The sequence below is a fragment of the Micropterus dolomieu genome, linkage group LG14 (genome assembly GCF_021292245.1).
Source record: "Micropterus dolomieu isolate WLL.071019.BEF.003 ecotype Adirondacks linkage group LG14, ASM2129224v1, whole genome shotgun sequence".
NCBI lineage: Eukaryota > Metazoa > Chordata > Actinopteri > Centrarchiformes > Centrarchidae > Micropterus > Micropterus dolomieu.
The window spans coordinates 21,024,244-21,140,761 of NC_060163.1; the positions used below are offsets into that span (position 1 = coordinate 21,024,244).

General features: G+C 40.6%; 2 protein-coding genes across 2 annotated transcripts; both read right to left on the reverse strand.

Moving 5' to 3' along the window:
- Window positions 1–13,096: 13,096 nt before the first annotated feature.
- On the reverse strand, window positions 13,097–32,387 carry LOC123983230 (heparan sulfate glucosamine 3-O-sulfotransferase 3B1-like). The gene is made up of 2 exons (XM_046069404.1): window positions 31,549–32,387; window positions 13,097–16,097 (listed from the first exon to the last, which is right to left on the reverse strand). Exons 1-2 carry the CDS (start codon window positions 32,127–32,129, stop codon window positions 15,479–15,481), a joined length of 1,200 nt encoding a protein of 399 aa, XP_045925360.1. The 5' UTR covers window positions 32,130–32,387; the 3' UTR covers window positions 13,097–15,478.
- A 4,003-nt stretch (window positions 32,388–36,390) lies between these two features.
- LOC123983451 (protoheme IX farnesyltransferase, mitochondrial) lies at window positions 36,391–72,943 on the reverse strand. Its single transcript, XM_046069708.1, has 7 exons — window positions 72,809–72,943; window positions 71,412–71,554; window positions 70,843–71,239; window positions 69,904–70,028; window positions 43,494–43,564; window positions 39,345–39,577; window positions 36,391–37,552 (listed from the first exon to the last, which is right to left on the reverse strand). Exons 1-7 carry the CDS (start codon window positions 72,837–72,839, stop codon window positions 37,122–37,124), a joined length of 1,431 nt encoding a protein of 476 aa, XP_045925664.1. The 5' UTR covers window positions 72,840–72,943; the 3' UTR covers window positions 36,391–37,121.
- Window positions 72,944–116,518: the final 43,575 nt, after the last annotated feature.

A 116,518-nucleotide genomic window follows, 5' to 3' on the forward strand; every position in this document is an offset into this window, starting at 1 on the left:
ACTTCTTTATTGATTTTGTTGTTTTAATGTGATTTTGTCAGCTTTATTCTTTAATCTTAGCTAAATGCGCGTTGGGTAAGTACATGCTAACTGACATTTCTGAATGAAACACTACACCAGTATCTCCAAGAAGTTTCACTTACATTTTCCATTTTCTGTTCCTTTTGCATATCCTCAGCTGACACACTTACATATGCACAATGACATGACTCAATTCTCTGTGATGCAGATACTATCAAAAGCATTATAATCAAATGCATAATCCCCATTTGATTATTTCTTTTTTGTCTTTTAACAAGTGTGAAGAAACTATTGCCCCAAAGACAAAAAACTGAACGTTTGAACCAGGCTTCAAAACTGGAGTGAATACATTTAGTCTGGTGAACTGTCCATGACTCTTATCGTTTGATCAGAATGGTAACTAATGATACAGAGGAAGGAAAAATGGCCTTTTATCTGTGCAGTTCAAATAGCATCTGCTCAGCAACACTGACTCCAGTGTCTATGCAATTATAATGGTGGAGGGGAGCAGTGGAAAGATGGCGTATGGAAATAAAATCTACAATGTAATAAAGTGATCGCATGTTTCAAATGACTTGTTCATTGAGTAACATGTTGTATCTGCTGGAGCAAAAACAGTATTCAATATCACGGGCAGAATCAGCAGTCACTCAGTGGACAAGATTCTAAATACAGGTATGACTCGGTATGGGTGGCAGGCTGCTTAATGACTTGAGCTAATGTGTTCATTTTATTCCCGTGTTCATGGTGCATGGATGGCATGCAGCCAAATATTAGTGTGTTTGTGGAAACAATGACAAACACACACACAAAGGGTCTCTGGCCCCCATTTGTGGGAGATGATGCTCAGTGGGCAATCTCAGCAGACAGATGTCAGCGCCTTATTAAAGAAGATGCCCACCCGCACCTTGGGCTGGGAGAAGGCTATGAATAAATTTATTACACTAATGTACTGACCTTAAAACTGTAAGTGACGCTCAAGCACTGCAGTGATGCAGGCAATTGATGTAATAGTCATTAAGGAGAAGGGGAAATATATACAGAACAAACTGCCTCAGCCTGTGGTATGTCTCCATTCTTCAACTCGGTCTAGACCTGCTCTGTATGAAAACCGCTATGAGATAACTGTTGTTGTGATTGGCGCTATATAAAAAAATTGAATTGGATTGAATTCACTCACTGACCATCTCACCACACATGCATCTGCACTGCCACGGTGTCTACTTTGTCCACGTTTCTCCAGAGGAAAACCCCAAAAGGGGCCCGTTTCCATGCCAGGACCGGGAAGGCACGGTGGCAAAGAAGTTTCCACCACCTCTATCACCAGCAAACCACCTCAAAGGAGTCCCTCAGCCATGTAGGAACGCTGGGCGGTAGGCCGGGCCACTCTCATCAAGGCCTGATTAGGGCTGTGAGTGGGCCGTCGGTCATGGACCAGCAGGAGGAAGTGGCAGGGCAATGGTTTCCAGACTAAAGAGTGGTAGCAATTGACTGTGCAGCACGGGAAGCGTTACCATTGAAGTCTGAATGTGACATCACCTAAACGAAGATGAAATGTAGCTCTGTTCTCCCTGAGGCAGTGGTTTACGGTGATGCCAGCACAGCCGCATGTGGAAACGCTGCTGTGCACACATGCACATGTGCCCATGCATACACACTCACATGTGCCCACATTTCCCCCTTTTTTTCCCTCTTTTCTTTGATGCACAGGCGCACGTAACATTCAACCACAGTCAGCTTCGACAAAGAAGAGAAATACCTTACAGAAAAAATAAATCAGCCACACAAGTCTAGCTTAAAATATTCCAAGACAATGCGCTGTGTGAGTTCAAAATTTCCTTTCAAATGAATTTTATTTTCTTTGATATTAGATGCATAATTCCTGATGACAGAATGATAACCTTTAGATAGAAACGCAACTGAAATACAGAATCTTTTTAGATTTTCTTCGCTCTGATCACTAACAACACTTTCCTAACTGTCTTTGTCTTCGTCTCTCTTACACACACACACACTCTCTCTCTAACACCATCCTTTTCTCCCACACATAATCATGCCAACAGCTGGGCAAGGACCCCTGCTGACAAACTTTGAGATATTGCCTCATCTGTTAGTGAATGCTTTAAGCATTATAAAGACCCATTTTTCCAGCGCAAACACCCAGGCTGTCTCACGCGGGGACCTAATGTTAATAATAATGCATTAGATGGGACGATGATACTCACTCACAGACTTGGACCAGGCTAGTGTGGCAATGGAGGTTTTTCTTCCTCCTACTTTTCTTCCTCATCAGATAGGAAATTGAAGCCATCCGTCTGTGGAGATGGGGGCTTCCAGCAGGGATAGACCAATTGTCCCTGATGATAACGTGGGTTGCTGGATCCTACCGCCATGTGCATTATTGATAGCCATCAGTCGGCGTGTGTCTGACCACATTTAAGTGTCTCAGCAGGTGGGTGGGGTGCAGTAATCAAAATACACACACACACAGCACTGTGTCCAGCATGCTCACGCCCTCTCAGTCCATCATCAAGTGTGCATCGGCACATTGAAACTGGCACTCACAAGTGATGTGTTCATGCAAACAAATATACACAAGGATAGAGGGATGTGCTCTACTTAAGGACCTGTTTACTGACATATTTCACACTGCACATGGGTTTGCAGATTTTAGAATTTTTTAAATTAAGCTTATTTTACTTTTACTTTGATTGCCTTTACGTTATGTCAAGTTATGTTATATGTAAGTTATATCTCTGAAGTAAAATGTGAACCAATGTGTGTTCCCATCAGCTACCTTTAAGCAAATATATTAAAGAGGATGTGACAATATTACATAATTACAATTGCTGCATAATACGACTCTGATCCATCACTTCCTGCCTAAAATGGCATTAGTATTTTTTTTACTTTATGAAATTGTCTCTTTTAATCCACATGCACCCTGCGGTGTTTTTATCGGCATCTATAATGATAGAGGAGTGGAGCCATTATACGGTGAATGTGACAGTTTAACATGAAAATGAAGCAGACAAGGCCGCCTCAATGTTAAAATGTAGCTGAAAACTCTGGGTCTGTCAGCCTTTATCCAAGAGTAAAAAGCTATTTTGCTATGTTTTGTCGTTTTTCCCCCCACATTTCTAGCATTTCCACACTTTACGCATAAATTGAGAAAGTGCATAAAAACAAGTGGACGGAAATGTACCTACAGCGTAGTTTTTGCCTATGCAGGCCTCAGCTGTGTCAAGGGTAATCATGTCTTCTGTCATCATCGAGTTCAAGTGTAGCACTGGCTGTGCACAAATAGGCCTGAATGTTTTCAGCTCAACACCAAAAAAGGGAAAAAAAGATGCCTGAAGTCAATTGTGTGGTTTTTGAGTGGCTCAGTTCTGATTACTAAACTCTGATAAAGTAGCTGTGTTACAACATTCAAGCTTCAGGGTAAGGTACTATTTCTTCTCCAAAGCAGCTTGAGTTCCATGAGAAACATTATGTCAAGCTGGTTTTAGCTTAAATTAACAAAATAAACACACAAACAAAAGTGTATACATTTGTTTGTGTGTTTTGTTTCACATATGCATTGTATACCCGCAGTGTATAAATGCAGAGTGCTACATCATCTGTTGTGTATACAGCATACAGTGTATGTGGAGCACATAAACCAACACATTACTTAAGAACTTGGGTAGCACACTTAAGCTGGCACAACTATAAAATGCTTTAAAAGCAAATAAATCACATATGAGCAAAGCAATGCTTTACAGGTGTTGAAATGGACTGCACACTAGAGCTAAACTTAAACAGGGAACAGTAAAATCATTCAAACACAAACAGAAAACCCAGACACCACACAAATCACCAGCAGTACTGATCACTCGCAGTGAGGCGGCTCTTGCACCAGTCAAAACATCTGTCTAACATACATTTTATTCATTCTCTTTAATCAGTGAAGCCCACCTGCCTTCTACTCCATCTTTACATTTCCTCATCTGAAAAAAAAGAACTTGGCCACCATGAGACAGACAGGTGTGTGAGCCAGCTAGCTGCTTCCTGCATCTGCTGCTAATAGAGACACAGCTATAGGGGAGCTATAGCCAGCAGGGGATTCATGTGACCAGAAGGGAGGGTTTACACTTGTGTAGCACACACTATTTCCTGTCAGATACCCTGTCATGAGAAGGGACAGACATCAAGCAAACCTGATCTACATTTATAAATAAGACGATGCGACAGACTGGGAGAAAATGAGTACTGGTGTTAACCGATTGTCACTCTGCTCTCCTGGGCTTCCAAACACGCAAATACATCAATCTCTTAATCTTCAATCAGTGTACTAATTCAATGAGATATTGTATGTATTTCATATAACATGATCCTGGAGTTTCCTGTAATTAAGTATCCAAAGTCACGCCATCTTTCTATTTGAAAGGGCATAGGAGAGGACAAGCCAAAACCTGATCTTGGCTTGACGACAGAGGTTAGGTGTAATTCTCTGATCTGAGGAAAGCAAACCTGATACGAAAGCTGTATAAGGCCCCACTGCAACACCACTTTTGTTTAACCGGTCATTATCCCCCATGTAAACCAGCACAGGCTTCTCCTCAGGTGCGTCGGCTAATCTCCTTTTATACCTGCAGTGATAAGAAAGACTCCCTCTTGATCCCTGTGTTTCCTCTCACCACAGCATCTCTGGGGCTGAGCCTGTCGCAACATGTCTGACATCTGTCAGACAGAGGAAACAGAGGAAGGGGAGGAGGGAGGCATGATCCAATGAGGCCCCAGATGTAGGGGCTATATTTGGCATGTAGGGGACCTTACATCCACCTGAAACCAGTTTAGTCAACTCTTTCATTTGTGAAAATGTTAATTCAATGCAGAATTAGACTTCTTTATGATCTAAATTTGGATTTAAGTTCAGTATCCAGCTAAAAACACACTAATTCTTCTAAAATCTGACTTACAGTATATTTCTCATTGAAGCAGTAGGTCACTTTTTGATCTGTTCTGTTGTTGTGTAGACTGTGGGGAATTTCACTGTGACAAAACCTTCCTTTTCAGAAGTGTGCAATGTCTTCTTTATCTTCCTTTCTCACCTAATTCCACTGACACATGTATATATGGAAGTCTAAATTTACTGTATGCTATTTCTATTTTTTGCTGAATGTGATTTGTTCTTGTGCCAACGTCCCTGACCCCATCTAACATCTAGGCTATAAAAAGTATGTTGTTGATTCAGTTTGTTCTTTGTGCATCTTCGCAGTCAGTTATGGGGAGGAAGCCAAAAAACAACAGAGATGTAGCATACAGGTCCAGCACAGGCCAGCAGCACTAGGTCCAGGTCCAACATCCAGAGTCGTTTCACCCAATGTATGAATAAACAAACTGTTTTTTTTGTTTTGAGATTCCTACTGCAACATGACCTTCCACAAACAGTGTCCCCGTTACGATGGATAATCAACAGAGCATACTTAACTGTTTTCAGGGACAAGATTTTGGGTAGAATGTAGCTCTGATGAAAAGGTCTTGAACCTTATCCGAATGGGACATGCAGATAATGCACATGCACCCGATCCATAGTGCGTTTGACCAGAACATACCCTGACAGAGAGAGGACGCCAACAATGGCAGCAGTACGCCACAAATCAACGAGCAGCCAGGCCTGATTAGAGTAGCAATACTTGTGATTAGTCCCTACTCTTCACAGCTCACGCGTTCCATCTTGCCTCAGAAAATAATGACACCCCGTGGTCAGAGCTGACATCGAGATCCACTTGGGTATTAGGAATATTAACACACAGACCCAAGACCTACAGCAAAATAACAAGGTCCTATCCAGCCTAACTGGAGTCCTGGGTTGGATCATGGATACTAGTCAGACAGGTACCTGTGAAGACCTCCAAATGGAACTTGAACTATTTTTGAGACAGATATCTCAAAACCTGGGCAAAAATGCTCCAACATATCTGAATACTATGTAAGAGAGAAAAGGGTTTTTATTACATAGTGAGCAAGCTTTTTCCTAATTTAAGAGAACCCAAGGATACAAACTAAAGAAGGGGTACAGCAAAGGCCAAAGTGCAAGATTGCGTGTGAAGCCATCCACCAAGCCACCATTTCCTTTTTAAAGAGTTTCTCCATGTTGAGCTCTTAAAGGAGAGCAGGGTAGACAGCTAAATTTTTAATGGCCCCCCTTGCAGCCCCACTGCCATGTTTCCAGCCATTGTGACAAGCCTGTTTGGATATTGTGCAACTGCTTTGCAGCAGCTTGAAGCTAATATGATCAAACACACCACACAGAAACCTGCTCTGGAGGCAGTGTCAAGGGATCGGAGGGGTGTGGGAGAAGGGGTTTGGTTTAGGGGAGGGAGGTGGCAGTGAATAAGAAGAGTCAATAGGGGGTTCGCATGTCTAGTGCTGCCAGGTGTCTGTTCCCATCCCAAAGCCCAAAGCAGCAGCCGCCTCTACCCATAACAGCCCGGGAGGCACCCTTGATGACAATAAGACATCATCTGCAAACGCTACAATTACCCCCTGTCATTCTGATGAGCTGCTCTGTTAATTACACAAACCATTTCCTTCAAGATGGCTCGCTTGGCTGCCAGCCCGGAAATCTATCATTCCTGAATCTGCGTCTGACGGATCCATGAACAGGTTAATCAGGTTAGTCGAGAGTTAATACAGGTGGCTTGGATTCAGGGGACAAGCTGGGTGCTCGCCAAGAGAAGATGCTCCACTTCAACCTGCCAAGTTGGGTTCTTTTTGTTTTTTCGTTATTCACAGCACATCCTGTTTGTCTCCCTCCCTAGTGTGTCTTTCAGTGCTCCAGCTGAGCAATTATCCTGCTCCAGACTTGTAAATATCAATGATTATTTCTGATGAGAAGCATGTCACTACCTGCACATGGACTGGGAAACTGGCTGGGCTTGAAAACCGCACGCTGCTTCGCTTTAATGGATGCTGATAGCTCTGTTTGCACTGTATCATATTGTGCTGTAACACGGACCGCTGTTTACTTTGTGCGATACATTTTCCACTGGGGTTAAGTGGCATTGTGGGGAAGCAGTGCCACCAGCATACACCTCCCCAACAGCGGTATTAGCCAATATTTCCAACTGGCAGTGTCTCAGCCACATCTGTGTCCTTTTTTGGACATCATCATTGTCTGTTGTGGCAGACTTGAGTCTCCTCTCCCCTTGGCAACATAGTTGGCATGTTGGCACACATACACTGCATGCTTTTAGCCTTACATGATATTAACCGTGTTACAGTAAGTAACAGTAAGCACAAGGAAGTTGAATGAATATAGTTTGGTTGTATTGAAATACTATAAACTAATTACTGTGTGGAAATACCACTAATACCTTTTTCACTGTATGCTAATGCTTTCATTCCCTTAGGATGATCTGTGACTGACAGGGAGGAAATAGTTTATCCACCTTTTTATTTGCCTCTATATCACAGCATGCATACTGTGGGGATTTCTGCTCTGTTCCACTCATTACAGCCTACCTCTTACTTGGGGGTTGGAAAGCATGAACAAAAATATTCATTGAGTTCAGCCAATACAAATTGGGATGAGAAGTTTAATTGCATTAAAAACATATTTTATTCCACCCAGGTCTGATCCAGTAAAGTGTGGACTTAAAGATACAGTGAACTGTTGCATGTTGGTTAAATTATAAAAATATCAACTTTTCCTTATTTGAATAAGCCCCATTTAGAGTTGCATATTGCAGCAGGGATCTTTTGGTGGTTTTGTTTACGCAACCTAAAAAGGGCCAACACAAACAACCAGCAGGATGTGTCATTCAGATATAGAGCATCTAAACCCCTGAGAACAATGATTGAGAGCTAATTTTAACTTCACAAATGTAGATCAGTCCAAGTAGTCCACGCTTAAATTGATAGAGTGAAAATACTGTAAAATATCTTAACTATGGCTGCAAAGTTGCATGTTGCAGAAAATATTAAAATGCCACTATTCTGCAAATATTCTCCTTATAATTAATTTGACTGCCACACTGCAAAATGCTTTGTAATTTTGTTGCGTGTCTCTTCCTAACTTTGTTCCACTGTTTGATAACATTTTCAAGGACAATTTATTAAAAATTACCTAAATTCTAAGCACATCTGAACCACTGAATAAGACATGTTGTCCAAAACTGTGTGCCATACCCTCTTAAATGATATTACAACTGCAGCAAACAGGTCAAAAATTCAATGAATATTATCATAATATTGTAGAGTCATAAGCTACAACCTGATTTTAGCTGTGTAAACGTATAAACTTACAAAACTGTGGCATAACTCGCATCAAAACAGAAGTCCACTGCACTGATCTGTACTCTATGTGATATTTATCTGTTAGGATCCCGGCATATGAATTGCCAAAATCCCAAAGACCAAGAAAACTTCACCCACAATTTGCTGCGGACGTCAACATCCCTGTCCATGGACAGGTTTGTAAATACTTCACCTCTGATATTGTGAATGAGATCCCTGTTAATACACAGAGGTGTTTCAGAGACTTGTAAATAAACAGCCCAGGAGGTGTATCTCATTATGACCCATAAGGAAACATTGGCTGCTTTTATAAGGAGTGAGGGTGTGGGTAATGGGAGGGGGCATTTCCGATAAGCAGGCAGACCCACCACTACCAGCAACTAAACCTCCCACACAGCTACGGGTCACCTGAAACCACACAGACCCCCCACTCCCATAACCACAGTGCCAGGCTGAACAGGAAACAGAAAAACACAAAATTAATCAGGGCTTTTTTTGCAACCACTCCAGAGAAAGCCAGCCCTACACATCACACACACTGTGCCTCCACTGCTCGCTCAGTCACACCACATGTATTGTATTGGAGGCGAGCAACAAATCTCATTTTAGATTTAGCACGCTTTATATAAAGTGTAAATGTTGAACTGTCAAATGGTTCTGAAACATGCTACGCTCACCTAAGTGTTAACTAAGTGTAAAGAGGCAGACACAAGCTTTACTGAACACATGCAAGCCTTTTCAGTTATAATAAAGCAAATTGTTGAAGGTTATCAAAGTTTTCCAGAGTATTCTAGAAAAGCTACAGTACAGAGCCGATACTCTTAACATCCCCAGCAAGCTCACGCCGAGCTAAGCACAGCAGAGAATGGGGATGATTATTAACTTCCCTGACAAACTGTATTAGATACAGAATCTGATTACAGCATAAAGAGAATGTATGCCATAAATGTTTTTTCTGCTTTCTTATCCCATTAATTATCCCAATGCAAGATACAGTATTTCACAAAAGTGAGTACACCCCATCTTTGTAAACATTTGATTACATCTTTTCATGTGACTACGCTGAAGAAATGACACTTGGCTATAATGTAAAGTAGTGAGTGTACAGCTTGTATAACAGTGTAAATTTGCTGTTCTCTCAAAATAACACATCAAAAGTGAGTACACCCCTGAGTGAAAATGTCCTAATTGGGCCCAATTAGCTATTTTCCCTCCCTGGCGTCATGTGACTCGTTAGTGTTACAAGGTCTCAGATGTGAATTGCGAGCAGACTCCCTCATATTGGTCACTGGAATTTCAACATGGCACCTCATGGCAAAGAATTCTCTGAGGATCTGAAAAAAAGAATGGCCGAGGCTATAAGAAGATTGCCAAGACCCTGAAACTGAGCTCCAGCGCGGTGGCCAAGACCATACAGAGGTTCAACAGGACAGGTTCCACTCAGAACAGGCCTCGTCATGGTCAACCAAAGAATTTGAGTGCACATGCTTAGCATCATATCCAGAGTTTGTCTTTGGCAAATAGACGTATGAGTGCTGCCTGCATTGCTGGAAATATTGAACGGGTGGGGGGTCAGCCTGTCAGTGCTCAGACCATACGTCGCACACTGCATCAAATTGGTCTGCATGGCTGTTGGTCCCAGGAAGAAGCCTCTTCTAAATATGATGCACAAGAAAGCCTGCAAACAGTTTGCTGAAGAAAAGCAGACTAAGGACATGGATTACTGGAACCATGTCCTGTGGTCTGATGAGACCAAGATAAACTTATTTGATTCAGATGCTGTCAAGCTTGTGTGGCAGCAACCAGATGAGGAGTACAAAGACAAGTGTGTCTTGCCTACATTCAAGCATGGTGGTGGGAGTGTCATGGTCTGGGGCTCCAGACCTAAACCCTATTCTGTGGGGCCTCTAACATCCACCAGCACCGTGATGTCGTCATGATGGAGTGGAAGAGGACTCCAGTGGCAACCTGTGATACTCTGCTGAACTCCATGCCTGTGAGTGTTAAGGCAGTGCTGGAAAATAATGGTGGCCACACAAAATATTGACACTTTGGGCCCAATTTGGACATTGCACTCACTGTGTACTCACTTTTGTTGTCAGCAGTCTACACATATATACATATATACATATTGGCTGTGTGATGTGTTGTTTTGAGAGAACAGCAAATTGTCACATGACACCTGGGACGGGACATTTTCACTTGTGGGTGTACTCACTTTTGTTGCCAGCGGTTTAGACATTATTGGCTGCAGCAAATTTATACTATATTATATTATTGTTGTATATTATACAAGCTGTACACTCAATTGTAGCAAAGTGTAATTTCTTCAGTGTTGATGACATCACACGATCACATGAAAAGATTTAATCAAATATTTTTAAAAAATGTGAGGGGTGTATTCACTTTTGTGAGATACTGTCCAGCAGATAGTACAAACATTCAAATCACAAGTGTCTGAATCAGACATACAGTATGTTATCTTGATGAGCGGGAGAAGACCATCAGTGCATACTATATAAGCTTAAGGTTTCAAGAAGTTTGGAGTATAGCAACAGAACAGGAGGTCATTAGTTAAGGTGTATGAAAAATAATAAAGCCACCTGACGCATAACCCCCTTGCTTTTAAAGGGAAAGTAAGTGATTCTGCAGAAGGATTGTAGATATTTGAATTCAACTGCCAAACAAATACACCCATCTCTTTAGTGCTCCCTCAGAAGCTCCACCCCCCAAACTTCAAATCTCAAAAGTTTCTCCAACGTTGAAACTCCCTCGCTGTTGCCTGGTCATATAACTTTCTTCTCTGTTTATACTCTTCAGACCTTTTCCTGTTCTGCTGTTTCATCAAAGTGCCTGGAGTCCAGCATGTTCAAATGTGCCAGGTGTATAGAACTCTCTCTCCCAACACCCCCCTCCCTCAATCACTCCTGTGTACGAGCTCCAATATCATCTGTTGCTGACTGGCTGGAACAATGTTGCGTGGCAAGGGCCACACCACTTTCTTTGTTTTCCATTTAGAGAGCCAAGGCTGTGTAGGAAAACATTTTTTCAGAGAACATACAAAACAGAAATCTAGCAAACTGAAGAAAAAAAAGTGTATTGGACTACAATCACTTACTATCCCTTTAAGTTGAAACAAACAAACAAGTAATGTTGAGCTGAATATAAAATATGTGGAGAAAAAGTGAATGTTACTATCTAGCAGGTCCAATTTCAACTTAATATTACAGGAAAATAGTAAGGCAAATGGGTTAAATCCCTTAAGCCAATATCCATTACTAGCAACCTTGCTTGCAGGGAGCCAAGAGGAAACAGAGGAAATACTAAAACATAATTATTTATATTTTTTATCAATACTTAAATTAACAGTGTGAAAGTTCCATAATGCCAAACAGCAACCAAAAAATAAGCTTGCCACTAAAGGAAACTAATTTACAGCTAATTCCAAATACACTGCACATAGCTAAACACACAAGAGCAGAAATTATCACCCAGCATACAATTTACTGTAAACGTACAAACACCAACTAAACAGAGCCAAGACACCAACTCCAAACATGCATGAAAGCACAAGCAGTTAGCTTTTAGTTTACCTTGGAACAGAGGTCCCTGGCTTCTTGGGATGAGTGTCCTGGTACCAAGCTGCTAACGTTACATCATGGACAGGGTAACAGTGCACATGTGTGGCTCACAGCTGTTGTGAATAAAAGCAGCGTGTCAGAAAACACAATAATTTCCAGATACATGCACAAAATAATTTTGAAGTGACAAATCAGACTGTTGGGTGTTAGCTTGCTAATAAAATGCTACATTCGCTAGCAGCAGTCAGCCATGCAGTATCAAAATGCAATGAGTGGAGCATTTAGAGTTTTGTCTGCTTAAATGGTCAGGCCTCATTCAATTAAAGGGTCAGTTCACCCAAATGAAAACATATTTTCTCATTTACTGCTACTGGTGTCTAGTCATGTGGACACTTTTGGTTTAGTTTACCCAGTTGTCAGGATATCTCTGAGGTTTCTTTTTCTACTAGATACAGGTAAATGGAATTTCAGTTGTGGTGATCACAGCATTGAGAAATTTCAACGGCAGTGGAGGGAGCTCTGGAAACGAGAGGTCCCCATTACTCTAAAAGATACAGGGAACATGAATTTAATTTTTTAATAGATTTCGTAGAAATTAGTAATGAAAATGAAGAAACCGGGACATTTTTTTAAATGGATGCTAATGATTTTTTCTTTACTTAGCTCTTTGCACACAGATGAAATTCCATTCCATAAATATCAGAGACTGATAAACATATACTGTAAATAATTTAAACACATTGTGTTTTGTCTACACTGATAAATGGAGGTAAGAAAATGGACACACTTGAATCATGGATTTCTCCACAGTGGGGCATATAGATACATTTGATGTATCCTAAGCAGCTCATTGTGCCAAAACTGAGAACGACCTCAAAGTTTTTATCTGAACCCAAAAAAAAGTACAGTTAATGCCTGGTTCTGCTAGCTCACTTAAAATCACAACTTTTATGGCAGAATTTTCTTTCAAGAACCAAATGTAGTATTCTTAGAAAATGAGTGCCATTTAATAAAAAACCTCTGGGAGAGAATCAAGGAAATAAAATTCAGGCACAAGAGGTTTTGGTAAAATATATACTTTTTTATTTATTTCTTCATACAAAGAAATATTATGAATGTTCAGTATTTAATCATCTAGAAACATCTGTTCCATTTTGTTTTTGCATTGTGTAAAATTAATTCCTTTGATGTACATACCACAAAATACTTGATTTACATGTCTTTTTCATTTTTGTACATACAGATTTGCTAGTCTAAATACATATTATATGTGGGTAAGACAAACATTTTTAACATTTTTAGATCTCAAAACAGGTTGAATAAAACTCAACCATAACCAATGCAACAACATGGAGTAAATCCATGAGTGCCAGTTGTTTTTGTTTTATCAAATATTCCCTCAGTTACATGAACTTGACCAGAATTCAAATGCAGTACTCCATCAGTTACAGGGAAAATGTCGGACTTTCCTTCCAGAATGTGACAGCTTGCCAAGAGAGGTCATCATAAATGCTTTTTTTTTATAATCAAACATTGCACTAAAGAGAGAAGGGGGGACAAAGGCTTTCTACACATAAATTCTCACTAGGGGTATCTTGCTCTGGCAGAGTGAAAGTAAAGGACAGCATTACAAAAAATACAGTGTAACAAGCCTCCATCTCCCCTGCTACCAACCATTGCTTTGAGGCTGAACCAGACAACTGGTCTCAACTGGAAAATACGAGAAATAGCTGAATTAGGGTCATTATCTGTTTTAATGACAGGGGCAGGGCTCTGTTGGCTAGGATAGTTAAACAGGCACATTTTCGTAACTTCAAAGGGAAAAGGGGACAATTGAAATTGAACTTTTAACTAAAAGTGAGTGACCATCTGACCTTTAAATTTGATTTGAGGGACTTTTGTATGAGGATAGGTTGTGTACATTCAATCTGGGCCCTTCTTAAAGACATGAAGCCCTCCTCTGGACGCTAATAATCCCTTCCCATTATTCCTGCATTTTCATAATGGCCATCACATTGAGCATGCATAGCATAGCGTAGCACAGCATAACATCGCATAGCACGGCCACCTCCCTGTGCCCTTATAATAGTGTACAACCCGCTGCGAAGAGATGGGGCGGCACATCAAAGAATGATAACTACGCATTTTCTCCCTCTTGCATATCAAGAATTCAAGTAGAAAGACAAAAACAGAGAAGCAATGCAGGGAAAAAGCAGAGATAGGGACTCAAGCTGTGTGTAACATGATATCAACCCAAAGGTTGTTTTTTTTTTTGGCAACAAGTAGAGAGTTGAGATCTGTTGTGGAGAGATGAGATGTGTGAGGATGAGGAGAGTGAATAAGGCATAAAGTATATAGGCCATGCACGATGGCACATGAGGTTTTCTGATGACACTAGAGAGTTTAGACACTGAACCCTGCCTGAGGCAATTGTTGCTCTGCTCAGAGTGCTTCACAGAAACCTTTCCTCTTCCTTTGATCTATTTAGTCTGGGATCTAAGATGGGGCCTGGTGGACTTCTGTTTGAAGACACGCAATTTCAGTGAGGCGAGGCCTACTTGTTGTTTGTCTGTCATCTCTTCTGTCTTTATGCTTGATTTCTGACAGATATACCTCTGCTACCTCACGCAAAGATTTTCCATCTCATGTGAAAACAAGGCACTCTCCCCTGAGTGTTTCAGCTCTGTTTCCATCAACAAATCAAATGCCTCTCAAGGAAATTTGATTGAGACTTTGTGTGACCTTTGAACTGAGTGGATAGGGCAAGAGCCTGGCTCTCAGCCAACACTGTTTCTAATGGGGAGTTAGAGAGAGGAGGCTCGATCGAACTGCCAGTTACCTTTACCCAATTAGCATAATGTTAACATGGGCCCTTATGTGGTTGGGGATAGGATTTAACATTTGATGGATGGGCCATTCATTAGAGCAGGCAGCAGGAGCACTGAGAATGAAAGGGCTGCTGTATACTTTAAGCATGAGTGACACAATGAAGATCAATTAGGCCTATTGATCTTCCTGTTATTGAGTGGAAAGGGGCATGAGATATGCAGTTCAGGCCAATGCCAGTGCAGGAAAATTGGATTGTAGAAAACTTAACTGGAAGGTCTGTGTTGCAGTGAAACACGTTATAGAAAGAGCCACACCAAATGACAGGGTTTGAAACAAATTAAGGTAAAGTTATGATGCACATATAAATGAGGATGCACATGGATATGTGTTCTCCACTTCTCTGTGAGCACTCTGTACCCGTAATATGGTGCTTTTACACTTTCCACACTAATTTCTAGTTCAGTCATCGCTGATTATCTGCATTATAAGCACCAATAAATCCACTGAGTTTACAGGACCACAAGGGAGAATTCAAATTAAAATGAGGAATGTTAAAAACAACATATGGGCCAGATGTTATGTACAAATATGGTTAGGCAGCTTAGTGAATTAATTGCTTAGAAATAAAAATAAATTATTATAAAATAGATTTCTGTACATTTTACATATATATAGCAATATCTCCACATCTTGCCATTGAATTATAGAGGGAAAAAAATAACTTCTCAACAAATCAACAAAAAATGTCTTTCATGATTTTCACATCAATCCCAACCAAAGTTATGTCCTGTCATCTGGTAGAACTTCATGTTGAAGGGCCTGTAGAAGTCCCGTAGCCTCTGCACCACCTCAGGGTCAATGTTCGGATGGGTCCGCCCTTTGGTTTTGCCCAGGCAGTGGGGCTTACTGCTGCCCTCTGCCTTCTTCAGGCAAGGGAATCCCTTGGTCTGGTTGAAGTAAAAGTGTTTGTCTGTGATGATCCTCTTGAGACCCAGGAAGTCCTGCACACGGCCCAGCTCTCCAGCCGGGTCGCTGATCAAACGCTCGCCACTCACAAAGAGGATCTGGTCCATGGGGAAATACTGCAGCCAGTTGTCCAGGTGCTTGGCATAGATGCCGATCTGGATGGCGCTCCAAGAGGTGTCGATGAGCCCCGTAGTCCTGTTTTTGAAGGTGAGGCTCTCAAAAGAGGGAATGTCAGGCTTCTTAGACAGTGTCTGTGTGTAGTCTGAGATAGCCCTAGTGACGGGGTCCCTCACTACCACAATCAGCTTGGTGTCCCGGGACATGGCGGATATCCTCGCTGGAGCCTCTCTGGTCACAAAGTAGCTGGGGGTTTTCTCCATGGTGATCTGACCCTCCAGCGTCTTGGGCATCAGCTCCCTGCAGAAAAAAATGGAGGACACAAAAAAAGAGGTTAAGAGAAGGATAAGGTAGAGCAAGGACTTGCATAATGTAATCAAGTTGATGGAGTGTACTGTGTTCTGTAATCAATGACTCACTGAGCCTGTTTAGCCTTATTATAGTGCTTGAAAAGCTATTAGTGCAGGCAGTTCTCCAACATCAACATGCTCACTCACTCATAAGATATCTCTCTTCTGACAGAAAGCAGAAAACCCTTATTTACTGCATAATCAAATGCAGGGAAACATTTACAGGAATGTCTAAACATGTCTGACCCTGAATTTAACCATATTAAGGATTAGGAGCTGGGGTTTTCCCACCTCCGTGCAGACTCATTAATCCTCTCCCTTCTATTTGCAGCTAACCTGCTTTGTTACCCCTTAATAATTTTCATTGTGAAAAAAATTGATTAGCTTTATAATGTATGTGTTATAATTTTGCTCACAACACGTGTGAATTCCATTATCTGGTGGGTCTTCCCTGAGCTCAGCTTTCCTCAAACCTCACTGCTGGAAGTAATGTTCCAAAGTGGTCAGACTTAATCAAAATTCACCCTCCCTCTTTATACCATTGGAGAAAAAAAATCTGCCTTGCTGACTCAGGCATAAGCAGTGCCACAGTGCCCCCGCCCCCTATCCGACCTGCAAAAAAAAAAAAAAATGCTACAGTGCTGAAAGATGATAAGGCTTGTTCAGAAAGGGAATCTGTTTTTTGACAAGAGTAGGTTTGGGGGCTGGCTGATGGGCTTTACAAAGATATGTTACATACAGACATATAATCAAGAGGTACTTGAGAACAACTGGTTTTGAAGGAAGAGTGAATGTGCGCTGCTCTCTCAGCATTAGGTTTCAGAATTGGTGGCCAACCGCAGAATCTAGATTATGGTGGAGGCGATAAGAGCGGTTTGACTGACATTGGGATGCGGATCACCTTTCCCTCTTTGGCCACCGCCCCAAGAAGAAAACAAGCCTGTGTGATGTACATGGAATCAAATACGTTTCTGGTGCTGGCTGGATAGGGGAGGGGCAGTTCGTATTATGGACTGGAAACTACAACAGCTAGAATTTTTCATTCTGCTTTATCACAGTCAAATCAAAAAGACTATCACAGACACTCAAGAAAGAAAAAACTTCAAGGGACACACCAACAACCAAAAAACAGCAAAAATGCAGTTTAAAGCACTCAAAGGGGGAGAAAACAAAGGAAGGGCAAGATAACCGAGGGCACTGGTCTATCAGAGTGAAAACACTCTCACAGATAAGACTCTTGCTAGCCAGTTGTACCCTGAGCCTCGTTTTTCTTGTTAAGGCTAGGATACTGATCCCATTCGAATACTGTGTAATCCAACCTAGAGCATTTAGTACATTTTGGACCTATTCTGTACACTCAGAGGAAATATACTGGAATAGAATCTAGTGCATGTCCAACTAGCTCATGGCTAATTCATGTAACACCAGGGATTGGTGGGGGAGAAGAGAAAAACACACAGCATAATGCCAAGTAACCAATAAAATGCCTCATGGAACTGGTGTTGGCAGATGTTTGTAATCCTAATGCAGTGCCAGTGATCTAATTATGATAATATCTTCTTGATTGCTGACACATTAGAGGGATGAATGGAGTGGAGCCTGAGCTCATTAATAGGGTATTGAAATCAAAACAGATACAGCGTGTGTTTTTTTTTTGCAAGAGTATGACAGAACTTTCCACCAGCAAACCATTTCTGGAGATATAAATGCAAACAACACATTATTAGCACAAGCACATGAATTATCTACCACAACTTAAAAGTGTTTATACAGCACCTCTTGAATGTCTTCAAGGAATATAAACCAAACATGCTCGACTTAAACTGCAAACTATTCGTCATTCTCTCGATGCACAATGGTGATACTGCCTGCAAGCTTTCTGTCATTCCTTGTGCTAACATACAAAAAGAGTCCAGAGCCGAGATATAAGAGGCAAATGGTTTCCATCTAATCCGATTTCAAAATGACAATGCAGCATGGAGATACGGAGGAGGCCTGAGTTACAATGAGCATAGTGATAGATTATGCTGATCCAAGCTCTGGGAATCCTTTTTTAAAATCAAGTGTTGGGGGTTGGAGGAGCGTAAAACAAGGAGATGGTTGGATAGCGAGGGAGAAAGAAAGTGGTGAGGAAACTCCTAAAAAGCGCCAAATCCACAAGAAGAGACCCCCTCTAATAAAAAGTCTCCACCTCTGACTTTGCCCACTCTCTCTGCCAAAGAGATAAAAAAAAAGGCAGGAAGAGAGAAAAGGGAACAGAGGAGGGGAATTGTAGTGGGACAAGTAGCTCTTGGAGAAACAATGCCTATTATACTCTTTTTTGATTTATGAGGTGCTGCTTTTAAAGATTCCGTCAGCAAACAGGCAATTCCTTGACACCGGGCTCCTCTTTTTTCCTGCTTTTCTTTGAAAGTGAGCCATTGTCCCTGAACGAAGGGGTGAGCAGGGCAGTGGTCAGGGCAGGGGGGCGGCAATGGGGGCAGGGTAGAGAAGGGGCAGATAGAGGAGAAGGAGGGGGGTGGGGGGGGTGCTTATCGACGGCTGAGTGGAGCACTTCTCCGTCCTTCTCAACCTCGAGTGAGAGAAGCCTTTTGGAGAGCTCTTAAGTGGAACGTGTGCCAAAATTGCCCTGCAAACATCACCCTGCCCCCCTTAGATACTATAGACTCCACAGACTTAGATTGTCTAATATGGGAAACAGTAATAGTAAAAACTGTAAATAACAAACTTGACCTAAAAAATCATGATGCAAAACATTTCCCTTGCTTGCTTGTACTTTCACATGATATATAGCTGTAGACTTTCCCCCCTTCATGCTTCTTGGCACCTTTGTCCATTGAGAATATTTCCAAGTTAAAAGACATGCCAAAAACAGCGATAAGACACAAAGCAGAAGCCTTTGTCACATGACAGCATCAAACAGGGGCCGGCGAAGCGGCCCTTTGCCCTCTGTTTTAAAGAGCCCTCATCCCGGTGGAGATAAACGGCAGGCAGGAAAAGGGTTATTTCTGTCTGATGCTTCTGTCTCCCTTCTGTCATATTTGATTTGATGATAACAGGCTGCCACTGAGCTGTCTGTGTCATAGCATCCGTGACAAAATGACTAGTTTGCTCAGAGACAAAAGGAAAAAGCTATGTGGCATGTGTCTGTCGATTTTCTACTCGATACAAAAGGTTTTCAATTGTCTCACATGTCTGGATGTTGAAAGCATTTGCATCTCAAATTAGGGTTTGTTTATTTGAATACAGACAAATCAGAGGTAATTTTGTATCCAACAGTGAAAGGAGGCTGTGGCTTTTCTCTTATGGGCATTTAAAGCTAAAGCTGTCTGGTTTCTATGGCTTGAAGACCCTGGAGCAAGTGTTATCTCCCTGTGGGAGGTAACACTACGCAAAACAACAGCGTACACACAACAGTAAGTAGCTCTAAGTACAAGCTGAAATTAACCCAAGATAAGAAAATCAAATAAATCAGCTACTTTTTGGAAATCCGATTCATGATCAACAATTCACTTCTGTGAGTTTTCTTTACATTAAACCCTCAGTCTCCAGTCTTCACCCCATTCTCTCTTCCACTGATCCCCAAGGTTCCCTCAACCCCTGGCAATCAGGCCTTGAGGTCTAATAGCAAAGTGACACTTCACAAGTGGGAAGAAGGAGAGGGAGGAAATGAAGGCAAAAGTACTGAAAGGGTCCCTTTCTCTTCCAAGGGCCTCTTATCCGAAACCCTTCACACGAACCAATGTGGTGGACCTACAAGCATTTTCAGGAAAGACAAAGAAACATCTCATCCTCATTGGATGATTAGGATCTTGAGCACCGCTTGTTCGTTCACAGTTGAACATGTTCAAAATTTGATCTTTTCAACCCAGGAAACAGCAATGCATATATTTCATAAGACAATGTGCGGAATCTGATACTGTAAAAAGAAGATACATGCAGACACGGAGGGCTCATTTCATGAATTCAGGGATGAGTCACTGGTAAATAAAAGCAGTGTTCATTACCAGCGTTCCCTTTTACAGCTCTCAGTTCACAGCACAAGAAGCCTACATGCTATGAAATGGAACTGAAGTGAGCAACATGTTTATGTAACGCACATACCAATGCATACACACACACACACACACACACACACACACACACACACACACACACACTATGGCTACTACAAGGGAGGTAGGCATGCACATCATTGGCTGGCTCACTGAATATTTTCAAAGTAGCATTTAAGCACATACAGAAGCCAGACATTTTGAAATATACTGCACTCTGTGCCTGGAGTCTGACATTATATTTAACCACCGAGCATGGCTTTGGCTATAAATTAAAAGAATAGAGAAGATGGTTTATGGCGCAGTCGGCCGGGCCACTCCGATGGGAGACGAGCTCCGGCTGCAGTCACAGAAGCATCTTCTGGTCTCTCTTTCAAGCACTTGGAGTGCAGTCCAGGTGTTAGTATGTGGCCACTTAGAGCGTTTTGACAGTTCATCTCCTGGCTGAGAAGAGCCAGATATCCCTGCTTAAAACTGAGATCTTGCAGGTGTGTCTGCTGAAGGGGGGGGGGAGGTGTCTGTGTGTATCTGTCTTTTATATGTATCTGGTTATGTGTTTGGGTACAACAAAGTATGCATCTTCCCACCTGCTTGTCACTTAATACCCAAAAGCTGCTGCATGATGAACCCTCACTGATGCTACACATGATCAGAGTCAACTGTCAGTGCTCCTCCCGAGCCTGAGGTTTCAAATTAACAGGCATCACTGAATAATGGTGTCACTGGAAACTCAAGAAGGTGGCTGAGTGAAAGCCCCCCCCCCGAATCATCTGTCTGCTAAAAGGATTAATAATGCAGTTTGGCCTAGTATCGCAAATGCAGACCTGGATGGCGGGGTCCTGCATTGGATGGTGCATATCATGTAGCTATTAAGGAGAAGAGCTGTTTGAAAACTACATTCCTTTTTCAGATTACTGGGAATACTGTTGTCGAGAGGCCTGTCAGTATGAATGGAGTAACTGCAGACTATTTTCTACTGTCTGTTGCTTGACTATACTGCCACGCGAACAACAGTACACATGGGTATTGATACACTGTTTAACTTTTGGCCAGTCCCTAAGGAGGATGAATATTTAGCTGAAATGCTGAAGACTGAGTCTTGTTGACCTCAGTTTCAGGGCAGTGTTGTCTGTCTAAATTTTGTATTTTCACCAATGCTACACAACTGCATGTCTTTGTAAATAAAACAAGTCAGGAAAAGGACAGACGGTGGCCTTGACCAGTGATTCCCAACTGCGAGTGTTGAGATAGAGAACAAATTAAGGGGTTGCAAGATGATTGACAAGATAGGAAAGAGGGAAGATATGTCTTTTCTCAATCAATCTTCTTGTGAAACACTTGTACTTTTTCAAGAAACATGCAACTGTTGACAAGGGGTTGCTATAAAGGGTCTAAAAGGCTTAGACTCACAGATTATCTGTGAACGATTGAGGTTCTTTTTGAGTACGGTTTTGTATAAAATTAGACTTCAAGCACAAATGAAAAAATAAAAACACACGTACAGGCTTTAGTGTCACAGTACTTAATTATAATATTTCTACTAACAAGAATATAAGAAGGGAGACTAAGGAAAAGGCCAGTGCCTGTACAACAAGTCCTAAGGTCAAAGTGTAATGAAGCATCAACCATTTTAAGCTTTTCCAAACATATACTGAGTTGCAGTGGCCAAACTGGAAGGATCCATCGTCTCGTTTCTTGGTCAGTGACACTTTGACACCCAAACTCTGTGCTGGACTCCTAATCTGGTTGATAAATGCAGCTCCCAGACCCTTAACTCCATCAAGAAGTTGCACTATGTCAGAGCAGCCTGGGAATCTACTGACCCTCCATGTAAACAAAGCAGTTAACCCGACCGATGCAACCCGTCCATCCATCATTTTTCACTGGAATCAGGGAGTCATGCTTCACCAGTGTTGAGCATTTTTTATTGTAGTGTCTCTTACAGCCTGAGTAACTGTGTGTAAAAAGTGTGTAGGAGAGAGAGAGTGAATGACAGAGAGAATGTGATTCAATGAGGGAGGAAAAGACAGAAAGAAGGAGAGAAGGGGAGTCAGGCCTTGCGGTCACAGACCCTCCAGACTGGTTTTGGGCTCATACCCAGCCTGGTTTTGGAGGCAACATCAGACACTAATAAAGCAGAATAAATAAATAGAAAACTAACCACCACACATAATGTCATGGACTACATGTCAGACACCCCAACAGCACATTACCCCTAGCCGCAGCTTCAGATACCCCCCTCTGTTACGTCCTGAAAATACTTAAGTGAGGCTTAGAGATCCGGCTCTTATACCATTGTGGTCGCCTTGTGATGGGCGGCATCGCAGAGGCGTGACAAGCACAAATTATTCAATTCAATAAGTAACTATCATTTTTCCTACTCGGAAAATCTGTTTTTAAGTATATTTGTTGCTATTTGGCACCTTTGGAAAACAACACAGGAATGTGTGGAGCCATAAGGGACTTTCAGGCCTGGAACCACATCAGCTTGTGGCCATAGATGTCTGCCTGGAATTACCGAGTGTTAATAACCCTGCAGTGAAGCGAAGGAGTCCACCATGTGGTATAAATAAAACAGAGGAGTTGGTGAAAGGGACGGTGGAGGGTAGAAAGTAGAAATACCTCCTCCCTTCCTCTCATGAATGTGCAACAGCATGCTTACAGAAGTGTTTTGTTGGGTTTTTTCTCCAGGTTTTCACAGATGCTGCCAAACATTCTTCTGGCTTAAAAGAGGTGAAAGATCCCATCGTTTTGGTAACACTTAACACAACATCTCACCGCTTTGTTTGACATGGGATACAAGATGAGTCACCTGACACTGCTGCAGCGATCAGGCTACTCATTGTATTGAGAACAAACTCTTGCAGCAGACACACACGCACTCTCTCCCTGAAATCCACCACTTGGCGATATTACCCAGAATTTGTTTAGCACTAGTAATCCTCACTAATCAGTGTGTTTGCTCTGGGTGTTTGCTGAAGGTGTTAGCCACACATTCTTCTGCTCCGTCAGTATCAGTGTGCGACTGACAGCTCGGACGAAATAAACCGACGAACCGTGAAAGGATAAAAAACAACAATGAAGGTCTGCAGGTGTGTGTGTGTGTGTGTGTGTGTGAGCGAGTGTGAGGATTTCTAGATGTTTTTGTGTGCGTGTGCAGGCAGAATCAGCCATTCTGACTGATTTCCTGACACTTGACATGCATCAAGAGGCACATGACTCCTTGATCTAGCTACAGCGAAGATGAATAAAAGATGAAACAGACTCCAGAAGAACATACATGCCACCACCCCCACTCCCTAGACACACACGCAGTCACACACATACACACAAAAGCAGACGTAGAGAGAGAGAGGGAGCGAGCAAGCTACTTTGCATCCTGTTTGAATTGGCTGTCATCCGTAACTGCCTGCACACCTTTTTGAAGACAGGTGAACTACAAAGTGTGTGTGCGAGACGGAGGGGATTTCCTCTCCACTATATGTCACTCATTGAGCAGAAAACCATCTTCCTGTGTGTTTGGGCTGTTATTTTGCTTCCATTACTCACACTGCAGCTGTTGTTGCAGGTTAATGGTTTACAAATTCCTAACGACAGGCTGCCTCCCAAGCTAACATATAATTAGCTAAATTGAGTAACGATAGCTCCAATTGTGACAATTAACCTGATGCTTTCAGAGATGGAAAGAGTGGCAGCAGAAATCCTCAGGCAATCCTACAGTTTTCTTTGGATTTGAGCCTAGATGTTCTCTCCTACAATATCTCTGAGCGCCCCGAAGACAAGATGATTACTGTTAAGAACAGGCATTTTAACCGTTCTGCTACGAAGTACTGCCAAAAGCAGACATCTTAGCTAGTAGTTCAGTTTCAGGGTTTCGTTATTTCATTCAGGGGGTGTTTGTGGAACACGATGACAAATGTTTTCACCCCTCCTCTGTATCTCTATCAGTAAGCCTCTTGGTTAGAAGTGAAACAGGATATGCTCTAACTTGGTGCCAGGAAGACAAGCTATTTTGTGATGGGAGCAAAGACAAAAAAGGGGAGCAGGCGCCAAAAAAAAAGAAGATATTTGAGAAATGCCAGCTTAATACTATATGTCAGCCCGGGGCCAGAAGACTTCAGACGATGTTTGTTTTCATAAATCTTTTCGACAGCTAAATAAAGTTTTTTCTTCTTTTTAACTACATAATCCACTATGATGTTTCATTGTCAGTGCACATCCAGAGTTCTGAGTAAACACTCGCATACCTTTGCTAAAAATGCACAAACCTCTAAATTTCTCATTTGCAAAATGGAAAATCTTTTTTCTGATTTGTTGCAGTTTTATAGCAGTGCAGTATTTTTGCTGCCTCCCAAAGCTACAGACCGCTGTTTCAAGGACAGCGTTCTGATTCTGATCAGTTAAACAAGGAGAGAAAAACTACTCTTGGTGGAAAATAATTGGAAGTGAGTTAAGTTTGGCCAGGTTGTCTTGGAGTTGAGCTGAAGTGTTCTTACAGCTCTTATGAGAGAGCCCAACAGCTCTGGGAGTACATCTAAATGGAGAGAGTGACTAGTGTCGAGCAGCCATGGTGCAGAGAGACAACTCAGGGCTTCTAATGAGCTCTGCTCTTTTACTGCCAGGCTAATGGAAACCTCAGGAGACCTCAGTTGCTCTGTGTGTGTGTGTGTGTGTGTGTGTGTGTGTGTGTGTGTGTATGTGTCCTCCGCTTTCCCAGAGGCAGGCACACTCTCCAGCACCCTAATGGCTACCTCTGGGACTTAATACCTGGGACAAGTGAAGCTTTACAGGTCATCACTTTCTCTTCTTCCTCCACCTTCTCCTCAGCTACATTTTCTTTTCTTTGGAAAGCAGCAAGGAGTTCCCCGACTAACCTATCATTAACAAGAGTAGCAGTGAATGATTAACAGAACCATATTAGAGTGTTTGTTTCTTCCAGCCTCCAGGGGAAGATTTTTTAATGCGCTAAAGAGTGTTTATTTAGCAGCAGTGAATGACCATTAACTCTGAAGGGAGGATGTCTGGTTCTGTTCTGACATGTGTAACAACATCCAAATTATCACCTTGTTAAAAAAAGGGCCTTATTCACACGTAGCACAGAGGGAGGGTTTGTACACAGCTTTCTTCATCCTACGCTTCCTTCCTTCTTCCAATACTACTTCATTAGACTTCTTTATGAGTATTTTTCATTGTTGTTGATTTTGAATTGCACAGACTGCAAAGACACACTGCGGCAGAAGTCACAAGTCTTCCGCCAGTGTGAGTGAGCACAAACAATAGCCTACACTTTTTAAAATGAGAGTGTGTGTGCTTGAGTTTTTCTGTTTGCATCAACTGTGTGAATTCAGGAGTGTGTGAATGTTTGACAGCAAGTTCCTGTCAGGCTCTGTGGCTTTTATCCCCAGCTCCAGCAGGAGGTTCCTGTCTGTAGCGGCCATATTGTCTTCACTGCTGTGGGTAGCACTCACTGGACACCACCACAGTGCAGTGCTGCAACGCCCCTCTCCACAGGTCCCCCCTTTCACAATTAACCGGTCGTAATTTGGGGATGAAAGCTGCCTTTTTCACTGTTTCTCCACTCCCCAGTCACTCTCCATTCTCGGATGAGCCATGCCAGCTTAGGCAGCAGGGAGAGAGGACCTCCGTCCCTTCACACTGACCAAAGGCTTCTCTGGGAGACAGCCACTCGTGGTCAGCGAGGCCTGCAGCGAACCCCGCCCAGGATTGGACGAACCGAGCACGACATGTGACACTATTCTTACATACCAGCAGCGCAAGTGCACAGCTGGAGAATGGAGAAAGGCAGTTCATAAGGGAGGGATTTGAGGATGATGTTTGGGGGAGGAACTGGGAGGTACTGAGGGGAAACAAGGCACCATTAACAAATAATCCACTCATTTGGGAACTCAAGGTGGAAGTTTAGCCAGCACAGAGGCACAGTTTCAAACTGCTTGTTTTGCAGCGGTGGAGGATTTGAGCAGAGGATGAGAACCTGTTGTCAGCTGTACACTTGGCTGGCCGGGCGCTCGTCCCTGAGGAGCCGTTGAGTTCCAGGAATCAGGAAACAATCAGAGTGCCAAAGTATCTAATAATCTGAATTCATCTTTGTCCTCTCCAAAACTGTAACTGAGTTAAAGCCACTTACAGTTTCAGTGCTCGTTGATTCTGTCAAATGCTGATTTTTAAAACAAAACAAAAATCATCCTTGTTTACATAACTCAGTAGGCTTTAAAACCACGCTGTCATACTATTGTTTTCTGCAAGGAACGGCTGTAAAATCCCCACTGGGGTTTGTAGGTTCCAGCAGCTTTCTGTAGCCCTACAGATGGTCAACACACAGACCCTGTCAGAAAGCAGACGTGGGTCTGACCCCAGTCAAAGGCCCTTAACCCATCTCTGCACATTACCTCCAATCAGGCCTGACGGATCAATACTGGCTATCCCAGAGGAGGCAGGCCATGGTGACGTTAGTGTATGGCGTCGAGTCTTTCTTTCTTTTGTGACTGGAGATGAAAATGATTTGTGGCTTCACAGCTGAGCCTGTATCAACCACGCAGCATCTACATCACTTGAACGGCACTTTTCTATACCTACTGGCTTTCTGCATAACATCCCGTGTATGCAAACATCAGTACTAGATGTTTTGGGAACAATGCTGATTTGACGCCTTTCACTGGAGCTCTATAGAACCAGGTGGCCTCTTTTGGCCATTGAGAGGAAGGAAGCGGGGCGAGGTCAGTGGCAACAGAGAGTGGATGGGTCACCTACATGGAAATAGGAGCACCCCTGTGGTGAACAGATAAAAGGACGTGCACCCATCCAGAACTGTCCCTGACATGGCCAGGAGCTGCAGTCTGGCTCCGTGGGGGTGGATCGGCCTTTAGATAACGGCTTTCAAACAGCGCAGACTTCCGCAAGTATCCCAAGTCTGATAGCGGAAAGTGATTTTTTTTTTGGGGGGGGGGGCACCTTTTCAACAATGCTCCTCTTGTGTTTTTTTTGTGTGTGTGGCGCTATAAGTAGCTTTTACTGATGATGCTTTGTCAGTCTGTTCACCTCCACAGTGAATTACCACAGACTAGATACAAAGGTTGACCAAAGAGACATCCTGCTCAGGGATGGCGCCGATTCAATCCCACCAGTCTCTCGACAGTGACTGAAGCCTAATCTTTGATCACAAACCACATCACACAAAGACTAAAAATTATATAGTTCAGTGTGTGGGCTCCAAGTATTACATCTTGTATTATTAAGACAGAACAGTTCACTAAATTCAAAACTAGAAGAAAACATTTAACCTTAAAAATGTCCCACCGTAGAGATCAGCAAATAACAATTTCTGAAACTTTACAGAAACTGCAAAGTTAAAATAATCTCTGCAATACAGCAAACATAACACCACTCTAATATAACACATACCACCCATATGACCATGAACTCTATAACCACGTTTGCTCCAACATGTTCTGAGCTCCTTGTTTAATGCTAAAGCCACTCCGAGGGAGGAGCAACAGCGTAAACACTGCCGGGCCCTGACAGCGAGCTAAGACCAGAGCCCGCGACACGACAGCAAAACCACACTACAGTAATTATATATCAAAGCCCCTTCATAGCCAATACGGCTAAATGGAAGATGAAGAGAGCGACATGCACCACAGACTGACAGGACGAGATGAAGGCTGCCGTCAACAAGAGTTAGGAGTAAATAAAATACCTCTTGTTTATTAAGAAAACTGGAGCAGTGTGGAAACAGTAGACTTTGAACTATCTGCATGAGTCACAGTTTGATAAAAATGACTCTTCAAACAAACTGTAAATATACAGAACCGCTAAAATAGCTAAAGGTGCTAATTCCTAAACTCCTCAACAAGTCTCAAAGAAGTCAAATCACTGCAAATTTTAATCCTACATTTCTTCTTTGGCCTTTTCTTTCTGTTTCTGTGGTTTGTGCACTTTGTGTCCTTAAATTGTCTTCTCTGCCTTTCATCCTATATTTGTTTTTGCTTTCTCTTGTAAAGTTCTTTGTAACTTCGGCTATGAAAAGTACATAACTTTTAATGCCACAAATTACATAGTAGCAAATAAAAAAACACACATGATAACTTTAGTTGTAGCTTCACAAAATGCTCACGCTGCTGACCCTGAGCTCTATTTATACTGTATATGTTATTACTCTAAATTTCCCATTAATGTATGTGCTGAAGATAAGTACATTTTTTTACTTATCGCTATCAGATAACACCCCTCGACTTTCATCACACTACTGAACAGGTGCAGATGAGAAATAATGAACCAATGTTCACATTCAGTCACACTGGTCTGTTGAGCTCTGACTCTCTCTTTCTATGTGTGTGTGTGTGTGTTCCTTGGGGCCAGTTCATGCATGACCTCACTCTGAAAATGTGTACCTCCTGATACAAGGACCCCTCGGTCAAAAGCATGAATCATGTGTTTGTCTTTGGCACAAATAAAAACTGTCAAAGTACATCGGAAATCCACAATAAGACTTGTTATAACCACCTCCATTCATTTTGAAACTTCTTCACTGTGCACTGCCTTCCCCGAGTCCTTTCTGCTCCCTGTATGGCTGCATTTACTTGGTGGAATTCCAACTCTAAATGCGTATCCATTGGGGGAGGCAAAGATGGTGCAAGCTAGTTACAATAGTGGATGGCAGAGAGATTGTGCAAATGAACAAACAAGGAGAGGTGAATTGCTCAACTCGCACACTCATGCACACACACACAACAGTCTACACCCGCCTCCATAAATGACCCTCACCGTGATCAGATCATATTCCAACAGAATATATTTCAATGCCATGCAATTTTGCCTCTGTCTGGAACATTCCAACTTTCTCTCCAAAGTCACCGCCAGTATCTGGTCCTAATGGGAAACTTTGGAGGATCAGCAATGAATGAAGTATGATTTCCTTGCTCGATCCATCCTCACTGGAGAATTAGGATCACTAAAACTTTTTTCCCCCACTACAGGGACTGCTTACACCAGCTGTTTCACTGAAAAATACATTTCTTATTGCAGATCTTCTATAGCAGTAGGTCAAGACAGATTTCACTGCTCTGAAATTCAGTCAGAGAGACAACCAAGTTCATTATTTTTTGCATCACATACAACAAAAGTTATGTGGAATTGCACACTGCTGAAGTATTCAACGTTGAATGAAAAATTAAAATGAGAACTCCACAATTGTTCTCTGTGTATTTCCGTATGCATGTGAGTGGGACTGAGCATGTGATGTTATTTTCTGGCACCAACAGGGAAGAAAATGTGACTAAAAGTGAAATTTAGCTCCAGACATTATGCTTCCATTCTATCTCAGCAGAAAACCTTGAGTCATGGCTGGCTTAAAAAGTATTCGATTTCATGGCCTAAAAAACTAGCAGAAAGCACTTTTCCACAAATCACAAGAAAAGTTGGAAATAAATAATAAATAACCTTCCTCCAAACTCAAACCAAAAGACCTGCGGTGAATCTGTTTCTATCAAAGCAAGCACAGGAAACTATCAAAGATATGTGTCTTTATTTTGAATGCTGCCAAAACTTGGTTTCCCATTTGGCTCTTCTTTTTTTCCTTAACACTGTTGGGGCCCCCTTCGAGGTCTTGCATTATTTAAATCCGTTAATCGAGCGGCCACGAAATCCAAAATTATTTTTTCTCACTTTGTCAGATGGGCTCTCCCTTTTTCATACTCAGATACAACTTCGTGCAATTCGCGCATTAACTACACTAGAGGCAACAAGACTTGACATTTCACAGTCTATTCAATGTGAAGGTCCGCAAAAGCCAGACAATACTACGAATTTAAAGTTGCATCAATTTGCAATCAATAATTTGATTTTGCCATCTGAAATTATTAGCCATAACCTCCCCTGTTATGGATAAAATAATGACCACAATGACCAACACTGCCATTATTCAGATACAATTACACTAAAGACAAATCAAAAAAACTGATGACCGATTTGAAAAACTAAAGGAGCAAATTTCGTTGGATTTTATGAACGAGCTGGGGGTGTTAGGGGCTTTTATATACACCCATTAAACTCCACAGGTCCTAAACTCCTTATATTAACACTTTGTGATGTAAATCACAAGGATAATGTTAGTTTGTCGGCCTCTGAAGATGTTAAACGGTTTTGTTGCGGGTATTGTTCTAAGATGGATCCTCACTTTGTCTTGCAGATCCCTTTTTCATGCAGCGTAGAGTATTGGGCCCGTGGAGCCTATTGACATAAGAATGGTCAAAACGATATAAACCCTTTAAGGTCTGTAAACACTATTAGCTTAAATATTCTAAATGACCAAACACTATAATATTTCAATTTTTTCAGTTCTCAAAAATGCTGGAACAAGTCAAGTGCACGTTAAGGCTTTCATCACAATGCATTGAAAGAAAGCATAAAACGTTTCTGCTGGGTCACATTTAGTCATACATGCGCTCACCATCATGTAACAACAGCTTACCGAAAGTTGAAATCAACACAACGCCCACACCTGCTCTAAATAAACCACACTTCATTTATAAGAACGTGTCAAAGTCGTAACAAAACACAATATACAACTAATTGCACGTTTTAACTTGACAGAAAAGCCCGGGGACCGCGGAGGTGCAGTGTTGCACTGTGTCCAATAGAGATCACTGCACATCGCAGAAACCGGCCAGCCTGTAATCTCCCAGCAAGCCTCATAATGTGACACAAGTCAGTGCTTTCTCAAATCACACACACCATAACACAAGTCTGACATCAAACCTATAAAAAAAACGAACTAATAAAATGAATAAGGGATAATAGGCCTATGTGCGACCCAAAAACCTGACGACATAAAACAAAACACTTTGGGTCACAACCCAAGTAAGTCACCGTGTTTATTTACCTTCAAGTGTTCAGTTTGGAATAAACATTAACTGGCTGGATTATAACTATACTAAAAAAAAAAAAATCTAAATTTGTTATAAGCTTCTTTTAAGTCTTTTGAAGTCCAAATTAGTGTCCTTGTAAACGAATTTGGAGTTATTTAGCTTGTTAGAGAGTAGCCTATATAACGGTGTTAATGTTGCTGAGGGAATTAATAAAAAAAAAAAACATTAAAATATCTGACAAAACACTATTTTATCAAACACATATTCATTCCGCGGTATTGGCTCACAGATACAATATCAGCATAACTGTTGAGCAGCACTGTATTCTCAAACCCTATAGCTACATTTATTTTATGGAGTAGACTAATAATATCATCTAAAATGGCACAAGTACAAGCATTTTGTTTTCTGGACATATTCAAGCATCATCCAAACGTAGTAGAGCCAAATGAACCAGTTATACCTGTACCACTCCAGTCCGTTCTCATAGTTGCGGTCGAAGAAGTGCGGCTCCGCTCCCACGGCTCTGATGTCGGGATGAACGCGGAGAAACTCCAGCAGAGCCCGGGTCCCTCCTTTCTTTACCCCGATGATGATTGCCTGCGGCAGCTTCTTGCTCCCGGAGCCGTTGGAGAAGCTGGACATGGCGCTTGGCTCCGGGGCTCTCTGCTGCTCGCCCCGCATCTCGTCCCAGTCGTCGCCTCTGTCCGTCTCCAGCTCGTTATTGAGCAGGTCTCTGGACGCGGCGGTCCTGATGGACGGCTCCTCGTAGTCGCTCTCTATATCCTCCCACGGCTGCGGTTTGGCCAGCAGTCTGGACACCAGGTCCGTCCTGCTGCTATCTGTCCTTCTGCCAACCGCCGAACCAGACTCCTTGCCCCGGTAACTGTCCACCACCAAACTTGGCATGGTGGAGCAGTAGCCCACGCAGGAGTACAGCATGTATACCCAGATTAAAAACATGATGCTGAGCAGTATTAGTTTCTTCTTCACGGGGCTAGACCAGAGGGCATACAGGCTGTGGCAAATCAGGCTATATTCCATAAGCCTTTCGGTTGAAAATCATATCCCAGCGGCGCATATTGCCCAACTCAGTCCCGGTGGCACCTCGGCAACCCTCGCAAAATTACGCACATGCTCACCTAAAACTAAAAATAGGCCTAAATAAAACTTACAAATTAAAACAAAAAAACTAATCTAAATATATTCGAAGAGGATGATATATCCAGGAATGAAAAGGCATTGAGGATTTTTTTTATCATAGTTGTGGTTATAATCTGGAGAATTGTAGCGCTGTGCAGCTCCAGGCTCATCTCAGGTTTGTTAAAACTGCTAGTGGAGCACGAGACCTTATAGAGACACATGCGGCAGAGTGACAGCAGCAGCAGCCAATAGCTGCACGGAACACAAATGTGGAGCAGTGTGTTGATAGAAGCTGGCCAATCAAAGGGAGGCATGGGCGGTCCCGGCCGTGGGATCCCCGGTATGGAGATGAAGCGTGTATGCGGGACGCTGCTGAGAGTTTGGAAAACTTTTCTTATTGGGCATAGAGCCCAATTAACTTTTGTTTCTCATGTCCCCGTACACACACATATTCTTCAAATGAGTTTAGACGACTTTAAATGTTTCCTGCAGGTTTATTCCAACATGGTTTACACATTGCAACCCTTTGGTGCCATATTCTTACTAGGCAATAAACAATAAAATACCCCTTCGAAACCAGTTTAATTAGGAGCTTTGAAAATTAAGAACATTTTTAGGGAAAATGTTATCTAAACGCCTAAAGAATTTTAGGCCAGACTAACGCAGACTTTGCCAAATGAGACAGTCTGACTTTCCTTCTGACACTGAATGAGAAGTATCTTAATGAAGAGGTCACATATTGTTCACGATTTATATTTATTAAATTACACAGAGAAAAACAAACTAAAAAAATAAATTATAAATTGTTTTAATTATATAGGCTAATTAATTATATAATTACTCATAATTAATTTTGTGCGACTGGAAATTGTTAATCTGAAAAAATAAGCATAATAATAATTATCATGAGTATAATGATGAAACCTATATAATTTAATAGCATTTATGGCAAAAGAACTATAAACAAGAATGGCTTCCTATGCACTTTATTTCCTTTTATATTTTCCCCCTTGTGACATGTGTCTTAATAAAATGTGTCTTTTATAGTAACTTTCTTTACTTCTCCAGCCTGTTTTTACAGAACGATTATTATGCTACATAGGCTACCTACAACACGTCAACACACGGCTAAAATAAAGGGGACTGTATTGTAAAGATGAACTTATTCAACAGTCAAAATATTTCAAAAGTTTCCATGCTCTTAAAAATCTCTAATGCTCTTCCATGGCTTTGTTGTTTTCTTATTGCCTTATTTGTGACATGAAGGTCTCCTTATACTTGAGAAGTCTCTTCGATGAGCAGCAAATTAGCAGAAAAGGCAAATTCATTAACAGCCTGTTTATTAACCATCAGTTTATTCTTCTCAAAAATAGCTTATTATAAGGATTTTCACTTTGAAAGATATGATATGATATGATATGGCTAGAGCGTCTGCATAATAATAAAAAACTCTACCCACATACCACCAGAATGAATCAAAATTCTAAAATGTAGCCTATAGGCTATTTTTTAAACATAATTATCCCCTACATGCAGGCTACACAAACATTTTGAAAGATCTGAGAGAAGTTGAAGAGCCCAACAAACCCTCTGTTTAAAAATCAACGTTGGAAATACACGCACTTAATTCCCAATTTTGAGAGAGAGAAGGAGAAGGACAAAAAAAAAAGAAAGTTGCAGCGAATGTTTCATGAGACTGGAGATGAGTCAAAACAGACATGTAATTTAAACCCCGGGATCTTTGGCCGCGTATGAAAAAGACCTATAGACAGACAAATTTTATGCTTCAAAACGAACGAACAGATTAAATCTACTTAGATATGTTTTATTATTATTATTATTGTATGTGAACATGAAGGCATTTCTTTTCCAGTTTAGGCTGCAAGCAACGTGGTCAAAGTCATGCCGAAATAACTGACTGAGAAAACACTAAATGAACATATCATCTGAACGAAACTTGTTGCTTGTGATTGTGTTAAATAATAGTTTATCGTTCTCTCCCCTGGATTCAAAATCATTTTTCAAAATTTTTACTCTAATATTTCTACAGGGACTTAAAGTAGATAGTTTTACAATGCTGGTTGTATAGTTTTAGTCGAAATGTTGCTTTAGGATCACTGCAGCTCTTTGGGTTCTATTTTGCAAGAACAGACCTTTGAAGAGAGGCCAGAGGTCATCCGTCATCCTGAGATTTCACTGCTTGGTTTGAAGAATCCTGGAATCCGAGCTGTTGTACAGTATTTCCCCCTCTCTGATGTGAGACTCAGTGTGGACATTAAAGCTGCAGCACCGGGGTTGACGGCATATTGCCGTTTGGGGAGCCTCTCCTGTTTACAGATGCATATTTTGCTCTTCAGTTTGTTGACTCTGGCATTAAAACTCAGACTCACACTGGATTACAAAATAACATGTATGATTTAATGACTGCTATCAGCAATGGGAAAGAGAGAAACCTCCATGTTCTTTATGCATCAAAAGAAGTGAAATAAGTTATTATTATAATTGGCTTATGAAATAATAATGGACTTTTTGAAGTTTTTCTACAATTTACACAAAAGTAAATGTGATAAATCTAAAATGTTTAAGGATTTAGTAGTCAACTGCTCTTTCATGTGAGGTGATGTATGGTACCCTGCAGGACCTTATGGTCTCCCTGCATGATTTACCAAGTTGCAAAGTCACTAAAATACTTAAAAATGCCTCTAGGCTTCTTTTAAAAGATAAAAAATAGTTTGCTTTGAATAATAATTTGTCTGATATGTTTATCTCAGAAAGAAGTGTACTTACCTCAGTAAAAATTCTTAGTTACATCTACTCCTTCTCATTCCCTGACAAATCAATAATCTGAAAATGCAAAAATATGAATTTCAGAAGTTTAATTTCACATAAGAAAATACCAGAGATATCACCTTCTTCTTGTACTACTTTTATACTGGAGGTTTCCACTTTCCACATCCCAATTGTTTATGTTACATATCGGACAATGAACAGCTTCAATTACTTATGTCGTCACAAAATCATGATCGTACGTATGCATCAAAATGTCAGTTTTAAGGTGGGACTTTTCCTCCTTCAGCAGAGGAAATTAAAAACAGCGTAAAACTCTGTGCATACATCATCCTGTACAAGGAAGCTCAAACATCCAAGTTATAAAAAAGGCAAAACATATTCTTTAATGGACAGGGGCTTTAAAATCCCCACAGAACATTTCTCTAACTGCATGTCTAAATCTGAGCATGAACTTGCCCAGGACTATTTTGAATGATAATTTCAAAGGATGGATTTACCTTTCATGAGAACAGCAGCTCAGAGACATCTCTCTTGTATAATCTGAGGAAGGGATCTGTGGGTTGAAAGCTCAGCCATAGGTCTAATGCTGAATACAAAATATGATTCATATGCTCAACCATTAAGAGGACAAGTAGAAGTAACACCAAATTCAAATAACTCCAGAAATGGAAAAAGGGAGCAGAACTGTTCTCCTGGCTGACAGGACTAGACAGCACCAGGGCCACCACTCTACCTCTGTAGGAGCGGATGTTGTAAACCATGACAGGCCATCACACTGAGCCCTGGAGGTTGGATAGGACATTCAATCTCCACACAGGTTGGGTGTATGTGTGCGCGCTTTTCGCCCCACTTTTCTCCCAACTGTAACAGCTGGCCCCAATGCTCCCCTTTCAGCCTCTGATATGAAACTCTGTATCCGGTCAGACACTTTACGAGGATGTCGAGCCGTTTCAGGTCTCCCGGCCTTGGCTAAATCCCCCAGTACCCTTTTATGGAAGGAGGATGGCAGTGAGTGGAAGGGGACGCTTGTTTCTCGGAGTGCGGTGATGGAAATGTAACCGAATACCAAAACAAGGGGAAAAAGAGGCGGAAGGGGAGCACATGTTGACTGACAGGTGCAGAGGTGGCCTGCTAAATGGAGCTTATTGGAGGGATGGCGATTGTGCTTAAAGCGAGCATATCCTCTAAGGCTATAATTGAAACTTAAATCCATACATTATGTGGATGTTGAGTCGGCACCACCACCTAACGAGGTGTGGTAGTGGTTTGTGTGTGATTGATCAGGTACACAACCATTCATCCACAACTTCCTTTTAAATTGAGTTTTAAATGGAAACAGTGAATGGGTAAATGATGACACAAAATACAGAGCTACAATCATGACATGTTTATTGTTAGAGAGCATTTGCCCTTGCATTTGGTGCAGGCGAACCGTGTTGAATTAAAGCATTATGTAAATGAATGAAGACCCATCAGTGTGTTTGCTGAGTAGCAAAATGCAATGAGGCTTATTAACTGTCAAGTAACTGGGCTCAGGTGAAAGTCGAACAACAGTCAACAGACATCAAGTGCAGCATCCAAGTGGCTTCAGTTTACATATCTGTCCTATTTTCATACTCTGACTGAAAAATCAACCGTAAATCTTTGATACCATGAAGAACACATACTTTTCTTCTATTTTGCAATTTGTACAATGCAATGACAAATCCGCAGACAGTGATGCCTGAGTGGATCCATAGGAGCAATTTACACTGTACACGAACATTTAACATCAGTCATGTACAACATGGAGAGGAACTGGTGGGCCCCTTCATAAATAAATACAGAGCATATACAGTACACACACATTGAAATGATTACAACCTGATGTAATAATTGAGTGTGTTTTCTGTAAATCAACTATTTTGATCCAAATTATTTCCAGCTCATTTCCTGATCTGTAGTGAGCACCACTGGCTCAAATTAAACACGCAGTTATAATAATATGTCTGTCATCCAGCCCTCTCCAAACACAACAAGTGGTTAAGGAGACACCGAGGGAACATCTCACTTAAAATAAGGGTCTCAGACGTCCTAATGGTGTTGGGGCACCTATGAAACTAGTTAGCTTTGCAGGGCGAGAGGTAAAGAAGCTGGAGGTATAGCTGGATCCTCCTGATCTCTGCGAGGCTTCTTGCAAGTCAGTGCCAGCAGCAGCAGCATGGGCAGGTGCCAGAGGCTGCAGAAGAACAGCTTGCGGGCACTGCTGCGGTCTCCCTTCTGGTAGAAGCGGAAGGCCAGGTAGCTGATGTACAGGTTGATGGGTAGGGAGATCACTGGGAAGGTCCAGGTGGTTACGTCCAGCACGGGCGCTAAGGTTGACAGGCCGATCAGGCCCACGCTGTGGCGCAGGGCCACCCGCTTGCACATGCCAGGGTGGGTGACGGACATCATGCGGTAGCCGCCACGGGAGTAGTCTTCCCTCAAATTCCAGCTGAGGGCGTTAAAGTGGGGAAACTGCCAGCTGTACAGGAAACCACCCAGTAACAAGGCACCTGGGGGTGAAACAGAGGGAGAGGAAGAGAGTAAGGAAGGAGGGGATTGATGATTCAGTCTGTTTGTTGTTTGATTCACTCTCAACATGCCAAATATTAGGCCAAGTGCTGAAATAAAAGTTTTATGTTATGACTTTTTAGTTAAAAGTACATTTCTTTAATCTTAAAAGCCAATAGAAAGCAGTCAGTACTAACTTACTAATAACTTACAGCAGTGTTCCAACTGTGCATGTTTTTCTGCCACGATACAAAGTTATGTCAGTTATTGTCTCAGCTCTAACTCGCACAAAATGTTGCTGATTATCTTTACTGGTTCCTTTTTAATGAGGGACGGCTGTTCTCAGAAACATTATACTATTGTTATATTTCCTAGTTTAAATGTGTCAAACCAGAAGGACAAGTGCACAGACTGACAGTGGCTTGTGTTTCACATTCTGTGGGAGGGCGACAAACACACCTGTGGACTGTGGTCATGTTCGCTGCAAGTACTTATTAAATCGAGTCGGCAGAACAAGCAACAGAAAATTCCATAACAGAGAGCTGTAAACAGGTTTTCTTTTGCCTTGCTTTTAGTAAACATGTAAAATCTCGTATGAAAACTGGCGAGGGTTTGGTATAGTACTGTGTCTGTAAAATACTGTTCGCTGCTTTGAGGGAACATTTAGAGAACACTGGTTATATAGATGTTTTTTATTAGGCTTAATCATTTGACAATACGAAGTTCATTTAAAGGGAAAGTCCATCTCGGTGGCTGAACCGCAGTAAAGGCAAGATTGTTTTTAAAGCTTTCATGAATAGAATGAGTTGCCATGGAATCAGTAGCCCTCTCTTAAAATCAACAAGCATTTAATGGAATAGAGCTGCTCTCATTTTACAGATGAAAAGTCAACAAATTCATTAACATTATGTTGAAAGAGCAAACCAAATATTTGTAGCTTAAATATAAACCTTTATGTGCATGTCTCCGGGATACGGCAGCAACATGATCAAACACATTTCATACCGTTTCCATAGTACAACACACTTAATGTGTCCGCCAAACAAGCTGAAAAGCCCCTCAGTCTCTGTCGCTTCACTAACTTAACATTACATTCATCTGGCAGACACTTTTGTCCAAAATGACTTACAATAAGTGCATTGAAACTCCACAGGAACAATGAACAAGAGCACCAACAGCGCTGCAGGGATTCTGAGCCATATGTAAATAAAGCTTTACGTAGTGTGAGATCAGGCCTGGTCAGAGAGGTCCTGTTGAAGGCAGTGAAGAACAGCAGCCCAGCCCACTAACAAAAAAGTATTAATGAGGGACAGAGCACTGTGATTTAACTAGGGCTGCAACTAACAATTATTTAGGAGCAGCTTTTAACTTTTTATGCAGCTTTTTACTTTTAACTATTTGATTAGCTGCTGAAAGTGACTATTTATGAACGTCTCCACCAAAAAACGAAACAAATATCACTGCGGTCTAGGGAGACAAATATGGCTATAATAACTATTAATTTGACATCTTGCAGCACCTCTTTGCCCTACACATTGCAGACTGGAAATACCTTTTGCTTTATCCAATCAACAGTCCAAAACCCCAAAGACATAACTTTTTTCTTAAGCAGAGGAAAACAGCAAATCTACCCATTTCAGGCTTAGGCATCTGTGCTTGATAAGTGATTTAAATGGAGTTGAAGATGCCTTTGAACTGAATACTTTTCTCTAAAACAATTTTAAACACTACTATCTACATATGTACATACACATGAGTCCACTAATACCCCATATCTCAGCTGGTGAGTCATACCTAGATCCAGACAACCTGTGGCAGCCGTCCAGCCCATGACAGGAGGTATAGCACCCACCACTGCTCCCACCCAGGTGTTGGCGATGCTGAGCCTCTTGAGCGGTGTGTAGCAACAGGTGTAGAGAAAGATGTTGAGGGTCCCCAGGAAGCCCGTCAAGGGGTTTACCACCAGCGTGAGCAGAGCAATTCCAGGAACTCCACAGGCCAGAGCAAAGGACACTGCATGGAGGGGACTGATATAAAGAAGGGACAGAAAAAGGAAGCGAAACAGAGGGAGAGATTGTGAGACTCAGCTAAAATGGCAAGATAAAGAAAAAGTAAACAAGGGCAAGTTTAAAAGATGAGTTTCAGATGTGTTCTTTTGATAAAAGGCAAGTTACAATACACAGATTCAGAGCCAGACAAACACCCATTACCATGGGATGATAAAGTTTTGTGGGCTTGTGCAGACACCAGATAAGACAATGATACCTCCACATGTTCCACACACACACGCAGACCCATGGGGGCCACACACTGACAGCCGCAGCCGTGCATGGCTGAGGCTCATAACAGGAGGCTTGGAGGAAGCGCATCTGATAAGAGTTTGTCAGGAATAAAAGGAGCTCTGCAAGATGAAGGGTATGCGCACACGCCAGAGATCAAAACTAGCTGAAGGAAACCACTGCGGCTCGGGCTTTTAGCCGGATGAAGACTTCCTCCTCCTCCTCCCCTCATCTTTTATTGAAAGCAGTGGTGGCAAGGTCTGGTTCAAATTCACCAGTAAATGCTCCATAAATTAAAGAGAGAGTAGATTAAAATCTTGACCAAACGCAGGCCTTTTCTTCAAAAAGCAAACAGGGCTTTTATTTTGGTGGTGTGGCCGAGCAGGGAGATTGGTGCATTAATGTGATTAGTGGTGTTATGCCTGTTTTATGTGGGCTGAGGTGGGGCCGTGCAGGCTGGCTATGAGCTGTCGACAGTCTGGCTTGGCTGTGGGTTGGCTCTGCGGGGGTCAGGGGAGGGAGTGCGTCACATGGCCTGAGGCGGGTTTACTGTCCTCAGCTTACAATCTGACACAGCCGCAGTACTAACGTCAGGTGACTAATGTCAATGCAAAAAGCCCAAGATGTGGCCGTCCGGTTGGACCACAATCAAAACCAGGGATCTAAATGTAAAACACAAGGGACTTACCCATTAGGTTAAAGAAACAGAATTATTCTACGTAAACCTTAGTTACCTGTTAGATATTCAAGTGGTCAATGTATTATGATTTTTGGATGAAAAAAGTATTAATAATCCTGATTCGTGATTTTGTCATAAAACTTAAACCTGATTAAAATAGTTGATCCTGAAATTTAATTCTTGATAAAAGCAAATTACACTGTCAGATGTTCAGGAAACAGCTAGTAAAAGATTTCTGTTAAATTATTTGAATAACCTTAATGAGAATGACAAGCAGAGACTTTATTAGAAGGCAAATGATTAGAATCCTTCAATACCACATACTGTATGATTTTATCTCCTCTCAAGACCAGCTGACTCAGACGATAACGGTCTCAGTCCAATTGGGTAAACAGTCGTGACGTCCAAACCGTACTTCGACTCAATAACTGCAATGTGTGTCCCAAACTGTTCCATTGACCAAACTGAAAGCTATTCAGCATCCTCACATGTGGAAGCCTCAAACTCAAAAAAAACCACAACAAAGGACGGGGGGGGACTGTCATCCACATTTCACAGAACAACAATAAAAGGTGGGAAAGATGATACACTATTGTAGTCATGACATGAAATGAAAAAATATTTCCGATGCTGACATCATGTTGGGCAGACAGACTCCTGCAGAAAGACAGATGTAGCGGAGGAGCGTCATTTGGCTTATACAAAGACCTTGTCCTGAGGACAGCATGCAGAATGTGTAAAATGTGGTCTTGTTTGACAGGACAGTCCAGCCTCCCATCTGCTCGCTGTCTGTACATAAGATTGTGTGTGTGAGTGAGAGGGGGAAGACAAAGAGAGAGATATCTAGTGATTCTATGTGTCTCAGAGACACAGACAGACACCTCCTCTTGTCAGGGACAGGCTAAAAGCCTAAGAGAAGAGGCTGTGTTTAGACAGTGAGAAAACATCTTCAATCACCAGATCAACAGCACGAGAGTCCACTTTCAAACAGAGTGTCAATGGAGAATTCCTGAAACTGGGATGAGATGGCTCTGGGTCAATGTCAGGTTATGGTGCTAACAGGCTGCTCAGCCATTAAGGGTCTATTTTGCTGGTTTATATTAGAATGCAACAGCGATTTTTAGCTTCATCGTGGTGGCTGCATGTGAATTTTACTGTTCTGTATGATGTTTAATCCTCTTATGTCAACAGGTTGTTTGCTTTTGTTCCTTCTGAATAAAAATGAAAGGAGACAAATGGAGCTGTTCCCGTAAGAGTGAAATGCAAAGGAGGCAGTTTCCTGGCAAGGACAATGGGCGAAGAGGACGTGTGGTTGGGTTTGTGTTTTTTTGGTTCACGCATCAGTGCTAAAGGGTGGCAGTCTCCCGGCGGGACAGGTAGAGACGAGCATATCCAGCCACTGAGTCAGATTTCACATTTGTAGGAGCGTGGCGATGCATGCACTTCACTGAGCACCAATGCAGAGGCTATCTGCCATCTAAAAAAAGGTAGGTAGCAAAGCAAGGGTGGTCGGGTAAACTACACCCTAATCTCAACCTCGTCCCTCCTCCAACCCGACCTGGTACCAAGCTCGCATTACACCTGACAGGTGAAAAGCAGAGTATCGTCATTGCTGGCATGCATTTCTACGGTCTCTGGCTGCTGCTACTCTACATACTAAGTTACTGGTCTGCTTCAGCGCCATAATATCTCCACAACTAAAAGTGAATGTAAATATGGCATGTGTGCTACTATCAATGCTACCATTTTGTTTCATTTACGGTGTGTTGTTCATTATAATACTGCCGGCCAATACATATATGCTTTGACATCACAAGCTGTTAGGTTATGTTTCAACCCCTGGAAAAATGTAAAAGCAAGAATAAGCAAGGATAATGTCAGTGAGCAAGAGAACAGGAGCAGACTTTGTCAACTAAAAGGTTCCTTCAGCCCATTGTTGTGTGTGTTTCCACCGTGGTCTAAAGATCTGCGATGATTAGTCAAATTAATCAGCTGTAGGCTGTAGGCCTACGCCGTACAAAGCGATGCACAGGCATCATTATTTAGTAACAACTATCCTTGAGCAAAATTTATAAATGAACATCCGATTTGACTGGAATATAATGAAAACTATAGGCTATGCTTGGCCATTAAAAACAGCTTTTTTGTGTGGGAGTATAATGAAGAGACACACGATAAAGTTTGTTACAAACTCAATAAACTGGAAGCCATCAAGTTCTTAAAATAACTCCAGCACAGAGAAAGCAACACAAAAATAAGACAACAGACTACAGCTTCAGCCCACATGTCTGTGTCCGCCTGAGCATTGGAGGAACGGGATTTTTAACTAGCTTTATTACCTGCTGTAATCAGCTGTTCCATTTGTTTTGGAGAAGAGGAGACCGACTTCGGCTCTGTGTAAAAACTTCCCGACTGGAAACAACAACTTCTGTCCCAGTATTTAGCTTAACTCCTTCAGCTGTAAGCTGTAAACACACCGCATACATTTAAATGCTGCTGTACGATCTCAGGCGGCCGACGTACGATCTCAGGCGGACATCGATGAGACTTGTGTGCTATCTGAGTGTTGATTGTGATTTACTGGTTTGCAAACAACGGTCGAAAAGAGAGGAGCAGTAGGCCTAGCAGAACAGCCAACATGCTCGATTTAAAGCCAGTAGCCTCTACTCACCCATTCAGAAATTCACTGCAAGGCAAGCCTCGCCCCCCCCAAAGTACCGGTACTTTCGGAAAGTACTACCCCCCCGAGCAGGGACTTTTTTGGGGGTAAAATAAAGACCATAGAACTAAATTTAGACCCTGGTTCCTTCAGTGGAAACGCAATTCCTCCAAAGGTTCCTAGTTCCAGGGTATAGTTCCTTTGGTTGAAACACGGCTTAAGTTTAAAGTAATAAAAGTTGCAAATGGGGTTGCTATGCCAAATCTTTCATAGAGAAAATCATGACATTAATGTTATTAAGTAAGCACAAAGACAGAAACCTGTACCTGATTTGTCCTCTGACGAGTGGACGGTTCTTTGTGCGGTTCATGTTGGAGTCGAAGGGCACCTCAAAGTACTGTTGAGACAGAACAGGAAGTGGGTTAATGCAGGAGACACAAACACACACATCCATCTCCTTCAATGCACACACACTATTTCTTGAACTCATACAGGCAGCAGTGAAAATGGATCACTTTGGGTGTTAAAGCAGAATAGGCAACACTGTAGATTACACACCTCCTACACTACAGCTCAAAAGGTACAGATGTGGTTTAGAACATTTAAATTTGATCCAACTGATCCAAACAAACAAAAAAAAGGTGTGAATGGAAAGAAACAGCCACTATGAAATATTTTACATTTCTCTCTCTCTGCATGCTTTCTGATGTTGGTCACGTTAATGTTCACAGAAATGTAAATCAACTAGGTTAAATTTATAAGGATCACATGACTTCCACCATGGCTGCCTCTGTGAGTCTATCTACGCAACATCTGGAGAGAAACAATGCGAGGGGAGCCACTTAAGGTATGGTCCTAGCAAATCAAAAAAAATGCACTTGGAGAGTAAATGGACAGGAGGTGGAAGGTGGAGGCAGTGAGCTGTTGGGACAGGAGGTGGTGGTGTTGGTGGGGGGTGTTCTGGGATACAACTATGTGAAAAACTACTTATACTCCTGTTTTATGATCTGCTCTGGAGGAGTATGCTTCAAAGTGCTCCCATGAGATTGGCAATGTGTGACTAAAATGCAAACACATGGGGTGCTTAAAAGCAGGAACTGGCTAATCTGTGTGTGTGTGTGTGTATATAAGTGAGCAAATGCACATACATGTGTGTTTGCTTGCCTGCATAAGAGCCTTTGACTAATGAAGAAAACAGATAAAGCACTTAGAATGTGGAATATCAAGATCCATCTCTTCTGATATATGGTTCACCTAAAATATCTAATAAATAGATAATCCACTTAAAAACCCAGTTCCCAGATTTACTGCACTCATGACATCGAAAAGCCACCATATTATTAAAAAAAAACTCCTGGTGGAAGGCATTGCATTTCATTTCGTATAGATTTTCTATTGTGTAGAACAATAGGGAGTGGGCTGCAAGATCTAAATAACAAGCACCAACGAAAAGATCAAACATGTCTGACAACAATTTGGCTTTCTTAGATGAGGTCTGGCATTTGGGAGAAACACAGCCTTTGATGGTCATGCCTACAACAGTTAGATAAATATCTCCATATTTGGCTCCAGTTACTGCCGAAATTGTTGTGGCAATAAAATGCCCCAGAAGGCATTAAAATTATCGGTAGAATAAGCTCTCTCCATATGCGCCAAAGAAAATCTCCTGCTTTCTTCCTTCCATCTTTGGTTCAGTTGTAGTGGAGCACTAGCTAGCTCAGTCTGACTGGACTGGGCCAGGCTAATGGACAGCTGTGTATGCGGCTGTGGGACCCAAAGGTCCAGGCTGAGGTGTTAATTCTATTTCCTGGGTCGGGAAATGCGTCAAAAGGTCAGGGGCCGCATGAGAGACAAATACACTTCGTGGCCAGGCCAAAGCAGAGAAGTGCTGAACCAGGCCTCAGGCAGGCCCGGGGCCAAGCTTGCTGTAACACTGCACACATAAAAAAAAGATTTACTTAGTTTCCAATAACATCATGTTAAAAAAAGGAGAAGCAGATATTGTGAATAATGGTGATCTGTGCATTGTGCCCACATAGGCATTTAAGGCACTTCTACATTAAATAAAATAAGAAACAAAGAACTTTCCAGAGTGAGTAAAGAAAGTATTTCAAAACACAAGATTGGGAGTGTTGCCATCGTTTGGATGAACCTGTCGTATGTGTATGCAGATGATTTGACGTGAATGTCAAAGTCACCCGGACCACCCCACTGCGTGTGCCATGTTGTCATTTCACAGTTTGTCCAGTTCTGCTCTCGTTCCTCGCGCTCTGCCTTTTAAGTCCGAGTGCCTCATCTGGTTCGCATCAGCAGCCCTCTCAGCCCGTGTCATTATTTCCGCCCAACACTGCCATGTGTTACAGTGATGGCATTAAAGTAATTGGGCCATTTGTGTTTTGTGTGCATGCACGTGTGTTGCTACAGGTAGGTCTAGAGGTTTGGTTCAGACTGCACCAGTTTAAAATTGACAAGTCTTCGCGTGCATTACCAAATAAGCTGAGCAGAATTAACTGGCACAACATTCAGTGGTTATAGCTTTTAGCAAAAACTTCAATCTCCAGTAGGGCACTTCTGACCAATGTATATTTAATATTACTAAATGTAAATATGCCTTTAATCAAATCATCATAAAAATAAGGCATAACCTAGGTGAGTTCTGCAGTTAAATCATGATTCTTTCACTGACAATGCTGAGCATGGGAGCATAATGAGGCATTTTTGATGGGTTGGCGTTCCTTTCACCAAAAAAAAACAAAGTTCTAAAATATATCGGGCTTAAGATACAAACCTCAACCCTTTGGATCAGCCTGGGACATCGACTGTATAGAGGGGCAGCTGGGGGACTGAACCGGAAGTTATGGAGAGCCCGGCAGCTGCTTTCAATTATGAACACAAACACATACACAAAACCCATAAGTGTAGGGACAATTATCTGCCAGATGAGGATGGAAAAGAGGCGAGACCAAAGTGAGAAGCAAAGGAGAAGGGGTCAGATCCTCTGCGCTATCAAAGACAGAACGTGATCCACAGCCAACCACCAGGGCTCAATTGATAACAGGATGCAGGCAGGCATTTCCTATTCTTGTGTAGAAGCTATAGAAGCTACTGCTTTGCATCATGATATAATTCATGGCAACACTGAAGCAGAAGGACTTGAAGGGCTGCGTAGTTTTTACGTGCGTAAAATGTTTAAGTTCACTCACTGGATGTCATGAAGTTGGCTTGTATAACCACTTAATTAAGGACAATGAAAAAATGACTACCTTGTACTTTGTGCAACAGCCACTCCTTGTGATCCTCATGGGAGAAAAGTTGCCTTACCAACCCCACACCTCCTGCAAAATCAACAATAGGAAGTGCAGTGAAGGTTGAGAGGAGAGGAGTGATACCGTAACCGCACACTGTGCATTTACTGTGTTTACTCAAGAGTGCGCGCTTAAACACAGGCACAAGTACACACACACAGCTGAGCAGCTGTATGGCTCACTCAGAAACATCAGCTGGCCTAAACAGTGCGTCTCTCTCACTCTGCTGAGGTAAACCCAGGTGCACGGGCTAAACCCAACAATAAGACCAAGTCATCACTTGTCAGAATGTCACCTGTTTGCACACTGGAGTTGAATGGCGGATGCAAACATCCACAGGGGCGGGTGGTGCTCCGATGCATGCGAGCCAAGTCTACTTAAAAAAGCACGAGAGCTCTCAATACCCCCTTCAACACCAACTGTGAACTGTCTCTGATCAACCATTTGACAAACAAGCAGCAAAAGATTTACATAGATTAAGCTTTCCTCAGAAGTCAATTCAATGTGTTCTGGCAGACATTCACAACATTTTGAAGTCAAATGAAAGAAAAGGAATGGAACAAAAGAGACAAGCCATGCAGCCCCACACAATAACTCTTTTATTAAGGTTATTTCAAGGTGTTTCTGTGGTAGAAGTGGGACTGCTCTTCTGTCACAGAAATGCTATTGATGTCTCTTGAGTCAAATGAATAGTCTTGGAGCTATGTGAGCAATGCTGTGATTTTGCACTGCTTCCCTGAATAACCTGTTAAACACTTCTAAAGTACTTGTTAGCAAGAACTTGTGTGTGTGTGTGTGTGTGGAAAGCAGAGGTGAAACAAGTCTAAAGTCATAATGGAATAAAGGCAAATAAAAGACGAGACGAGGAAGCAGGAACATTAACAGCGAGGGTGACTGTTATAACAGGTAGAAATGGTACATGGGTAGAAATGTGTGCCATGATATAGATTCAAGTAGGTGCAGGTACAGAAGGGATTGATTTTCACATTACATAAAATGCATCATGAGCATCAGCACAACCCAGTGCACGCAACCAAGTACTCGTGTATAACTTAACTTAAGCTGTCTAAAAACTTGAGTAAAGAATTCCCTTTCATGCAAAAAATGTAAAGATGAAATCATGCAGGTAAGACCAAACGATGATGAAAAAGAGTTCATCCATGGTTTGGTTGCAAAAAGTTGGAATTCAAAATACCTTTGGGACATAAACTAGAAACTGACATCTGAACATCTTCACATAATTCCTGTCACTGAGAAAATAGCAATATTTAGTTCACACTATCTGCAGTTGAGGTGAAAGCTAAAAAAAAGGAGACGTGTCTGTGTCTGGAATGCTACATATGGACAGCTGGCAGATGTTTGCGGGCTTCCTCGCCCTCTTGCGATCCTTTGATGTGATGAAATGATAGGGGATCAGCTGGTGTGATTAGACATGAAAAGCCCAAATTGTTTGTACTGCTTAATTCACAAGAGAAGAAATCAAGAAAAAGAGGGAAAACAAAAATCACATAACCTATGATCCAGAAGTCTTTTCACGATCAAGTCATCCACGTTTCAATGTTTGCACAGTGACTCAGGCATGTGAACAGAATCAGACATTAAAAAGAAAGCTGAAACTACCCATACTTCTTCGTCTTCATCCTGCTACTATACTCTACAGTCTGCTTTCATTCTCCCTAGGTACCGCTGTAGAAACTGCAATACCCTGTCTGGCCAAAGAGTGGATCTCCCTTTCATCTGTGTGCTGAACCCACAACCCTTTTCCCTCTCTTTATAGTAGTCTGTGTAGAGCTGTTGGCAGCGGTTCAGCTGGAACAGCCTCTCTCTTGATTAATGGCCTGAGTGTGGGACAGTGAAGTGCTAAACTGTCCTTATGTTAATCAGCCAATTAATGCTGAGCAGAGCCACATTACCTCTGCCCTAATCAGCCCCTTTGCCTGTGAAGATATGGGTAGGATCTGGGAAAGCTTACCGCATGGCAGAGGCATGCTATACTCTCACTGCCTGAGCCATGAAGAGAGGGAATGAGAGGGGAAAGAGGATGAAGCTTGAAACGGAGAAAAACAGAAAATGATAAAAGTAGAGGATTATTCTTATACGCTGTTTTTCTTCTGGCTTTGACAGCTGCTGCTTTGCCTCCTCCATAGACAACATAAAGAAATGTTTTTGGTGTGCAAATAAAGATAAATGAGTGTTGCCTATTTCTGTTCTGCGTAGACCATCTTAAGCTGCTAAGGCAGGTGGTCTAGGGGAATATATGCCTTGTGTGTTGGATCATATCACTATTTTCATCATTAATGCTGTGTTATGACCAGGCCACAGTGCCTCCTAGTGTGACGGAGGACTTGGATTACAAGCCAAACTCTTAGTGGATGGCAGTGGGGGCGACAGCAAATCTTCCGGATCAAGAGACCCTCTCTCACAAAGAGGTATTTCATTACTGGTTATGTTTATTTTAAGTTACAGAAAGAGCGCCTACCACTTATGGCCCCAGACTTGATTAAAAAAATTTGCCATTTTGGTCAAAATATACCTCACACCATAAGAATGTTCCAGAATACTGCATATTTGGGCTTGTGGCCAAATCCTTTAGTGAAATTGCTGCAGTTTCCAATATTAATCTTCATTTGCAGAAAGTGGTTTTGGTATCATTTGCCACTGGGGCATGCTGGCTGAGAAATTCATTTTCACTCCACTGTAAACATATCAAATGTGCAAACAAGACAAATGCCTTAGTTGGAGCGCTGGCTAGCCATATCGCTAGTCTGAGCCTGATAAGTTAACGTTCTTACTAATGAGGGCATTTCACTACACTTCCTGATTACCATTAACTGTGTACACACTTGACTGCTTTCTATTCAGTCTCACACACTGTGGGAAAACATATCAGTGAAAGCTGAAAACATAAAACCAGACTGTGTGTGTGTGTGTGTGTGTGAGGTCACTTGTTTAAAAAGAAATAAACAGTTCTTTCCGCCATCAGTGGGCATTTGGAAATAACTGAGGGTGTGACTGACATGACATGCAGTTTGAAAAGCTCTCAGCAGTTTGGGTGCAGTTGAAGAAGAGGCATGTGCATGACCGTGTGTATGTTTGAGAGAGTGTTTAGATTGTTCGTCCGCAGCTGTGGCCGACCACAAGGAGACTGGAATGGGTGTGAATGTGTGTGTACGTCAGCTTTAATACGGCTCTGATACGGCTAGTCCTGAACATCTTGAAAAAAATGCACCCCATGGAAATTCGAAGTGATAAGGAGCGGACACACATGAAGGCCCTCACTTTTCTCTCAAACATGACAGCAGCCATCAGCACCTCTTGCAAATTTGTATTTGCAGCAGTGACCCTTGGCAAAATCCATGCCTTCATCTGGACAGGCTCAGTCAACAAGACTTTCAAATCGAAATGATGAGGGCCACAGAAGACGACAACAACATAGTGAGGTCTAGATCTTTGTGTGCAGCCAGTGTTTTCCACACTCGTCCATAGCATTACCTTTTAAGGATATTAAATTTAATTTCTGGATGAAGGTCAACTACCTATTAATGAAACAAGTCAACTTTGCGGGCAAAAAATCTTTCAATATGCTACATTGTTAGGAATACCACAAGAGGCCTGTCATGACGGGCAAACCAGACAGCTGGGATTTTCAGTGTTTGCATTTACAATCATTGGCTTTATCATGAAATACATTTCATTTATTATTCATAACAAAGATAAACAGATATCAAACAGATAAGACATCCGATTCCACGATCTATGAAAAACACACCCTTTCTATTGTTTTGCCAAACTGTGGGTAAACTAAAACAAAATGTATTATTACTCAATTTCTATTTGTTCTTTTTTATCTCTGGCTTGTGGTAAGCACTCTGGCATGCTGGGGCGCGGGTTACAGGTCTCATACTGCCTGCTTTTCCTCCAAGGTAAGGTTGTTTCTGAAAATATCCTGCACATTTAACAAACTGAACACAAAGTGACACAGGCTTTACATTGTTCAATCAGCATCTTTGTTCTCCCTCCCTTTCTCCTCACCAGCATGCTCTTTAAACTAGACTTCTGATAATACACACACGCAGCTCAGAGCAGAACACTTTGGTTCAGAGACAAGACAAGGGCAAGACTGGAAAGGTTCTAGTATTCTTCCTATAAATAATGTGTGCAAAGAAATCTTTGTAAAGATTGTCAAGTTTCATCTCTTCAGTCCCTGCAGTGAAGTAAAACTGCTAAAATAGTGAATCACATCCTATAGAGCTTCACAACTACAGCCTCCTTGATCCAAAAAGGAAAAGACAAAGAGAACAGATGGTTAATATCAAGGGTCTGCTCTGAACTGAACTCAAGAAGTAGGAGGGAGTATTCCTCAACCATCACACAGGGCTGGTGTTAGATTTAAAAAAAAGCCATACAGCTGCTACATCCCTTTTAAAGTAGAAAGAGTTGTGGTTCTCAGATCCTAGTGTGCTAACCCTCTTCTTTTTTAGTTTGACTTTTTGAGTGACAGGAAACAGTATAAGGAAAAGACTGAACTATGTTTATACGGAGGCGGAACATTTGCTGATACACCCAACACAAGGGAACAGACAGTAAACAGTGGCAAAAAGCGGCAGGAGTAAATAATTTATCCATGAGTTTCAATCTTGTTTGCTAGAGCAAATGGGATGAGACTATGTGAACAGGGTAACAAACTTCCTGTCAGAATCTGTCCTCCTTCACAGTCAGAGCTTTGCCCTCGAGACCCATCCTTCTTTCTGCCATATTCTCTGTATCCCCTCGCCTCTATCCCCTCAAGTGGAAAGGCTACCAGTTAGCTCCTCGACGGGTTCTAGAAGTGAGCTGTCATCCATCTGTCCAGTGAATGTAACAGAAATTCTTCCTGTCAGGATGTTACGTGACACAGCTTCCAATGTGTCTGAATGGGGGTGAGTAAGTGCTGGCACCGTTCCTAGGGTGAGTTGCAATGGCGGTCACAAACCCGAGAATAACGCTATTTTAGCCTAGATTACTGACAGACAACTGGCGCACATTAATAAAGTCTTACAACTATATGTCATTTTAAAGGTTACATTTGTTAAAACATTTATAGACTAGGTGAAAATGCAACTTGTCCATACCATGAGTGTAACATTTCCCTTTACCTCCTTCGACACTTCCTTCCTACTTTACAGCAAACTGTATAAAAAGATGTAACAAAGTCTTTAACAAAGACAATTTCAAAGCATTTAACTGCCATTCAAATGTGTGCGCTGATGAAATTGGAGCCACTTTTCCCCTACCTACACTATCTCTTTATAAGCAATTACTGCAAGAGAAGCATACAGATAAAAGGCCTACAGGAGAAAAGTGCAAAAGCACAGGACACCCCCCACCCCAGCACCAGTGCACAGAGAAATGTTTAATCCCCAGGATCTGGGGAACTCAGACAAATGCATTCAGAGTAATACACACGTATAACCACTCATGGGCACACACCCCAATTGCTATCATCTTCAAACTGATTACAGTTGTGTGGGTGTAAAATGAATGGGAACACCGCAGTGATTACCTCCTTCTACTTGAAGGAGTGACGTATGGTGACACTGATTAACACGTATTGCACTTCAAGGCCTTTTTTGTGTGTTCATAGTTCTTGTGTTTGAGGCATGCGGGCAGGCAGATAATGCCGAAGTGGACGAGTGCAACTCGAGTCTGGACAGGACACAGTGATGTAACTGCTATCTATGAATATCTATTCTTATATTAGATATCTTTGTGCGAGTACTCTATAATATATAATAATCTATAATAATTTAATTATACGTAAATGACTTATGCTCATCCCTAATGATTTTACAAGGACTCTATTTTCACATGCCAAAAAATGTTGATGAGGGGGGGAAATAAAAATTGGTTTACCTTTAGACATAGATTTTGAGAATGTATGAAAAAAAACAACAACACAGACTTAATGACAGAGGCCAGTTAATTTATACAGTCACATTTACAGTATATATATCTCACTTTTGTTTGTGTGCAGACAATGCAGCTATGTTTCTAAAAAAAATGGCTTACCTGAGACTTGGTAAGAGGTGAGAAAAAAACAGTTATTAAAGTATAAAGCATAAAAGTGTAAAGTAATGTTATGCTGTAGACATAAACAAAGAAGGTTTTACAATCCCTTTGTGATCCCTAGGTGGGGTTAGCTACAAAAGGAAAAAGCATTGCCTCATATAAATAGTAGTAAGGGACGTGTACAGTTAGGAGTTAGCGCGTATGTTCAAGCTGCACACACCCAGAGACACACACTTTGGTCTAGCTTGTGAATGGTAATCAACAGTTACTCCATGCCAGAGTCTGACAGACTGCCATGTCATCATATAGCTGAAGATCCTTTTAACTCTCTGCAGCGTCTCCTGTGAAACAAAGACAGACAGGGGTCCACACCCAACCCAGCAGTACGACTTCCTCAGGTGAGAGAGGAATGGGTGGTGGAAGAGAACAGGTGGACCAATATGCTCACAGAACACAAGTAATGCTATACCGAGACAGAGACACAAAGGCAGACTTGCTAATCCTTTTGTGCTCTTCAGTGCCGCCACCCTGTATAAAAGGCAGTCGTTGTTGTATGGCACCGGAAACTTGAAAGGGACGTTCAAGAAGCAGAATGATAGGCAGGAGTCCATGAATGTAAGGTGGCATTTATTAAACACAAATAAAAATCAAACACAGGCAAAAATGAAGAAAAGAGGAAAAACAATAATAGGTAAAGCCCGCAGCATCAAAGCCAGCTACCACTCATACTACTATAGACCAGTAATTGGCTTTTTACCTGGTCAGCCTCAACTAACTGGAACCTACCACCTGTTCAGGTTACCATAGGGTGAACTTGACTGAAACAAATCTTTCAAAGAATACAGAACAATAAACAAATATTAAAATTATATTACCTGTTTACTGCTGAAAAGTACAATTTATCTATGGCCACACACCATGATCACATCAGGTTTAACAGAATGCAATTTACAGTATCTCCCTTCCTTCCGTAACTTGACAGAGCCATGTCACTCACTTCTAAGAGCGCCTAGTGATGCACACTATTATTTGTGTAATCTAACTGCCAAAATAACAGATTAACTGAAACAGTGGACTGAAATTTATTACACAAAAACCTACATTAAAAAATGTTGGGAAACTGGATTGAGTGAAAAGAGGGGAAGCAGCCTTTTCACAGCCTCATTTCAGATACATTCAATGCTCAGATTAGAGCATATTTGAATGAAACTGGCGTATTGTCCAGGAAGTGTAGTTTGCTTTATCAAAATCACCTGAGGAGGACCCTTAACATACACAGTGAAACACCTCTATTCTATTTTTTCCAATGCATTTAAGGGAAGATAACACAAATAACAGAAGGATATAGCGCGGCTGAGTATGCAACCCATTGAATTTACTAAAGTGTGATTTATGTGTTGAATCGACGGTGTTGCCTCTGCGTAGCCTCATACCCTACGCCGTAGCCTGACGTGCACCTCCTCAAAAATTTAACTACACGTCAAGGAGACGCGGACCATAGGAACTGTTATCGGTTGGCTGGGGAGCCTCGCAATGCCTCCAAGCTTACAGGAAGTGCTCCGATCTTGATATGCATGTTTCAACACCAATGAAGGATATTAAAGGCAAGCAGTTTCAACAGTCTCATTGCATGTTGGCATAGTAAGCAGGCACAAATAGAAAACCAAAGACCATAACACAACCAGCATGATTGATGCATCTGTTTATTGAGGATGCCCACAAATGTTGCATATAAAATGAATAAAACAGAATAAAATACCACATTGTAATAAAATGAGATTAACAAAAACACAGAACAATAGAAAATGTGGATAAGGATCTTAATAGAAATATAAAACTTTGGACCAACATTAACAAAATGCTTATTTTTAAAGATTATACGATTATTTAGATAAACAACGTTAAACAGCTAAAATGAATAACATATTGTACTTATTTGTTCAACTTTTGCTGCACTAAGCTGTGATTACCTTCCTACTGCTTCTGCTGCACCATTACTTTACAGTTGTTATAGTCTTCTTCTTCAAATCAGAAAGTGATCCATTCGGTCAATAACATTTTATTTTTAGGAAACATTTTACATTTGGAAATTAGCCTGCTCGGCCGGCAAAAGTCAATACAGTGAATGCTGTAGCGCTACCGGCAACTAGCGTTTGGCAGTGTAATTGCAGAACGATGGCGACGCACAGACGCACAAATATAAATACATGGCTACGTGCGTAGCTACGCCATAGGGTACGCATTTAGACCCGATGCAGGAGTATAAATCAAGCTTAAGATTCACCTCTAAAAAGCTTATTTGCGTCACCCACTTTAGCTGCTTCTAAGTTGCTTAGATCGTGCAAATTAATGTTTAAACTTATGGTCAATAACCTATGTCAATATGAACATGCTACACATCGTTAGATTGGTTAGATTCTCCACAATTCAAATGTTCAGTTCATTTAACGGAAACAACGAGCCACTTCTTCCATATTTGCCATACTTCTCTCATCCTGCACTGTGTTGTTGGGTATGTTTGTTTTCGTTACATTGCTGTCTACAAAATAAAAGTGCATAAGCCATCTGTCGGAGCTAAATCAAACAAATTACTGTATTTGAAATAATATTTTTCATACAAGTAATATTCATACTGTTTGAAATAAATTAACAGTTTTCAAAGTAGTTTCCGTTTTGTGCAAAAGGAATTAAAAGCGTGTCCCATATGGACGCCTGTCCCAAATAAAGGCAGGGTCAATTCAGTGATTTTAGCAAATAAAAGCCTGGGCTATTAATCAAAGTTTTATGGTATTATGAGCAAAACCAAAAAAACGTGGTCATACAAAACACAACCTTTTTTGTATGCCAAGTATCACCTGTGGCTTTTTACTGTTCAGGCTATGCTGTGTGATTACATAATGACGGACTGAAGACTTGGGTGGCAGTTAAGATTCAGGAAATTCAGTCTGAATAATAGTCATTGGAGACCAAGCAAGAGCTCTTTTTTAAATTTCAAGTATTAAGAGAAGAAGCTGAAAGCACGGACACAATTACTCTGACTACAGAGTAGTGAGACATGACAGCAAGTCTAAATCTAGGGTGCATGGTAATAATGTCACATCTTCATAATGCTACAGAGCACATTACAATAGTGTAGAGACAGTTACATTAGGTGCTATATAATGCATGCATATTCAGGGCAGCCATTAGTGATGGAGAAAATTCTTTTGATATGTCAATTTGCCAACATGGCCATAACCAGCTGACCACATGAATGCACATAATCTGGTTTTAATTAATCCTGCCTCTAGCAAGCTATAGGCTCTCCTCAAATGGCAGGATGGAGAGCCTAACAGATTTAACATTCTATGTGCCATTTTAAAACAAATTACATCCACTATAATATAAAAAAGTAATATGCTGTACAGATTGTAAAGCCCTATGAGACCATCTTACCATTTGGGGCTAAATAGGTAAACTTCCCTATTCATGTTTTTGAGAATGTGAGACACACCCAAGGCCTCAGGAAAGCCTTGGTGTGTGTCGGTAACCATTTTGTTTTCCAGCAACGATGCCCTTGCCCCAAAAGCTTCTCGGTTTGAATCAAATTAGCATTCAGTGTTGGCTGACGGGCAAGCCATAAACAGGGCTGCTTTTGTTAATTATCCACGGATCTCAGCATTACAAAGAGTGTTCCCACTTGCCTTTGGCTAAGTTACCTTCAGATAGAGAGGGCAAACTTGAGTTTCGGGGGGGGGGGAATCAGTAAACAAAAATACATACATATCATCTTTTCCTCAATATTCTCACCCGCCTTGAAAAGACACACTGCTCTCTACTTGTTCAACGTTTAGCTACCGTGAAACCAGTAATGTCCATAGAGGACATCTTTAGGTGTTTTTTTTAATCTCAGGCAAAGTGGTTAGGAGTTATCTTTGTATCCATATGTACAATTATCTCTAAGGAACTTAAAAGGAGGCAGGCCAAAACAAAAAATGCTAAATAACTTAAATTTCCGCTCAACAGAAAACAACAGGCCATTTCATGAAATTATGTATTCACCTATCTGTTGTTGCCACACATCAGAACACTTTTTCAGTCATAATACTTTTACTTTTACATATGATAATGGGTAATTTTGAGCTGTTCAAATAAACAAAAAACATTTGGGCTAAGGTCTGGCAATATTCAGTGAGATTACATCTATCGTATAGGCATGCAAACCTCTGGCCTCAATCTGCTAATGTTCAGCAGTGCAAAGGGTTGATGACAAGCAGAAAGGGCCACTTCTAAAATGAGTGCATCTTCAGCAACCCATTATCACCGTCCACAATCAGCTTCAGTATGACACTAGTGCCAGAGGAACAGTTTGTCCTCTAGACATATGGGGGCCTGTAGACTGACTGCCTCCATTCACTGATACCTCTACAATGCATGCTGGAGGTGCTGACATGCCACTATCTGTTGCAGTGGGAAAGCAAGTCCAGAACGGTCAAAGGAAACTGAAATTGAGACACTGACAGCACCATTACTGTTACACACAGCTCAAGAAGCTGTTTTCTATACAGACTGTTATTCTAAGACAAATTCTGGTATGGACCTAACCTGTTAACCATAAATATTCAGACTCTGCCCTTTAACCTGCAGAAATCACTGCCACAAGCAGTAATAAATAAGACAGAAAACAGATACATCCGATGGAGTGTCCTAGTTGGTTTAACAACATTTACTCAGCTTGCATGAGGTCAGCCAAATGCAGTGTGAGATGTAGAAAGGTTCACTGGTTCTAGACAGTGCTAAGGTGGGTGGTTTCCCCACTCTGACTCAAGTCTCAACGGTGACTGCATCTTGCCGTATTGGTCACTGAAGCCCATAGTCACAGTGTTTTGTTAAAAACTAAAGGCTAATCAGGGAGGTGAAGAAGGGGGGCTCTACCTGCACATCTTTATTGTGGTGAGGTGTGGTTGCCCAAACATGCTGAGGCATTGAAAGCTCAGAGAGACACTGTGAGTGAGTAGTCGTGTGTCTCTTAAGTGTGATCTTCACAAAAGATGTTGTGGACAACCCCAACGAGGAACCACGTATTTTATCTTTATATCTTTTCATGTAAGGATACCCTCTATTTGCGTATAAAGGCTTGAGTATACTTGGTTCAAAAATAATATGTGGCTGAAGCGAAACAGGTCATGTGCTTATTATATGTTGATACAATACTGGATATATTGTATGTGTTGCACTCTTAAAATAACCTCTAAGACACTGAAGCAAAAATTAAGACATGCCAATCAATTTGTTTAGGGAAAGTGACCATTTTTTACCTTAATGCTACCTAGAGTTAGCTGATGTGGCCATGTAAGGGGAAGGGTGTAGTTGAGGTTGGGAGTCATGGAGTAAATAAACATTAGCAACCAGAACTGGCTTTTATACACCTTGTGTCATCTCTGATCGCCAGGTCAGTGGATGACAAACCAATGGAGTTTAATTTAAGAAGGATACAGCTACCGTATGAATATGGAATATTACTGTTATTAGCAATCATAATAATTTGTCTCATACAAGTTTAATTTTATGTAAGTTATGGTATCATTTTTGGAGTCTCTAAATACTGAGCGTTGACTTATAGTATTATAGCTTGTCTCATTTGACACAAATGTATGTTGAATTGAAGAAAAGTAATTAAAAAAAAACAACTTGCTTTACTTCTTTCCAGTATGTCTCTAAATTCACTCTGTTGGACTCATTAAATTTGATAAGGCAGATTTTATTGATAGCATGAGGAGAGCTGGTATTTTAGGGTTTCACATCAGTAGGAAAGCTGTGCTGCTTAAAATCAACACCCTTTAAGTCCTTCATTAGACTGCTGCTGGTCCCTGCCAACACTCTTATAAATGAATTGCCTCGAGCTCCAAATCCATCCACTTTGTTTGTTCAGCTCTTCTAAAACACAATTTCTGCAGTCAATAGCTACATCAGAGACACCTTGTTTTTGAAAAACTCAACTGGATTTAACATTATCAGAACCAGGACTTTATCTGCACTATTTTGGAACTGGTTCTTAATACACTATGCTTGTGTAAATCAAAGACAATTCCTTGTGCACACACAACACATTAAATTAAACTGATATAATGAATAAATATGCAATTTAACTGCAACATTGAAGCCAAATTATTTTAAAAGAATGGTATATTAAAACACAAGCAATCAAATCAACATTACAGACATTAATGGGAACCAGAATAGTATTAACATCCTTGTATCTATCCCTAACTAACACCAACTGACTAATGCTGCCTGGCAACAGTTTTTGCTCTTGCTTCCCCCTCAGGCATTATCTTGAGGGTATATAATAGATGGATTTACCCTTCATGACTTTATCAGAGGAAAGCATCTGTCTCCCATCTGAGGCTGCAAGAGATCCATTTGTACAGTTTGAAATGTACTGGCACCCCGTGGCCGACAAAGACAAAAGCCTTTAAAGAAATTAACTATTAAACAGGGCTGTCTAGTTAAATATTCATTTTAATCCAGCACCAAAAGAGAGATACCCATCGAGTCCTTTTCGTGCCATCTTTCTAGGCAATTAAAAAGGAATTTTCATCCCTTCTCCCAGGCTGAACTGACAGCTTGGTGGACACCATCAAAAGAAAAAAACTCAAAACTATTCGATGTCAAAGATCAGCTTGATCTTTTGTTTTAACTAAGCTGTTGAAAAACAAGATCTTAGGAGCAGCATCTGCTCTAAGGAAGGGATCTCATTTTTTGTTAAATTGACTGTTTGGCTAAGCCACTGATGTGTTTGACCTTTAACTCTTAAAAGCAGCCAACAAAAATGCACAAAACATAATCCTTTGAAAGAAAAAAACACTTTTGAACAGTCAATTACACAACATAGCCAGTGGAACTAATGTGACAAGCACTGATACTTTTACAACTCCATCCAAGATATCTTTGAAGCTTTCCATGCAAGAAAAACAAATACAGTACGCCTTCAATATAAGGGTTATTTTGGAGGTATCCACTGCAATTCATCAAATGGACTCTGGTATGAGAATGGTGGGGGGTAATTCTTAAGCAGAATGAAAATAAATTGCACAAAAACGATAGCAATGTCATCATGCTAGAGGTATTCCATAGCACCCGTTGAAACCATATCTTCTGTCACTACTTCTCAGCAGGGAACAGACACAAATTCAGTGGTGGACGAGTTTCACTGTCTTTGAAGACCGCAGTGGTTGGTGAGGTTTTAGCGGCTATGAGGTCTTGTTACAACTAATGACCCTCTCAAGAGGTACTATGTTATGTGAGGTACCCCAAACTACAATCAGAGGAGCCCTATCCTGGAAAATTATTGTGGCAGCAGCCTTGACTGGTGGGGCACAGCAATCTGCCGCCAAATCAGCCTGAGGTACACTACTACCACCTACTGCGCTGCTAGTCATCTAGAGAGTTATACAGATTTAAATATGAAACACATATACAAATAAGCACAGCAAAATTCTTGTTATGATGTCCCAAAACAGCTTATGCCTGCACAATGTTCACGACATGCTCACTTTGTGTCACAGTATATTGTTTGTGATTATGCTCCCTTTACATGCAAATTAGATCTTTAAAAATGCACTGGAAGATAATACAAAGTAGAAGAGATTTTAAGTAAAACTTATTATTGATTGGCTTTTATTTTTTATTTTATTTTATTTATTTTTTTTTTAAAACAAGACTTGCACTGAACATTTTACAAATAGGGGCTTTCAAAAAGATGCCATGTTGACATGAAAAATGGAAGACTGTTAAATAGGGCTCCAATTACCACATTGTTCATTTGATGGGGATGTAAATAGCCTCAAATTAAAGCTGAATTTAGTAGACAATGTTTAATTTCAAATCAAATGTGCTGCAGAGCCACAACAATAAATATGTCGCAGCCCTAATACTTCATACCCAATACTGACAGCACTATAATATACACATTACCTAATTTTACAGTGCTGGTGTTACCTAATTTGACCAAGTGTGATTTATGGAATTACACCAAGGTTGTAAATTTGCATTAGTACATTTTAAAAACCCGTACAGATTCATGTGTTACACTAGATATAGATCATGGGAGATTCAATATGTAAAATAACATGAGGGAATTTCTAGGCTCAATTCAGATCACATTTCAGGTGGCAGCACACCAATCAGACCTCCAAATGTGTGGATAAACATAATATCACGGTCGTTGTAAACACTATAAAGATGGTAGAGATAAAGTCCTCAACTGATGCAATAAGCCAGCATTGTAATGGCATGTGCTTGAATCAATAGATTCATTAGTCATTAGATTCTGGGGAGCTTGACAATGCTTTTTAAGATGAAAGCATGAGCTTCCACTTTATATAGTGACTTTATGGTGACACTGCATTGTGTATTAAGATTTAAATGAAATGACAGTGCTGTCAATTTGAATCAATTTCCATTCTTCTGCTTAATAAAAGCTTCTACAAGTAGCTGTAGAAATATCTAAATCCTTGTCAAAAATGCTCATTACTACGTTTTTTTTTTTTAATACAGGGTTGTTATACTACAAAATGTGGTCACTCCGCTGTCACCATCCCATCATAGTTTACATTCAAAGAACTAGGGCTGTGCTATATGATGATATCTATCGTTTGACGATAGAAAAACGTCTATCGTTTACAATTATGCTCGTTTATTTCATTGTGTGGCAGATTCCACACTTTACCATAATATTTTGGTGAGGGAATAGCGCTATGCACCGCGGTAAAGTTAGCTTTACGTTGGAATTCAACATCTATTGACTGTCCAATGTAAAACTAATGTTTAACTTGAAACTAACTTCACCATGGTCCGTTCTTCCACACATGCCGGTGTAGCGGGGAAGAAATTCGCATTAAAAATAATAGACAAGCCACAAAACACTATCCAGCAATGCCAGCAGTGTCAGCTGTGATGTGTGTGTCAGTCAGGTAACAGTTAATGACATACAGACATACAGATTACTTTCTAGTTCACCAAGACATTCTGTTGTTGTGATGTTAGCTGTAGTAGCAGGAGAGTTGTGAGTGTCACTATCAGGAGCTGCTGTGCTGACTGGGACCGTCTGGTCCTCTCATGTTAGCTTTGCAGCTGCAAGTAGTGTCAGTTTGCTAATCAACAACCTACCTAAAATTTGTTATATTAGTTGCTGTGTTGTTGTTCACTCTATCATGGTATTTTTCATGGTGTTGGATTTCTCCAGAATCGCTTACCCCACCTTTATAATGCAGAGAAATGTCCAGAGTTTCTGTTGAAAATGCTATGTTTCACTGAATTTACAAAAAATGTGCTGTATCGGGATGTGTATCGTTATTGGGATATGAAATATCCTATATCGGGATATTAATTTTTTGTCATATCGCACAGCCCTACAAGGGAAAGAATTTTACGTTTAAAAAAAAAAAAAAGAAGTTTCATTTGACCTTGGTTAAATCCTTAGAAACTTCTGTGAATTTTAATAAACTCAAGTATTTCACCATTTAAAAAGGTTTAAAAAAGTTAATCAAATACATTATCATAATGTACTGACAAATGTCTGCATAACCTATCCCCATGCAGTCGTGTACCCATACATGCTAAGAGTCTGACCAAGATGTACACAGCAGACATGCAAGAGGGTATGCATAATGCATGCCTACACAGGACAAGAGAGAAGGGCGTAGCTTGAAGTGGTAGGATTGGATGGGCTAGGGGCTTGTGGGGGCTCGCTTATGCGTGCCAGCCTCAGACAGCTTACCACAGGAGAGAGACAGACACAAAAGAAAACTCACTGTCATGGTCACCAAGGCAGAAATGACATTAAGCAGCCACAAAACAAGCCAGCTTGAATTTTCATCAAAACAAACACGCGAGCTGACATGGTGTGACTTACACTATAGCCGCTGTCAAAACAGTCAAGCAGTACTTATTTGACAGTAAAAGGCCATATCAGGTCTTTTTACACTGCTGAGGACCTCAGACTTCCCCAGGGTATTTTAGAATCCAGCCTGAAACTCTCGTCTGACCCAATTATCCAATTAGCTGAAGTAGTGGCCAGACTGGAAGGTGATGACGGCTGGAACACCTGTGGAGGTTGAGCCTGGTGTGGGGCCTACAGGTCCTGAAGACCAGACCAAAAAGCAGTTTTCTACTTAGGTTAGCCAGGATTCTTTCCCAGAGGGACATAAGGAACCCTGTAGTGAAACCTTTGGTGAGACTTTGAGCTGGCTGAGCTATTTCAGAGTATTACCCTGTTCAGCTGAACACCTCTACACAGGCTTTAATAGCAAGAAAGAGGTGTAAGCAAGACAACATCCTAAGAAAAGTTCAAAATTGCCAACCCATGAGAGCTACTTGAACTGGAAGCTCAAATAATTACATCCCTTTGCTGCTGGAGCTGTCGTCTCTGATTGTAAGACAGACATGACAGCATTAAGTCTTTTGACTGTGGTTAGAAACTCTAGACAGTGAAATGCCTTTGTTACGTGACTCCAAGTGCTTACACCCTTCCGTCAGTTTCCTAAATAGAGTAACATTTTAAAAAGAAACCACAACATTTCTGTTTGCCCTACGGGCACTTCCCAATGGGACAAAGAGCAGCCTTGACTTTTGACAGCTCCACTGAAGGTCTGGCTGCCACTTCCAACAGCCAAAGCATTTTTCTCTCCCTCAAGGCATTTTCCTCCTTTACTCAAGGTAATTGGACAGTTGTAGATACAGAGCATTAAGAGATTAGGGCCGAGCATCAGAATCCATAGGAAGGGTATTTCTTGATTTGTTTGTCAGGCTTTTGTTTGGTATTTCATATAAAATGGCATCTAGCTTTGATCACAGCTAACCACACTTATTGTGAAGCACCCGTTTTTCAAGATGAAAGAGAGTAAAAAAAATAAAATATAACCTGGCAGTAGATCTGAAGGTAGGATGCTTGCCTTCTCCATTCCACTCTTTCTTTTCAGGATTATGAAAAGCAAATGGAGAGCCAAAGTGTTGAGATCAGTTACACACAGGTGAGGGTGTGTCTTTGACAAAGAGAGCCGACAGAGTGCGTTAGTCCATCACAAAGAAGTGCAGAGTTCCACCACAGTAGCAGTGCAACAGACAATTATGTGTCACACATGACATCCCCTGTGCCTCCGTGTGTATAATTACACGGAGGAAAATTACATTCTTCTCCAAACAAAGCAACACCAACAACTACTGTTACATCTTATGTAGAAAGGCACATACTTTCCATACCAGACAAGCAGGGGGAGGCAAGACACTACCAACTACAAACAAGTTTACTTTCCTAATGATGTTTATCCTTTTAATCACCTTTTAAATGAAAGATGTGACTTGTCTGATAACCTACTTCAAAGTCAGTCTCAGAAGGCTAATTTGTCTGAAACAATAATCCAATCTCTTGCCAATTAAGACTATGGTAACATGCAAAATGTGAATCTGACTAGTGTGAAGGTTCTGGCTCCCATGCCAGGTAAAAGCCACAAAAAAGCAGTTCTTAGCTTCAAACAGAGTAAGCACCGATGAATTTCAGGCTAAAACACACAAAGCCATTTGTGAAAACAGAGAGAAATGTTGAAGTAATATTCCACCAGGATCTCTTTCAATTCACTGTATATTTATCTACAGAAACCATGTGAAGCATTCCCAAAATACCATACATTCTACCATAAGACACTTTTACCCACAAAGTATAACCCAGTAACTCTTTAGACAACCACAAAAGCCTCATATAGGCTGCTTTAAATCATTACTATCCGGAGGGTCCATGTATACAATCAAATATCAAAATGTTTCATGACTTCACACAGTTTTACGACTGGTCTATACTGGTTATATACATTAAAAAAAACATTTAAAAATGCTATGACAGTGAACATGAATGTCATTATGGAGTAGAACTTGAAAGGTGAAGACAAGAAGATTTAAAATTTTTGTTTTGAAAAATGCTAAAATTGACCTACTTTTCTAAAAATGTGTTAAATGAAAATATCTAAACTTCACACACACAAATTCATTTAATTTGCAACTACAATTCTGCACATCTGCTCTGAGCTTCACTTTTGCCCATGCTTCACCTTCACTGTAGGTCTGAAACTAAACATGACTGGAGGAGGCCGAGAGAGAGGCACTGAAAGGCAAATAACATTGTTTGAATGAAATATGAAGCCATGTTGTATCCTATCCTCAGGCTGGGTTAGTTGAGAAAATGAAGACTGACAGGACTGATGTGAGGGTGGGCCCACAGATAAAGGGACACCCAGGGTACGAACACTGGCCTTCGCCTCTTACATCACTCAACACTCTGAACGTCTTGGAGATGGAGTCTGGGCTACTCTCAGCAGACTGAGCAGAGGGGGACATTTTTCAAATACCTGAAGGGTATTTACACACCTGCTCAGTGTGACGTTGAGGTGCACAGAGGAGTTGGAGCACAGCTCTGTGCAGGCCACTGAAGAGACAATACAATTTTAACCTGAGCGATGGACTGATTGACACTAGTCACACCTGACCACCAAAACAAAACTGTGTTAACATTTTCACATCGTATCCATAGATGTAACCCCTTGAGGTGACAAACAGGAGGGGTTAGACTGTGCCTATATTATAACAGAAAACAAGTTAGGGCGCAGGACGTGTTTACTTGACTTGGTAGTTCACTTTATTATTGTTGTAAAACAATGAAGGCAGCAGCTGGAACGTAGGTAGCAGGGCTGAACGATTTATTGCATTTGCGATTTTCTCATCGCAAAGGCTGTGATTACAATCTGGTCACATGACACGCGAGAGTAAACCAGTCTGCAGAGGAAGCATAAACTTTGCACCTTACGCCATACCTTGACTTGTTGTTGTAAAATGGCCTTAAGCTTAGCAGAAGCTGACACTACAGAAATTTAGTGTCACACAGGGAATGAAAGTAGTGGTTGTGGTGGATGAAATCTTCGGCCCATCCGCGCTTTGGCGGACAGGACAATTGCACCTTACTACACGATTACCTTACGTGTAGTAAGTAAGCTCAGGAACTATCTATGTAACGGCGTTTCAAACCAAACCCACAAATCCGAAAGAGGCCCAGTCTGTCCCGAGTTACTGCCAATGCGCTGCTTCCCTGCTAAGCATTATTTTCCAAATTCAGCCCTAGTTGGTAGGCTTGGGTGGGAGGTGGATGGGGGCGTTGGACATGCAGTGTAATGAAAGCCTTTGCCAAATTACAGGCCAAAGACACTACTAAGCTGAGTTCAATCTAGGGCTGAGGGACAGGTCACCTATTATACTAATATTTGTAAGTCACGGAGCAAATTCCTATGTACGTCAACAAATAGACAGCAGAAGGTGGCTCCATATTCCATTATAGCTTCAAAAAAAGCTTTGAGCAGGGAAATAATAACAGCATTACAGCCAGCTCAATGAATTTTTGAGATGCGTAGCAAAAGAGGAATGCAGAATGGATAAAAAGGAAGGTTATACTGGCTCTTTCAGCATTTTCTAGAGCACAGGCATCACTATGAGAACAACCGTGGATGTCGGTCAACATGCATGTTCATGTTTGTATAACATGTCAACCAAATAATCTATCATGCATTAAAAGACCAATAGATCTCTTTCCAGCACTGAGACAAGTCCTCAACACTTTCGTTCCAAAAAGGATATTGGTATTAAAAAACAAACAGATTTAAGACCAGAAACATCTGTACTGTTTACTGCAATTCTTGAAACAATTACACAAGCCATGTGTTTAATATTTTTAGCTTCATGGAATCTTTGTAGTTTGGATAAATAAGCTTCAGTTAATAATTCAATTTACACATGGTTTATTAGATCCACCTGTGTAATCCTACAGTAACTCCTTTTTGAAGCTTATAATGTTCAGTTTTTGTTGACAATGGCCCTGTTTCAGAAAGCAGGTTTAACAAACTGAATCTAACCCTGAACTCTGTTGACTAAACCTCAGATGGAAAACCAAGTTTTCAGCTCTGAGTTAAGCTCGTGGGTGGTGAATGAAAAAGGCCATCATCAACGGAGCGCCAATGCTATGATTCACCAAGGCTAAAGGTAAATCAAAGGAGAGAGCATCTATTTTAATCCAGTGGATTTAGAGATATTAATGCATGTGTACGCGGACCGTTCACATTTATCTTTTAAAAAAAGAGCTTGAGTCAGACTGGGGAAAAGTGTCAATAAGTTAACACCAAAAAGTTTTATTTAGTGTTGTCAGTTAATGAGGTGGTATTATGCTTTTTGGCTTTTCCCCTCTCCTTTATTGAGTTATATCTCTTTTTTTGTGCATGTAACAGGTTTGCAAAGTGAAAAAGCCCAAAGTCCAGCCCAAAGGGAGTTCCCATCTCCCACAGAAAACTCTGCTCTGAACGCTTATAAACAGCTGGTTTGTAGTCCAGCCCTTCACTTCCTTTACTTGTGACGTCACAATGAAAACGCATCATAAAGCTTGCCAAGCGGCTAGCGGGGTCAGGCACGCCCTCAAACCAAGCTAGTCTGAGCGGAGGCCCTTTGACTCGACTCGCCTTTGTTTGGTTTTCCATTGTAGAAATGTTGCACCTGTACCTGCTTCCAGGTACTTTTTTTCTTATCACCTCACCTCCGTCGAGGTTCCAAGCAAGCTGAGGGATACTAAAATGTAACGTGAAAACACGACAGACTGCTGATTGGTCAGAGAGAATCGTCACTATTCACTGCCAGCAACAGAAAGTTTTATATTTTACAGGTTTCGTCTGGAATTTCATCACTAAATCCGCTTCTAATAAGTTTTGAGGTTAGAAATCAACTGTGTAGATTTCGAATATTGACAGTTTACGAGAAGTGATGGCGGAACAAAAATGTGCTTGAATATTTTTGGAGTTGAGGAGCTCTGGTGATGCCTGTGCCAACCCGCGGGAGGAGCATGTGAGGCCGGACAGCCGCCCGCTCACAGAGCCCTCTGCTCCCACCGTCACACAGACCGCTGCAGCAACAACGGCAGAGGAAAACACAGCTGGAAGGTTTTCATACCGCTTATCTGTCTTTACATTCTCAGTAATGTTGAAACGTTTTAACTTAAAAAAGAGAAAGCTGTGTGGATCCATGGTGTGTGTGTCGCATTGAACATTACGTCGTGGCAGTCGTGTGTGGCGCCGCTATGACGACAAGCTAACGTTATCTGCAATGGAAAACGGAGCAGGGCCGAGTAGAGTCGAGTCTATCGATTTGCGCTATGGTAGCATTTTTTGGCAAGGCAGCACAGATCGTCAGAACACCGGCAGCAGTTCAACGTTTAGTCCTAAAAGACGATGCAACTCCGACTCTGTTTGGGCCTGGAAATTCACAATCACAACCTGTAAGTATGCTTTTAGTGGTTATGAATTATATTTAAAATAAACACGGCAATGTAACTTCACAGACTGTTCAAGTGCGGAGTTGTTGTAAACGTTGGCTAACACAGCTAAAGTTATAACTATAATGCTAATGTCACACCTGATGTGAAAGCTACTGAGCAAACGTTCAAATTGTTTGGCCAATTTTTATGTAAAATTTAGTTGAAATATGGTGATTTTTGATGTGGAACAATGATGTTGTGTGGTTGTGGACTTGTGAGTAACTTATACCATCTGCTAGGTTACGGTCGCAGTCTGAAGCGGCTTTGATTTGGATCACACTACCTTGTTTCTTACGACCCGCCCTTCTCTGCTTCTGATTGGCTAGTAGTCCTTACCTGGGAACTGCGCATGTGCAACTCCCAACAAAGATTTTGTACAAGTAAGATGCATCACTCTGTAGCTCAAGAGCGGCGCGTACAACACACAGGGTAAAAAGAGGAGCTGCAGCAATGTGCAGTATGAGAAAAATATGGTGTTTTTTGAAAATTAAACCATGTAACCATTTTGAAAATCAAACCCTGTTCTGGTAAAACCCCTAAATAAGATTTTGAACCTGAAAATGAGCATAATACCACCTCTTTAAGTCATCATTTATCTTACATTTTAAATATATTTGTTCAGTTTTAATCTAATGGGGAAAAAACACAAGGGCCAGCTACCGAAGATAAAAAATATAGTTGAAGATGTATACAGAGCTCAAAGACAAAGAAACATGATGTCAGCTCAAAATCTGATCCAGTAATTATGTGTTAAACAAAGTCAGTGAAATGCAGTTAACACAGTCAGAGTTAACGCACTCTATTGTTTTTTAAAAACTCTATCTTCAAGATTTTGCATCTGCACCACAATCCTGCTCACTCAAATATTAACATTTAATCATAATCAAATAAATATAGGAATTATAAGGGCTGCACAATTCATCAAAATATTATCGGAATAGCAGTATTGTCAAGTGCAACATCCAAATTGCAGAAGCTGTGCTTTTTTAATAAAATGCTGACAAAACAGCATTATAAATACTGTACTGCTGCAGTGCCACGGCCTACAAATCTTGTTCTGCAGGTGGAAGAAAACATGTCTGTTTGATACAAACCCCAACAAATGTCACATCATCATGATTTTAATTGTTTTTTCAGTGAAAATTAAAATTGTGACGCAAAAATGATAATTCCCACTAATCGTGATTCATATTGAAATTTGTATCCGTCAATATGATTTTGTTGCCATTTGGTGCAGCCCTAGGAATTATGTTCAATCAGTGCGACCAATCCTCATGAGTAACAGAGATAATTACTCATTGATCCTAAGTGTCTAAAGCTTCATACTAATTTTTTCAATTTAAACTGAGATTACACATTATGTTTGCTTTAACAAACTGACAGCTGTCTTGTGTGCACAGTCAGTGTTATAAAAAAAAAAGGACATGCCGAGGTTTTATTCTGAACAGAGGGTGACTTGGTGCTGTGTAATATCTGAATGTGAGGGCAAAAACATGACTGATACTTCATAAAAGCAGAGGCTTTAGACAGTCCAGCGTAACAAACAAATTTCTAACCAGGATTCTGATTCTGACATACAGTAAACCCCCATTAACTAATGCGCTTTGATATGGACTGACTCAATGACGAACAGCGCGCCTGGCTCTGTAAGAGGGAGGATTCTGAGAGAAACTCAAAGTTTGTAGAAGAACAACTGCCAGCGAGCAGGTCAGGTTCAGGAGTCAGTTACCACGAGAAGTTACCTCTCTTTCTGGAACAGAAAACCCAGAGGTTCCCTCATCTCAGGGTTAACTTACCAGGGTTTTCACTAAACCCACTTTCTTAAACAGGGCCCATGTGTTGATTAAATCCCATTGCCAAACAGTGAATGTTAAAAAACATTAATCACACATTATCAGATTTTGACATTTGGAGTGCTGTGATTAGGCCTTTATGTAGTGTGCAAAGAGCCAAATACAAAACACACACTCACACATACTGAAATAGACTTGCTGAGGGGTAACTGACCTGGTTGACTGAATTGGCAGTACAAGAGGCAAGGCCTGTTCCCAGACACGCCACGAAGAAGATGACGGGATCAAAGGGCACAGGAGCCATTGCATAGCCAGCTGCTGCAGTCGTGACCACCAGTGCTGAAACCACCAAGCAGGAACAACAGAACAAATTAAAACAAATGTCAGTGTCCTTCTTAAGGTATTACTTCTTGAAGTAACAGGTAAATACCACTGCAGATGCAATGTTTTGTTCCTGTATTGATTCTATACACTCTTTCTATTTATCTGAAAACAAATTACCATCAGTCATTAAATAACTATCCATAGGTTATCCAGCTGACAGCATGTCTTTGTGTGGTCAACAAATCAGTTCTATTTAATCGGGATGCACGGAAATGAAAATTCTTTAGTCAAAAATTAAATAGTCAAAATGTGCTTTTTACTCAGTGTTACCCACTGGATTTGGAGAGACTATGGTGGGTGGGTCCAAGGCCTGAGAGGGCCCGGTACAGTAAATTACATGTGTCCCTTAATCTTTTTCCATATTGTATGGACACCTTATTTTGAAAACTGGACGTTGTCACATTTGTATCCGCGCTAAATTCATCAATTTCGACCCAATTTGATAAATAATGTTGTATGTGGTTCTCGTATCGCGTGCATGAAGACTTCATAGCCTCTCTTCAGGTAGGACTCTCATACTGCAATACTTTTCTTTGTAAAAAAAGAAAATGACAGGATAAAGTCTCTAAGTGACAGAAACACTCAAACTTCTAATCTGTATATGGTAAATAAGCAGGTACTTTTGTATACGTAGCAATGACTATATCTCAGTATTTGCATCATGTATCTGTCTTATTTAGCAAGGCATGTATTCTGGGTAATTATTTTGTGTATCAACTTCAGTCTGTGCATATTATGTGACAAAATCAAGATGTACTGTGTACTCTACCTGTGAGTTTGATTTTGGCAAGCCTGGCATAGATATCTGGCAAGTCAGACACGTCCACCTTCAGCTGCTTCCATTGTCTGTCTAGACGTGCCTCCCTTGCCTGATCCGTCTCCATCTGGACATGTGGAGTCTCATCTGAAGTAACAACCGTACTGGACACAGAATCTTTCTGTGCTGTTGCATCTTCTGTAGCGGAGTTCAAGTTGTATAGCTCAGGCTGTGCCTTACTGGTGACATCCTCTGGCTGTGGAATACTTTCTGTGACCACAGGATCAATAGTTGGTATTCTCTGCAACTGTCTTTCAAGGCTGTCATCTCTCTCATCCACAATGGCCAAGACAGGAGCCTGTTTCGGGATGGCACGTTGGTGAAGCTCACTGTTGTTCTTTGCAACATACTGAAGGGGAAACAGGTGGACAATGTGATTATGTTATGACAACAAAACTGAATGCATATACAACAAAAATCACCTTCAATGTGTTAAGAAAAAAATGCATTGAAAACGAGGAAAACAAAATGTTTGAGCTGAAATGAAAAATAAATTAGATATCAGGCGCAGGGAAAGTTACCTGCCGTTTCAGGAAGCTGAGATGCTGGTATGTCAGCCAATTTGATGGATCTCTTCTGTGCAGCTGAATAAGGCTGCGAGCAGTCTGGTTACATCGGGGAAGAATTTGAACTAATTTCTGTTTCACACTTAAACCAACCAAACCTACAAGAAATACAATTTTTAGTCATTAAAATAATTTATGGTTGGGTTAAAATATGTCGGTCATAAAAAATATACAGATAACACACATGACAAAAACTAAAAACAAATAATGAATGCATTACATGGAACTATAAACAGCATGTATCACAAACAACATGTTATCGATCAAACTGAAGCATGACCAAACACTTAAAAGTTATTTCTATGATGGTCATGATAACAAAGACTGCTGAGACCAGTTTGTGCCTGCAGTGTAGTATCAGTATCATGATAATACAGCTCTACTCTTCCCCATTGTCTCACTAAGCCTTTGTGAGACTTAGTATGAGTATGCTTTGCATACACTCTGTTGCTAGCTTATGGTGAACATTTCACTAAAATGAAAGCAGAATAATATTACCTTGCAATAAATCGTACTTTCATGAGGGCTATAATGTAACTTTTATTGAGACTGTTTTACAAAGGTGTTGACTCAACTTTATGGTCCTTGGGGCAATTCATTATACTGAGAGGTGTTCCTAAAATTGTATACACCACCCATTTACATGAATGAGGGTAGACTCAAATATTAACAATACCCCAGAAACGTTTTAACATAATCGAGACAAACATTATAGGAATGTGTTGCCAACAGCGTCCTTACTATAACAGACCTCTACATGCACATAATAATATTAATGATAATAATAATTTCGTCCTGCATCCTTTGCATTCTGCTCACTGCACTATTTGTCAATCTGTCTATATTGATTTTGTTTTTGTTTATAGTGTGTATTTGTGTTCTGTATACTGTAGCCTGTGTTTCATTTTATTATTGTGTTATTGTCTAAGTAAGCACATCGTGAGCAATGTACAATCCTGAGTCAAATTCCTCGTATGTGTCCACATACCTGGCAACTAAATCTTATTCTGATTCTGACCTGTCGCGTAGCTAATATAACAGTTAAAATCTCACATCAACATTGTTTTGTAGCGTTAACATTTCAATACAACAGCTCACACACTGCCATTATAAAACCAGGCAGTAATTAGCTAATCTTGGTCTCTGAATTTGCGGTTGACTTCTATTTAAGGTCACAGCTAGCCTCCTGCAAAACATATCAGGTGCCATCCAGATAGCTATAACATTATGGTAAGCTAGCACGCTAGCTTCCGTCTTAGCTTCAAAGGCTGTTTTTAGCGGGTGCGAACTTAAAAATGACTTTCAAATGTTACGGCACGTTAGTCGCAATACGACATACTCTCCTGTATTACCTGACAGTCTGCTACATGGCGTTTTATACATGTTCTCCAATCATAAAGCCGGCTCTCGTTTCGACCTCTTCACATGCAGCATGCCGCCATTTTGACCCCGTTAGGTAAAGACAATCACTTCCGGGGTACAAAACGTCAAGCGCTCTGTGAATAGATGTGCGAGAACATTCAGGCTGGTAAAACTGTAAACATACGGTCCTCTTTTAATATCTTTACATAACATAGACTACTCCTGGCAAACTTATTATTATTTGTGTCTTCTTCTTTATATTTCTATGCCTTTCTGTAACGTTGTATTTCTCTATGTCACGTGTGCACTTTATTCCTCTTTTTGTAATAAAGATTTAAGGACAAAATATAGATATACAAGTAATGCTATGTGAATATATGTTTATCTCATGGATTTATGATATATCTATGGTCTATATGCCGCAGATACGTTTAACAAACACCATTTTAAAAAGTAGAAACATTAAAAAATGATATTTTCCTGACACAAATGTGTAGGCTGTATCATTTTACCAGATAATAATATGATAAATGCCTTAAAATTATGTCTACTGCTTCTAATATAAACGAAATTTAGGTTTAATTTACAATCATATTCAATATTTACACTGTATTGTATACAGTAACATAATATAATATAATTTCACAGACTTATAAATTGTATTGTATTTTTGTGATGTTTTCTATTAGACATTATACTTTGTCTTTTTCAATGGTTTCATTTGGGTTTATGCTTTACCTGGCTACATAACACTGTAAATATTCATGTTCAGTGTTTTTTCACTATATATATTTTGACGTGTCAGTAAGAAAACCAGGTGTATATAATAAAATTAATGATGGCTGGATTCCATTTAGCTGCTTCAGTTTCCAGATCCTGGTATTTTGCTTGCTGGGTTAGGGTTTCCCCCAGGAAACTGTTAGGCAGAGGTGGCAATAAGCCACCATTACTCGGATGCATCCAATTCTCATATAAGTATGAAGATGACAGACTAGCCACATTTGTTAAATATGTGACATTTGTGTGAAATAGTGCATCTGCTCTTTCTCACTGAAGGCTAACATTTAATTTCATAAAGGTACATTTATTTCTTGTGATGGTGGTCTTCATTTCAGGCAATGTGACTCACTAACAGTGAAGAAAACCCTGCTTTTTCCCATCCCAAACACTTGTGTCTGCAGCAGTATGTTACTATAATGATTTGATAATATAGTTTCAAGAAGGAGCAAATGTATTTCCAGCAAGGTGTCTTGCTTAATGATTTTTTAACGCCTAAAGAATGGTGTAAAGTATGGTGGAATTAAAGTAAATTAATTAAACATGTAACGAAATGTGTTTACTTGTAAGAAACAACTTTTTTTTTCAGAGGTCAGGTTACCAGAAGAACTGTGTGACTCACTAATAAATCTGAGTTGAAGATGGCTTTAATTTAATTCAAAATTGCTGTCTAATTCGATGTCTGGCATTTTGCCTCCTGCCCTTGTGTGTCCTCTGACTAGTCCTGCCGTTTGGCCTTTTATTTATGTGTATGATCATCTTGTTGGCCCCGGCTGCCACAGCCAACAAGATGGAAACCTTCTGATTAATAGCCTCTGCAGTGCTTTCACTTTGTAGCCTTGCTTTATTGAAACAAAGATAATAAAACAGTATGATTGTCTGTTTCAGTACAGTGTTTCATTTCCTTGAACAATAACATTTTACTGAGCCAGGGGGACGATTATTATGCTGCTCTGATTGTAGAGATCATATTCAATATAAAGAAGAAAACATTCCTGGTTTATTTATTTGCCAATTAAATTTAAGTAATCTGATTTTGCAATTGCCGTGTACTGTACTAGTGTGTCTCATTATTCAGTATTTAATATACACAGATGATTTGTTTTATGAATGGGCATGATGCAAATATCCTTTACAATCACGTGTTGTCTATGAACTGCAATCCAAGCTGAGCATCCAATTCTCCCCATTCATCTCATTCATTCCACTCTACTGCCAGCTCTTCCTTACCCGGTAAGATTACATGGTGCAATCTCCATGCCCCATCAAGATGCAGGGACTGATGAATGCCAACAATACACACAAGGCCATCCCAGATCCAGCACAAGAGCACCTTTAGTACAGGAGATAACCATTATGTGCTGTTCTACAAGATCTCATTCCCCACTGACCCAGTCAACCTCTTCATGTTTGGTTTTAATGTGAGTGCTGAAAAGGAGGTTTATTGCTTGGTTTTACAATGTACTATTTATTTCAAGGGTACTATTACATTTATATACAATTTCAGTGTTCTATGTTTGCTTCATTTTGCTTCTCAAGGGCTGCAGAAATACAGTTTCTGATGGTAGGATCAAGCGTGCCAAGTTTATGGCTGTGTAGGGCACTGAGTCAAACCATAATCTTTTGTATAGCAATCTGTAGGCTACCACTGAAGATGACTGACATCCTTAACAGAATGTCTGGGACCTCACATTAACAAACAAGTTCATTCAGGAGTATGCCGTTCCTCTGGACTAGAATGGAATAACATTTGTTTATTGAATCAAGGACTACATTATACCTTGTCAATGAATGTGAGTTGGACTAGCTCAGGGTAATCAATTCTAATCATCTAGCCATCCTTATCCACTGCGTGACCATTGGCCTGGCAGCTCGGGCTAACTCATTTTGACTATATAATTTGGTGTTTTATTCATGTGTTCATTACTTGGATATCTTTAATTTCAATGTGGAAAATACAATTTGTTTGAGGTTTGTGGTAAAAATACCATAAGACATACTGTGACCTTGTTATCTAGGATTTGGTGAGTTGTTCTCTTAAAGTCAGGAAGCTCTACTTGTATAGATAATTGCACGATGCACTCCAGTGAGTAAAGACAAAGCCTACATGCTTTTAATGCCTTCTATCCATAAGGTGGACCAAAAGACAAGACCTAAAGAACAGATGGACAGAATGGGAGTGGAATTGCTCAGTAACAATAGGAGGAGTTTGTGAGGTCTGTTCAACCCAAAGGCCTTTCAAAGGATCTTTACAGTTATTCTTGCTCTGGTGGTGGTCTCAGTATGAGGGCTCTTTATCACGCTGCTTTCACTGCATCTTGAAAAAATAAAATGGCTGTAAACATCCTCTCAAGAGAGAAACAAAGACACAAAAGGACTCAAGGCTTGTATTGTGTGAGGGTGATGACATAGTTTATCAGAGTAAAAGCAGGCTGATGTCAGTCCGGGAATGCAAGACATGTAGTGGTATCTAATTTCAGGATGGGTTTTGTATTTTGGATCACAGCGAAATTTAACTTGACAGGTAAACAATAGCAGACTTTTAATGTGTTTAGGCTTAGAATATCTCTGATAAATTAGCTTAAAATAAAAAAGTAACATTTATTGAATTACATTGCACCATATGTGAAGCATTCTAATCATGGGATTGAAGAACGTAGTAATACATAGATATGGGCCTGGGTTGTTTTTCCTCACCAAATAACTAATGGTCACTTAAAATGCTTTGTTATATTAACCAAACTGTTTCAAAATAGCATATTTGACTGTGCAGATGTCAGTAAGATTGATGGGTTAGCACAGTGTTAGGATCTCTGGCTGTCTGGTTTACTGTGATGTTGGTGTGGCAAAAGGATAACAGGTCTCTAGCAATTTCAAGGGTCTAAGAATGTATTCAGTTTTCTATTTAAAACGCTGCTCTTTGGTACTTAGTGGTGAAAGGGTGACATGTTGAATCAACTGAAGGTAACATGGGCCCCAGGTAGTGTAAGCAAAGTGCTGAAGGGTAGACATTAATAAGACCCTGTTCCCTCCATGCAAGCAGCCTTCTGCCCACATATGGTCCTTACAAAATGGCCAAATCATTTTTTATTCTAGTTTTACATGTCTCACACTGGGAAACAAACTAAGCGCCTATAATGATGTACCCCCCCTCCCAGAAAGCCCCAATAAATGGCATGGTAAAATAATGGAGGCCTCCCAGACCTGTCATCGCCCCCAGTTCATCTGCTCTGATTTACAAGCACTGTCCCAGAGACTTTAGTGCCATCACTAATCCCACAGGGATGACCATCTGAATGGCAGTGGAGTCAGACCTTCTAAAAAAACAGAAAGAGGCAGACAGTGCTGCATAACTCCAAGCAGAAACAGATGCAGAGACGCTCTCCTGTTTATAATTGATTTTCAAGGGCAACATCTTGTTGTCATAGTTTGTCTAATGAGCCCCTGGCTGGCGCCCTCTTACTTGTGAACCACAGGGTGTCAGATGGAGCAGCCATCCGCCACCCTACCCCCACTAGGATGGCACCATGCTTGTATACTGACATAACCCATGGAATTTCCCTGTGGGACAGACTCTTGTTCTCCTTTAAAAATTTATCCGACTTCTTTTTAAAAGGTATTTTGAGTCAGCAAAGCATCCGAAACCTCCAAAGGAGAACTGCTGTCCCTCTCAGCTGCCGGCCGGAGGCTTGCCCTCTTTAAATGGACAACAGGTATCTTCAGGCCCAATGGCTGCCAATGTTTATGTCTGAGATCATGGGTGTCTTTGTGGGCCTCCAAGGCTAAGCCTCTAATTGGCCATGGCTCATCAATCACACAGAGGAACCCCAAAGTCTCATCCAAACAGCTAAGAAGAATGAGACCCATGGAATGGACTCTATGCCTCCCAAAGGCCTAAATGTAGTCTTTGGGAGGGGCAAGTGGTTTGTGAGAAAACCACACTTATTCCAAGTCAATGTCAAGCCATGTATGCATCTGTCCTTTGTCTTTCCTGACATGCATGGACTACTTCCCCTGAACATTAAACTAAAAAATAAATATAGATGTCTCACCCCAGTTTACCAGTCGAGGAACATGGAGTGCTCTTTAATCATGCGCAAGATGCTCAGACTGGCATATGCAGTGTTAAACAAATGCTAAGCTAGATTGAATGTCATTACATCCGTTTAATGTTAGTTCAAGGAAAACAGACAAACATCTGGCTTCACTTTGTTTCTTATTTGCTGTTTTCACTTGAACTTGACCTCCTGGTGATTTATTGAGCGGGTAAGAATACACATTTCTTTCATTCAACTTAATTATCTTGGTTTGGTGACAGTGCCTGGCAAGTGGGCGGATAGTCATTTTATGTGGCATCGGACAAGGTGACACTCTGCAGTTTGCTGGTAAAGTGTGTGTATAATCCAGAAGCAGACAGGGTCAGAGGGGTCATAACAACTCCTCAGGCATTGTGCAGCCATTATTTGGTTTGGCTGAACTCTCAAAGTCCAGGATCTGGCCACAGCGCAACGCCGAGCCCACAAATTTGTCAAGAGGAATAAGGAAAAGTCCACAGCACATGCGGTTTATGGGGTCACAGAAGAGTTTGAACATTTCTTCATATCCAGAGACGGCATGCATAACACTCAATGTGTTTTTTCCATTAGTCTGGGTGTTTTATTTATTTATTTATTTATTCTTTCATTACACTGTCCCTTCATTCAATCAGTGATTTACCACATGTCCGGTTGCCTGTTATGTCTGTCCATGAGAAACTTGGCTGATGGAGGTCATGGAGGTTTGATGAAGAACAAGTCAAACAAAACTGGGTTACTGAGCTTCCATTTACCATATCATAAACACAAATACACACACTAAACATCCCTGAAGCCGGTTCATGTCCAATTCTCTTCAGTAACCGAGAGTAATCAGTTTTGTCATCCTTGACATAAATCTCCAAGTAAGGCAGTGGCTCCCAGCCCAGATAGGAATAGGCCTTGTTCAGTCGTACTTGCCTCCGCGTCATAAATCCATGGCCGTCTTCTCAGGATCAGTTTCCTGCTTTGTGTGTATCTCCCAACAGAGGAGTACATGGGGGAGGCGAGGATATTGCAAGACCGCAGTCTCCCGAAGGAGTCAATTTGTAAAATGGACTCTCTTTTCCTCCCTGTTGAAATAGTGTTGGGTTTTAAAGCAATTTTTTACCATCAGATGCAGATTTGCAGCTTGGTCCCTGTAGCTTGAAGTCTGTGAATGAATGGGAAAAACATGAACACTCTAGGTTAACACTGCTTACAAACTGAAATTCTTCACAAAAAACAGTTAATTGTATGTATGATAAATTATTTTCCTGTAGCGGTAAATTTAATGGCAACTGAAGCTTTCATTGATGAAGGAAAGATGGAGACCAAAGTACGTGCGTGTCCATTTTGAGCAGCTCTGACAAGCCGAAATGACTGACAAGTGGTGAATCTATGGATACAAAAAACAAACAATACCATAACATGTGATTTCTATTGAAGAGTAGTCCCTAGTCTGTCTGACATTTATTGATAAGAGAGGGAAATCATTTCTTATTGACCAAATCATAAACCATGACCAAATCCTGTTCTCTACTTTTGCATTTGTTGTGACATCAGTTTACATTCCTGATCCAGATCTACTTTCATAACAAACAATGTACAACTGGTAGTTAAACATAAGAACTTAATCTTACAACATCTTAACATATTTTACTTTGATATTAAGCAGGATCCAGCTGAAATGTTGAATCCAGCTAGTTTTACACACTGTATGATAGCCCCAAGGCAAGAGGAGGACCTTCCTGACTGCAGGTTAGTGTGCATGGCTGATATGACAGAGTCTTGACAGCTGTGGTCTAAAGGGTCTTGTAAGGCAGAAAAATATGGAACATTTCTGGATGCCGCTCTTATCTATAAGGGACAAATCTGCTCCATACATTATCGTGACAGTCTGGGCTGGCTGTACTGTGGTGGTGCTCTGCTCATCATTTTCCCAACCCCCAACTCCCACCCACCCATACGGGGATGTAGCATAGGGAGTAACAATTTGATGTGATAAGATCTCCAATTACAGTAATTTTCATCCAATACATGAAGATGATAATATTTTCTAAATCGTAACCATCGTATAACCAAATCATAACAATTCATTAAATGCATTGGAATGAGGTTTTATTCAAACTGTTTATTTTGTAATCTGCCTATAAAAAAAAAAGTAGGTCTAAGTTTGAATATTACAGTCGATTACATTCCTGAATGCAATTTGAAGCAAACCTTGTATAGAACCTATTCAAGGTTTGTACCTTGTATAAATTTTGAAAGACAAGAAATCTGAATAAAGAAAGTAAGAATATGAAGGGGCTTGTGTTAACATTGTCACAGCAGCCCTCCGACACTGAACTCCCCTCCCTTTTTGGAAAGTGTCAGAGTGACAAAGTGCGTAAGAAAAGCATGGTGGCAGATTACGAGGGAATCCTATCAGTGCATGAATTTAATTACCACTCAGATGGCACCACATAATGAGGAAAAGGTGGATGTGTTAGAGACTTGCATAATTCATTTTGCTTTTCTCATTTAAACCTGCCCTGGCCTCCTCACCACCACTCTGTATTTCCTGCCCGGTGCCACATTTCTCTCATCTATGATCAATAATTTCTTTTCAACCAAAAACATTTGCATAGCTGGAATTATCTGTGTGGTATGCACCACTGAGAGAGAACGTGCATAGCAATTGGGAATACAGGTGGCTGAAATCACCTTTCATGTTGCTCTCTCTCTCTCCCTGCCCTCCTAATTTTTCTTCTCCAGTTGTAATAAATGGCAGAGCACCACCGCAGCCTTCCTACAGTCAAGACTACCACTCATACCAGGCGCATTTACAACAGCCCTTTTGTGGACATTAATACAGACCAACAGCAACAAAAAATCTGTTAGAAATTCTATAAAATAAAGATTATTTTGTTGCAGTAGCAACAAACATGCTAGATAACACTCCAACCTACTAAAAACCCAGTGATGGGTTTCTGTGTCTGCAGCTATGGGAAGCTAAGCTTAATGTTACGTATGCTTGAATCCCAGTGGCTTCCCCAACATCCCCATGGGAAGCAATTTCCAGTAAACAAACTCACATAAGCTTAGAATATACATGCCTTTGAACATTAGCTTATCTTCTCTGGTTTACGAGCACCAGTGATTCCATTTACCAGCATTTCACCATCTCTGCTCAGCTGTCCTAAACAGCTAAGATCAGCAATGCCCATCAAAATACAGCTTAAATAATAAATATAGACATCAACTAACTACTAACATCTTAACACTGACATGGTTGGTGAACATCCTCATAAGACTACTGATTAAAGTCTGTTATTTCTGTGTTCAGGAAAAAGCTGTCTGTGTTGACAAAATATACTGAATTGTCGCTGCCTTTAGTGCAACCATAGTATGTTTCTAATAAGGCATTGCCCTTGATAGGCTTTTCCAGTGAGCAACAAGTCCTCCAACTTACATCCTAAAACAGGTTAGGTTGCCATCGCCTTTAAAACATATGAGCATTTTCTGATTTGGTGCCCCTCTTGGTGGTAACTAATTACTGAAAAAATTCATTATTGATCTACCACTTTGATGGTTAAGGTTTGGTTAAGTTTAGTAAAGCTACAAGACACTGTTGGTGGGGGATTGGGTGTGAACATGGTCTCCAGCGTACAAGTCAGGCGCATTGCTTTACACCAATCCTTCTCGGTAAGAGAGCCTGTAAGAGGTTGTGCAGTAATGATGTCATGCGACCATTTCCACTGTATGGGAGACTTAAGGCTTCCCATGAAATGTCAGAAATTCTGCTCAGCAATTGTCAGATGAAGCAGAGCCACAAGTCAATTCCCCACGATCAGTGCCTTTTTTTCTCACGCCTGTGCAAAGTGGTGAAAAGCGTCTGAAAATACCATGGCAACACAAAGCTTGCTATCAAGTTAATTTTAGTCTTTACATTAAAAAGTAACTAGCTTACCTCAAATTCTCTCTGCAAAATGAACAAGCCATACTGTCCATGTATACCGGTGCCGGACGGCACAAATCAAAGTAGCACATTTCTCCCTTGTTAGCATAATTGCTTTGCAAACAAACTTCGACCTGCCTCGTAGTTTTTAAATGAATCTATATTGACATTTGTCAGTGAGTTGTAGCGAGAACAGTCCACGGGGGCCATTTTACGCACGTACATTGTAACATTGTTCGAGCATGCACATTTTCAAGACATGATGTCTTAAACAACTCAAATAAATCTCCTGATATGTGCACACACCACGCTTAAATCAGTGTCTGGACATGTATCTAGTTAATTAGCGTAAAAGGTTTTCATCCTCAGATACAGTATACTACTTTATGTTGCCCTTTATGTGCTATCATGTGTTAGATATATGCTACTACAGAAGCTGTGCACCATCTCCCTGAAGGTCTTTGTCTTTCAAAAGACCTTTAGGTTCATTTCAACTCATTTACAGAGCATTTAAGCTTTCATTAGGCTGAATTCCTGAGTTTTTACAATAAACTACCAATTGCCTGACCTTATGAGGTACATGTCTCCACACTAAACATTTTACACATGGTTTTCAGAGTGTGTGAATGTGTATGTTTGTGCATCTAAGGCATAATGCCTGCACACACACCAGAAGAGTGTGTGTGGGGGTCAGTTTGTAGGATGACGGGACTGGTTGTTTGAAACTTGACCCGGGGGGGCAGTTGGATTCATGAAGGGCCTCTTTCATGTCCCCTTCCCATCCGGTGTCTGACTTGAATCGTCCTGCCTGAATCAAGTGCTTCCTTATGCCAAATATTTACTCCGCTACTTAAGAATATTAAACAGGTCTTTCTGTGAAGGGACAAAAAACACTGATGATAAGTAGCATGCATGTGTTACAGTGTCAGTCAAACGCCGGCAGCTTTCAACAGAAAATATGTCATTTGTTTTTCTCTTTCCTTTCCAAATCTCCCCCATCTGACCAGTCAGAGATGCCAAACTCAAGAGAAATCCATACAAATTTGCTTAATACGTGTGCATGCTATATCTGCCTCGGCATAACGAATCACACTGATTTATTTTTGTCTTTCCCAACTTCTTTCTTTTTAGAAAATTTGTTGCCAGGTGGAATAGTCATTAAGTAGCATTTGCAGAAAAGTTATTTGGGCGGGAGGAAGACAAGAGGAATATATGCACATTCCATACTCAGGAATCCCTGGATAGTTTATAGGACTTGAGAGCTGTTGTGACTGTTGTGCTGCAAATATAAGTTTAACCGCTAGCATTCACAGAAAAAACACAACACCCAGAAAGGGATGCTGTCTCGAAGTTATGAATTAAGTAAGGAAAGGAAACGGATGTCTACAATTCCAGGAGGGGAGTGGAGAAGAAATGTTTCTACTTTTCCAAAGTTCAATATGTCAACAAGTCACAATAAGATCATCAGGCAATGAACACAACACACCACAGTATGCTATTATGCTCTATTGTGTGTCTATGTAAATGTGCCAGAAAGACAGCATGTACACCTTCAATGAGGACCCCCATGCCGAATTCTGCAGTGTAATGTGTGTTGCAGTTTAAACATTTCTGTAGTCCAGATTTCAGGTGTGTGCACACTTTGAAGGGCCTGTAAATACTGTAGGACTAATTTGATTTAAACTAAAATGGAAAACATGTTTTGACCTCTCAATGAAAAACATCTGTGTGCAGGATGTGGTTTCCAGGTTGAGAAGCCATCTTTTCAGTGTATGTGTGTGTGTGTGTATGTGTGTGTGTTTATTCCCCCAGTGGCACACTGACTCCAGCTGGATACCTTTTAGCACAACACAGACACTTTTGATCGCTTGAAGCTTTAGTTGCTTCTGATCATCAAAACCTAGCTTTACTAGCAGATTGAGAACACCTGACCTCAAACAGGGTGGCTGCCCCAATCTAAATGAACAAAAAGAGAATTGTAATGTATGATTCCTCTTTTGCATCCCTTTATTTGCGTGTTATACTGTGCGGTGATAAATTTTGTTTCCTTAAGATTTGAGATAGAATAATGTTGAAAATGATGAGCTGTTGCTCACCAGTCAGAGACAGAACAATTGACGGCTTTTACAGTCTAAAATGTGAAACAGAAACCTGCAGAGCACGCCGTTATACCTCAAGCAATCCAATATCCTAATAGCTTTAAAATGGTTGTGAATCTTCACTGTTGGTTGTGAATCTTCACCATTTAAATATGCCAAATCAGTTGCCTACCAGTTGGCTGGTAGCACCTGTGTGTAGTCAATTAATGTAAGATTCTGAATCTGCCATGGCCATTTAATTGAACAAATTAGATGTATCCATGTCCAGATCATCAAGATGACCACACAGTGTGTATGTACTGTCTCCTGCGACACACCAACAGCATGCCGTGTGGGAAATCTTTCCCTTCGGACCTTTACTGGCCTGTATACAGCCCCCCTGGGAATAAGGAAACCATAGACAATCATTCATATTCTGTTAAGATGTGTTTTGACCTCTGATGCTAAGTGTGAAGAATGTCAGTTAGACACGTGAAGGATTTTATTCCCTACCTGACAAGTGTTTCAAAACACATGCAGAACATCACTGTTTTTCAGCTGCAATGTATGAGAGCATGTTGATTTGTTTTTCCCATGGGTTGTGTTTTTCTTTGAAGTGGAAACAGAAGCTGATGTTTTTATTAACTTGTATTATCTTCGCAACATTTATATGCATATTAACATCTTTTTGTCGTTGCTTAAAGGTAGACAATAAAGTCTGGTGATGATGCTATCCATAAACTGTATTTTATTTTTCAGCTGTTCAGTTTCCTGACATGAAGTGGTTCCCACTGCTGGATTCTACCAAGAGGTTTTCCATAAACAAAGTGTTTACTGGCAGCGTTTCAAGCAAAAAGGAAGGAAACTAAAATCAAGAGATTACATGTGGTATCTCACAGAAAGCAAGGGAAACCAAACAGCCTCACATAATGGCAAGAGGATCGCATAATATAAATTATTGGATAGGTTGTACAAACTGGAGATGGAGAAAGTGGATAAACAAGGTTCAACTGAGGGCAAATTTCTTGAATGGGTATCATTGGCGCTGCTTCGTCTTTTTAATTAGGAAGTGTACTCACTGACTGCAGCTGGAATTCCAGTCAGTTCCGGACACACTCCCATCATTAGGTGTTGGAGGAGTCTCTGCCAGTGGTTTGGATCAAATTCAAAGGGAGGACTGGAAAGGTTTAGACAAGAAAACAAGGGTTTTGGGAGACAGTTATGTTTCAGGAATGAGAGTCTGTTAAGGAGCTGGTCACCACTCAACATCCCTCCCACGCTAGTACCCTGCAAGCACAAAGTGTTATTGCCTTTAGGGAGGAAATCTACTACAAGACCAAAATGGCTTTTTGAAGATTATGTCAATTCTTTAGGTTTCCCCTCTCATTTATAGTCCATTGTGCCTGCTGGTGTCTGTGATAGGTCTAATTTTCTAATACAGAGGAAGCCAAAAACTGGCAATAACTTTTTTGGCAAAAAAAAAATAATTTCTATAGCCGTTAGACAAGTCTAGTATTCTGAAATCAATCACAGAAAACATTATTTGTTAGTTTGGTTTCATGAAAGATTTTTCTTTAAAGCTGCACTGAACAAATTTTTTATGTAAACAACTGATAACATTACTTTGTGTAATGCTAGCAGTGATAAACCTATAGGGAATCATCAGCTAACACTGCATTTCCCTTCAGCTCCCCATCGGCATTTGAGTCTCTTTCTCTCACTGCAGGCAGCTGTTTTCTGCAAAGACAAAGCTCAGATAAACCAACTATAGACTACCTGCCTACCACAGAACTGCAGACAGACAAAGTTAGTTGCTAGTTGACAAGCATAGTGGAGCATTTAGCAGCTAAAGAGCGAGTTATTTCCCTCATGAGTTGGTGAATGCCAAAACAGAGTTATTTGTGCTGTGGCCAGAAACCAGACACCATTGAAACATGTATATTAGGTTAATTTCTCCAGTGAGTCAGATCTGAAGTTGGTGCACAGTTGCTGCCCACTGCTCCTAATTAGCATGGGTTGAATGCAGATAGAACAGAGAACAGACTTTGCTATATGATTGTATATGTGACCAGGGTGCGGATTATACAGTGACAACCTGGGGGGGTGGTCAACTTTTTTCCCAGGTCAAAAAGAAAACCCAGTACAGCTTCAGTAAACTAAAATTTTACAAAGCTTACAATTTTTGATTTAGATTTTTGAAAAGGACACTAATGTTGCTTTGTATCAGCCGAATGTGTGATAACAACGTAATAGGTGAAAATATGTCAGTGTTGTGTGTTCAGGTTGTTCTGCTGCCTGCATGTGATATTATTGTTGTTACTATTACTGTACTGTATTTTTTACGAAATGTCAGTCGCACAAGTAGAGGTGCTTAATTTTAGAGGTGTCCACCTTAAAAAAAAAACTAATACGTGCTACTCTCACACCGAGAACAGCATTTGAGATTTCACAAGTTTTCCCTACTTGTACTCAGGATTCTTGCATCTGCCTTTGAACTGACTGTGTCAGATATTGATTATGCCTTAAAAGACATTGCATGCATGGTGAACACTCAGCACATCCTTATGCCGGTGAGTCCCAACCACTCGGTTATTCCATCCAGCTCATGAATAACTCAGCCACTTTTCTCATGTTTAATTCAGACTCTGTTGACACATGCTTTATGCCAGCTGCCCATTGCTTGTATTACACTTTTATCACCACTTTGAGAGAAAATGAAGTAGTGCTACATGTTCAAAGTGTGATCATTACAAAATAACTTTGTCAGCAGTGGGAAATCCTACCTAATCTTTCTGCCGGCTTTTTGGAATCATGCTATATTAGATCTAATTGGTTTGTGTAAAAGTGCTTGTGTGTGTTTCCATGAGTACAGACAGGCTCTTGTAAAATTACCTTTCCCCTTGTTTTCCTATCTGCTGTAAATGTCCTGTGGAAGATGGAAAGTTGAGCGAAATCCTACAAAAATTAGTTTTGGCTTGAACATTTGTCTTCAAGAGTGCTGTGTGTGTGTGTGTGTGTGTGTGTGTGCATAACCGTGGAGAAGCAGCTAATGTATAGATATTGTTCTGCTTGGGTGGGCAGAGTACCACGAGGTAATCTCTGTCACGCAGCTGCCACCAGTGGCGGATAAACTAGCACCAGTTAAACGATGGTTGAACCCCAGGGTGGGGGATTTGTCTGTGACACAGGTGTCATATTTAATACCCTCATATATCAATAATTGGCTGAAAAAGAACAGGAAGGAGCCATATGTGCAGGAAGGGCTCAGACAGATCCCTAAAGATAATCTTGTGTACATTTAAAAGCCCATTTACCATTAGGCAGTGGGTCCTCTTTGGGGCAACAGTAAAATAGCCAACATTACTCTGCACCACGGAGCCTGTATACTCCTCATGAGGTCAATGAGATTATTTATTACTGTTTGACCTTTCACCCATCAGGCAAATAGCAATGATTGAAAATAATGGGATGGGATTATATTGAAGAATAGATCCCTTGAATGTATATGCTACTTTTCTGTATTCTTACTGTGTTTATGGTAATGAAACACCATGTTATCTGACATGTGTAGAGTTGATTCAGTTACAGATACGGAAAAAAAATGAAAGTGTGAAATATAAAAACAAATAGAACTGTAAATCTTTCGGAGCTATTCATCAGTTGTGACCTCAAAAAGTCCGCTGGAGTCTGGGTGACAGCCTTAAGGTCGACTACGCAGGAAGGAAAATAGTCGCTCACAGTTGTGTTTTGATCTGATATCACGTGAATTTAATAGCATGTAACAGTGGTATCTTCTTGCAGTGTACACTGTATTTGCAATATTCCTGGGACAATATGATGGGAGCTTGACACCACTTTGCAATCACACAGAGACTAATTACAATTTCTATTTCCCTTCCACCCCTCCTCCTCCCTTCAGCTCTCTCATTTCCAAACCACACATCTATCTTCTCTCTTATGGGCAGTTATATGCACAAGTTCACACACACAGTGCTAAAGACACGGTCTTATTTTCCTTATCTGTCTTCTAAGCTGAAGCCGCTGCACCTCCCCAGCCACACTGCAGTCAGATGTCTGGCTGCCTCAAACCATTTCTCTCACTAATTTAAAGCTACTGTATGGATTCCTTCAATGTCCCCGGGCAAAATTCCCTCTTCTCACTCTCCCCAATCAATCAATCACGCTTAATTGCTCAATTACTCTAGTGAAAAGGAAGGAGAGGACATTTTGTCAGCTTGGATTGCTTAGTCTCCTTTAGTAAACAGACACAGGCTAGAGTGATAAAGTGTGTCCTCCTAGAGTACATCAGGGGATGAGATTCCCTAATTAATCCAAACATTAGGCAAGGAGGGGCTTTCCAGATGCAACAGACTCTCTCTCTCTGTCACACAGACCTGCTGTACAATGAACTCACAGCACACTTTAGTACCATATTTTCAGTTTCAAGTTATGATAAAAAGGCACTTGAAAGAAACTCATTATAATTAAATTAATTGGATGTTAGGGGAACAGCTGATCATGTACACCATAGTTACTGTAATAGATTTGTGAATATGAATTTAAGAACTAGTTTGACATTTTCTGGAGATGTACTCATCTGCTTTCTTGCAGAGAGGAGAAGATCAATGTCACTCTTATGTTTATGTTTTAAGTGTTGAACTGGAGCCAGTAGGTCAATAGCTTAGCTTAGCATAAATACGGTATGGTAGCAGGGGTCCAAAGTTCAAAAGTATGTTCCGAAGATGACTAATTAACACATTGTTTTGTGTTTTTTTTAACCCATACACAAAAGGAAATATAAGAACAACAAGCTGGAGGCTGTCATTACCATGGAGATGCCAAGCAATCAGCAGAGACTCCAGAATGTTAAATGGCTACTGTTTGCCCACAGTTATAGGAACTTACTCCCCATAAAACCACAGCTTGTTTTTAATTTTCTGTTTGTGTATGGATTAAACAAACACAGTGTTAAATGTATCTGACCACTTGTGTTTCCTGCCCCATTGAACTTTTGTTGTTACAATACCACTTTGTTCCCAGATCTCAGCCACTAGGCTACTTGATTTTTGATAGAAATGATGGACAAAACTACAAGCAAGTTGTAATAAATTAAATGCCAGACTTCCACTAGATGCCAATTGGAATATAAACAACACATCATCAACAACAGATTTTTACTTTTTACCCCCAATTACAAAATGAAAAGAAAAGGATGAAACACTCCAAAAAAACATCAATGGGTTCATTCTCTCCATTCTTTTTTCTCTTGAAATGATTAGTGTTTTCACAAATGTAGGAGGATTTGTCTGGTCATAACTAATACAAAATGTCTTCAGGGAGACAAATATTTTGAAACCGAAACTTGGTAGTGCTGCATTTGAAGTCTCATGTTTATTCACTCAAACTGTCATCAGATACAAGTGTTGTAGTGGAGGAGATTGCGTTGAGGAACAGCTGCGAAAGCTAAGCAGCTGGGCCTGAGTGCAGACGTTATTGCGGGCATTAGCCAGTCGCGTCAGGGCTGAGTCCTCCTACAGTTAGATGAGCCTGTTAGTTCTTGTGCATGGCTGCCCTCGCTCTGGCGCAGGGACTGTGAGTCTAATGAGACACTGGCACTTGCTTTTATTAATGGCCGCATCGCCTCACTCATAAAAGTGACACTTCCAAGATAAGCATCCCCCGTGGCAGCGAGGTCATTTAACTCATCAGTGACACAGGGTGGTTCTGTGTGTGTATGTGTGGTTGTGTTAGCCTGTTTGTCTTCCTGTTCTGTTAAGTGTAATGATGTTCAGTATTGCAATGCATTCCACACTGCTCTGCTTTGCTTATTTAATCCCTAATTTGCATACCACATTTGCCTATTTGTCATATTTCCATTAAAATAAGAAAACATGAGCTTTTCCCAACAGAACTTCCCCAATGAGTAAATCTAAGGGAGTGCTTGTCTGTTGCTCTCATCTAGACAGAGCCATATTAATCCTTTGGGTGATATGATTTATCTCCTGTCTGTCCTTCACTCTACAGTAAGTGAAAGACACACTGGATTCAGGGTGAGATATCTGTTGCCTGTTCCCTTTAAACGCCCTTTCCTCTTAGTCCCTCGGTTCAGCGTCTGTTCTCCAGGGTGAAGCAAAACAAGGCAAAGGAGGAACCCATTGGAGATGAGAGATGATAGAAGAGAGACAAAATGAGGCATTACAGTAGAGGGATTGTCAAGTGAGAAGAGTGGGATGAAAATGAGCACTGATTAGCTCATCGGGGTGGAAGGGTCAGGAAAACATTTTTGAAACATGTATCTATTAGCTACATGACACAGGGGGGAAAAAAAACATCGCACTGGACTACAAGCAGAGTTTAATTCTGGCCCATTCAGGAAAAAAAGAAGTGGCTTGGATGGTGTCCAAAAGTTTTCCTGCTCTCTGCGATTGCAGCTCTTGCTAATTGATTTTCAGCCAGGCATGACGTCAAGAAACATTACGCAACAGGATTAGGGCCAAGGAGAGGCCCAGGGGTGCTTGCGGTTGTAGGTGGGGAGACCTCCAATTTAATCTCTTCTCGGCAGAGTTGAGTTTGTGGCTGTTGTTAATAATATTCCATCTATTATTTTTTCTGGTTCATTTGCATCACGGGTGCACGGTGGTGAATACGGCGAGGAAGATTGTGAGAATGAGAACAAAGTTGCAGGTGGTTTATTAGCTTCCCTTTAAAAACGCAAACCTTAAGTCCTCTTCCTTGTGTAAGCTTGTTCAACCACCATAGTGATTATTTTTCTAGAGGAAAACCTGCCAAGTGGTGTTTTATCTTTTAGAGCCGTAAACATGTTGGAGGGAGAGAAAGAGGCAAGGGAAGGAGAAAGGGAGGAGGAAAGTGAAATTGAGAAAAGGATGAGCTATGGGATGTCTTTAGTCTGGCTGCTATTATCATCATCTGTTCAGTGGTCATTACCACCTTGGGAGTCTGCTGTCTGGACCAAACCACTGATGGAGAGGGCCAATAGAGCAGCTGCAGACAAAGCTCATCCCACCTCTCGCAAGCTGTCACTTATCAACCGGAGGAGGAAGAGGAGGAGAACGCAGAGCAGTCAAAGTGGAGCTGGAGAGGAGAAGAATGTGAGGAAAAAAGAAGAGGGAAGGTGTAAAAGAGAATGGTATTGAGAAAACAGGTTTAGTAGGTTTGAAGTAATCACAACTACATATGCTGTCAGCACTGACAGGAGGAGGTGGAAGGTCAAATTAAGGAGCCAAAACGAAGAAGTGGGGAAGGAGAATATATGGGAGAGGAGGTAGAAAGAGAAAGAGGAATCACAAGGAAGAAAATTACATTAGGGGATGGTTGCATTGACCTCATCATACCTACACAAGCTTTTAGTAATCAGCAAGAAGGAGAGCTCAATGGTTGGAGTGGAGGAGGAGAGAAGATCAAATGAAAGGAGGAGAAAAGAGGCTGAGGAGGAAACATTGTCTGTGATTGTGATTACTTCAGTTTGACTAAGTCTCTGTAGTTTGTAGATATCATGAGTGCAAGATGAAGTAAATCAAAAGATTGCAACACACTCTTGTGAACTACAAATTATACCAAAACACATGAACAACATCTTTTCCATTTTTGCCCTGTGTGAGCTGCAGTAGGTTGGCAAAGTGTAAGTTAAAACGATCCTGTTCATTTGTCTTCGTGAATATAATGAAAATGTCAGAGTGTCATAATGCTTTTGGGTTGGGCTGTCGGGAAGCAAGTACTAGGAGGAAGTAATTAAGGTTAAAAAAGAGAGACGACGTGATTAACATGACACACGTTAAGCACTCAGAGAACCACAATTTAACAGCAGAGGCTAGATTGCTAAGTACCATGTCAAAATCCATACTGTAGACTTGATGTATTGTAGAAGAAGGGGCAGAAATTCCAGTTTCACAAATCTTCTGGTATCAATTCTCTCTGCTTGGAAGTTAGATGGAAGAGTCGTGGCAGAAAACAAGCGTGATTTAATTTGCCCCTTCTGTTGTTTCTTTTCTTATTAGTAAATGCATGGATCAGAGACAGACAATTGTTCAAAGTGCAGCGCCTGGAACTTTGCAGGCGCCACAGCAACTCAACAAGTTCCGCGACTTTTATGTATCTCCAAGACATACAGTTCTGAATTGTTTCCTCTATAGAAGCTGGAGCAAATTTTTGAAAAATAGCTTGGACTCTACAATAAAATAGAGTGCTGATGTTGGCAGTCTTCCCTTATGGTGCACTCTGTCTCTCTTTTTCTCCCTCTCTGTCTGCTGCTTCCCTTTCTACACCAATCTTGTTCAGTGCCTAATACGTTCACTGTCTTCTAGATTAGGTTTCACTGTAAGACGATCCCTTCGGCCCATTGTTCCTCTGGTCTAACTACTTAGTCGGTGGTGAGTAGCACCATTCATTTCCTTACATATATATATTAGGACTGTATGCCCCGTGGTGGTATGTTTTTATTTATTACATTATAATATTTTTATTGCAAATTTTCATTTTAAAGGTACCCTGCGGAGTTTTCTTATACATTCAGTGTGTCTTACAAGAATGCATTGGGGTATCCTGAAGGTCAACAAATTTAGACCTCGAAAGCATTTCCTTCTTCATAAAACATTTGCAACACCAAGTTGCAGAATGTTTTGGAACCCTTATTGTTTATATCCTTGTTTGGTCTTGAGTCCGGTTCAAAACCTAATACTTCATTTAGTGAAAAAGAACTAAACTAAAATAATCCTGGCAGTAAACATATTTGGCAAAATAAATTAGTAATATATAAACCTAATTTCTAGGGAACAGGATAGTAACTGTTTTTCTTCTTTGTTCTTTTATGGCTTGCATGCACAACACGTTTGCATTAGGGCTCTCTGCAATCAGCAGGAATGTGTATCCACAAACCCACTCACCAGTACATTGCTCCATGGCACGACTAGTGTCTAAAAATGCCACATGGCACCTTTAATTATAAGTTTTAAGACTTCAAAAAGCAATTAAGACATAAATAAATTCAGGTAAGCGCTGCAGTGTTCAGTATGTCTGATGAGGAATACGAACCAACCATATTTGCAAACACTACTTCTTTGTGTTAACTAACACTGGACCTGATCTGTGTATTCTCCAGTCATCCTCCCAATAATGGAGGTTGCATGTCGAAGAATGGATTATATTGCATTTTCAGGGAAATCCTTGAAACTGCAAAACCATTCTGAAAGATTCAGTTGAACTGACATGTACTGGAGCACACTGGAGTGGCTAAAACGCTAGCATGGGTAATTCCATGTCAATTTCCTGAGAGAGAGTTGTGTGGATCCAACATTGCACTCCATTTTCACTTTCAATGTGGATTACCCCCTCCCACGGTAAAGTATTTGTGTGTCAGTGATGCGAGGTAATGCTGTTTCTCAGTCAATGGTTGACACAACATGCATGCTGTAATATACTTGAAAAGGGTCTCTGCTTAATGTACTACATGTCTTCATAAACAGCAGGGAATATTTTCTGTTAGTCATCATAGAGGTCAATTTTTAGGCCACAATGAGCCGAACTTTTTAAATCTTTGTAATTTCATTGTAATTTCCTATGTGGAAAACACCACTTATCTGGTACTACAAGCTGTTCTAAACAAATGCTAAAAATACAGTTTGACCCGGGTTTGGAGCCCATATGGTTTCCTGCTGCACTCGTATCCCACCAAATCAGAGCATCCCTTCCCATCTCAATTCACTAGATGGCATCAGCTGGTGTGTTGCATAAAGCCGACAGACATGAGCACAATGTTGGTACAATGCCGTGGTCCTCAGGCAAAACAGCGTGGCATTGAGCCTAATAGAGACATCACAGAGGCCTATTAGCACAGATGGTTGTCATATGTATGCAAATAAGGAGCAAAGTGAATCGCATAGCCCCATCAGCACCACCTGTCTGCCTCACACATCTACACCAAAATCCCCTTTCAGCATCCACACACACACACACACACACACACACTTAGGTACACACTACCTACCCTCCAAATCCCTTTGGAGGGACAAGTCTGTTCTTTCCAGTCTACAGCTGTATATTAATAAGAGGGAAGACATTAACATGGCATTAATCATCATTTTGTTCTTTTTCAAGAGCAGACACGTGAAGGTGGGACTGGCAGAGCATAGGCTGATACAAGCAAAATTGCGAGGAAAGTGGCAGCTCAGTTGTCCTTTGTCTTTGTTGAGGATGTGTTGAGGGTGTGCTTACTCGGGTGTTAAGATGTTAAGTGTGGATTTTGTGGTCAAGGAGCATCACACCCAGGGGATTTGGCATATTGCCCATTTCTTGTGTGTGTGTTTGTGTGTGTGTTTTAGGAGGCACTGCATGCAATTATACCTTTCTATAGGTTTTCAAGTGTGAGATGACGGAGGACAACAAAGGTGTTCCTCAATGCCTTCTATGGCTTTAATGCTTATTTTGTACAGCGGCCAATATTTGCTTTACATTACAATTTAAAAGAAGCAGCCCTTTAATCGCATAATAACTAAAACAAGAGTCATCATTTGAATGTGTTTGGTCCTGGTTGGAATTAAACCTCTGAATCTAGAAGCATTAAGAAGCTATGGTAAAGAAACCAAGACTAAGAATCTACACCCATGCTAGAAGCTCTGAGAGGCTGTACTTGCTAATGTCTGCATACTCACATGCATGTCATGTGTTTTGCAGGTATTTGGTCATACACCAAAGTGAAATTTTGATTACATGAAAAGTTAAGGTCTCACCAAAGCGATTGCAATTCACTCTGAGGAGAGATGAGTCAATGTGTGCAGCAAATGTAACAGCAATCCATCCAGCAGTTGTTGAGACATTTCACACTGAACCACAAATCTGCTTGCGACATTTGTGGGAAACGTCAGTGGATCACCAAAGTCAGTAACAGAATACATCTCTTGAAAATGTCATGGCAAACCTTCAACTTGTGATGTCAGTCTCAACCAAAATAGTGGAGCAATTGACCTACAGTCTGACATTGCCATCCCTAGAGCCACACTGCTAGCAAAGAAGAAGATGCTAGTGATGTAGAAGTGAGTGTGCACGTTTGCATGTTGCAGTGCAATAAAAACTGACTGAAAAACGTTCATTTTCTTTCTCTCCTGTCTCTGGCGGATTAGTAATGACTGGGCATACTCTCGTGGGAACACTGTTTTGATAACACCAATTTGATGGGATTCCTGACCGAATGCCAATGCAACATTGCCAGCAGATGCCTTGGCATAATATTTAGACTGTGGTTTCCCATATTCCACTGTAGTAAGTAGTATGTGAGATGACATTTTGCTGCACATTTTGGACCAACTTCTGTTATTCTATTTTTTTTATTTCTTCACATTCCTTTGTTGATGCTGTTACGAAAGTGACTCTGCTGTAAGACTTAGAACACAGAGAGAATTCCCAGTAGATAATAATTACAGTATTTTGTGCTTTCTGGAGTTTCACAAAGTCCTGGTTGCTGTCCACTGTGACAGTCAAAAAACTGATATCATAGAAATACATCTTTTGAGAATAAATTGTTGAAGATCAAGAACAGCTCCTTCTTTGAAACAAAACCTCAGCCATGTCAGCATTCTGACAAGAAAATAAGTAGACAAAAATAGAAAAAGAAATATATTTATTCCCTCTGCTCTATGTTTATTAAACAGTGGTTTGATAAATGTGGCTCTTAGATGCAGTAAAATCTTTTAGAAAAGACAAAATCAGTGTCCAGTGTATGCTTATCGCACTGAATTAAGGCAAAGTTTGTAATCCCATAGGTTTAACAGCTTCATACTCACGTTAATCCAGTGTTATACTAACAGAGAACTTGTTCTCCTAAACCTCCACAGGCACAAACTAAGAAAGGATTAGAGCAGAAAAAGAGGGGGATTTAAACACTGTTAATACAGGGCTTAGATTTTTTTAAGTTGTGTACTCAATGCTAACACCCCATTTAGATGCTATGTGTAATACACAGTAACTTCCTAATGGCACAGTCAATTTCAAACCAACTTTTTTGACGTACTGCTACTGAAATGCCGTTCATCCCAGACGGCGTTTAGTTCACACTTTTCTCAGTCACGCCCAAACATCTCCCGGTGGGTCCTCTTCATTTCCTTTTACAAAACACACTTCAACAGTAAATTCCCTTACCAGAGAATCATTGAGCATAAGCATTTGGCCATGAGGAGATTAAGTTGGCCAGACTGGTATCTACTTTTAAATCTCTTCTTAAAACAGACTTTTTTAGTACTTGCTTATATCTAAGCCATTTCTGCTTTTTCTCTTTCAGTCTCTGCACACACGCTCACACACACACACACACACACACACACATTTTAAAAGATGACGAGGGGGGCAAAGTGTGCATCTGTGATTGGTTTTGAAAGAATATGTAGTGAAAGCAGTGTGTGATGAGCCCTGGAAAGCCTTATATGTCCCCTTCTCCACCACATCAAACCCCCCACAGACCCCATACAATAAGTTTTTTTTACCCACTGCCACATTGCTAAACCCTGCTCTCCCCAGAGATGTAATTTCAAGCAGCTATCAGAAGGAGATTTTAGTGCCACCAATAGCATAAAACACTAAGTTATTATCTATAATAATAATGGCAATGACAAGGGCCACCCATTAATGATCACCACCTCCATATTCTACATGGAGGCCCCGTGCTACTGGGCAGGTACAGCTGGACATGGCTTCACAGGGGAATGTTAGGAGCAAGTTGTATAGTTTCCATATGTTTTCATTTTAAGCCAATACCACAGTGCTTTGACTTACTTATTGGTGTTCATTCTCTCTTTCTTCCTCACTTATGATTCAAGTTTTGCGGTTTGTTACTTTATTAAAACCACTAACTCATCATTGTGCTCTGGAATCCAGAATTGGTTGGGGATATTGGTCGATGTGTCGACTCAGCCATTCTGGGTGAGCTTCAATCCTATCTTTGCAAATTTATTTGACAGAGTTCATTTTGAAATCATTACTTCCAGTCACAAGGTGAATATTTGCTGGCTGTCCCGGACAGAGATGGGAAAGAAAGCCTTCATATTTTTGGCTTCAGCCGCTCTGAATTCTTTGCTGAAATCGAGTAAATGAGGAAACTGATGACTTGGGGCAAACTGAAGACCACTAGAACTTCAATGGTAAATAAAACCATTGGTAAATTGTGTCTTTTATTAGCGCTTGCATTTTTAGTATTGTTTTGTCTGTTTGCAGCTTTTTATGTTGCAATATTAGAGACTTTTTTTATTAGTGTTCTCTGGCTAGCCTTAATGAGTCTCAACAAGACTAAGACTATGTACGCTAGCCACTCTATAAGACTGTGTTTAGGCACAGCAGTGCTTTGAGTAAATGCTAACGTTAGTACGTTAACAAGCTCACAATTTCAATGCTAACATGCTGATGTTTAGCATGTAATGTTTACTATGTTTCCCATCTTAGTTTAACATGTTAGCATGCTAACATTTGCTAATTAGCACTAAACACAAACTGGAGCTGTAGCTGAATGGAATGCCATTATTTTTGCATATAAACCAAAGTACTGGTCAAAGTACAATTGTGATCTGGATGAAACGTTTAGGAATTAATAAATATTTTACAATTCTTCCTAGTGGGACCTCACCAAATTTCATGGCAATCCATCCAATGGTTGTTGAGACATTTCACTCACACATGTGAACCTTATGGCAACACTAAAAGGAAAGTCAGGGCATGTCTGTACACAATTTCATAGCAATCCTTCCAATAGTTGTTAGAAATAGAAATAGTTGTGACATTTTAGTCCGACCAACGGACCAGCATTGCAGTTCACAGAGCTACACCATCAGCATGGCTAATAATAATTAATTATTGCATTTTACTTCTTCCTCCATTTACAAATAGTATTTACAGTACTTGAAATCATTTATACTGTATCTGCTTATCAATGAAAGGTCAGAGGTATGTACAGCGCGATTTAATCTGCGCATGTTATAAAATTCTGCATTTACTATTTCCTCTCCTCGTTACTGCTTTGCTTGTGATAACAGACTCCAGTGCTAACATAGCCTCCATGATCTGCTCTTTATATATATTTTATCTAATTTCAGAAATGTCAAGCTCATATGTGACAAGTGCCTTCCAGTAGATTTGGTAAATTATTCTTCAAAGGGATCAGGAAAGGGAAATGTGCAGATAAAAAGAAGCTCAATACAATATTTACAACAGTAAGAGTTGTTATCACAATCTGCAAAAATGATGCAAGCTTTAGAAATCCTGAGTTCAAATATAATGTTTCTGGTCATCTCCTGCAAAAACATCATTGTTGGTGCTCACATCTTTACACAGCTGCAATGGAGTTAATCACAGAGTGTAAAACTTTTAAAAAGTCAAGCCTTCATTGTTAACAGTCACACTCTCACTCTCACAGGTGGGATTCCTCTCCACCTAAAGTTTACTTTGTGGAAATATTCTGGAGGCCGCAGCTGAAAAAACACATCAAACGTGATAAATTGAGTGTCTTATGGGTGTTTGACAGCACTAGATTTGCAAAGCATACAAAATATTCTTTGACTGGGTTCTCATAAGTATTCAACAGTGTAGATTTTGGAGCCTGACAGTTTTGGAATCAGTCCCCTTTGATGGACATCCATCTTTTAATTCATGCCAAAAAAGTGACCTTAATTTGACTTCACATTCATATCGGTCTCTTTCACCAGAGACAAAGCGCCGCATTGTTGAGATACCTGTGTAATCATGAGAGTTTCTGGCGCCTCTTGCCTTTTGACCCTGGCTGTATTATCCACTCCACTCCCTCTCTGTCTTATCCAAAGTGTGGCCTGAGGAGGACTGTCAGCCTGGGCTAATGGTAAAGGCACTGTAGCAAGCTGAGAAGCATGACATAATGACCATGTAAAACTGACCTTGGCAGGGGATTCCTTTCTTAACACGCAGCATCTATAAGTAAGAGTCTCAGCATATATACTGAGACACATCATTTAGTATATGAGTTCATTTTCAGCAGGAGTACCAAAACCATGATGCACGGCAGACCGTATGTGCTCATTCTATTTCGCTAATTGCCATTTTTAATGTATCCCTCTGGTGTTTGGCCCAAACAAAGCAATAACATAGATAGAGCGCAAATTCCTGTGGACTTTTCAAGGCTGCGTCCTTTATTTGTCAAAGTGCTGTGGCAGTTGTTTGGCAAAAGGAGTTGAGTTGGAGTCTAATTAGTCTCATACCTCTCACTGTAACACCTCCAACTTTACAGCAGGAGTACCACAGCGTTAATAAAGGAGCTGGGAGTCTTCATGTAAAGCAGCTCTGTGGATGAACAAGGTCTCAATACAGTATAATGGTGCCTTTGTGAGGCTGCGGCAGTAATATGGAACTTCATTGGTCTGACGTGTCTGCAGGGGCCATATTAACTTTGTCACCCAGTCTTTGTAAAGTGCTTGCTACATTTATCACTTAGCAGCATCAAGCTTATATGCCGAAAATACTGTTTGCATATGGGTGTTTCAGTATGAGTATATTAATATTGCTTCGATTGTGTATGTGTGTGTTTTTGATTCCTTAGTAAGAGAGCTACTGATGTAATGAGCACAATCACATTCGTTTATTCAGCTCATCTAAAACCACACTGAGAATTCCCCTGGTGGTTTCTCTGTCTGTTGAGCTTTCCAATCAGACCACAGTGCAAACAGTTTACAAATGTGTTCAGCATGTATCTCACTTTGCCAAAAGATGTTTGACAATGAGTCAGAAGATGAGTTAATCAGCAGAAAGAGAGTCTGATGTCTTGCTACTTCAGTGTATCTGGTTTCCTTTTGAAGATATTTTAGTGAAAGTTAAATAAGCCTAGAAGTGTAATCCGTGGATTCATATTTTTCATTTACATCATCTCTCGTTCAAATTATTGCACGTCACAGTGCCCTGCAGCCAGTTATTGATAAGTCATTAACACACATTTCTCCAGTATAGGTGACAGGCTGTCGTAACCTGTTGTCTTTTTAATGAAATATGACAATCGAGCACATCCCTTTGATTGATTAGCGCATGCAATTACTGTCTGGGCCATAGAGCTGCATGAAAAACAGCTCTGCAGCGGCTCCCGTCCGCTATTCTGTCTGACATTTTAATCTACCGGCAGATTAATGGGACACTGGTGGAGTGGAGAATATTCCACTATTGATTTTTTTCTGATGAATCCAATGTCTCCGTTTTAGTGACAGGTTTACCATATATCTAGTCAGGTCTGCCAGTTTTTGTGTGTGTTTGTTTGTGTGTGAGCGAGAGATGTATATAAAAGAAGAGAGACAGTAACTACAGTGCGAAAGACTGATTGCATGACTGAGTTTGTGAGTGAGTGTGTGTGTTGGCATTCCTCACTAAGACAGGACACCCACAGCGGCGTCTCTGCTCTGTAAACAGGCTCATCTGACATCCCCTGTTCTCTGCTTTATTTCTATTAAAGTGGACCCGTTCACATATTTGTTTGTGGCTCAAGGGAGTCCTAAATTTTGTCAGAGGTGCCCACTGAGAACAAGAAAAAAGAATAAAGAAGGGTTCCTTGGCCTGCTGTGATTTACTACTCAACTTTAATTGGGTTGTAAAATCAAATCCAGAGTTGTTTCAGGAATGCTAAAATGTGATTCCCCGGCTTGTTTACAGGAGGAACCAAGCAGTCAAGGACAGAGAGATAGTGAGTGAGAGAAAGTAAGATAGTAACGGAGGAGGAGGCAAAGTGATGGTGGGAAAGCGGGGAAGATAAAGGGCTTGTTAAAAGAGAGTGAGCAGGAAAAAGAATGGAGACAGATAGAGAAGAAGGGAGAGAAGAGGAGGAAGTTGAACTTAGTTTGGCCCATCATTTATAGGCCTGGCCTGCTCAGCTTCACTCTGATTAAAACCGCTTGTGATTTATTTCAACTGATCTGCCTTACCATGAAAAAATCAGCAGAGAAAGGGGCCCACACAGAAACCAGTATAGCAGCTTGCAGCCACTGTACAAACTCAGCTGCAGGATACATACACATGCGGCAAAACAGACGCACAGTCGGCTACAAGAAGTGATGTTGAACTTGGAATTAACAGCCTAGAGCGGAGGGTTTACAACACAAACGTTGCGGGCCTTTAACACATCCACAAACACTAACAGTGCATATTTTCATCTGATGTAGTGAAAATAAATGATGCTGGTGAGGCAGAGTTTTCCAGCGGCACTCACTCAAGCCCTGTTCGCGGCTGGATGGGGCGATGGAAGCCAAAGGGATTTGAGGATTTTATCGGCGACAAGGGGCTAATTTGCACATGATTAAGAAAACACACAGTGTAAAATCTCTCAGCGACACAAGAGATTCAGAGTGGAGCCCAGCCGTTGGAGAGGTTGACAGTGAAAATGAACAGGAGAAAGAGAAGGGGGGCCGACATGGAGACAAGAAGCCTGCTCTAAAAGACTCAAACTGAAGTACTTTAAAGCAGCTCTTACTTACATTCATTATGGGTGATTACCGTGATGGAGACACTCACAGAGGCCCCACTATTCTTAGGGATTTGTGTCTGATTTCTGTTAACATGGAGAAATAGATCAAGGTAAATATTTATCTTAATCTAATCCTAGAATCATTAAAATACCATTAGACAAGAATACAATATTGAAAATCAATAGGAAAGCCATTGTTCATCTGGAATGGTAGCTGCAGTATAAGCACACAGACATTTTTATTTTCTAATGCTCCTACTGAACTCCTGAACCCTCATCATCCATTTCCACTCAGCCAAAAATATCATTCTTCCCTCTGATCATTTACATATGCATCAGACTGTTATTATTTCTATTATGATTATGAGACCCCTGCCTCACATCCCTTCCAAAGAGCCCTTAGGGGTAATTAGGTGTAAAGCTTTGCAAAAAAAAATCCTTATATGGAGTGATACCCATTTGACTTCTCAGTATTACACATGGTTGCATATTACTGCGGTTTTCTCCCCACCCTTCCCCATCACTTTCTGTGTTCATCTCCATTTCTCTGCCGCGTCTTACCCTTCCCTTGTTATTCCTCAGTCATTGAGAAAGAACAATGCATTTCATCGTATATGCTGATTTTAACCGGCCTCCAATGACTCCTTGTGTTTTAATACCCCTGTCCCATGTATACAGTCTCTGAGATATGAGAGTAGAGGAGGAGCAGACAGAACGAGTGATTGAGACAGAGACAAAGAAAGAGAGGAAAAAGAGAAATAGCAAGAGAGAGCAAAGACAAATGGTCACTACTCGTTTGAAAAAGAATACACATGTCTCGGAGGGTGAGAAAGACTCTGATGTATTAAATACAAGTGAAAGCCTCTGATTGTCTCCGAATCGCCCCTTTAGCCAGATGGAAGGAAAAATACCCTTACACCACTAATCTGTATACTATTCAACACACTAGGAGAATGGCAGTACACACGCTAAATAAAACCATAAAGGACAACAACCTCCCTTTGCTGTAAAAGTAAAAGTAGGCCAGCCATAAGTCCTAATGACTCTACACTTACAGTATAGCAAAAAAACTCACCAGAGGCAGCCTGAACTGACATTGAGGCCCGGCAATGTGCTACAAAATAGTTTATATTAGAAACATGGTGTTTCATTTAGCCAGATAAGCTCGGTTCAGAGGTCTTTGCGTGGGGCTCAGCCTCCTTTTGCTGTCAGTACAAAGCCAAGCTCAGAGGAGGAGAAGAGAATGAGAGGAGGGGAGAAAAAAGGGTAAGACAGCCCCTAATTAGCTATGCAAATCCCATGCACTGGTGGATTGAGTTTTGAAATGAAATTGGTCCTTTGGATCTTCTCAGCTTCTTTTTTAATCTCTGCCAATGTGACCACTTAAGCAGGGGTGGCTTGAAATGGTGAACAAGGATGGAGGATGGAGAGGTGTCTTATTAGAATCAGTCCTTCCCAGTCTGACTATAAGACCCCAGTGAGCAGTTATCCATACACTTGCTGCACACACACATTTACCCTCCTCTTTATACAACATATGCCTAAACACTGGGCTGTCAGGAAATGGAGGTTTCATCATTTTTTTTTTTCCATTACAGCTCAGTGTTCCCATGGGGCTCCTAACCAGAGGTCTTAAACTGTTGCTGCTTGCTTCTGCAGAAAAACACAAAGACATGGAGGTGTGTATGGCACAGACTTGTATGGTCTGTTGAAACAATCCAAGCATACCAATACTAGAATATACATGTGTTAGAACATTCGGTATGCTATAGCAAATAGCATATTTTGAAATGCTAAATGCTCCTCACATCACCAAAAATGCCGAACCACAAAACTCAAAATGATCGAGTTGACCAAAGCATAATCTCAATTATATATTACACAATGCATAATTCCATCATGCAGGCTGTATCTAACAACTTAATTTCACAGTCAAAACTGTCCTCTTTTGCCAAGGAGTCATTAACCTCAAACAGAGTGGCTGAAATCCTAGCAGTGGTTGTGGTGGGTTTTTAGGGTCCTCAAGGGCCAAGGGTTAGAATTAAACCATGTAACAAGCCAAAATGTGGCTGTACATTAATAAAAACTGGCCAACTCAATTTTCCCCCTTACGCATAATCCTTAATACTTTAGGGTTCTGTCTGAGAAACAAGCCTCACTTTGTAATAAAAAAGCTTAAATCCCGGTGGTTTTGAAAGAGCACGTTGTTGCCCTCTCATAAAAAGCTTGAATGTAATTGGACCAGTCCGTGTCCTAACCCCAACAGATCAAAGGTTAGCAAAGCAGGTACTCATTTGGAATGTCAGGGATTAGTGTTAGGGATGTGTCTGGATCAAAGTTATGTCCTAATACATGACTTGTAATTAGGTTCTCCAGAGGAGAGGAGAGAAGAGGAGAGGAGAGGAGAGGAGAGGAGAGGGATTTCGGGTTGACATTGATGAGTTAGAGCTGTGCATGACACAAGGCAGCCCCAGTGGAAAGCCTTCAGGTTTGTTTAGGGAGAACTGACATGCCTAGAAGTTGCCATATTGCAGCATTTGGAGATGTTCCATCTGTCTGCACCACCGCACACTCATGCAAGTAATAAAGATTGATTTAAGTGTAATATAAACTGTTATATGGCGAGGGCATAATGTAAACCTCAGCTAAAAAGAAAATATATCCACAGTGTACATAGCGTATCTTAATCATAACACACGAATGTGCACTAAAACACATCCCATGCCTTCGAAGATGTTTTATCATGTAGTGTTAGAAAGGGCCTCTAATTCTATTATATATGGCTATTAAACCATTTAAATGTTGGCAGTTCATGCACAACATAGTTATAATGATTTGGTGAGAAATTATATCAGTTTTTAAACCAGCACTCTGTGCATGAGAAATGTCGAGCATTATTAAATCATGATTGCACTTTATGACAACCTGGGTATTATTTTCATAGATTATTTCTATTGGCAATAATAACATTTTATTCACCAAGGTAAAATAAAGTCAATGAGGCAAGAAACATTGGCAGTTAGAAGATCAGACAGGTTTTAGACAAATCCAAAGATTAGCCTAACTTAATTGGAGGAGAAAATTAAGGAAACTGTAAAATTATTGCTCAAACTATCAGTTGTAAACATCTATCATAGTTTGCAGTACTGTGCATAATACTTGACCTGACCTACCATACTTACTGTAGTTGTGCACATTCACAGTTTTCCTGTGCAACAAGGGATTGTTACCGACATTTCAGGTCACTTTAGCTCAATTTCAATTTTACCTCCACATGGTTTAGATAGCGATAATCTCTCTAAACTATGTTTCTCGAGTCTTGACCAATGACAGTTTTGTTATTATGACAGATAGAATATAAGACTTGTTGTAATAAAAAAAAATTAGCCATAAAATGGATGGAGTTTTACAGACAAACACACCCCTTCTACCACCCCCTTTTTAAAAGGTATACGTTCACTTCAGACATGTGATTTGCGCTGCGTTCGCCACTGGGTTCTGCGGACAAAGTTCACGCAGAGACAGTGAGACACAGCCATGCTAGCAGTTTTGACTTAAAAGCTAACATTTGCATGCCCACATGCTCATAATGACAATGTTAACATGCTGATATTTAGGAGGTAAAACGTTGTTCACCGCGCTAGCTCAGCACTTTACATGCTAACATTTAATTAGCGCTTAACACCAGGTACAGCTGCATGCAGATCATATACCAAATGGGAAATGGTCACATTTTTACCTGATGGTGGCACCAGTTGAAGAGTCAGGGCATCACCAAGGTTATTAAGATTCATCCTGTCTGTAGAAAATATCATATCCATTCATCCAATAGTTGTCGAGACACTAACTTAACAAAACATTTAACAAAACTTGGACCTAGGAGGCCATTTAACAATACAAAGCAATTCCACAACTACTTTATGTGAAGCAGAATTTAGCGTTTTCCTGTCTCTGTTGCTACTTGAGTGAATTAGTTGTAAATCAAAGCTAAAAGCATCTTCTAAGTAGAACAATCAAACTGCAAAATGTGATCAGAATGGCTTAATATGTCAAAATGTGTTCTACCCTGTAAATGTTAAGTAATTAGACTTTATAGTGCATCCTTAGCATGGTTAAAAGTTATTTTTACAATCAGAGATGATACATGACCATCCTAAAAAAAAATGCCTACCCTTCCTTTGCCCTGCTCAGTAAGTATATGGGAGAATGTTTTCAAAGGCAAGACAGTAAATCAGCTGTGAAGACTGTGACTGCTGAGGATATTGTGAGTGTGTCCCTATGTGTGTGTGTACATTTATGCTCACGTGTAAAGGTTCATATTTGCTCATGTGTGATTGGGTCCGTGTCTGTGTGCGTCCCAGGCTCGGACTGGGTGTGGCATCTAAGGCCTTTAGACGAGACAGGGATTCATCCTGTCTGACTGCAGCTTATCACCGGACTGGCTGTCACCTAATGAGATATCAGCAAGCCTGCATTTAAAATGTGGAGGACAAAAAACACATTCATAAAAATGACTGTTATAACCAGTGATTTGTCTAGACGAGTTCAAAGTCTCTGCATAACAATGTTCAAGTCATGACTGTCTCACTGTTTCCTTGTTGATTTGTAGGCTCTGAAGCTGTAATAAGTAAACACATAGATAGACATATTGGCATTGTTATTCTGTGCTTTCCTGCCTCAGACAGCATTTTTTTGTCACTATTTGCATCAAGAAACAGCTAAGATCTGTCAATTTTATATTGCTCTGAGCTTATTCTGAGTTCAGTCATGACAACGAGAGGAAGCAGGACAACAATCGTTTGTAGTCCAATGAGCCGTGTCCTCACACTGATCTTACTAATGCCAAGAATGCCTGAACCACAGTGACAATGAGCGACAGTCCACATTCAGAGGATCATCCCCATTAGCCCTCATTCTGGCTGTATCATCTCCACATTCCTCTGTAGGCCGAGTGTCAAGGGGTGATAGGCTATGCTAAATGTGATGCATTAGGTGCCAGTGGGTAAACAGAGGCTACCAAATATGTTATTAGTGCCCTCTATAACAGGATAATGGGGATCCAAATAAAGAATAAAGTCTACAGCATGTGTGTTGCAATATCTGGATTACTGGCGTTGAAGGGCATTCTTTCCAAAGAAGAGGAGACTAAAAGAGGGACACTGCCAACTGCAGGGAGATCCCGTCATCGGTGTTGCTTAAAAAATGGAAAAATATTTGCGTATGTGTGTTTGTGAGGCTGATGTTTTTCCAGCCCATCTGGAGCCACCACAGTCCTGTCTGTTGACCTATGTCGTGAAAAGGGTGGCTGTCTGCAACTGTGACCCAATGACGGCAGACATTACTTTTGATTGACAATGTGGAGTGGAAGCCAAGGCATGAAATAACAAAGTCCTTGACTTTGGATCACACTATCTGGGTCTTTATGAGATAAATAAATAAATAGTTAAAGTAATAGAGTGGGATATTGCACACAACAGTCAAACAATTCTGTATATGATGTGTTTCAGGGGCATTTTTAGGCTAATGTCAGTTTTGTTGTGACGTAATCAGTTTATGTAAATGTAGAAATTATATTTGCTCAACCTTTGGTGTTTATTAATGAACACAGCTGACAAATCGGACAGCCTTGTCTCCCTCTAAAATCCGTATGCCCACCCTTTGCTGCCATTAATCATGGCTAGCAAACACTAAGCCGCCCCAAATGCACCGGGCATGCAAGACGCCTATGAAAAGCCTCATCCAAACAGACCCTGACATAAACTCAAGGATTTCCCAGGTGTTTGGGAGGCATGACATCACATTGCCTCCGTCTGAACACAATGAGGACTTTGAGAGGTGCCGGTGAGAACAGTCAGCAAAACAAGCTCAGCACCATATATCAACAAAAAGGCCCCTTCTAAATAATATGGAAAGTGGAGATGAGAGCCAAAGCCGTTCACAAGCAGCTGAATCCAGTTAACGCCTGGAAAAAATTATAGAAACATTTGATGGGGGGAGCGGAGGGAACTCACCAGTGTCTGACAATTTGGAGGGGTGTGTGTGATGACAGCTGAGGGGGGTATACATAATCAAAGAAACAACATTCTTTCTCACAGCATGACCCAGTGTGGACATGGACTCCTAGCTTGTCTATTTTTTGATTCTGGGACTGTGGAAACAACTGGCTGTTTGTGTGTGAGCCGTAAGCTGTCAGCTTTACCTTATTAAAATGTCATTGACTGTTAAACTGCATATTTATGCAGTGTTAACCAGCGCCTGATGGCAGAGCTCGCATATAGTTTCGCCCTGGCTGGCAGGCTGAGTCAGACAGACTGTGTCACCCAGAGATAAGCTTTATTACACAATGTATGCACAGGGCCTGTTTGATTGATGGTTCTCCATTATTATTATGTTCTGGCAAGGTAATATATTCCAGGCTTCCATAAAAGACCAGTTCTAAATTAGTTGTGTCAAATTGTGGCGGCAGAAGTGTTGGCCCTATCTCTCCTATCTGTACATCGAAATGAGGTTGTGCTGACATTGTGGTGGGGGAGCAGAGGCGATGTTCAGGGCAGTTGCAGCGGCAGGAAGCACAGCAACTTTGGATTTATTTCCCATTAAATGATAGCTTTTTCAGTCTCTATGTAAAATAGACTTTCACGCCTTGCAATTGCAGGGTATCAATTAAAAAGAGCGGGGGAAACAACTTGCGGCCTGTATTTGTTGGGTTAATCAGTGTCCATTTCGCTCCTTCTTTCTAGGTGCTAAGAGTCTAAATCAGCCCAATAGAAAGCTTTTAAAAGCAAAGGGACTGATTCCTCTAATGAATCTGCATTCCTCATTATGTATGAAAGGGAGTTGACGCACCCTTGGTCAAACTTTCATTTTATCACTCTCTGTCATCCTACAAGTGGTAAAAGTGATATGAAAGGTTGTGTTACGACACCATGTTTTATTCTCATTTCCGTTGCTTTTGGCAGCTCACCAGTGAGAAGGGATCTCTCCCTTGAAGGTCAGAGTTGGAGCTTTGTGGTAAAGTTTCTATATGGAGTGTAACACTTTGACCAGGTTGAGAATTGAAAGAAAAATCATTAAGCATGGCACCTACACCTACACCTACTAACACAACACATTGGTGTTGCGTCTTTAGCCTGTGTGGGTGGACAATACATTTGTGGTACCGAGGGAAACACTCCTGGGAAACATACCTAACTGTTAGCCCAGATGTGGTTCTGTCAGAGCAGTCACATCTGTCTCGGCTCTGCGATCAGTGTGTGTGGGTGTCTCCATGTGTATAACTGTGTATAAATATGTCTGTGTGTGTCAGTTTCCCAGCATATGTGGCTGTGTATATGTGTCTGCCTGTGTGTACACTATTTATCTGCATCCTCACTGGTGCTGATGGATCTCAGTTAATGTTCTGCAGCACAGGGACTCTCATCCTTTAATAGCTTTAGCAGTTTTACCCACTGAAGGGTCCACCTGACTTCAGCAAGACCTGGGGTAGTTACAATTCTAACAGTTGAGCAACATTTATGGCTTTGATGGCTTTACTCACTCTGCAGCGATTAACTTTAAGTGACTTTGTAGTAAAGATAGACCTTAAGACAAAGATCCACAGTTGAAGGCTGTGCTTGCCTAATCTAAAAAAGGAAAAGATGTTCAAATAGAGACAGAATATACAGCTTCAATTGATTAGTGCATTTGAAGTTTGCACAGTGGCGACAGGTGCCTTCAAACATTAGTGGCATTAAGGGCAATAAGGAAACATTTACACAAAATTCTTTAATCTTTTACCCGTTTAAAACTGGTTGTACTGTTTTCTTAATAACAATAATAACATTAATAATGGAGTCACAGCGTCGGTTTGGAGAATAGAAGTTCACCTGTTACAACTTGTGTTTATCAGTTTGAAAGGTTTTTGGAGCTTGACCCATACTTAGGACTCAAAATCAGGATTTCTCACCTCCGTTGTTTCCATTTTTACTATTTTTATCTCTTATGAGCGCACCAACTTTGTAATTGCAATACTAATTCTAATACTAATACTAATAGTATACCTCTTAAACACAGATCTAAGATTTCATTATGAATTTTATTATGAATTGAAGTAGGTTTTAGATGGAAAAGAATAGTCATATTAGCACTTGCTTTTCAATGTAGGAGACTTTTCCAGGTTGAATGATGTGCTTTTTGACTTTCCAACACACAGTGGATTTCATGTCTTGTCTTCAGCAGCTTTATATGAAGATTTTTGGGGGTCTGTAGTTATATGTGTAAGTATGCAAATGTATAGTTTCTTGTGAATTTTAGAAACCAAACATGTCTGCAGGAATTTAAATGACAATGTTGCACCAAGTGGCTTCCTGAATCTCTTTGTTCTAACATGCAAGTAAAGTCTGAGGTAGCTAATTGGCACCACACTTACACTGTATCGAACCTTAACCTGAGACCTGTTTTTAGCTGAATCAGTAGTCCTGATGCATGGTGAAATTACATCTTCTTAAAAGGGAATAATTATAGAGTTTTCATATCCAACATAAGTAAAGGCCTGGTATGTTTTTCATACCACAAACTGAGGAAAGGCCTGATATGTAATGAGCTACTTTAAGCTCCAATACTTTAATAGTACTCTGAAAGACAACAATTGCTATATTTTTCAAGCCAAAACAATCATTTTGAAGAAGTGATGGCAAAGAGGTTAGAAAAAGACACATGCAAACACAATCATGTCACTGAGTTTTTGATAATGTGCCGCAGCTAACAAGATATCCATCCACACTTCTGCTGTTATTAATGAGTCACGCAAGGAAGAAATTCAATTAGACTTCTGAGGTGTCTGAAAAAACAAAAGAGAAATGGCAGAGGGCTCAGATTATTTCAAGAGGCACCACCGGGCCAGACGCTGACATTAACAAATAGTCTTCATTACATATTTTACGAGATCTTCGTTGATGTAAATACTGCCATGGTGGGGTGAGAGGTTAGTGCCTCAGTTAAGCATGAAGGATGAAAAAAGCAGCCTTATAGGCAGCGAGAGATTGCAAGTTTATTGTCCAAGTGACAGAGAAAAATCACTTCAGAACATCATTTCCTACTCAGCCCTGTTCAGCAATGTCGTTTAAAATGGGAGTTTGTGGTTATAAAAAGTACTTACCTCTCTAAACTTATGTAATCAGATCTAATATGGCATAATGCCGCCATTACCATTTATAATGATTAATAGTTTCCTTCCAGCTATTCTTTTAATCATTACGATAAAATGTTGTAATAGATTTTAGACCCTGGGAATCACTTTGTCGCCCGTTACTTTCAGTTAATAGGACTGCTAACAAATTGCATATTGTATTAGTCTTCCTCATGCCCCTCAGGATGTCTGGTGGTGACATCAGATGTAACATGATCCCTTTAAACATCTCCCCAAACATACTCACAGGCACGCTCTCTCTGCCAGCTATCCCAGTTCTCATGACCTCTTTGACGGGGAGGACCAAACACAGGTGTTTTCAGAGTGTGTGGTTTCCAGCCTGGGTGCACCTGAGAACAAAAAATGTCTTAAATCTGACAGCCGTAAAAGGTTTGAGTTAATATTGCAGCACACCTCATAGATGGTCAAGGAAAAGATGGAAGGCCTGTGGGGTAAAATGTAAGGAGATCAATCTCTTTCCAGTCATTTCAACCATCCATTTGTCATTAGCAATGGAGCTCTCTCCAGAGGTAAGGCAATATCCGCCATATCCAGCACCACAGTCATGTCTATCACTGCATCTCTGCTCATATACCCTTTAGGGAGTTCATTAATGGCTAGGAAGTTGGGCTAGGATCTCCAAAACAGTCTCTCTCCATACATCATGCTGCATGCCGTCAGGTTTCCAAACTCTGACAGCAGCTGCCCCCTCCATCTTTGGCTTTGCTTTCAGTGAGAATCATTCTAAGTATGCACAAAAATCACATAAACTGAGGGTCTTGTTTGTCTTGGACGACGTTCTGACTCTCACATGTCCATCATTGTAGAAGCCGGGGCTGAGTCACACTTCACAGTGGGCTGACGACCACACAGAGTTCATTTATAGACGTTTGAGGTGTCATACCTGGGAATGATATTGCTTTCAAAGAAAACAGGTGTGAGGGACAACATGATATTTCTGGTGTGTGAGGTGTACTAACTGTGCAACATCACACTCAAACAAAAGTTGCTTTATATCAGTCTGATTGCCATGATATCATCAAAGAAGTGATTTAAATCCCAGTTGTGGTTGTGCAACATGCCTTGAAACCACAACATCGCACATGCAGTGCTATAACTAATATAATTTCCATATGGTCTGTGATATTGTATTGTGTCAGTTATTTGACACGAAACATGGTCATTAGCCAAAATAACGACTGTCACTGTTCTGTGTGTAATGTACTACATCAGGCCCAGGCTATCCTGTGGAACACAAGCACCACAGAAAAATCATACAATTATTGCAGCCAGGCAGAAAAACACCTGATTCAACAAATGATTGCTTTAATCGATTCTGCTTTGGCTCCATCATCGCATTACGACAGCAAACAGCATGAAGATATCCTGGCCAGATTGCAGGCCCAAACCCTCAGTCCCACACAATTTCGGGATCAGTTAGCAAACATGCTTAATTCAAATTCACAGTTGGAGGATCTATGCTTTACGATTACCCTGCTCTGTGGTGGCTAAAACAACCCACAGCCAAGCTGTCTTCTTTGGATGTATGAGCAGATACTTATCTGCAGATCAGGCTTCCACATATTGCTTTTTAATGAACACAGCACGCTGCTGTCCAGTGGGGCTCTAATTGGCTCACATGTGATGCATCATCTGTGCTGGTCATTTGGACGCCAATATCAATCTCATATCACCCAATAACATCTCCACATTTTGGTCTTGTCCCAGGCACGAAGCAGGGTCAAAAGGTTGACATGGCGCACATTTTTTCTTGGACTTTATGACTCTTTGTGTAATGACTATCATCTCTTCCTGCAGACTGGTTATAGAGGGCTATATTGAGAGCTGAGCCTCTGAGCAGCATTTATTGAAGCCTTCAGTATGAAAATGTTGAATAAACAGTTTTAAAAGCCACTGAATATATGTGATGGGGTCCTTCATTAACATAATTTTAGTTATGTAATAATTAAAGTTAAAACAGTTTTGGTTATTTATTTTGTGAGATATCGTTGTTTTTGAGATGTTGTCCTTGCTCTTCTTTCTGGTTTGAAGTGGACAGGGCTCGGTTAGAAAAACTGACACCCCCATACTTCTGTGCACCAATCAGGATTTAGCAATATTTGAATCAAAATCTGATGACAGTTGTTGAGGTTGTTTGCCTAGCTGTGAAGCCACTGCCACACGTTCATATGTTTTTGAGTGTTAAACTCAAAAAGAAGTTTGTTGGTCCTTATTTAGTCACAAATATTTCATGTTATAGAAAAATACATTATATTTGAAACCACCTTTTCAGTAGGCTGAATTATTGAATATTTATCTCAAGTTAAAACAATCCAGATTTTTAGATTTGGTCAAATTTCCCATGTGGAGCTTTCAAAGGTTGTTTAATGTAATTTAGTTTGACTCATAGTCACCATGACATTGTTTTCCATGTGCCAAGCGCATTTGGAGATTAATTTGGACGATTGTTCTTCTGTTTGCAATACAACAGAGCCAGCCATATGTGTCATTAACCTTTTTGTACCCACTCCAGCTTGTATTTAGATTTGATTACTGGCCTATAGAGATGGACATACAGCCACACCACCTTCTAGCTCAAATAGCGGCTCCCTCCCTATCCCGCCTGCCTCTCTCATAATCAGCTGCATCCTGCTGCCTCTCGGAGGAAGGAATGTGACACAAAATGAAACACACCACACACAAGCTGCCATGAGACTCATTCAGGTACAACAACAGATGCTATGGTACACATACACATACTGTACAAAAAGGCTGTTTAATGTTGAATTTATTTTCCTACCATGTATCTATAAATTAATTATGATTTTGTTTTGAAGCATAACCAGTGGTATTAGATTGTGTAGGATAAAATAAAAATGTATTTCAAGGTAATAGCTTTCCCTTTAAAATCTTATAACAGGTATAAACTATATTTAAACTAAACTATCATAACTTCCTCCCCTTTAAAGAAGACAAAAAATCCCTAATTATGTGCCATCTCCTCCTCTGCTTGTGGTAAACATCAGCAAACAAGACAAAGCATTGATGAATGGAATGTAATCGCCTTTGTGTGCTGAATTCAAATCGGTTGTATATTGACAATTTGAGACTATTTAGAGAAACAGCCCACTTCAGATGAGCATTAATCTGATTAAGAACACAATTTATTTGGGTTTCCGTGCTCAATAGAGAACCCTTCCTGTTCAGCGCATGGCCTGCCAATGAGGCAGAAGATCCCAACCTCAACGAATGGCCAACAGCTGTGTATATAGAACGAGCACATTTCCTCTTACAGTGAAAAAAAACACCCTGTTTCAGTAAAACATTGAGTCATTGCTCATACACCATATACATTCTGTACGTGCAAATATAGTGTTGTGTAGTGTATAGTGTGAAATTTGCATGTATTCTGTAATGTCGTAAACAGGTTCCGTATAATTGTTGCATCTAAATCTGTTTTTTAAAGGTGGTAGGTATTGTACTGTATATTTGTAGTTTTCTTAAGTACTTACTAACAAACCTACTTAAGCTCTGAAGTGGGTGATGCCATTCCAATTTTACTCAAAATTAGATTGGTTTAGGAGATGAACTTTTGGAGCAAAGGAACTGCTAGGCTTGTCTGGAAATTTGTGACGGTGATCTTGGTTCAGGCATGGAACATGTCGTAAATTATATCCATACAATTTCCACATGTAAATCGTTTTTTATTTTTTACTAGCTGCATCTGTTTCTCACCATGTTTGCCCCATGGAGCATTGTACCTACAATATTTCAATTTCCAGCATAAATGTTTGCAACTTATTACATTTATATACCATTAAAACAGGCTGGTTGTCCAAAGCTAAAAATGAATATTGTCCGGAACATAACTTTTTTTTTTTATCACCACAGATTTCAGTTCGAGAAATGTAAAGCCATAATATTGGCAGTAAAGATGTCTCCTCCAAACTGACAGCTCCCAAACCTCAGTTCATAAACCTGTCTAGAGATTATGTGCATGGCTGAGACACACAGTCTAACTACTTGGCCAGCTCAGCAATGGAAACAGTTTCTGCATGACTATATTCTCACTGTTGACGGTGCATTTGAGAGCGCTAATGCACAAGTCTAGGTATGGTTTATACATTTCTATGAAGCAACAATCAGACACAGATAATTTAAATTCAGTTTTGTCTCGGAACATATTTGCTTTCCCATGAAATGCCCTGAGAATTTATTTAATATGCAAAGTAAATGCAATAATTATATTCAAAGCATAATAAACAGTTTGTGTTTGTACTCCCTTTAAACTTAAAACCCCAACTCTGCATCCAAGATTCCAAAAGGGCTGCGTCAGTGTAACCATAGTGCTGCAATTTGGATAAATGGTGAAGATGAAAGCCGAATTACGTTTTTACATGCCTTCGAGAATGCTTGCACATTTTTCTAAAAGCACCAATGTCTGGGTGTGTAATTACACACTAAATGCTATTTGTTTAGAGGAAGTATTAGAGGAAGTATGTGTCGCTGAACAAACTTTAAACCCAAAGCGACGCGCCTAAGAGTGCCTACTCAGACGCCACTGATGACAACATTACTATCAGTAATCCCTTGTCACCAATGTAATATGTCTATGAGTCGTGAGCAGTGATTTTCCTTTGTCAGATTTTTTTTATTAAAATCACTTTGAGAGGTTTATGGGGTACAATCAGTGATAAAAAGTAACTAAATACATTTATTAGGTACTTTAACTTTACTCAAGCATTTCCATACTATGCTGTTTATACTTTCGCTCTAACTTACAAAGGGATTATATATTTTTCTCCATTACATTTACTTCACAATTACAGTTACTTTGTTTGATTATTAATCATTTTATGAAATATTATACATTACTTAAAGATTAAACTATCCAACTGTATTTAAAGTATTCTAGTTAAAAGTAGCTCCTTGACCAACTACAACATTAAAATGCTGCTTACACATGAATGTATTTATAATAGTAATCCAATAATATAACAAATTATAGTATAACACTCACTGGGGCCTTTTTCTGCATTAGGAGTACAAGATTTTGATGGGCGCCCCAGTACCTTACATGATAGAGTGCGCAGCGTGTAAGGCTGTGTATGACCACAGCGGCTGTGGTCTGATTCCAGCCCGGATCATGTCATCCCCTCTCTCTCTCCCCTGCCTTTCCTGTCTCTCTCTGTCACAATAAAGCAGAAATGTAAATAATAAAAAAAGTCATTAAAAGTGTTTTGCTAATAATTCTTACATACATTTACTTAAGTGGCATTTGTAATGCAGAAGTAGTTTTATATTGCAGTATTTATTATTTTACTTTAAGGATCCGAATACTTGCTCCACTCCAATCATATAATATGTATTATAATGTAACACTGAAAGTGGCCATTCTGCATTGTGAGAACTTTTAATACTTTCACTGGAAAGATTTTGAATGCAGGACTTTTACTTGTAGCTGTGTATTTTTATACAGTGGTATTGCAACTTTTACTTTAATAAAGGATCTGAGTAATTATTCTACTTCTGAGTAGAACTATCACCATTCCACTAATGAACAGTGAAGTCAAAAAAAACAACAACACTATTTTGTGTGGAAGAAATTTGTTTTGGATTCTCTCCTTTCCCATTAATCTTGTATGACCCCTCAGATATATCTAGTGACCTATTTAGGGGATCCAGACCAACAGGATAGGAACATAGGCTGTGAGATGGTCCCTTTCGTAAGTGTGCAAACAGCAATTAAAGAAACTTACAGCATTCAATTTGTCGGGAAAAGAAAGAGAACATGACTTTTTTTAAGCATCATTATTTTACCAGTATTTGTCTATGATAAGAAGGAGTGTGAAGCCATTTGACCTCTGTGAGAGAATGCTGGGTGTCTCCACAGTTGGTTGGAGGGGGTTGAGCATCTCTCCAGTGTCAAGGAGACAGAGGAAAGACATGGGGTGTGATTTGTTAAATGCGGGACACCCCCTTGTATTGTTTCGACAACATGGGGGGACATCTGGCACTGGCAATACGGCCCAGTGTTGAGGTCTCCATCCTCTTTCTCGAGCACTGAGCTGTGCAGCATTGAAGCACTGCCCGCACATTCTCATGCTAATACTCTAAAGGCAGGAGCAGATGTGAAACATTTGGTTCTGTTCTTGTTCACTTGTAAAGAAATAATGTGCCCCGTTATCATTATTTTACTTTTTTGTTCTTCTGTGTGTCATAAAAA

Bases quoted from the DNA above. Each gene is read 5' to 3' on its own strand.
- LOC123983230 (XM_046069404.1), bottom strand. From the start codon at position 32,129: ATGGAATATAGCCTGATTTGCCACAGCCTGTATGCCCTCTGGTCTAGC. The intron at 16,098-31,548 runs GTATAACTGGTT...TTTTTTCTGCAG, and splicing joins AACGGACTGGAGTGGTACAG to GGAGCTGATGCCCAAGACGC.
- LOC123983451 (XM_046069708.1), bottom strand. From the start codon at position 72,839: ATGTATAAAACGCCATGTAGCAGACTGTCAG. The intron at 71,555-72,808 runs GTAATACAGGAG...TATTTCTTGTAG, and splicing joins GCCATGTAGCAGACTGTCAG to GTTTGGTTGGTTTAAGTGTG. The intron at 70,029-70,842 runs GTAGAGTACACA...TGGTGGTTTCAG, and splicing joins TGCCAAAATCAAACTCACAG to CACTGGTGGTCACGACTGCA.